The 127,733-nt window shown below is 40.6% G+C and overlaps 3 protein-coding genes across 8 annotated transcripts in view; 1 reads left to right on the top strand and 2 right to left on the bottom strand.

Moving 5' to 3' along the window:
* rb1cc1 (RB1-inducible coiled-coil 1) overlaps positions 1–4,058 on the bottom strand; it is a 12,396-nt gene extending 8,338 nt beyond the window's left edge. For 3 of the 4 annotated variants that reach the window (XM_063886038.1, XM_063886039.1, XM_063886036.1), the window contains exons 1-9: positions 3,739–4,058; positions 2,637–2,769; positions 2,420–2,546; positions 2,141–2,311; positions 1,818–2,020; positions 1,180–1,609; positions 901–1,071; positions 633–817; positions 287–473 (exon numbers count right to left, since the gene is read on the bottom strand). In XM_063886038.1, the coding sequence (XP_063742108.1) occupies positions 287–473; positions 633–817; positions 901–1,071; positions 1,180–1,609; positions 1,818–2,020; positions 2,141–2,311; positions 2,420–2,546; positions 2,637–2,707 (1,545 nt within the window). In that variant the 5' untranslated portion in view covers positions 2,708–2,769; positions 3,739–4,058. The remainder of the gene's footprint in view (positions 1–286; positions 474–632; positions 818–900; positions 1,072–1,179; positions 1,610–1,817; positions 2,021–2,140; positions 2,312–2,419; positions 2,547–2,636; positions 2,770–3,738) is intronic. The other variant, XM_063886037.1, reaches the window with a different exon arrangement.
* Positions 4,059–10,760: 6,702 nt separating this feature from the next.
* agap3 (ArfGAP with GTPase domain, ankyrin repeat and PH domain 3) lies at positions 10,761–120,109 on the top strand. Of its 3 annotated transcripts, none has more exons than XM_063885819.1 (18): positions 10,761–11,582; positions 59,920–59,978; positions 62,336–62,423; positions 66,257–66,342; positions 68,556–68,697; positions 69,206–69,340; positions 71,492–71,619; positions 71,814–71,969; positions 76,937–77,020; positions 81,377–81,481; positions 83,240–83,411; positions 89,730–89,879; positions 95,588–95,743; positions 104,363–104,517; positions 104,998–105,088; positions 106,185–106,407; positions 116,187–116,442; positions 117,071–120,109. In XM_063885819.1, exons 1-18 carry the CDS (start codon positions 11,213–11,215, stop codon positions 117,299–117,301), a joined length of 2,787 nt encoding a protein of 928 aa, XP_063741889.1. In that variant the 5' UTR covers positions 10,761–11,212; the 3' UTR covers positions 117,302–120,109. The 3 variants fall into 3 exon arrangements, with proteins under 3 accessions (XP_063741889.1, XP_063741890.1, XP_063741888.1); XM_063885820.1 differs by lacking the exon at positions 10,761–11,582 and adding an exon at positions 50,060–50,546; XM_063885818.1 differs by lacking the exon at positions 10,761–11,582 and adding an exon at positions 52,304–54,282.
* Positions 120,110–125,198: 5,089 nt separating this feature from the next.
* Positions 125,199–127,579, bottom strand: gbx1 (gastrulation brain homeobox 1). Its single transcript, XM_063886516.1, has 2 exons — positions 126,768–127,579; positions 125,199–126,180 (listed from the first exon to the last, which is right to left on the bottom strand). Exons 1-2 carry the CDS (start codon positions 127,219–127,221, stop codon positions 125,666–125,668), a joined length of 969 nt encoding a protein of 322 aa, XP_063742586.1. The 5' UTR covers positions 127,222–127,579; the 3' UTR covers positions 125,199–125,665.
* Positions 127,580–127,733: the final 154 nt, after the last annotated feature.

Below are 127,733 nucleotides of genomic sequence, written 5' to 3' on the forward strand. Positions count from 1 at the left end.
ACATAGCTGATTAAGATTTAGCCTTATGCTGATGCAATGGCAGTAGCCATCAATATTGCAACTCCTTAACAACCACTCTATCACTAAATAGGAAGTCCCATGTGAAAGGTCTAGACCAGTTCCATTTCTGGAAAAGGTACAAGACCACAATCCCATTTTATTTTGTGAGCACAGTCGCATATTATCACCAATTAAAGCATAAAACACACCCGAAAACTCTACATTCAGTTAGGCAAAAGAGCTCCCCTCTTTGAATCACTTTGTCTGAACTGCATTTAGCACTGACCTCTCTGTAGTGACGCATAAACATTTTTCGCCTGACAACCTCCACCACCGCCAAGCAGTACATCTGGGGCACAGTGCTGAGGGCCTCCACCACCCTCACTCTTTCCATCAACTCTGTCAGAAGTCTGAGTAGAGCCTGAAGCTTCTCCCCATCCTGGTCCGCATGAAGCATCACGTAACAGCACCATCTAATGCAAAATCATAAGCACCGTAAAAATTGTAAACATGGTTCTCTTGACTTTTTTAAAGCAGTTAGTCTAAATTAAATGGAACAATCCAAAAGGCCTATGTAAAGAACTCTATGAATTGTTGAACAAACACATTGAGGAAGTGTTTTTTTGTTTTACTTGAGTCGGACTTGAAGGTTGTTTGCAAGTTCTTGTTTGGCAGTGGTGCACTTTTTCTTAATGTCGAGCAGCTTCCTGTGGTTGTTCAGCATGATCATCAGCTGGTTGGTGTGACTCAGACACAAGTCAGGCAGAACAGATGTATCCTTCAGGTTTTCAGCCCTCTTCTGGTTGGCCAAAAATCCCTGCAAGAGATAACATGGAAGTATAGTTGGGATGAAGAATTCAGAAAGTCATTAACATCAACAGTGTTCATCTGTTTACGTACCTGAGCGAGTTCTTTCTGTTCATTCACCAGCTTCTTACAGCTTGCAATCATTTGGTCAAGAGCATACAACCTGTCCTCGAGCCCCTTGATGGCTTTCATGTTTTGATTATCTAGCTTGGCAATTGTGTCACGACAATCTGTCAGGAATGGTTGAATTATCCGAGGATCAAGCTGAAAGAAACAACACTTGAGTAAAGACTTGGGACTTTTTAAGACAAAATGAACATGACACATTTAAAACACTGTTATGACATGTTTATTCATACATCTGTGACTCACCCTATTGATGGAGTCAAAGCATTTCCTCACAACAGATTCCACATCATTGGGTCTGTCTTGCACGTTGATCCAGTCTAATAATGTGACATTGAAGCATGACGGGTTGGTAAGCTCTGCAACATCATCATCGTCATCGTCATCATCTAATAGCGCAGATCTAAGCCCACCACTGTCAGTCATTTCATTTGTTTCCTGGTCTCCAGTTGGCTGACTTGTGGCATTCCCTGAAGCAGAGAAGGACGCTGATGACTTGGAGGGCCGCTGTGCATCCGTTGGGCAGAGCACAGAGTCTGTGGATTTCTCTTCTTCTGTCTCATCTGAATCCTTTCCTGGGGTGGGGCTGGACTTCTCCATGCTCTCTTTGTAACTGTGTCTTGTTAAACATTCCAGCAGAGGTATTCTCGCCATTACCGAAACTGATGTCCCTAACCTGCAATCGAAAAATAATGTGCATCAAGACGTATTTCATCATGCCCAATTCCTAATAACTGGAATTTATTAATTGTTATTTCCTTTTTTTTAATTGAGCTAACATTTTGATATAATACAAGTCTTTATTCTAAGCAAATGCAATATGCAGTTACTTTTATATAACATTCAAAAATTACGAAATATAATTTCTCCTTGCCAACACTTACTTTGAAAGTTTAACCTTAATTTGTTCCAAGTCATGTTGATAATTTGCATATGAAGAGTCAAATTTCATGAGCAACTTCTGGTAAGACAGAGTGCAATCGTCCAGATTAGCCATGATGGCAGCCCAGCCTTGGTGTTGAAGGTGTTCATCATGAACCAACCGCTCACAGAAAGAGCAAAGCTTCTTGGCAACTTCAAACATTTCCTGCAAAACAAATACCAAAGTCAGGTCAAGTAGGGACATTTCCATAGTCAAAGGGGTTGTATACAAGGATCGCATATGACAGGCAAAAATTGCAGAGTAGCTTCATAAAATAACAATTACCAGAGCAAGTTGTGTTCGTGAGGCAACAGTGTGAAAGACAGCTGGCATCAATAGAGACTCTTCCACTTTAACCTGAATCTCACTCTCAATCGAGAAGGTGGTTTTAGGGATCGTTGGATCCCTGTCACACAAGATCATCTCTTTGTTGAACAGAAATATGGGGTTTGTTTCCTAAAGATCAGCAGAAAAACATTAGTAGTCAGGCATGTTTTCACATATGCAACCTGTATACCTTTAAAGGCAAACAAAAACACTCAAAAATAAATTGTATACACTTACAGTGCCAGCACTGTAACTGCAGACCCTTCTCTCTGCAGCCATACATTCCCCTCCATTGACAACAAGGACTTGATGTTGGATTGCAATCTTGTATTTGGCTTGGATGGCATGTTTAAGCTCCAGGACACTTCAGACAAAAGAAAAATGTATTTAGGTCACAACAGTCATGACATATTGACCACTATTTCTGAGTAGTATTGGTAAAATGCTCTCTTACGTTTGGACAGCAAGATCAGTGTCAAATGTCAATGTGCTGCCATTGTTGACCTGGAACACATACAACTTCATGTTGAATCTCCCAGAGTTCTTTGCATTTGCCTATCTCGCTCATTTAGTCATACGAGGCCAACCTGTGAAAAAAAAAGAACACAACATGATATCTGATAAAATCCTGATTTACTTTTTACAGTTCTAGTAAGTTTTACTTGCTACCATTTAATGAGTTCTGCTGAGCCGTAATGCTGCCACTCAACTCAAACCACAATGAGATAAAGCTACTTTGATTGATACCTTTGCTGTATATATGTATAATTAAGTTTAAGGATATAATTATCCTAGTCTGTTTCCTTACATATTTTTAAAAAATCACATTACAAAAGAACATCTCATAGTATTCCCCCAAACGTGTAAGGTACATGCAATCTAGTGTCTTCTGAACAACTAGCTCAGTTAGCTGAGTCACCCTGTCGTTGATTTCTGAAAACACTCAAGTTTTAACATCCAATAAGTCACGTAATATGTTGTTCTAATGCAAAACAAAGGCTTACTTTCAAGACAGAAGCACATAGTTTACATGTTTTATGTCTATCTGGTGAGACTTCTTCGGTGATAAAATACCGAGTTATACATGTAACAGTACAGAGTTATCGCTTATCAACCAGCAAACGTTAACTGTTTATGTTTACCAGCTAAATTTGGTTGGTTAGCTGGTTGCCGTTAATAACAGTGTGCACGTCCGCGGACCTCGTATCAATAAAGGTTACTAGAGATCAAATGTTTCCTGTTAATAGGACTGAAAATACTGACACTTATCCATTTCTGTGACCCTCGAGGCCTCCAGTTAGTCATGGTTACAGTGTCAAAGAAGGGACCACCAGCAGCTGCTAGCAAGCTACATGGCCAATAACAACCCGCAGACTAAGCTAACTGGCTATTAGCTAACACAGCTGTCAGGCTAGCGCAGGATTCCTAACGTCGATTAATTTGACAAATGTAATAAGATTAGCCACAATAGCAAACATCACCAGCGTATACTTATATTGATACAAGGATGAAATTCAGTATTGAATTAATTAAATGAAAGAATTCCTTGTCGTTACCTTACTTTGCTCGCATCTCACTGTTCTTGGTCTCCACCTCTCCTAGGCGATACGGCTAGCTAAAAAGCTAGCAATAGAGCTAGCTAGCTAACCTGTTCAAGCTTGGTATACATAGAGCTAGCTTGGCTAACGTTAGCCAGACTACACCAGACTACAATAATGTGTCAACCATGGCTGATTGCACAGATCAAACGTATGGATGTAAAATATATATCTAATTTGACAAACTACAGCCGAGATGATGTAACAGACGGGCAAAACCACCAGTTGTTTATCTCAGGTAGCTAACTACGCTAACACCCTCTCAGTCTGTTTTGTTGTTGTCATCTGCTGATGGGCGTTACGTAGACGATCGCTCAGAAGGTACCCATCCGAAAGCCAGCGTAACACATATTTTTGCAAACTAATGATCTAACTACTCATATATATATATTAATGTATTTTTACCCTACAGTACCGTACCTTAAATGCTGAATGTTGATGTTTTTGCAATTGTTTACACATCTAAAACTCTCGTTTAAAACATGTTTACATTTGAATATAACTATGTAAATGACGTTTCTGCCTCATCCACTACCTTCAATAAGCATAAATAATGACATCATTGCATATTTCACTATACTTCAATTATAATTATGTAATTACTATTCTAAGTTGAATTAAAACGTGTTTAATGTTAATATATATTTAAACTAATGTTTTAAAAAAATAATAGATAAATAGAGAATGTTTTTATTTGTCTTTTAAAATAAATAAGAATTCAGAGACAGAATCTATACTTTACATCTTTTTTTTAACAGTATACAATATATGTTAAGTGTTTTAATATATGTATTCTTAGTCATAGTGTTTGTGTTGCATTCAAGACCTAAAAACATACAGTGATTCATAAAGTAAATAAAAAAGGTGCACGCCAGAGAATAAGTTCAAAAGATCCGGCTCTTCAAACTGTGTTGGGTTTCTCATCTGAATGTGCGTTCGTCACTGGACTCAAAGTGTATTCTGGGAAATTAAAGGAAAAAACGCTGTGGAGTATTTTGCTGCAACATGAGAAGGGGTGTGGTTAAGGCAAGGCTGCAGTGTGTGGAAGATCCTATTATGCTGCAGAGAGGAGGTAGTTTAGGGGTTGTCACTTGCATTACACATTTGCTTTTTCATTGTCATATATTCTTTGTCAGACATCTTTTAGGACCCAAAGCTGAACAGTCAGAAGCATCTATATAAAATCACCCTTGCAAATGATTTTAATCCTCTGTGAAACCACAAAGGAAGGTATATTAAATATAAGCAAACTTTTCGAGCGTCCTCACAAAAAATATAAACAGTTAATATCGTTTTTTTAGTGATACTTTATTATTCTAAGTAGGCTTTTGTCCTTTATCTGGCCCCTGAGTTGATTAAAGTTCGATTTGGCTTGATTTGATTATTGCTGACCACATTAATGGGCTGCTGTCATTCATCAAGCTTTTATTTCCCAAATGTGTCTTAAAGGAAAGCACACACGTATCTTATATATAATTTTTGATTGTCGGAATTGATTATATCCCATACTTATCCAAAATGTATAGGACATCATCTATTGAAATGAACAACTCTATCCCACATAGGCCTAAGTTCAATGATTAAAATGATGCTTTTACCTCCAATACACCTGCAAATATACAGGGCTAATAACCTTCCATGTATCTTTTGTGTTTGATACTCTTCTTCATTTGTTTTTATTAGTTTTCATTTAGATGGACTGACCCTTAAATCTTTTATTATACAAGCATCCAGTAGAAGTCACTGTTGCGCAATCAATTATTTTTACCCAAACACATCAAATGGAAACAAATGGGTGCAACCCTTTTCTTTCTCTTCTTATTATTAACACTCACGCCACCATATATAACTTCAGTCAAAACCTCTTGGAACAAAAAAAATCAAATGTGTTAACTACGGTTAACTCTTGTAAAGTACATGAAGTCATTGTACAAGAGGTCACTGTAACCCTTAGACAGGCTCCACTCCTGTGTTGTAACCTTGAGCTGCAGTGCACCAGTGTAAATAGAAAGCACTTCTCTAGCCAGAATCATGGTTTCAAATCCCAAAAAGTGCTTGTTTATTAGATGTCGGTGACAAAAATCTATAATAACCATGATATTATTACACAATATAAGTGCACGTTGGCTAAACTACATGGTAGATGTGCAAGTGTTAGTGTGTCTTTTGGTTGCCAAAAAGTCATTCCCAGACATAGAAATGAAACTATGTATTTGTGTTTAGTGACTTGAGTTGGTTAATAATAGACCCCAGTGAGCTCTGACACTCTTAAGGACCTATTTGAACTGTTTTAACACTGTAACACAATTACAGAAATCCAACAGTAATGCCTCATTTTCTGAAACAAGCATATTCAAATTAGATGAAATATGTATCTGAGAATTTTTCAAAAAACAAAGTTTTAGCCGTTAAAGGTACAGGGTCTCCAGGACCCCAAACAACCACATTGGGGTTACATGTTTGTATACCTGTGTATGTCCCGAAAAGCCATTCTAGCTCAGTGTTAATTTATAGTATTAAAAAAGAGACATTATCAGTAGACAAACGTGCAATGCAAAGTTAAACTGAGCAAAAGAAAAAGATTGAGAAGTTGAAACAGCCAGCGGCGTCACTGGCCTGATCCAGGCGCAGCTATCTGAAATCTCTGAGAGGCCTGGGCTTATGAAGGCCAGTGCCTCTCTGTGCCGCTCTGGTTACATCTTACATTCTGTCTCTGGTTGCATCCTTTGATGTCAGTTAAAACTAATGTGTCTGGATTGCATGCTAGAGTGCTCAAACGCTAAAGGGAATCAATCGGGACTCATTCCCTCCTACTGCAGTTAGTGTACCGTAGTTTGACCATAACATCATAACATGATGCTGTCTATAATGTGACTCAATCGGTATGCCCTGAGACATAGTTTAAAAAAAAAGGTTTATTAAGAAACCCTTTTTACTTTCATACATTTTTTTGTTTGGCATGATGTTTCTAATTTATGAAATGTTAGTATTTATGTGTTGTGTAAAACTGATGCTCAAAAAATAACCACCGCCACAGTTTTATATAAGGAGTATACAAGAAAAGTAATTGGGTGTCAATGATCAGCTTAAGATTATTTTTCTATTTAACCATTACCATGACTTTGCTCTTTGTTGTGTTAAAAACAACAGGGGTCATATGTATTTCGCTATTGAGATGCCAAATCAATAACATGACTTGCTCCATAACAATAATTGCCTATGAGTAAAAGTGAATGGCCACTGTTTTACCTTTTGGCCTGTTTATCCTTTATTTAAACTGATGTTCTTGTGGAGGTAAATGTTTCTTTTTAAGGTTAACTTTTGTGCCATAAAGAAACAAACTAAATACATTAAACATAATAATATGTAGTAGTAAGTGAAACTGGATGTACGTTTTTTAAATCTTCAAGTTGAATGAGAGCTATTAACTTGAAACACAGACAGAAAGTCATGAGACATGATAAGAACAAAAGTTTGAAACAGTGTGTCATTGTTTGAATTGTGTGTGACTACTGTGGGTGTCAATGACGAACAAGAGTTCAAATCAGGGGTAAGGGGCACAATTTATATTATAAATGTAATATTTATATAGTGCTTTTTCAGCCCACACAATTAGACTGCCTTCTTTATCCTAACTGAGCACAGATACCTGAGTAATAAGTAAATAAGAGGATCAAATTCAGGTTGAAATACAAGTCCTTCCTGCAGTCTTCATCATGAGAGTCCATTGCTCAGCTGCTTCTGTGCCAGTTGTGGATTTTCATCGGATCAATAACAATGGAATTTGAATTTATTCAGTATGTATGCTACATATTGCCAGAATGTTCCCCTCGAGTCATCCACGGTTGATAGATACATTTAAAATGATGAAACCTGCTCCATATTATCTTCAGTAAAGCCTTGCAATCTGGGTTTGTTTAATAGAGACACATTTTTAAAGACTAACCTAATGCTGCAATGACTTATCAAGATAAAGAGAAAAATCAGCCAGAAGATTCCAACTTAATGCTTTGCAAGTTGAGAATCAATAATTCAGACAGGTTTCATAAATGTTGGCTCGCCTTCATTTTTTTTCTCTCTGGGCCTCAATGAACCTCGACTGCTCTGGTATTCATGGAGACTCCCAGTGTCCGGGGGCAGCTCTCAGAGGCTCCGCAGATCATTTGGATCAAGACACCGAATGAGTCAATTGGGAGATTTATTGCTCAAAGATCTTAGGTCATTATGCAGTGCTGTGAAACCAACTTAAACTAACATTTGACTTATTTCATATAATGGCATTTATTAAAAAAAAAAATCTAAGATGAAGTGTTAATCACAGTTAATCACAACATCTTTACTCTCGTTTTCTTTCTGTTAGTGATGTAGATTTGTGCTTTCATTTGTAAATGAAACATAATTTAATGTATTTAAATAATGTCTGAAAGAAAGAATTAAAATGACTTTATCTGCCTTCAATAACATGTTGGTCATCCTACTCTTTTTGATTTACACACTGCTGTGAGAAATAACTCATAACATAAAACTGAGTTTAGTTTAGTGTATATGATATGGACGTCACAGTAGCGTTAGAACTGTACCTTACATTTATAGAAAACAACCAGATGTGCTAGTGATGTAAGATCATCAAATACAAACCGAGATACATTCATAAAACCCTGACATGCAATATTAGGTGTGAAAACAATGTTGGTTCGATTAGTGTTTGTGAGGATTGTTTATGCTTGTTTTACTGATATAACAACATGTTGGTCAGCCATTTGGCAACCAAGTGGAGCCCTGCAGGCGACTCTTGTGTCACTTTGCTAATTATGTCATACATAATGGCGGTGCCAACGTCATCATGTGCCAATACATCCTAAATGAGCCAGATAGTTAACTACATTATTCATGATAAGTGCAGAGAGTATGAAACTGAGTAAAGCTGCACATAATAATCAGTTACCTGAAGTTTTTTGAGATTCTTCTCCTTCCTGCTACTATATATTTATCAGAAGAGCTCATCAACAGGCAGGTAATTGTTATGCAAATTGGTAATAAACAAAACATTGCTGTGAAATGAACTGTAGAGTGACAAAATCTTTACAGCCAGGTTAAACAATCATCGCTGGTTATGAATATTGTTTACACCAAAATGGAGTGCAACAGGATGAGCATGATAATGTGTTTGGAAGGGGGAAGTTCCTAATTTGGTCAACAGATGGTGGCAGAAGGCTGAAGATAACACTCACAAAATGAGGTGTGTTGCAGAACTGGCTTTTTGTTACATAAAGATAGGTAAATATGTCTCTTCAGATTTTGACATTGTTTGAAAAAGTCACTTTCGGAGCCTTAAAAAGCTGGCAAACAGCTACTTAATAGTGGGTTCTCAGGATTTGAGTTTATTTCCCTTGCACCTGGGGAAGCACAAAATAAAGACACAGAAATAAAGGCACAACGTCTGCCATTACTTCATGAACATAATGATGATAATCCGCAAAACAGCCTGTTGTTCTTGCTACTGAATGTATAATTTCTCAGACATGACCCTGCTGTTTTGAAGAATAAAAAGTGATGTGTCATATTGCACCTGTTCGGAGATGTGCATCATCATCTGTGCTGTCTGATAGTTAGATAAATATCCCAAAGAAAAACAGAGTTTCACAAGCATTTAATTAAGTTAATACATAGTAGCCATTTAAATGTATAGGAAACTATTGCCTATTGTAATGCCTTTTAAAAACGCAGAACAAAATGCTAAATTAGGTGTGTTTGGAATCATCTATAAGTAAGTCCCTTGGACAACACATTGATGAAAACTAGTTTTAACCTTCAGATTGAAGCTGTTTTTCCAACTGTAATACTGGGAAGAAAAAGGAATAGAAAATGATTATTGCCCTTTGTGTTATAGGAGTGTGAGAGAGTGCCTCGGGCTGCCTGTGATTTCAGGAACCGTAATACTCTTTTCCCCCCAGGATTATATTTAAATTACTTTTTATATATAACTTTTCATCTTTGCGCAGTTTTCTTGTCTGCAACAAAAAAAAGCAGAGACACTTTACCTGCAAGTATGCCATATTACAGACACATAAACTACATGTATGTCTTTTGCCCCTTTGTTTGATCAGACATTATCTGCAACACCACACTGCTGCACCAACAGGACAGCATTGACTGTCACAGTCATCTGGCCTTGAACAGCTGTTGTTGTAATGTGCATTCAAACCAGCAGGTGGCTCTGTATGTTCTTCTTTTTAAGAAAAGGAAGATTCATTATGAACCATATCACACCACTTTAATGAGAGTCATTAATGCATGTCATTTCAAACATGCAGGCATATTTGATGCAGGATGCTGTGGTGAAGATGGTTGGCCAAACATGACACCGGGTGCATTACAGAAAAAGACTCTCCTATATGAATGCATTGTTGTGGTTTGCCCAATGTAATTTTACTTGTGATGACCATGATGTCTTAATTGAATACAATTCTACATATGTTTATGTCAAAAAGATAAACAGTATTATTTGGTCATTGTTGTGTCATCTCTTGAATCTGACATCCACCCAGAATTTGTTTTTATATATCAAGTAAAACATAAACATACATTATTTGGAGTTGTAAGGGGATACACATGTGTCACAATTGATATTGTTGCAAAGCAATCCCTTAACAAATACCATATTGTGAGCGTCTGCGCGTCCACGTGCGCGTCCACGTACGAGTGAAAGTATGGGCCTACAGAGGAAATACAAGCTTTTTGTTATAATCGAGAAAATAACAGCCACTTACAACGAATGATATTGCCAATATGATTGCATCTACATGTATATCTCGCAGTAGTCCTTTTTTTGTGGTTGCATAACCGTCAGGTAGGTTATTATAATGATGTGCACGTTGCGATTTTCTCCCCCTCCACCAAATCCAATCACACCCTCCCCCATCCCAAGTACAATTACGTGTTGGGTGACGTTTCAGCATGCGGAGGAGGGCGCTGGGCAGGGACCACTTGGACCAAAGAGGACTAAACGCTATTTCATTTCAGCGCAGAAACAACGCATTGAAGGCAGTGGACCAGGGCGCCGTGCTGAAGCCTAGCCCATTGTCTCCTTCAAACAGAGCAACTAAGGAAAACGGCTTTGACCAACACAGCGGTGCAGCCCGCAGAGGAGTGTCCGAGTGGTAATCATTGCAGGTTTGTAAGCCACAGAACAAAAAGGGCCGTGGACAGATCTGGCCAAAAAACGGAAAATGAATCACAGTCAAGTTTTAATAATATGAGCAAGAGCCGCGTTTTGTTGCAATCGGTGACCAACTATTGATGCTTCTGCGCCGATCGTTTTCAACACCATCATTTCGCGCGGACTTCTTTTGTTCGCATCGCTTGAATCCCAAATTCTAGTCTTCATATTTGTGTTGTAAGAAAGAGAATAGTTAGTCGCTCCAAAAACAAGATGAATTTCCAGTCGAGCGTCCCAGGGTCCGGTATCTCGCAGCAGTCCCAGCCAGCCATGCCCACTCCAGGCACGGTCCCGGCGCCAGTTCCCGTCCCGGTTCCCCAGTCCATTCCGTCCCAGTTCGGATCCGGATCGTCTGCAAGCTCAGGGGCTGGACAGTTCGGTTCAGGGACTGTTTCGGGCCAGGCTTCCCAACCTGGCTCAGCGGGCTCGCAATTTGTTTTGTCCAACTCAGCGGCCATCAGGGCAGAGATCCATCGGTTCGAGTCTGTCCACCCGAACATTTACGCAATCTACGACCTGATCGAGCGCATCGATGACCTGGCCCTGCAGAATCAGATCCGAGAGCATGTAATCTCCATTGAAGGTGAGTGTGTGTGTGTGTGTGTGTGGGGGGGGTCATGCTGGGTTTTTCCTCTGTCGTTTGGTGTTTCTCATTCAGTGAGTGCTGGGGGGGGGGGGGGGGGGGTTGTGTTTTAGTGTCTGTTTTGTGGGGGGTCTCGTTTCCCTTCCTTTTTATGTACACATTGTCATGGGCGCAAAGCACAGTGTCAACAATCACACTTTGAGTCTGTTGAGGTTGGGGGCGTAGCCGATTTCATAGTCCTGCTCGATAAGGGAATTGCCTCCACACACTGCAGTGTTAATGTTCAATTGCATTTACAATAGGCAGCCTGTTTGATTGTGTGACTGCTGCTGTTGTTTAATGGCATGTGCCAAAGGAAACGCTTCAAATGCACTACAGTCTGACCCTATCTTAATTTTGAACTCATGTCAGTGGAGAAGAGGCAAAAAAAAAAAAAATGCTAAGTCACATGTTGCATCAAACTAATTATTGCTCTGAACAAGGCAGAGGCACACACAGTGTTGTTACACAGTGTTGAGGAGAGAAGGAATGATGTGCCAGCAGAGATGATGGACATGATGGAGTGTGTTAAAAAGCCATCACGAGTATATTTTTCACACACTGGAGATCAAGTCCAAATATTATTATCTGACCCGAAAAGGATGACAGTGAGTGTAAACCAGCTACTGCAGCTTGTCAAATACAAGTGATGGTGATGCACTGTCAAGATGTGAACAGCTTAAATTATGGTGGCGGTTTGTCATGTGTTTCTCCCTGCTATTTACCCACCCATGTATCCAATCGATGACTGTGTGACACAGCAGTCAGTGGACTGTCCATCAAAGTGAGCTGACAGAGGTCTTGGGGAGTATTACAGCAACTGTCTGAATGTATGCTTGCAACACTTGCTCTTATACTGTCTTTGGTAGCAGTATCTTGATCCGAACACATGCATTTGGTCAAAAAAGGACAACAATGGCAGTTTATCTTGAAAGCAGTAACCATTAAAATTCAGCTACATGTTTAGTTTTTACTTTTGCTTCGTTTCAGTAAAATTGTCTTTTTTGGCAGAGATTATGAGTTTTCAGTGAGATAGATATTGTAATGGAATCTCTTCAACTGTTAAGTATTTTAGTTGTAACGAGTACAATTTGAGAACATTATAGAAATTCTATAAGGGGGATGCAGGAGCATGCCAATTGCAAAGATTGATGAGCAATGTCATTAGAATTTCATTCAAAAATGACATGCTCAATGCAACTTTATGAAAGATATTGACATGTTGCCTTTATTGAAGATTGGACTACTAAACAATTCAAAAATAATTATCAACAGACCTCAGGATTGTCACAGAAGATCTCATCATCATTATAAGAAATCTGATGCGTAGTCAACACTGAAAATGCTCTAGGATGTTCCATGTTTCTTGTCAATGACACAGCCCACAGGGATATACTATATCTGTTGTTATTGATTAGCCTTTGTTAATTCCTTAATAATATTTTTGAGTTTTGAAAATGTCTTTGAATAAGTTCACTCAGCATAATAATGACCACACCATGAAACCTGAAGCACAGGGTTGGTAAGTTTAAACAGATCCAATTAGGATAAAAGTCACCCTTGTGTGAAAATAAGCAACAACTGGTGGGCCCTGTGGTGTCTCAGCTGGACCTTTTGAGGAAAGGATGATTCCCCTTTTTTTTCTGATGCCTGTGGGATTGTTGCATAATTGTCTCAATGAAGGCATGTCTTTATTCTGTATCTTGATAATACCACACTGGAGCCTGTTGTGAGTTATCTCTTAGATGTACCTTTTTAAAAACAGAAAGATCGTTGTTCGCTTTTTTCATAAAATCAGTTTTGAAATATGTAAAATATGAGCAAACACTTGAACTCAAGGATGACTCCTCCTTCAGCAACTAATGTTGATGTCATAGATTTAAGGAGTGTTTTTATTGTGTTAACAATTAAACACTGTATATTTGTTTTATTGTTCTCAAAACACAACATATACTCCATTAATGTGGCTTCTGATGGTCAGAAAATGGCTCTTATGTGACACTTTACTTTAAGATCCTCCCTGAGTAAGCATTAGCCCAAAAATATATATAAAACAAGCCTCTGCTTTCTAAAGTGCCGCATGCAAAACCTGATTCTTATTGTTGATGTTTGAGATACAAAACCTCTCAGTAGAATATCACATCATCTGTATTTGTTAAGGAAGCCTGGGGAATAGATACAAGACTTGGATAGTTGTGGCACTGTGTCCACACCTGCAGGCTTATACACAATGTTTAAACTGGGAAATGTTTAACCAAAAGCAAGCATCCACTGCTAAACAACAAAACAGCAGAAATGCAAATAATCACACTGTAATCGTTTATTCATGGATCTGTGCAAGACATTGTTAGCCTGCGTGGTGTAAACTTTGACGTTATGTGTCTGAAGAAAGGCATTGAATTGATATTTCTAAGCATACACTGCAATGTCAGAAGGCATAACAGATTTGGATGTTCCCGCTGGGAAAAATAACCCATTGCCTTAGCTTTGATGTACATTCTGGTACTTTTTCATGCTGTTAAATTAGATGCAGTTGCCTTAATTACGATAACTTCAAGAGGCTTTGAAGAACTGCAACAGGAGACATTGGCCGTCTTGTCTTCACCTGCTCTGAGGAACTGCAGAGCTGTTCCTCTTCAATCTTGCATCATTGCAGAGTCTGTTGCTAAGGAACCAGTGGCTCATGCATTTAGCTGGAAATGTTGAAGAAAGAATGAATATAAATTACAGTCCTTACAAAATGTATTCCTATTATTACTAAGGTTTCCCTGCTTGTTTTGTGGATTAATAATACCTGAACATAATGATGACAAGCTATTTGTTTTTTTGTATATTGTTGTTTTTGCAGTGATGTATTGTGCTGCTTGGTTTCTGTACCAATTCATATTATGTTTCCAAATATAATTGTTTCTATTCCTTTCATATTTTTCGAGCAATTTTTGTTTGTTAATACAGGACTGAAGATGAAACTTATCTAAATGATACATGTGTGTAATTGATGATAAGCTGCAAGAGTGACCAGGACAAGAAATGTGCAAGCAAAATGGCAATGCGCAGAATATAGAGTACAGCTAAGTGGTTGGCAAGTGGATTCACTTAAAAGTCTTGAAGATGTTTCACTACTAATCCAAGAGGCTTGGGTAAGCATGGCTGGGTAATCTGTTTCGGGGCTCCCGGGGCAAAAACTTACTTTTGGGCGCATTTTCTCCAATTTCCCGAAAGGTACAATACACACGCACGCACACACATACCATAGATGGCAGCTGCGTACATTGACGAACAATTTCCCGAAAGGTACAATACCCACACACACACACACACACACACACACACACGCACATACCATAGATGGCAGCCTACGTACATTTGTTGCACAGAGCCCCGGAATCAGTCCTCCCATCCAGGAATACCACTTGGCGGGGTGTTTTTCAGTTTGTGTTAATTTTGTTGAAAACATCCCAAACACATTTGCAGGTGTTAAAATTGCCAAAATTCACATGCCACAGTGCTGCTCTGACTTTTGAATTTTTTGCTCGGTTGGAAATAAAAATGGGAACCTTTATTGACATACGCTATGAAATCCCCAGGATTAGACACTGGGGTTGCTCGAGTGGAAATCCTTTATCAATCAGGCTAAACTAAGAAATGCAATTTCCTGGACAGCGATTTGGCCTAATCCATAAAATGTTTTCAAAGGTTGTTTAGTCTGGGATTAAGTCTAGGACTGGGTTTCATCCATTTGAGCAACCGGTTGATTGGAACTCTTTGTAAATGTGCCCTTTAATGGAATATAAAGAGCCTCTTTAATTAAAAAAGCTTAATCTGTCATTTTTCTTGATAACGCTCTGTTAGTCATCATCACAGCAATTACCTTGGCCAGTTTTCTTGCCAGTGGCCATCATCAAGCCTCACTGTGGAGTGATATTGATGCTGCGGCAAAAGTCTGCTGTAGGCCTAAGAATGATGTAAATAGCAATAAGAAAAGTTGTTAATGTACTGTTGCACAACATGTATTGTGTACAACTGGACAAAACTGTTTTCCTTTTGAAACCTTGACGCTTACCTTTAACAGTATTGTTAATACACCAGTCATCAGACTGTTGTTGGAGCCTGGATGAGAGACTTGATTAAGGAGTTGAAATACATGAAGGATTGTCAATAGAATAAACTTCAGATCACTGAGATATGAAGACAACTGCAGAGACGCTATCTGTCTGTACTCTGATTTCAGTTATATTTTTAGCTATTTGTGTCAATGTGGAGGAGTGTCCCATTAACAAGATGTCCTGGGAATAGTTTTCTTTAGGTTCATTTGCAATGGTTTTCCATTTTCTAAAATCCTATCAAACATGCCTAATGTTCATTAGATGTTTTAAGATATTCTGCAACTAATTTAATAGATATGTGGATGTATGCATGCACACATATAAAGTAAAAAAGATCCCACAGTAAATGTATTACACTTTTTAGCCTCAAAGTGGCATCACACTTCTCAAAAGCAGGTTATGATTTCCGTTTGCCAAGTGTTGCATTGATGTACTGATATATTGCATTTTGAGAAATAACTGTGTTTTGAACTGAAACTGAAAAAGCTCCTGCTGACATCCATATTTCCAACTGAGAGTCCAATGTCAGAGCAAGGGCAGTCACCCAAATCCACTGCTACTCAAGAGGGGTGCTTGGGATTTCAAGAAAGGACTAATACGCCTGCACAATGGGACGTTGTGTGATCAGATAGCAATAGGGACGACACAGGGAGATACAAAAAGCACACAGACTGAAGCCTCACAGCACTCTGTCGGAATTGTGTGGTACCTCAGCAGCTCCTGGTACACACTGCATCTCTCTTGTAGTCGATTATCAAGGAGAGTGAGTAGAGTGCTCATCTAAGAGAAAGCACAGAATGATGATAATGCATCTTCCCAATGCTGCTAAAGCCAGATTTATTTCCTCATGGCCAGTGAGAAATAAAACACTGAATTATATTAATTAACACAGTTGTCATTGATTACATGCTGTCATGATGCAGCAGAAGTTAGGTAATACAGCTTTGGCGTTTTAATCCAAGAATCATGATGGGAAACAAAGTCATGATAAATAAACATTCATTAAATATGTAATGCATGCTGCTTTATGGAGGTTTACAGAGGTTTTTCAATGAGTTCTGAGTGTTTAAAGGCTGAACTGTGTGTGCATGGTTCTGGGGTCTGAATATGATTTGAGGAACTTGGCTTACAGTTGTCACTGTGGGCCACCTGTGCCAGGAAGAATGCCGCTGCTACTTCTGGCAAGTAAAGTCCCAACAATGTGCTCATTATTTTTCTAAACCATATCTGTGAATATGGATTAGAAACTGTTATAGACTTAGAAATGTTAGTCAATACCAACAGCTGTGTTGCTTACAGGGTATGTCGATATAAATTGCTGTTAATGTGGAATGCTGGTGTTTATAGAGTAGCTCAGTAAGTATTTACTAGTAGTAGATCTTGTGCCTAAATAAATCCTCATCTAAATACATCTGTGAAGCATGGAATAGGCCCAACTATGGCCTGTTCTTTTTTGTTTCTCTGCTTACAGAGTCACAGTGAAAGCATATAGGTTAAACACTGAGATCTGTATCTTTAGAAATGTTTAGACACTTATTATTTTCCCCTTATTCTGAGGCCTCTATCCTTAACACCTACAATTTCTACCATATAAAGTTCAAATACCAACCATTTCAAACCACCTCCACCAGACAGACATATTTGCAAATATATTTTATCCACTATATCAAGTTTAATAACACAAGTAAAATCTGAATTAAATCATCAACCGGATTTGACATTGTGCACCTTCGAATGTACACTTAAATTCTTTAAAAAATGTCAACCTGCAAAACTACACGGGGGAATTAACAAAGTGCAATACTTTCTGCTGTATGGTTGCCAATTAATGGATTCAGCAAGTGCCCCCTTGTCATAGCAGTTTAATGTGGATGCGCTGAAAAAGTAACCGGTAACTAAAGGGAGTCAAGGTGAATGGAGCAGAGCTGTATCATGCCGTTAAAAACACGGCATTGGTGAGATATAAGATGAGAAGACAGATACTACTCTCACTTGTTTCCTTTTATAGAGAGGGTGATTAGTTTGGCTTGGAAGCCAAGACTGGAAGCAGGATGAAATTGCTAGCTGGGCTCTTTTCAAAGTTCAAAAACGACTTTAAAGCTTACTATTGACTCATTTCTCAAAGGTCCTCCAACACTAAGCTCTTATTGGGCCTCTTTGATGTGATGTAACACAGATTAATCCAAACACCTGAAACGTGCAAACAGCCCCAATGTCAACTCGCCCAAGCTGGCCTTGATAAAAGGCTTACTTCTGATTTCCCATTCACTTTAAGATAATGTCAGATCCTCACACTGCAGCATCTGTAACAACTGAAGCACCTCTGTGTGAATCATGGAGAGTATCAGGTTTCAGCCATGTGTTGAAAAAGCCCTTCACATCACGTCTACGTCACAGGTTTATTCTTGGTAGTGTTGTAGTAACATACTTTTCCCCGAACAGATGCACGTCAGATAACGGGGCCTGCACATGTCACACCCTCAAAAGACTCCCTGTTATGTGATTAGCCCTATACAGTTTCTGTCATCTGCAGCCTCTGAGCATTCCTTCCATCCTCATTGAAATGCATTTTAACACAGCACCCGACTCTTGACCGTGGGTCAGTGGAGATGAGCAGAATTGGTGAGCTGTAAACAGAGCATTTGGAGGTCTGCGGGGTCAGAGTGCCATTTTTGAATCAGCCCTGCTGTCCTCTCCCTGCTGCAGCACTATGGCATGGCTTATTGAATGTGACGCTATCCTCCACAACAGAATGTCCTCCATTGTGCCATTGAACAAAGGCTCTCTCTCTCCCATTGATGGACAGCAACATTTTTTTCTTGTGTTTTGAATGTGGAAGGGTGGGGGTGAGCTGGTCAGGGATTTTTTTATAAAGAGTACCCTAATCTCTTATGGGCAGAGAGTGGAGGGTTGTTTTGTATCTGTTGTCTTCTGACATTGTTAATGGCCTGTGTGGAGTAGTTCTGATCTAATGTTTTATTGAATGGAAGATCCATTGATATTCTGTGCTCAGTGCCTTTTAAATCACTGGGTTTTCAATACTGAATAAAATATGTTCATCCCAGCCATACATGAACCTGTGGTTGTTCAGCATTAAGCAGCCTTATATATATACTTAAATGTAAAATGACCAAACTATAGAGTTTCTGAGAATATATCATGATGTTATATTGACAATTATAGATTATAACTAATATGGCCAATTGAGATGATGTAACTTCAATTAAATAAAAACATTTACTGTAATATGGGCATCACCAAAGATATACGATTATTGTTTTATCTGCAGCTCAACTGTGCTGCTTTACTCTCTCTTGAATGATACGTTTTTATGTTGTGCATTTTTTACAATTTGCTGAATCAATACATCTTCAAATACTTTCCATATTAATCAGTTTGTCTATAAAATCTCAGGAAAAATTGCAAGCCCAAGGTAGTGTATTTAAATGCCTTGTTTTGACTGTCAGTTGCTCCGACACCCTATACCGTATCTAAACACGTCACATCTCAACAAGCCATCATGTGTTTACTTAAACAATAAATAAATAATAGCTTCAAACTATTACAGCTCTACAATCAATTGATTTATGAAACCAGAACTTTGCAAATAAATGGATAATGTATATAACCTAATCATAACTCACAGTTTTAGTAGGGTTTTACGATATCTATATTTCCCTCTGATTTCATTTCCTTGTTTTTTTTATGCCTGAGACAATAAAATATGCCATAGGTTCTTGTTGTTTTTTTTTTTTCAATTTGTGCATCATCCGTATCCTATGGTGGAAGTGCTCATGTTTCCTGCCAGTGGGGTAGGACTGGAAGCAGATGGCTGCTGACAGAGGAAGGGGTTTGGAAAGCCGTGAGTGAGCAACAGATGGAAAGGCGCATATGCCTCCAAGTCCCCTCAGCCTGCCAGCAGTCCCGTGACTAACTGTGGGAAGATTCTGGCCTCATCCAGGTTGGGGATGGTTAGAGGATCATGGTGAAGAATGAAGTGTCTTCAGAATTGAAATGGTAATATGAGACCAGTTTTTTCTCTGGAAATTCCACTGTGGCAGGATTCAGATAACTTTTAATTGGGGATGACTGAAGAATAGTTGCAAAATATCAACGGCGCAAGAAGCATATTGTAATTGATAAAACCCTGTTTGAAAGGGCAAGCACTGATCTTATATTAGTTATTTAGGAAAAGAGGAAATCTCATACAGGGACTTTTCTGGTCCGCAAGGAGCTCATTTTCTTCACTGATGACGAAAATGCCGGATAAAGGAAGTGTTGCCTACAGTATGTGAGGACCATAATGCTGAATATGACTAAGCCAGCACACCGCTAGCTATAGTCTTATTGATAGAAGACAGCTATGCCTGCTCCCGGAGAGAAATATAATTGAGAACACGCGGGCTATTTAAAGGATTCAGGGCTGTGGAAATTCAATGTAATTCCCTAAAGAGCTCAGGGACATGTCACAGCGTTTCTGCTTCAGGCAATCCTTTAAGAGTTTGTTTCCGCATAAAGTTTGTGGCATGATACTTATAAGTTACTTTTTTTTTCTTCAGATTTCTGAATGAATTTTGTTGATCAAAAGGATGAAGGGCTGTGTCTCTATGTTGTACTTTTATCACAGCTTTTTCCTAACTGAGTGTAACCCTCATATCTTTAAAACAAATAGATATAAACCAGTTTTTGTGAGTATAAGTCAGTTCTTTCATGTCTTGCTGAAGCCCCCCTAAGGGTAGCCTCCTGTGGTGTGGTCTATAGTAGTTGAGGCTGTGCATGTAGCAGTTTGACATTTGCTCTCACTTGGCTGTTAATAGAATATCCTTACTCTATAAAACTTATCACTTCTTCTTCACAGTTTATTCTCATTTAACTGAGAATAGTGTAAGCGTTGTCAGCAGTGCTTTTCTGAGGTTGAACTTCTTGTCAGTACAGCTTGTTTAACATGTGCCAGCTGAGCGTTATCACCCAGGTCCTACATTCCTTTTGTAGATGTCATTGTTTTTGATGGTGTTGTGGCATGTCCTCTGGCCTTGTGCTTGCTGCCTTCAAAGGACTCTCTCAGGCAACATGCCAGGCACTTGTTTTCCCAGTTTGTTTGGGAAAAAGTATATGTAGTTGTAATTGTCAAAAGAAATACTGCAGTGGAAAGTTGATTTTTAATAAAGTATCTGCATCTGTTACTCATCTTACATCTGAGATATTTTTGCTCACTTGTTTTGGGAATCATAGCCAAACTCTTAAGTGGGGTTTGTTGTAAAGTGTTATTCTGTGGGAATCGCTTGTAGAGGAAATGTAATGTGACCCCCATTTATTGTTTATACGCCCATTTCCTGCTTTCCCCAGACTTGAATAACCCTAAAGTTGTTCCACTGCTGAATCCCCACTGGCCGTGACCCAGGATTCATGTCATGTGGTGGGGTATGTGAACTGCATACAGGGCCTCTAGGAACACCATCGCAGGCCCGTTTTGGACCCAACCTCTGAGGACAGGATATTGGCTCCAAGCTTTAAAGAACTCACTTCCTGTGACACTCTTTGGCTAAATGTTGTCCACTCTTTTCATGTCTAACTTTGTGTGTGTTTCCTTTGTGGGATTCAGAGTGCTCTTAAATTTCAGTTTGAATGGACCCTTTGGTCAGTGTTGCATAGACCAGATGCTGCCCACAATGTAGCCATAGTCAATGATTAATGTGATAACATTTTAAAACTATGAACATTTTAAAGTCTGAGTCATTTTGTTTCCATTTTGCTAGCAAATAATGACTTGTGGTAAGCAAAAATCGATAATGCATTACTCCCCTGTAGAATTTTGGGTCTAAGTTTATCATTGCACATTAAGCCTTAATTTTCCTACTTTTCTAGAGGCAAAATGGTTAATATCCCTTTTGTAAGGAATTTAATGACGTAAGTGCTGCAGTATTTGTATACATATGAATAAATCATGAATAACAGTGCAAGGAAGGATGCCCTCTGGCAACGAGACAGCACATTTATCTCACAGTTCAGCCAAAATTATAGCAGGCCACAACATGCCAGGACACAAGAGGCCAAGAGCAAACATAAGAAGGCAAAAACAAATCTGAATACGTAATTCATAAGTCATATTTTTATAACCTGCCAGTTAGGAGCTATGTTACTATGGAGATTTGGAAGAAAAAGATTACCAGAATGCTACAGTGTTCGCCAAGCACCATTTGGTCCTTTGTTTGAAATGCAGTGTGTCAAATAAGTGACAGTGCTGTAAACTGATCTTCTCCATCATTTTCTGTGTGAACGGACACTCTGCCGTGCCCGTTTGATATAAGCCCTTCAGTGTCTTGCTCAGGCCTGTCTCACAGCAGCTTCTCAATGGCTCCGGTTTGGAAGAGGAGATTTTCCTCATCCAGGAGTCTGGCGTGAAAAGTGCACTGTTCAGCAGCCTGACGCTGTTCTCAGGAGATGAGCTCTGCCTAAATTTGTCTTTGCAGACCGGCCTCGAATGAAATACTCCACAGCTGAAAGGGAGAAATTATGACACTTGTGTTGCCACACACTACATCTCAGGCCCTGTTGTGCTCTTGGGCCCATTCTGTTGTGAAATTGGACCAACTGGTGTCTAGAGATGCACCCTGCTGCTGTGTTAAAGCATAGTGAGCTGTTTGTAACCATTTTGCAAGATTTACTGGACATTTACTACATCAGCAAATTGTTTTTCTCAGTAGCACCGTGCTGATGTCTTGCAGCGCTCTGTGTTATTTTCCAAATACGAGTAGTTGCACAAAAAATATGTTTAAAGCCAGGGATAACTCACTTTGCGATTGTTTGTGTAGGGCCTCTCTGAAAATATTTACACTACTAAATTGTGGCTTTTCACACAATTGGCATCAAGAGACCCTCCACTATAAAAAAGGTATCTTCTGTTGTGTCAGAATCTGGCTTGGAATCGGGCTTTGGCCTTGAAAATAATTGGCAGCTAATGTAGCTCCAAGCTAATTCAAAGGTACATTTTGTCTGTTAACACAATAAAACAAATCTTCCCGTGGTCTCCTCATGCCAATAGGGCTTTTAGTAAATGGGACCCTTCGTTTAGCTGGCTGGCAAGTGAGAGCTTTTCCACGATTAATGGTCCACTTTCAAAACAAATCCTGTAGCCACACTCACTCACCCTCATGGATTGTCAGATGTCACGTTTGGGGAAAAGTCCATCTGACAAAAACCTTGGTTTAATCCATCAGGGCAAACACGGGTAATTTAGCATCAGCAGCAAGTGGAGCTGTCCTTGTGTCTGAAATGAGTCTTTTAGACAGAGAAGTGGGGAATTCAGTGAATCGTGTACTTTTGCAGTGTAAGAGCTCTTCTGATGCATCTTCTCCGGTGGTTGAGTGTAGTGTAGATCTGTTGGTGGATGGGTAGGCAGTGGCATGTTATGTAACACATGTAGGTGGCTGGAGTAGCTCTGCGTGAGCGTGTTTGTGTGTGTGGTGTGCATGTGGTACTATCTTGATGTGTGAATATCCCCACACACAGGCCTTTGACCTGACCTGGATGGGTGTCTGCTGAGTGCAATACCCCGAGGATATGGATGTAATGGGAGTTTCGGTTTGTGGGGGTGGTAGGGACAAGGTATTAGAGCAGTGTCATGTTGTGACTGAAGGTCAGGAATTGGGGTTGAGTTTGCAGTGTAGAAAAACCTCTTAACACTGCTTGTCTGGCAGAATCAAAATATACTATTTTAGGGGATTATAACCTTTTGTTTATACTCCAGCCTCTCAATATCTCTATAGCCTCTGTGCAGGTAATTGCCCCTGGATCACACTGACTGCTGGCCCAGACACCTTTGTTTGCAGCTGGGCCAGGACTAGACATCCTTATTTCTGACAAAGAAAGGTTTGGATATCATCAGATCAGTCCTCGGGGGATAGGTCCTTCTGTCATTATCTGATCCTGAGCTACTGATGTGGTATATTTTGAGAGATGGGATAATTCAGCAGTATATTATTGCTCCAAAACATCTACAAAAGTCTGTTTGCAGCATTGACTTCGCAGATGAGGGGCATTTAACCTTTCAGTTGCCTTATACGTTAACTCAATAACTTCCAATATCTATCGAGTTAGTGAAACACGTCCCAGCATGCACAGGATGAAATAATGCTTTGAGAAGTAACCTGTCTGTCATTAGACAACAACATACTGCAGACAAACACACTCACAATGAACAGAGGTCATTTCCACTCAACATGATCAGCATGTTCTCTCACCTGGGAACAATACGTTTTATGCTAACACAATTGGTCAATTAATTGGTTAACACAACTTTATGGACTTTATGGAATTTATGGACAAAGTTTAATTGAGAAAGAATTGAGAAAGTAGATGGCAGTAATTGTTCCGAGGTGCAATAGTTGGTTGCACCTTCCTCCACCATGCTATTAGTTTTGGTTTTCACGCCTTGATTCTTTGATTTTCTCGTACACATGTCTGGTTGGTCACAATGACTCAAAACACATCTTGACTGCAGGAGGAACTTAGCAGGCTATTAGATGATGCTCTGTGTGAATTAATTGGTATACTGATGAGTCATTAAAAATTCTTCTGGTTGCACATGACCAATGCTGAGCAATGCAACACCTTAGCCTGCACTGACTCAAGGACAGGGATAACTGCTGAAAGGCCAAACATGGTGTGGTTTTGATGACCATGAGTTATTGGAGATGGACTCCGACTAAGAAGAAGAAGAAGCACTATACACCTAATTTCTTCCAAAACATGGAAGCAGTTAGGCTTGTTTTGTTATTTCTACAGAGCCGTGTTTGAATATCCTGGATAATTTGTCCTCTTGTTTCCATCTGGAGAAAAAAAACACCCACTCTCACTAACATTTTTTTGTTGGATCCCTTTTTATAAAAACCTCTATGGCAAGGACTTCAAATGTTCTCTGTTAAGAATTTTATTTAAAAAAAAAAAACATCAAACATGTTCACGCAGTAGAGAAGCAAAGTTTATTCTTTTATGGTGTGATGGTTTGAATAGAAATGTCATTGTACTTGTCCTGGGTTATTCTGTCTGACTTAGGTGGGCAGAAACTTGCTGTTAATGCAAGACAGTGACAAAAACAAGTGTGACATGTCTGGTTCGGTGGCATTCATTTGAGATTCCTTATATGTCAGTTCTGTTTTTATCAGGTTTGATCGAAGCAAAGGGAGGAGGGGCTGGGATAGAAAAGATATATGAAGAATCCACTTACTCAATTAAGAATCTGATCGTCTGCTGATTTTGCCCACTGGAGATTGAACAGCACTACTAACGATGACCTAAATTCAATAAGGAGCAACTCTGATATATTTTGATGTGATGTTGCTGAACAAGAATGTCAATCTCATCTACAGTTTTATTCAAAAAGAACATATCGGTGTTGCATTTCGTTCAATGTTTCGGTTCAATTTTGAAACATAACAATAAAACGGATCCTCAGTCTGAAAGGAAAAGGTTGAATTTACCACTAAATGTTAACGTCTGACATCTTCGGTTTTTAGTTGTCTTACAGAAATGTGAAAATGTCAACCATCATACCTTGACAAGTTGTGTTTCTATGTGATGATTTTATGAATTATTCATTTCATATTTGAGATAGATTATTCAATTCCTTTATTGAGTTACCTTAGAAAGCTTGGATGTCACAGGCAAGTGTCAACAAACTGTCAACACACTAAACTTTCAACTGACACACTCATTATTATACTAATGAGACAAAACTTGGCTTGTTGATAATTCATTTTCAAAGTTGTCAAACTTTTGATCACATTGGCTCAAATAAAGAGAACAAAACAGAATAAATAATGATAAAAAACAGACATTTGTTGGCAGTATTCCCTTAAGTTATTGCTTAAATTGAAAAGAATGATTGTATGTATGCAACACTTTTGTCATCAGCTTTTTGTCCCCTTATATTTTGAGTAATTAAGATACCATGCAGTTATACGTCTGCTGAATTATGATAATGTGACATCAAAGAATCAAAGCTTGATTCAAATGAGCGAACACAATCCTTTGTGTTTTATCTGTTAGTTTACAGAATTGTAATCATTAGTGTTTCTAGTTAACATGTCCACCCTCAATTCTTGGTTTACCAAATGCAAATAGTTTGGCTGCTATCAATGTTCTTCACACATCTCTGGAATATGAATCTAGCAAGCAAGTCATAACTGCTTATTCATCCGTTCTCTGCTTTTCAAATATGAGTTTTCTTTGTCTCTGACAGAGAACAGATGCCTGTGAAACCCCAAGTTAAGGCGTCTGGTTTTGAATCCGACTATAACAGCAATATTTGTTTTATATTTCTGACTCAACAAATATTTAAATGTTTTTATTTTGGGGTGCATGTTCGTTGTCCATATTTTTTAATATTTCAAAAGGGGGTTGCCACTGACAAATTAGCAATATCTCACAATTGTTGCCAATGACAACCTGGCAACCGTTACTGTCGAGCCCGAATGTAATGCTTGACGTTGGTCACATACTCTTGAATGTGATGGATATGTTATTAATATGCTCAGGGGTCATGTACTACTAGATGTGGGTATACATATAGGCAGAGCAATATCATCGACTCATAATTGAAGACCTTTCTGTCTTTCTGAGTAACCAACTGATGTCTGATCTGATTTATATTCAGCTTCACATCTATCAAACTTCTCATTGATTTTCTTTTTCCTCTCCTTCATGCTCTCGCTGCCTTTGCCCAACCTTGATGGACACCAAACATCATGCAATTCTGCAGGTAAGCGTAAAAAATACAGACCAACATCAACTCGCAGTCAAATATATATTGTTTCATATCAGGACATACAGTTAAAATGTTTGTTTGAAGCTAGCCTTCCATACTGGACTGATTTATGTGTTTCACCATCTGCTCTTGGGATCCACAAGCAGAACAAGTCCTACCTCTTTGCCCTCTCACCCTCAGTAGTTTTAAAAGCCAGCTGTTATACAGTACTTGAGTATCAGTAAGGTTGTGCTTTGTTGCAATGGACATCTGGATATTGTGTTTGACAGCTAAACACAGTAAAAAGTTAATAAGAAGTACAAACATATTTGCTTTTAATAAGCTAAAATACAATACAGCCAATACAACGATAACCCTCCTAGTATGTTAACTTTCTTGATTTGGCATTCTAATCTGTTCAGAATAGATAAGAATCAAGCACTTTTTGGTTTGTGTACTGAATAGAAATATCCAGTGATCTAATTTCTGTCGTATGCTGTGTGAAAGGAGAGGCACATATGGCCCAGGGCAGGTTATAAGCAGGGCAGTACTGCTGATGAATTAAGAGGTCTTTTCTGGATCTTCTTCTAGAGCATGGGGATTGCTCATTATGATAACCTCCCAAAGAGGATCCCAGATGGGGATGCCATCCTTTCAGCTGGCCTACTTCTTTGCCACTCCTCACACGTAGCAATTGGTCCAATCCGCCTGCACCTCTTCTCTTGCTAAGCCAGCCATGTAATTATTGTGTACATTCTGGCGTTGCTGCAGTAGAGGATACTCTTCTGATGCAGAATTTCCATACAGTGAGCTTGTGTGGTCAAAGCCTGCCTCGAGTAATGGGAATGGCACTGTAAATTGTGTTCCTAATGTTAACTCAGTCATCTGTAAGATACGAGTAAAACAAGAACATTGTAGTAGTGGTAAAGCAACTGAAAATTAAAAAGTCTACTATACACAGGAACAACAAAATGTAACCAAAAATAAAGATTTCTCTCTTGGTTCCTATGACAACATGTTAAGCCAATTGATTTACCAGTAAAAATAATAGTCAGTGTTATTCACTTCTTATTTGAAAGGATGTATCAGAAACTGACTGAAAGCCCGTGATTTTAATCTTACTTGCGAGTAATAGTTTCATTGGTATCAACACAAAGTCCATTCATACCTCTATTTCATCATAATAATATCAATAATCGTATAATCTCAAGCTGGAATCCAAAATCAATAAACCTGGTATGTAATTCTTATCATATTGTTTTTATTTATTCTAACATGGTTGTAATGTGCAGCTATGTTGCAGCTCTGAACTTTGCTATTATCATTCATTATCTGCACTAAGTATTTGTCATCTGACATGTAGACTGACTCATGTGGTGTGTCACTCAAAACAACACCCACACCATTTTAGCTTTGAGTTTTAAGGACTGGTAGAGATCTCTACAGTCGTGCTGCAGTCAGGTATGAGATTCTGTGGTTTGAAGCTGTTTCAAGCTCTGCATAGCGCCTTCAGATTTGTTTGGAAGTTGTTTACGTCTTTTAATTACTCCCTGTCATCATGTTGACATGGACAGTTTGGACTTGGCAATAGCTGGCCACACAAACATCATCTTAAAAGGCATGTGTGATAAAAATCCACGATATGATGAATGGCAAATTGTGCACATGTTAGTCATATCAAATGTCATGGAAACAGTTTTGTGAAGAATGACCGAAACAACCCCCTACAGACATGTGATACTGCTTCTATTGAATCATGTGTACACGTGTCTAAATCAGATGATCCATGACTTTATCAAAATAAATCACAACAAAAGGGGACATTTTACTAACACAATTATACCTAACATCTGATTTCAAATCAAATTCATTCAGCCAGTTTTCTTTTCAGAATGTTCTTATTCAGCATTTGTAATTGCAAAGGACAGAACAAAAAGCCTAAAAATCTATCAACTGGAAACCATGATTAGTTAGTGCAGTATATTTTTCTTAATGTATTATCAATTCTGTATTTAGTAATCAACAAAGCCGTTTTCTTATTCTTGAATTTTTCGATTTGGCCACCAGGGGTTTGGAGGGCAGTGATTGAAAAACGTACACAGCCACCAAGTTAATAATGGAAGTGTAGACTATAGAGCTCCTGCGGTCACGTGACTTTTGGTTGGGAGCCACCATTTTGGCAGTCAACATGACCACCGGTGCCAGTGTTTTCTTACCGAGCGAGTATACTTCTCATTTTAATTCAAGTGAAATTCGGCTTTATAGTACAAAATTAGAGAGATTAAATATAAGCGACCCATATAATTCACCCGGTGTGCTTTTCAAGAGCATAACCTCCTGCTCTGAAGACGATGTACCCGACTTGCGCTACGCAGACATCCACAGCTATCTTGTAAGCTTTCCATCAGTGTACTCAGGAGACTCCCTCAGAGCGTACAAAAGCTTGGAGGCTTACAAATGGTGTCAGTCCGGCTTCGTAAACAACATTCAACTGTGGAGTCTTACATCCAAAAACTTCGGCATCATCACTGCAAGGGTAAGTATTAAATTATTCCAGTTTGATAGGCAGTGTCACGTTAGCAGATATCTTTGCCTGCTCTACTTTGTGCAGTTTAGCCTTCTGCCTTCTGTTAAAAACCTCCAGTCTCGTTTTATGTCTCCTCTTCTCTGGAGATGGAAGGTAATCGAAAATTGAGGGGATAAAATCCGGACTCAACGGATTATCACTCTTTCTCCCTACAAAATAAGAAGGAATATTTCAACACGGGTTTGTTTACCACTAGCTTGCTACAAGCTAACTTGCTAACTGGCTAGGCTGCGCCAGAGCCACACTTGTTGAGTTAAAAAGGGACATCACAGTGTCCGTTAGCTATAATAACTGGGTGCTACTTCTTAAATTAAACTAATTAAATTTAATTAAACTGACCAGAAACTTTTTGTAGCATTGTACTGTATTCCTTCACCCACCTGATATGAAGTGATCACTGCATAAGCGAAAGCCAACGGCCGGGGGGTCCCATCTTTCAGTCTTTTTCTGAAGGCTCCTGGCTCTTTTAATCGCTCCAATCCACTTCTCCCTCCTCTCCGCGTCTTTAGGAATGCGATAATACGATACACCTTTCTTTTTCCCACGCCTATTTGTGCAACCTGGTGCACAGCAGTTATCCACCATCCTTGACAGTCTGCCAGTGCCTGTCAATTTACTGCCGCGATGACTGCCAAAATGGCTGCCCCTGTCGTATCTCGTCACGTGACCAGCATATATGACATCATCTGCAGGAGCTCTATACCTAGCAAAACGGGGAACAACATTAGCATTTATTCGGGATCCTGTTTCTGGCAACTGGATGAATGTAAGTGCAATGTATTTTAAGCTCTGATTTTGGTCTTATCATAACCTTAAAAAAGTAACGTTATGTGTGTGTTTAGCTTGATAGGTAGCGCTACCTTAGCCAACGTTAGTCACAAACGCTAACGTTAGCTTTGTCTCCTGTAACGTTGAACGTAAATGACTCAATGAATGTGCATCGGTATACAGCGGGTTGAATAATGACCTAAACTATATTGTGTTGCGTGTCGATATTTGCGTACATTCAAAAACAAAACCACTTTGCATTTAATTGTTTTTGCAAAATGTTTGGAATCGATTATGCTAGTTGCTCTTTGAGGCTTTTGTTGATTTGTGCTGCATGCAAACGTCATCATTCTAACAACAAATGGAAAGCAGGTGTTACGTTTACTGGGGTCTTCATTTTAGATTAGCATGCTAACATTTGTTAATTTGTTAGCACTAAACATAAAATCAGCTGTGGTCGATTGAGCTGGGTGAGATAAGAGGTTCAGCCATATCTCTACAAAATGTCAGTCAAATCCAATATTTCTGTCCGGCCTAAAGACGTTGAACAACGGACCAATATTATTAGAAGGGTCTTTTTAGCCAGTACCATGCATTTACATGCCTTCATATTTGTGCATTTATCAATCAATTCATCAATTAGTTTGTAGTGACTGTAATACACATAATTCACCTCCTTCTAAAGTGTGGTTCTACACACTGTTGTTTCATGCCTGTAAGTATGACCGTTGGTTTATGCTTGAAAGTACAACTGTAAAAAGGGATCGTGGTCCCTTTAATTAATCTGTGTTTACGATGACGTGGAGCCCCATGCTTGTTGGTCAGGACAGCGCCATCTTGTTTTGTTAACTTTGACTGTGATTAAACGAGACACGCATTGGTGTGCTGAACTGTAATGAACGTCTCCTGCGTTTCATTACGATCTCCACAAGTTCATCAATAATCCTGCTTTTCTTTGTTTACATAAAGTTGTGGGTTAATGTCAAAGGCTACAAAATGACTTGACTTCTTATAATTATAATAATAATTTATCTATTAGTTGGTCTCAATTATAGATCCCCATTATAGGTGATTATAGAAGTCAAAAACCTAAATCTTTTCCATGTAACAAGCTGGAGCATAGTTTTGCTCTTTTGATTCCGGCTTTTAAAGAAACATGTCGATGGTCACACCTCCATACCCCTCTGGTTAAAATCACATGCTATTTTTTGAGATTTTCAAGCAGTATTTTTGAAAATTGCCTAATTTATTTAAGCACACATTGTAATACAATGCTTTGACTGATCAAAGGAGAACATTACTTTAAGTATGCTTTTATCAGTGATGTCTTTTTGTAACATCAGAGAGAGCTGTATCGGATGTAATCGTCTTGAAGACCAGAGGGTCAACAAAAGCATCTGGTGATGGAAGGCTCCTGTCTCTGTTTGCTTTTCCAGTCCTGTTTCGGCAATAAACTCTAACATTGAGGGATGTGACAAAGGTACATGGGCACTCTTTGTGTATGAATCTTTACTGGGGAACCTGTCGAGTGGCTCATGGCTTCTCCAATTTAATAGAGTTACACAAGATCTGAAGCCTCATAGTTAAAACAGGAGAGTCATAAATCAATCTGCACAGTAACAAAAGCGCAGCAATTTTGTGAGTTGTTCTCTGTGCTCTTATTTTTTCTTCTTCTTCTTTATCCTCAAATTCCCTTTCCCTCACTTTTTCCTTTATGTTTTCTGGGGAAGATAGAAATTACTGCACCGGAACATGATGGCCACATCCGTTCTTAAGTTTTGGCTCGCAGAGTATGTATGCTAATGATAGCAATTTGACTGAAAATGACAAAATAATATGCATTTCTTTGACCTTCTCATATCACCACTTTTCTTCTCACTTAATTTCTAAAGTGCAGTTCTCTCTAAGGCCATCATTTGTAGGCTCCAAACCTTTTTTGCAATAGTTGCCACTTTCCCTTTTCTCATCAGTTTTTTCCAAACAGTGGTGGGGGGGGGGGGGGAGAGGGGGGAGAGTCTCGGATTCTTTGTTTCCTACTATTTTCTTTGCATTCTTTCAGCATCACATTGCAGGATTTGGCAGGATCATCTCTTGAATGTCTTCCAAACGTTAGGGAATAAAATAGCTAATGCAACTCTTTCCATGCTAGTTGAATGTAGAGTTTTGGGCCAGACGATTCGCTTTGCCAGTCTTGGGAGTGTGAAATCTGCTGTGACATGCTCGCTCTCTTATGGTCTTTCTCTCTCTGTCTGCTGTCTCACATTAACTCCGCTACTCACTCATACTTTACTTATTCTGGTCTTTTCACTCTTTCTCTTGTTCTCATACAAAGATTTACTCAGGCCCTAAATTATTTCAAACTTTGGTTTCGACAATAATTATCTACACTAATGCTTGAGTCAAATTTGTTTTCAGCTTTAATGTTGTTTATGTTCTGATTTGCATGTTTTTAGCCAGCGCTGTTAATTTGTTGTTGTATAATTTAATGTGAATCACACTTGTACACGCTTTCTCTCTGATTTTATGCCTTAATATCTATTGAATAAAACAAAACAATGGCACTGTAAAGTAAAAGTAATCAAATCATTATTTTTCTGTAATACACTTTTTCAATTGGTACTCTGACAATGTTTTAATCGCTTTGAATTTACTGCATGTCATTTTACAAATAAACACCTTGCTCAAGCACAAAGACAGGGGGACCGTTAGCCTCCGTGGCCATGCCTGGCATAGTACAGGAGGAGGAGAATGGGACTCAGTCACCGGATGTGTAGTCAGGAACCAGTCATCACTCTCTTCCTAATCTCTCTGTTCACGCCCCTGTTCACCACCATCTGGAGAGGATGCCAGAGACTGGCCTGGTTGTAGAATTAGATTCACGGGCTCGGAGCTCCGCCAGGCTGGAGAGGAAAATCCTGTAGGGAAAGGGCCTTTTTGCAGTTCCCGCTTGTCTGCCCTGCGTCCTTGCTCTGTGGTATTGGACAGCAGCCTGCACTGCTGACGTAGGCTGCCCTGCCTCCCAATAAGACAGCATCCAGCTCATCTGGCATCCAAAACATGGCCATAAGAACCATTCATCTGACAGTGGATTAGTTAAAGGCCGCAGACAAGCATCACTTTGGGGACATATTGAAATTAAGCTCCACCCGGGATCAATGCCGTTATCGTGTAGTCGTGTTTTTTCATTCTTTGCTTTGCAGCTTCTTTTAGTAGCTTTAAAATACTTTTCTTTCCCATACTTCTTTTGAGGTAACCACCTGAATAAAGCAGTTAAGGTCAAAATCGAGGCAGAGGTGCCTAGACTCTTTCTCTGCTCTATTCCCCTGGAGAGCACTGAACTGCAGAAAGCTATATTTCTCCAAGTAATGAGAGTGCTAGCTTCCTAATACCTGGCTGCGAAAATAACGAGCTCAACGACGCACTGTGTTCATACTGTGTTCTGTACCTCAATATTGGCTGCCTTGTGCTGCACTCTTTATTAATAATGCTACTCTCTCTCTGCGGATAATGGAGAGTGCATCAGATAGTGTCAGTTTTGACCCTTTTGTCATATGATTCAGAAACGATTGGCTAATTGGTGATGTGAGCAGAGATGGAGAGTAAAGTAATCTCCTCTCCATGACTACCCATGTTTTTAATGCTTATAGTGAGTTAAAGTAAGTCACATCTTGTCTCTTACGCTGCGGTTGGTAAGCTAGATGGAATACAGGCTGCATGGAGAAATGATTTCACTCTGTGGACTGCTGGTGCCAAAACATCTGATTATCTGCTTTCCCTGCCGCAGTTTTCCATCATAACTACCGGTCAAACTAGTTGTAATAAGCTGGTTGCCACTACTTGTCCATAATAAACTGCAGTTTTGGGGGGGTGCCAGTGTTTGCTCACAATTTAGCAGCCTTGAATATGAGCCATGAGTCTCATCCCAGGAGAGGAGTGATCCTGACTGATGAACTGCCTCTGCCCCCCCCCCCAAAAAGTAATATGGGTCATAGCCATGATGGATCTTCAGACAGTAACACACATCAGTCAAGGCTAACCTGATTCTCATTTCAGTCAGATGGGTAGAAAATCATCATAAAGGTCCCTAATATTTTCCAAATTAGTTTTTTTTTTGAGCTTATTTCTTTAGTTTATGTTGATTTTCTTTCCATGTTCTGTTTCATCATTGAATGTCTAAATATGACTTTAAGCTCCTTCCGCACTCAGTTGGCTTAGTTATTTATTATTTTGCTGACTAATAAGTCACTTTATTCAAACCTATGTCTTCACAAAAATAGTTATCAGATTATAAAATACTCTGTGTGTGTTTTTGATTGCAGACACTCAGAAGTTGCTAATGCCCCCAAGTTAAAAAATAAATAAATACAGATGACATGACCTTAGTATTCACAGCAGTAGCTACAGTCCTGGGCAGCGCTTGTATCCAACTCCATCGTCATATTTTAACATTGTACAGCTTTAGGGATGGAAATGTGTCTTGCATAACTGTATTTTTTACTGCTCCCTAATTATGAAAGCTGTTTTCAGAAACAGTTTTCATTATTATGCCGCAGTATTTGATGTTTGAATTTGAATCTTGTCTAGACAGAAGAGTGAAAGGAAGGATTCATACGTGTTAGAAAAACATTAAAGCAAGTGTTTTTCTTTTCCCACATAACAATCAATGTTTTTTCTGACCTGAGGGATAAACAGTACCTGAATCTTCGGAATTGAATTTTTTTTTTCATCAAAATTAATTTACCAGGAAATTGCTGAAGTTAAGAAAGCGTAAACACATTCCTATTATATTAAGAACCTAAATACTACATATTATTTTATGGATTTAGACTGTACTTCCTCTCTGATCTATTCATCCGTGCAACCAGGCCTATACTAATCAGGGCCTGGCATGCCGCCTTGGCTTTGTACAATATGCGCGGCCATTGTTTGGTCATGTAGTGGTTTGTAAGAAAAACAGCATGGAGCAATATGGTTTGTCCTCCCATAATGTATCGTTGGTCTTTCACTGTGAAAGCAAGGTTGTTTTTTTTTCATCTACCTCCCTCCCACTCTGTCTTTCTCTCCGTCTCTCTCCCCCTCTCTTTCCTTTCTCTCACACTCTGCAAGGGTGAACGTGGGCGGCTGTACAGAGCATGACAGCAGTGCTCTGTTGAATGTAGACTAGAAATGAGGAATTAAGAAATACAACAGCCATGGAAACACTGAGAAAGTCTTTATAATGGTGCTTGTTTGTTTTTTTAAGACTGTTTATGTGCGATTGTTGAGCTTTTACTTCTGCTGCACCACCATTTTGTCTTGTTTGCTTTTAAGCCTCCCACTTTTTACAAGAGGTTGATTGCGAGCCTTTTTTTAATTGCAAGTGAAAGTCTTCAATTGATGTTGATTGTGTATACTCGTCTCCTCTTTGAACGTTATTTGAAAATATATATATATATCTTTTTTAGGATTTCTTCTCTATGATGTATTTTTTTGTCTCTTCATGCCAGGGGATGTTTGCATCCCACAAACCATTTGTCTCTGTGTTCGTCTTTTATATAAGCATCCTCTTTCTTCCACGACTGCACCCCTGCTGTGATTTGTGCAGTGAGGGGCTCGGCAACAGTGACACTGATGAGCACAGCATCAGCCTCCAGCCATGTGTGTGTGTGTGTGTGTGTGTGTGTGTGTGTGTGTGTGCCTGTGTGTGCCTGTGCTACATAGTGAGTTTGCCAGTGTGTGTCACGCCCCCCTTGACAGAGCATTGACATTGATGAATGCAACAGCAGCTGGGTTGAACTGAATGTTACTTGTTATTCTGTCTATCTTCCTCTGTTTTTTTAATTTGTATTATTTATTTTTCTCGCTGACCCAAGACAGCAGAAAGACCTTTTTCCAATTTTCATACCCATGTTATTTTGTGTTAGAGAGAGGAAGTGGTGTTGGTATTTTGAGAGTTTGCAGCATGGTCAAACTGGGCATGGAGTCGAGGCTGCCATGGCTTGCTGGGTGATAAGTGACTGTGCAAAAATCACCGTGGGCTGGATTAATATGTGGAGGGTTTTATGAAATTCCTCTAAAAATCAAATTAAGATAATGCAGCAGGCAGCTCATTCCAGGATTGATGTGTCTGCGGATTAATTCTATTGGAATACTAGCAGCGCTGTTACTTTGGAAAATGCTAGTCTCTGTAAAATGTGTCGGTAGTTTATGCCAAAGTGTAACAATTGAGTTTGTTTTTATAAATATTACCTACTAAGTAAGATGCACAACAGGAGAGACTCCTTTAAACCGCTCCTGTTAACTGAGGCAGATGTCATTTGCGTACTAAGTTGTTTTTGTTTTATAATTGATTTTTATCATGATCCGGGCTGTTTTCATTTCAGCTTCATTTCTGCACTTATGAATTGCAGCACAGTAATTGGATTTCAAATTATCCTCATATTTCTGAGCTATTTGAAGATGATGTCTATCCATTTTTTACAGCTCATGGCCTACTTTATGAACATAGAAGACTGGTAGTTTTATTAGCTCTGTAAGACATTGATAGAAAACAGCGCCTGGGTGTCATGTCAGATTAAGTTTTTTTTTTTGTTGAGCATGAGGTTTGCTCACAGAAGGAGACAGGCAGATGTGGAAATAGATTCATGAATTAATGGATGAATGAAAAATGAACTGTTGTGCAAGTGAAATGTAAAAGTGGTCTTGACACTTAAACAGGCGCTAGGGCTTTGAGGTTGCCTAGGCAACTGGTTGCCTGTGCAATGGATGGGCAAGTGGGCGTGGAGTCAACATTGGTTTGTGGGCCGGTGAGAGCGGAGGCTGACGATTGGCATACAGCATGTGCAGCACGAGGGCTTCATTGAGCTCATCCGACAGTGGTAGTGTTGACCCTCGTCCATCTGTTGGGAAATGAGGGTAACAACAACGTGACATGTTGGGAGTGCACACAGCCCTACCTTTGTGGCGCGCCGCAGCTGGAAGCCGACAGCAGTTTGTGAAAACATCACAATCAGGGACCACCTGGTGGAAGAGGCTTCTCTTTGTTTGGCCGCTGTTTATTTTAGATTACTGCGTTTCTGGAAGTAATTGTGTAGATGGTCAGCCTCGTTTGTCAAGAGCTGAAAGTTGTTACTGTCTAACAATGAGTGCTGAGAGGATGCGTTTATACATCGATTAGTGGACCAGCAACAATTTAGACAATTTGTTTATTAAGTCATAATATAAGAATACATTTGGAAAAAATGTATTGTTCCAGCTAATGAAAAGTAAAGAATATCAGCTGTTCTTTGTCTAGTCTGAGTTTATTTATATTGATTTTATTTGTAAAATGACTGATTGTTTAGCCATTTAAAGGGAAAGAATGTAACTCCACAAAATAAACTTTGTTGCTGCTCTGCCAGCAGTGTTCAACATGTTCTCATTTAATTGTTTTTTCTGTAAAATGACAGTAAATGGTGTCAAAAAATTCACAATTGGGTATATTAATCAGCTTTTTTAGCCCTACTGTAAAGAGTGAATCTTATATTTGCTTGAAAGCTTAATAAATTACTGTTAACTGCCACTATATGAAGAAATGTACAAGCAAAAAGAGATCCCCACAACAGTCCAGTTCCCCCCTTATCTCTCTGACACTTGCCAATAAGCTCTAAATCCCACAAATACTAGTGTATAGAAAAAACGCCGCCTTGTGTTAAAGGTCATGGATTGTGTGGTTTTGGCATTAGTACCATCTCTAACCACAGTGTAAACCCTACTGACCACACTCTGCCGTCTGTTTACACTTCCTGCGGCAAAATCAAAATGACAACCTGAACAATAAATGCCTATAAAAGGTAATGGATTAACAACAGCCATTTACATGTTCATGGTACGTTTATTAATGCAATGTATGAATAATGTTTGTTATGCAGTAAAAGCCTAATTAGCATTTGGTCCCTGTAGCATTTGATCTTTTGTGTTATTATACAGAGTGTGTGAGGACGTTGGCTGCCTTTCCTCCTGAATCATATAGACACCTCTTTTATTTGCAATTGAGCAGCATATCTTTGATGGCTAATTATTCACAAAATGTGCAGCCTCTCTGCTCCATTTCTCCCCAGTCACCTCAGCCATTTTGTTCTTACTTTGAGTGAGAGGCAGATCAACAGAGAGAGATTCCACTGTGGATGCGGAGTGCGTGGGCCACTACCCCACTGATGAGCTTCTTATGTAATATCCTTCTTCCAACCTCTCCGTGCACGCTGGTGGTGGATTGTCCACAGTGATCACAAGCTGGCTGATTTCACTCTTGTTTTGCTATGGCTTGCATTCAAAATCCATATTTTTTTGGAAGACTAAATATCTGCATATAAAACTTTAGACAAATATGATATTTAAGATTGTATCTATTTGTGATTAACAGGATTTCTATAAAGTTTGAGCAATGGTTACCATCGAAATATCGTGCATACAGTACAAGTTGGTGAAGGTATTCAAATTGAATTGCATCCGTAAAGGAGACCTACAGTCCCGGAACAAAATTAAGAGACCACTTCAGCATTATGAGTTTCTAGTCTTTGAGTTAAATGTTTTTTTTTGTTGTGTATTCTATAAACTGCTGACAATTTGTCAGTATTTAAACACTGGAGTGGCTGCCATATATAGAGATAAAGATTTCAGAACAATTTGGAGTGGTCTCTTACATTTTTCCGGAGCTGTATAGCTGCACACGTTTATGACTTGCTCCCTAAATATACTATTTAGCATTTTCCTGCAGCAACAGTGACCCCCCGTGGCGGCGCCCTGCCACTGCATACACACCGGCAGAGCTCTCTTTTTGACCTCTGATGTGAATCTCTGTTCAAACATTTCAGCTGACAGAGGAACAAAGTAGGAATGCCACATCAAATTGACGGGAGACTACAAAAGAGTCACCTCAACAAATGGAATTACCCATGAGCGCCAGATATAAGAGGGTGTCTGTTGTGTTGTGCCCGTCTCTGCGCAGTACGTGGGCAGAGCTTATGTTGGGATTTAGATGAATCTCCTCCGTTTATTGTGTCGAGGCAGTGCTTGGTTCTTGGCTAAAGTCAGATTAGCTATTTGTTTACTGTGCAGCTGTCCCTTCTCCAGGGGCTGTGCACAGATGCTATTATGTTTTCCTTATTATTTGTGGATCTGGAAGTCTATTCGGAGTATCTGGAAAAAGGCCAGTGTGCAATTATTGTACTCGCTCCTTATCACTTGACTGTGTATATTTCTTATTTATTTTGTGGCTTTGGTTGAGTGGATTGGGACAGTTTGAGGCACATTTCCCACATGACCTATATATTTAGTAGAAGATGACCTTTTTCTCACATTGAAGCTTTTTTTTGTCTTCTCTGCAGTAGTGTTATTTTTGTCACATATTCTGGAAAGATATGTTGGTAAGTAATAGAGAAGTCAATGCTTTAAAGGGCTGAAGTGTGACTTAGCCTGAAGTCACTTTATGTTGATGACACAGATGCTCATTAGGAAGTAGGAAAGCACAATAACAGATGATACGAATCAGTTAAAAAAACACTAGATGGAACACAATCTAAGCAATCAAGTTGAACCCCTGATGGCCTTCACATTAGCCACACCAGCTTGAAAAATATGATGTATGAGTAATGGTTTCCTCTGTTCTCTGGCCATAACATAAGCAGGAATTTCGTTTTTTATAATGCAAGCTTCAAGATGCTTGTTGACATTACTCGTGAGTGAGTAAGCCTTGAATACCTTGATAGATGTAAATGTTTCTCCAGGCCTTAGATCTCTTGCAGCGTGACTCATTAGTGGACCATTAGAAGATATGGTGACAAGGAACAGGATTACAGCAGAACACGCAGCTATTTACATGTGAAGAGAATAATTAGCAATCTCTCTCCCACATGTATGTATTATTAGAACGAGCGTCAGGAGAGGTAATTCACGGCCAGTGCCCTGCAAGATGCTAGCGAGTATAGCCGCTGGGTTAGATATGCGTTCTCTGCGGTGTTTGTTTCTTTCCGAATGTGCATGTGTCATGACTTTTCCAGTGTGTGCTTTCAAAGCAAAGTCTGCGAAAGTGAAAGCCAGCGCAAATGAGACTGAATCCCTGGCAGCAGCTGCTTATGTCAAGTATTTCGCAAGCAAACATGCATTTACCTCCTTACACAGTTTACACGGGGAGTTAATTTGCCTTTTGAGTAGCAGGAAATTAACATCTAGATTGACACCATATATGCTCAATCACTTGTTTATCCACACATTTTCCTATGTTTTTGCTTCTTTTGCACACTTATCCTGCTCGCTATTCATTTAAAGTAAATCAACATAATGTAGTTGTATAGCTCTCTAAGTTTGATGCCCATACAATCCTTGAATGTAATACATTTACAACCGTGGTGGACTGTGAAAGAGCATTTCCATTACTGACAGACTCACCGTCTCCAGCATCTTTAATAAGGAGAGAATTCATATCCGCTCATTAGAGAGCTTTGAGCTTACAACATCATAACTCCTTTTGATTTATACATTAGAATAAATCAATTCAGAAGCTTCTGATCACTTAGCTCAGGTTAACATGATGTGGATCCTTAGAATGGTCAGTCATTTTGACAGGAACTTTGGCAGGCTTTGTCTTCCAGCACACATTAGGGGCCAGCTTATCACTCGATGTCAGTAGAAGATTAAAGCAGAGTAGTGATGTCACCTGAATACAAGTAGATGTTCAGGTGGTACTTTGCTGATGATGAAACCATGTTATGGAAAGATAGTATCATGCTTCTTCATCTAGTAAGTGTTTTGAGAACGACCTGTTTCGGCTTGTTTTTTAATTTAAACTCCAGCAGTTTTTAATTGGCTTTCTGAGATGTTTATCATCCATCTGAACCTGTATGATGGTACCCAGTGCGTAATCATAGCATATTGTGATCGAAACAAACACAAAGTAATATAATCTTAAAGCACATTAGGGGTGAGAGAAATAAGTGTTACAGCATAGTATCGCAATACTTTGCAAGGCTATATTGTATCGATACACGGATGCCAAGTATCGATATTTTATTATTTAAACTTTTCATATTGCAAATCCAAAGTTTTGGTTAAAAATTGCTTTTTCAATCCATTAGATGGTACTGAGCTTTTTCTTGTGTGGTCATGGCCATGGGTTAAAAGTCAGTGGGATTGGCAAGAAGTTATTCAAAACAAAGCTGGAGCAAGAAATCAGAAATGTGCTGTATCGCAATATATCGTATCGCAACACTTAGCATATCGTAGAATCGCAATGCTATCGCATCGTGGCTTAAGTATCGCCATAGTATCGCATCATGGGGACACCTTAACCACAACATACCATCAGTGTACTGTGTCAAATGTAGTTTTCTTCTTGTGTGCAGATCTTGGTTATCATTCAGACAACGAACAGCTGAGGTATTGGATATCTTTCCTGGTCAGCAAAATACACTTAAAGATGCCATATTCAATATCTATTATCAATTCTACAGAGCGCCGGCTCTGCTCTGTAGCCTTTTGTTTTGTCATTCCTAAAGTTGCCCTCTGAATGCATCAGGCCTTCTGTTTACCTAGATGGACAAGGCTTGAGTTCTGAGGAAACAGACGCTTGTCGACATAATGCCGGCCAATCCTGCAGCTGTCATTATGATGAGGTGCAGAACTGACAGTGCTGCTGAGCTGATCTCCTTGGCATGCGGCAGCGGCGGCAATGCAATCACTTCAGACTGAACCCAAACAAAGAGCATGTGGGTCAAAAATACCAGCAAGCTACACAAGCTTTTTACCTTTTGATCCCCAAACACCGACCTTGACTGTTAAAACTGCCTCCCTCACACTAGAGGTGGAACAGGGGGAGGTTTGGGATCCCAGTTTATTTTTTGCACCATGCGGTATCTTTCCACCGCCAGCCTTGAAGCAGTAGAGCGCTGTAACACCTTTCAGCAGGTTTCTCCCCCCACATGCGCTCACACCTGTCTCTTCCTGGAGCCCAGAAATAGTGCACTGCAGCAGCATGCTACTCCGAGGGGCGGGCAGCCAAGTGACCTCAGAAAGTGTACTACCTATGGAGATGCCCGGGTAAAAATAGAATCTTCTCCGAGTGCTGTAAATCAGGCTGTGTGGGGGGGCTTCCCCTGAATTTGATTAATCGTGGAGTGTCTGCAGTTATTTATCATGCGGGGTTATGTAACCGAGAATCGCATTATAGAACGGCATCTTCCAGGGAGCAGATTTGTTTTCTAGTGGCAGTTATCTGTAAGGGTCTAGTTAAAGAACAGGTCTCCCTTCTCTTGGGGGATGCTGCTGATGCAGTGTTCAGCAGGCAAAGGGAGGATGAGAAGTTGTGGGCGGATAGATTGAGTTAAAGACGAAGAGACGCAGAAGAAGGAGGGAGGAGAAGGAGGAGGAGGAGGAGAACCTGGGGGAGATCACGGCTGTGTGTCATTTCTGCTGCTAAGGATTGTTTTCCAGTAGCCAAAACCGAAATCCTCAACTCATTAGGCTGCTTATTTCACTGTGGATTACAACGGGGAAGATATGGGGTTTATATAGAGTATGTTTGTGTGCTTTTGTGTATCATATTCAAACACTATCAACCTTGGTGGCAGTGGGAAAAATCAATTGCTGAAAAGTTAACATGGATTGAAAGTGTTGGAGGTTATGACACTTCAAATCTCAATGAGGTAGCAGCTGAATCATAATGTACCCTGCACATGCTCTGCATAGACAATATGTGCTATTAAGTGCATTCAAGAGGCCTCTGTTAAATTAAATATATAAACCCGAGGCACATCAGCATCTCAAGTGCCGACTATTTCACTCATGCTCATTAAATGGCCATTTATTGCAATTTAAATGTAATTTTCTTTGCTGCCAATGATTTGTTTCAGGTGGAAATGTGCTCCATAACTGAAATTAGTGCAGCTTAAGGCTTACTTCTGCAATTTTCTGCCTCCGTGATGCCACTAAAATACGAGATTTCATCATGTGAAGTGCCGAAGTGATGACTGCATCTTTCCTATGGATGTGTGCTTGAAGGTCTTAACTGTACTGCTGTGGCAGCTGCCTGCTTGGACATTTACCAAAGAGCTGACGAAGTTATTAAAGAAATGTATTTCGGTACAGCAGATATGTGTGCCTCCGTTAAATTGACTAGATTCTGACACTTCCAGAAGGGGAAAACTCCCCCCATTCTAATAAAGAAATGGCTTGTCAGCATTTGGTAGAATCCGATCTCCAGGCTGGATGTAAGTCTGAACAAGTAGAGCTGATCTCTTGTGGTGTTTAGATGGATATCAGTTAATATGAATTCCAAGTACATTTGATTCTTTCCCTTTACCACTTCCAAGTTGAATACACAGCACTTACCTCTTGATAATACATCTCAGAGTTTTATTTTGCGGCCTCTTGTTTCTTCAAAGAAACACAATTGGTTTGATAGCCAATAGTTTTGTGTGATGTTTATGCATCTATCAGTTGTCAGTGTCAAAACCTAACAAAGATTCTTCCGTGAATTTGAAATGGAGTCAGAGAAACTGTGCATTCAGCACACTGCGAGGCCCTGCGGAGAATCGTATCAGCAGTTTTGATATCCTCACATTTAACACAAAAAAAGGACAAGAAGGAACAATAATGCTAATATGACTGTTGTGTTTGTAAGTATGATAAGCTGTTGTTCCCAGCTAGTCCATTTCAGTGCTGTAATTTCCCGACTTGGTTGACATTATAACAAAAGCCCTCAGGCAGTCCTCATTTCTCGGAAGCCAAATTGCAGGAAAAATGGTCCAGCACCATCACTCAGTGGCTCCTCGTCCAGTTTAATCACATTCAGGTTTTTTCTGGTTCACCTCAACATGCTGCTCGTGCTTACCTCTTACTGGACTGAAACCATAATGAATTGTTTCCTCCTCCGATGTTCCTGCAAGGGACAGGATGATGTGTCATTATGTTAAGGGCACCTAAAAATGTCAAGAAGAGCGTGTAATGTAACTGTGCCATACTGACTTTGACAAATAGACCTGTCATAAACTTCACCAATTGGGGTACAGATGTTTTGCAGTGGCCTCTCCAGCCTCAACGTCTGTGTCATTCAGACAGTGTAGACGGCGACTGAGCCGGAACTAAGCCTCTGCGTCTGGCTGTCTGATGGAGGACATGTTCTCATGCAGAATACTTATGGCGTGTCATTTCAGATGGAGGTTCACAACATTTAGTATAAATGATTTACGTTATTCAATTTCATGCCTCAACCCCACTTCTGAAGCCATGGGGATGTTTCTGTGCAGGCCATAGGGAGGGGATTTATATCTGTCAATTTTCTTTTTAATTTATATTAAAAGGAATTGGAATTTTTGGAAACATTTTTAAATATACCTCTCTGTCCCCATCACTTTCCGTGCACCATGCCAGTGATTAGTTGCCGAGGTGCCCGTCACACTGTGTGCCATTTGACTTGAACCGGTGGAGCGTGGCTTAATTGTGAGTCACCTGTGGAACCCAATCTCCCACAGCTATTTCACAGGCTTTAAGACGTTCATTAGTCTCAAATATGCCAGCTAAATGAATATCACAACAATTAATCCCACGTTGAAAACAAAATCAATGATGCGTCACCATCCTGGTGCTGTTATCGGTTGGAAACTGATCACTAAACTGTACATGGCGTTGCATCAAGGGAGGAACTCTGGCTCTTTACTTTGTAAACTTGAGGTTCACAAGTGTTTTTTTATCTTGATGGAAACTAATAGTCCTGTGGTTTCATCAGCAGCTGCTCCTTAGGTTTGCATGCTATTAGCACTGGTGGGGGGAGTGTGAAGGTCTTCCTCCTGACTTCTTTGTAAAATGGTGTTGTCAGCTTCCTAGTGAAGCTCCCAGCTTATTGTCTCAGCATGTATGGGCGGCACAGGAACGGAGACAAAAGGCGTGGGAAATTACATAGGAGCCTGTGCCCAAATGTGTCTCTATTCCTGGCCATCTTTTTGGAACAGCACGATGAATAAAAACCTTTTAAAAGGAGTGAAAAAGAGAACAGAATAATATACTGTAGAGGTATGCCTTCTTCTAAAATCCAGTGGAAGGAAATCTTATTTTTGTTGTTGCATGTTTACCACAAAAAGAACCCTTTCAAATGTCTCATGTAAAGATGAGCATCTCCTGAGTACAAATCAGAACTAAAGTCCTATTGGCTCTAGTTTGTGAATTTACAGTGTCATAGCCAGATGACGTCAGTTTGTGGCTGACTAATGTTGTGATTGGCAGATCCATTTATTTTAACAACTGCAGTATTGTTACAACAGGATGGCGATCAAGGCCAGATGGTGTACTGTATGACAGATTCCATGTTGCTGTTACAGGGAGGAAACTGGAGGAAGAAGAGGATCCATAGAGCATGATCGCTTGAATCTTCAGCAAGTTATTTCGATTGTCAAAGCTCTAATTGTGAACTCTGACCTACCTCTGACTAGATCTGTGCTCTCTTGAGAAAATCAGTTTTACCAAAAATATTTGAACAAATACGTCATTATAGATGGGTAGACAATGGGTGGAAAATAGGTGCTTTCACATAATATTTACACAGTGATAATTTAGATAAATAATCAGCAACATGACTAAGTGGGAAAAGGCGAATAACAGAACATATCAAAATTGGTGGACTTGAATAGTCTTGTATCATAATATCGATTAATGTTGATATATTGCCCATTCCTCTGACTTCCCTTACCAAGCTGGTGCTTTACAGATATGTTAACTTGTTGCAGATTTAAAGTTAGCATTGGTCATTTTTTTTAAAGGATTTTTTCATTAAAATGAAGCATATTTCATCCCTGCCCCCTTATGATGAACTTTCAGATATCCTCTCTGTGCTACCGTGTAATAATACCAAAAATAATACTGATATTAGAACTCCTACATTAGAATAAAGATTGCAGAATGCAATACCACATCAAAGCTCTTACATAAATGCCAGTTTGAAGGCAGGTTTTCAAAAGATGACACCAGAAGTAAGCGGGGGTTTGCAAACTAATGTGTAGAGGAGGAGGAGGACTGGGAGCCACCAGCCCACACAAACCTGCCAGAGAAAAACTGTGCTTCTCTCCGCAGCCTCCTCCTACGTTCTCTCTCTGGTTATTTTGTCATCCTCTACAAACCAGTACATGCCTCCGTGTTTCCCCTGCCCATTCCCAGTTATTGAAATGTTTTACTGACCTTTTTCTGCGCTCAGTTGTTCCATTCTCTCCAGCCAAGTCTGCAAACCTCACTCACAGTTTTCTGCACCTTGGAGCTGTCCATCTGCCACATCAAACCAATAGTAACATATTGGCTGCAGGGTGGTAGTGATGACTGCACGACGCAATACTCATGAAGTCAAGTGTTCCGCCCATTCATCCACCCTTGCATGTTTGTAACATTTTCAGGTGCAAACACACACAGCTAAACACCGATCTGTGGGACCTTATGTTTATATAGTTTTCAGTCAGATGAAACAGGAGAATTAACACGGAGCATCTTGGATGTCAAACATTTTAATAAGAGGGCTTTGTGCAGCCTGGTTACGCAAAGAATACACTCCCTGTCACTGTCTCTCCTATTCAGTCTCATGCGTGCTCCCTCTTTCTCTCACACACGCAAGATATATCTCTCAAAACCTGAATTTTAGAGAGAGAAGCGTCTGGAATATTTTCACAACCTCCCACAGACGTCCTCGAACCTATCATTTTCTCTGCAGTGGAGCAATGGTGACGTATGCTCGTCGCTAGTGCAGCTGAATTTTAAAAAGCTCTACACCCACGCTCAATACCACTACTGCAAGCATAATTATCATAAACTTTCCCCGCTGTCTGTACTGCTTCTGTCTCTGTGTATGATTCTCCTGATTTATTCATTTGCAGATATTAATTCAGTGTCTATGCAGGAAGGGGGAAAGTGGTCTGGTAAATTGGTGTCGGTAGACCAGGGTGTAGTCAGTGTGGGGGGATTAAAAGCACATATTGGCTTATTTTCATAGTGTGTGTTTTTCTCTTAAGGGTACATGTGTTCTTGGCCTGCATGCACAGATGCACAGATTCACTGGCGTTGCACCCAAACTGCAGTTTACATTACATCTGTAAGTGATTCTGAATGTGGCATTTGGAAATAAACATTGTTTTGGTTCATTTGGGGATACACACCTCGTTTTAGTTTTCAGTTTAACAACCATCTCCCATGTGTTACTTTATCAAATTACAATTCGGATCTTTCAAGGGAATTAACTGTGTGATAGACCTGTTTTGTAATATTTTGGGAGAGTCGCATCAAGTGTTAATTTTGCCACAGAGCTGAATAGTCACACCCAGGAAAATATCAGTGTGCTCCAGAGGAACTCCCTTGTGACTGCCCACACTTATAATTAACTGTGATAATTTATTCCCCTTCTTGTATGTAGTAACAGATTTTTCCCCCTAGCTTAGTTGCCACAATAGCCTGATCAGTCAGAGAAAACCACGGTGTTATGTAATTTCATCATGATGTGGTAAAATAAAGAATCGTGGCCTCGTAAAGGGTTGCAATAACTTCTAAAGGGGTATTGCCCAGATTGACACTTGCATTTTTGAATCCATCATAACCAGCTTTCAAACCCTAACAATAACACCTGCATTAGTGATGTATTGTTCAGCTTTAATAATCCCCTCATAGTGAGCTAGCTCTTGACTTGTCGGCCAATTTTTGTACAGATATTCATTTGGTTTTTAGTCAGAAAACAGTAAGAAATACCTGTCAAAGATGGCCCAAATCTTCATCATTGCTTTTTTTATTTGACCAACAGCCCTGAAAGAAAAATATATTTTATATCATATAATTAAGAAATGGAACCCTAGGATATTTGGTCTTTTAGGTTTAAAAATGACCCTAACAACTAACAGTTTTTCCGACCATTGACGATCAGTCGTACAATAATCTACTATTGTAACATAATGCCTTTTTTTGAGTAAAGTATCCTAAGTAGGAGTGATTTTGGGCAGCGTTTACATGCTGTCTATGTACAGTATCTATGTATAAAATAGCCAAAGGTATAACTATAGTCTGCTATATTGGTAATAGCTTAACATTTTCTGGATCACTGTAATTTAATATTGGGAAGCAGATTTAAAATAGGAAGGCAAGAACATTAAATATCATTGTAACAGATACCAGATTTCATTAGAACATCAACAAATGTAATAATGCAGCCATAGAGTGACCTAATTTTGACTTTTGTTATTTGCAACTAAGACTATTTCTGAATAAAAGAAACACAGAATTGCAGTTTTCAGTGAACTGTAGTAGTTACGTCTTATTTTATGGCGCTTGAAATATCAAACTAAAATATGATATTGATTTTTGATCATACAGCCTAGATCTCTGTCTGCAGCCATCTGGAAATGCTCTGTGAGAATTGTATTGATATCATTGAAGTCTTTCTCAGCATTATTGTGTATTTTTTACAAAAGAAGCATGGATAATATGCATTGTGTGCTTGCAACCAGCTGAAATTGAAAATCCAAAAGATGGTTTCAGGAGTCATTCGGTGTGATTGAAGCCTCAGGCAGAATCTAGTACAGGGTTGGTAGCAATCCAGAGCTCATGTGTGGGGCTGTGGTGACGCCAATTGCTTTCTGACCCCAGTCCAGTGAGGTCAGAAGTCTCTTCAGCCAAGGACTTTTTCTGAGAACTTTTAAATAATTTCCTCCCTCTGTTATATGTTGATTTACACTCTCGTGTTCACACTTGGCTTGATCTAAAAGCGTGACATCAATACGTGGAACATTGACATTTTATTCCAATTAGAGCTGGTGAATCACTGCTGACTTTGGCACTGTTTTGTCATGCAAAGTGCTCTGAATTATGAAGATGACACGTGTATGTTACTATTTTCAAATAGTAGAACATGAGATGTTGTCTGTGCGACACTGAAGCATGCTGGATCCCTGTCAGGTGTGAACCATGCTGTTGTTTTGTGAATGAGGTCAGCAACACCTTGACAAAAAAAAATTAGGCAGTGTTTGAATACAACCACATACCAACCTTATGCTTATCATCCTAAGTCAGGTCGCTGCCCCTCAATGACTGTTCCTGCTACCCGTATTCTAGAAAGAGTGTACATATGTGCATGGCTGTCTTCCTCACGCTGACTCATGTTCAGATACTGACGAGGGGTTAGCAAGCTTTACTCGTGGCTTGGATGATTCATGCAATTTGCCAGACAACACCAGCGTTTGTCACACGTGGTGTCTGTGTCCTTATATAAACACACCAGTGCTGCCCTTCTGTGATGTCTGCCGTTTAAACCCATTTGTCCTGTGCCTCCTGCTTATAGGCGTTCAGAAGGTATCAGAACCGCTTAAATTGCTTAAGCCCTGAAGGTAATGGATGATACTGTGAAAACCTTTACCAATTCAGCCACTCGCTATCTCTGACTGCAGCATGGAGACATCCGGATTTCCAAAGTTTGCTTAAACTTTGACAAGACATTTCTCTCGAGCTTTTGAAGATGCTTCAAATTGGTATGTGGTTCCTTCATTTAGTTTAGTTTATGCTGTTGATTAACATAAGCTCTGATTGAATTCAATTAAGAGGAGCAAACATTCCGACAATATGATTAGGGACTGACATGTGTTTTTTAATAAAACAATATAGCTTTTCAGAATTACATTTGAGTGTTATTTCCCATTAGGTAACAAAAACTAAAATATTCCCTCTTGTATTCTAATTTACTTTATATAAGTGTGGTTCTTTTTCAATGTCATTTTGTATTTCAGGGCTCGTGATAGTCGATACAATTCATTTCAAAATATTTTTAAGGTGACAATGATAACACATATTTTAAGAAGTCTTTCAAACTTTTAAAAACGCCAAGACTTGGGAATTAAAGGACAAAGACATATCCGAGCCATGTTGTCAAAACAACTATGGTACGCTTATGTTTGTAACAGTGACACACACACTCAGATAAAGAGATAAATGGCTGAGACACACAGTATGATATCTGCACACAATCAGACTGATGTCTACCCACAGATACGAAGGAGGAGGGTAATTCAGGAACCTCAAAACATGCTAATCCAGTTTTTTTTTGAAAAACCCTCCCAGCTGCCATCAAGATACGGTTACAAGAGGCAGAAACATTTAGCTGCGGGACAGAGGAGGAGAGACGGGCATACAAGAGCCGCTCTGTTACCAAGTCAGCACTTCAGAATCACAGGATTTACCACAGCGCAGGTTTCCTCTGGACCAGCCGCAACGACGGAGACAACGGGATAGTGGATTAACTTTAATCCTATCAGTGTTTCTTATGTAGCACCCTGTTAGCCAACACCTGCATTCCGAATTAGCAAGAGGAAACGACTTCAAGTGCACCGTGACACTCAACCACTCCAGGCCACTTCCTCAGACTCTCCTGCAACTGCTCGGGCTTCTGCTGCTTACTACAGTATCAGGTCTGCATGAAGGAAATTCTCACAGCAAATCCTGAAAGTAGCAACTGAAGTGAGAAGAGGGAAGTGAAGAAATGACTAACTATTCAAACTGACAACTGATATTTCAGGCACCTGGATGTTTTTTCATTTTTGGTTAAATTGTGACTCATGGAGAAGTCGCTTTGAGGTTGACTATGTTGCTGTGCTTCGGGGGTCGTAGGCGAACTCGACACCACCGGATGCAATGGAACGAAAAGGACTGCTTGCTTGACGATGAGCCTCATATCATTACGAACCCTTGCTTCCTAGACACAGGTAAAGTCAAACACAGTGAGCTTTGACAGCTTAAATAACTGCACTTCACTGTCAAAGCATCTTTACGTTTTAATTAACTCCACTCAATACTTTCCTTGAAAACCGAAACATAGAAAACAAGATTTCCCTGATAGTGTAGGTATGATTGAAGTACACAGTAAAAAGTAAAGCCCTGGGTTTACTCGAACAAAATATTTGTAATATTTTCTATTCATCCAAAGTAACACCTCTGCTGATAAGAACACAAAAGGGTAAAAGCCACCAAGAAAACCTTGAATATCAATGCTCACACCTACTGTAAATCTTTAAAAATTGCAATGGCTATGATTTAGATGAGTTCAAATAATGTCATTTGGAGCACGTTTCCTTTTCAAACTAAATAAATGATAAGCGTTTCACGTAGTTGAAGTCTTTAGGGTGTTTTCTTTTGTAATGAAAAAAGTAGTTCAGAGTCCGGATGATGATCAGAATCCGCTTTTTGCAAAAACCTGCTGTGACACTTTGACTGCTAATTTCAGCTTCAGGGTTTTACTGGATTTCCCATAGCACTCTAAGAGTAGGCACTCAGTGTTGCAATTTTTGTTTCAGGTTTTCTCTGCCAAAATCCCTCATTAGCAGTAATGCTAGATCATAATGCACCTGGGTCTGGTTGTATAGGTTATAAAGAAAATGTTGTAATCTGAATACCTGGAGACGTTTTAATATAATATCCAAGTATTACAAGGTTCATATAGTCTTGTGTCAAAAAATAAATATATATACCGTATATAATATCAGTGGTAATGTTAACTAAAGTGATGTCAAAGCTACCTCAGGGAAAAATTCCCCATTTTCCAGTTTTCCTACCAGCATTATTCTCTTTTTGACCACATAGGGGCAGTGTTCCAGCCCAAACTGTACTAACTAGGGTGCTGCAGGGTTGAGCAGGTAAAATCTGGCTTGATTCAGATTATTCTTTTTTATATTTTACATGGCCATATATTTGATGGCCTCATTTCAGTTCTCTAAAGAATCATAAAGCACGACACCTGTAAAAAAGATAAAAATGAACAGGAAAATGTAAAGCCTGTTTGTCCCATTAAGCCTAAGCTCTCCCACTCTGTGTGGGCTGTGTAGTGGGAGCCACTGGAAGCGTGGTGTGTGGTTGTGTGGATAGTGCTACATGTTACTAACACAGGTTACATTCGCATATTTGGCTTTTTTTAGGTCCTGTAGTAAGAGGCAGGCATTTTTTTATGTGCAAGTTTCTCCCTTTTAAAAAGTTATTATGACTGTGCAACTAAAGGAGTGTAGTTATGCTAGTCCCTTTAATGTAATACAACTTGGTGGGCACTAAAATGTGGATAAATGAGCAAATTACTTTGTGTACACGATTCTCTCTTCTTCCATTAAAAATGGAAGAGTGTCTGGTCTTTGTGTTATGCCATTGGTCCGAAGACAAAGTGTCCTTTCATTGCTGGTAGTCTTTGTAGATTACAACAGTGTGTAATCTGCTCAGTCTTCTCTAAATCTCATGTTCACTGGTGTCTGTTTATGTCTCTGGGGGCTACTTGCAGCTCCAGAGGAATCAGGAGGGCGTGTTTAATGCCTGTGGGATCCATTCCTTGTTTTCCATGTGTCCCGGGGGTTGGAAGGCAGCTGAAAGTTCAAACAGAGACACACTCCCTCATGCGCTGCATGGCAAGAGCGCAGAGATTAAGGGGTTTGCCTGCAGCTCTAACAACAACGACTGCTCACACTGCAAAACTTGCCAAAGAGGAAGGGTGATTCAAGTTTTCTCAATGTGCAACTTTTGCAACTATTAGAGATAAAACTTTTTTGCCAAACGAGCAATGGATTTTTTTCTTTTGTTCATCTGCACATGCAAGACATGCTTAACTGAGTGTGGGGGAAAGGCAGCTACCATCTAAATGCCTGTTTGAGTCAGTGTGAATTAAGGAGCCAGAAGATGCAGGTGGCAGCGTGGTTTGTTTGAAGTTTTTTTTCCCATGTCAAAGGTGAAGGATTATGCCTGGCATAGGAATTTAGTCTTCAATTGAAGGATTTTAGGAGCTGAGTCTCAACAACTCCCAGGCAGAATGTGAACATTGGCTTTTGCTACAGGCTTGTGAATGAGGATGCATGTGTAAATCATTTCTGGGTGCCATGCTATTCCTTAGCAGTGGGACCGTAGATGTGACTCCAAGGAGTACAGCTATTGGCCAACAGCAGCAGGGGAAAACTGTTTACCACATCTCTGTAATCCTGAACGAAACACAGGAAGATGCACTGGTGTCAGGACTTGGAATGGGCCGGGTCACCCACACCTTGGTTGAGGATTGCCATCCAGGAGGAGAGATGATGAATGTAGTGCCAATGGAAAATAGCCCCAGGCTGGGCAGGGCACGGCAAGAGCTTGACAGGTGGCCCTCCCTGAGCCGCACAGGTAGAGCTGGGAGGCAAAGAGAGGAGGTAGTTGAGGAGGAGAATGAGGAGGAGTTGGAGGAAGTGGAGGAAAAAATGAAGACAGACAGGTTTTTGAAACAGCCCTGCAAAAACACAGGTAACTCCTCACAGCAAGGCAGAGACGCTGAAGAGTCAGTCGCTCAGACAGACACCCAGGCACAACACATCCAGAGCTCAACATTACGATCTGTCACCGTCCATGCTAAAGGGCTTGTCCTTGGGGGACATGGCACTGTTGCAGGACATAGTTCTCTGCCCCGGACTGTATTGCGAAGGACGCGCCAGGATGAAGCCCCACTGGGTAGGAGAACGGTGAGCATGTATGGCGACCCAGTCAAACAGCAAAGAGATTCTCAAACTGATCAAGAAAGGCGGCTGCGGAGGCCCAGGAGTGTGTGCATGCTGGCAGGCCCAGGTCCAGTCCTGTCGGAGCCCGGGAGCCAGCACCTCCTCAAGAGGGCAGGCATTTTGGACAGCAACCAGCAGAACAGGAGCAGGAAGGCTGAGCTGAGGGCTGTGGATGGCCTCAATCCTGCTCAGCGGCCTTTGTTTCCCGCAGAGGTGACCCCCAGGGTCAGCCAAAGGAACTGGAAGGCCAGGCCTGTCAGTATGACAGTGCTGGAGCTAAGAAAGAGGGGCTCTGATGATGAGATGGACAGCCAGAGGGGCGATGGAGTAGGCTTTCTCAAAGGGGGATTCCGTTGGAGGCTTTTTGGCAAAGCACCTCCTGATAAGAGCAAAGAGAAGGAAAGTGACAAAGATGCAAAATCTCCTCCCAAATCTTCTACATCTGATGCTCCAAAAAGTACACTGAGCTCCTTAAGACGGAGCCTCAGCTTGCGAATCAGGAGGACTCGGCCGCGGGAAAAAGTTACTTTAGGCTCTGAAAGGGAATTAAAGGAGTGCTCTCGGAATACATGTATGGCCGAGGAGACAACAATGCATCCACGGCCCTTCTCGTATCTCACAGGAAGAGCACTTCCAACTTCCAGTGAGCAGATTGAGGATGGGGGAATGCAGTACATTCAGTACCACAGCAGGGGGAAGGTCAAAGTAATGGAGGTACCCCTATGTCCAACAAAACTGTCTTCCAAACCAGTTCAGGAAGAACCAAGCATATGGCAGCTCATAGCCAACCGTTTCAGGCGGAAAGAGCAGCCATTCAGTGGCAAATGTGAAAACCAGCAGTCCCAGAGCAACAACACCGGCCAAGATCCCCTGGCAGAGAATAATAAGTCACTGCCAGTCGCCATAGAGACTCTGGCAGGCATTGACTCCCACAAAGGTCAAGGTAAGACCTGTAAGATTACTGAATTTATTTCTCAGCTCACTTCTCCATTTGCAGCCCTTTCTTCACTGTACAGAAAGTTTCAGCTCTTAAGAAAGACGGAAGTGCACTGTTTTTTTTTAGAATGACATGCAAATGAAAAACACATGGGGAATTGTGAGTTTGGATGGCGTTCAAAAACGTCTGGTTCCAGAGGTCCTTTTGGAATTTCTATTTTGGGCACTTCATTTCTCCAGTGTTTTTCAAGTGTGTAAGCACTACAGCAAATAATTTGCCTTGCATACAATTTTTGAATTTCAGTAAATGAGTAGGTAAGTACAGTTAAGTCAAATCAGCAGTGACTGATAAGGACACATTATAATGGCTTGTTTTACAGTGGTTTAACTGTGGTGTAATACAGCCCTAGTACTGTCTCTGATTTACCCACACACGGCCATGAGAGTACTGATAATGGTGTCTGCTGGCCTCACAGAGACACAGCTTAAAGCAGTAGCATTAAAGCAGTTAGGGACTGTAATGGGGATTTGTTTGGCAGCCTAGCAGGGCTAAATTAAGAGGGCTTACTTGCTATAATGATGGGGAGAAAGGAAGATGACTTAAGCACTGTGTTTAAAGGTTAACTCTGAAAGTGGAGTGTGTTTGTCCAGTTGCCTAGAAGACCAGGCAGAGAGACGCAAATATTTGTAACTATCTGAATTAATAGCTGTTTTTTTTACTACCTTTTTTGCATCCATTATCACCTCTTCACGTGAAGACCTGATTAGTTGTCCGTGACAACTTAATGACTTCGACTAATGTCATGTCGCACACATCCTGTATTTATTCGCAAAGCAGGTATTTCATTCTTATGCTAGCATAACACTCTAAATGGGTCCTGAGGTCAACTTTGTTCCTCTCCCAGTGTATTTGTATTCTCACATGACATGTTACCACGGATACCTATTCTTGTGGTTAAGTTCAAGTGGTATTTGTCCATTTATTCCCCAGCAGAGTCAGTCAGTCAGGCATTAGGAATGTAGGTGTGCCGATCAGTCTGAGTAAAGATAGGTGTTCAATGCCCTGGGCGGGTCTCTCTGCCTGTTGCTACCTGCCTAAGTGTTTGCTCCCAAATTAAATCCAGAAAGCTGAAGCCCAGCCCTCACAAATCTAAACACACACACACATGATCATACACACAGTCAGTTAAAGTGTTTCCTGATGATAACTTCTAAATGTGGTGAGGTTTGGGGGAAGGGAGATACAGGATGATGGGTATGAGGTGTGCAGACCGCGTCCCTACCCCCACCTGTGGATGAACAAAGCCTCTCTGTCGTACCCGTAGAGGCATGAGTGATCAGTGAACCGTGTGCTGAGATGGGGCTCTCTGGGGGTCTTTAGTTTGGAGGAGGGTGGCTATCCATGCGGTGTAGGTGGTCGGCAATACTCTTATCTTGTGAAGGTTGAAATACCGGGAATTAGTCTGTAGATATAACTCTGTAATAAGTATGTTTATAAGGTGACAGCAGGATCCAGTAGACAGAAAAGTGCTCACTGATGCGTATGTATTCTGACTTTACTTTGACTTCCCGTTAGCTGTTGATAATTTTAAGAAAATCCCCCATGTGCGTCATCCATTCTCCTTTAATTTCGAATCTGACTTGATAGTTATTCATAAGAATGGAATTCCCTTTGCTTTGTTCCCTTGCTATATTTCATTCACTTCTTCTGAAATCTTGGCAGCAATATTTATTTGATTAACTTCACCATGCAGTTGGAAATGTAATGCTTGCTTCACAATCTGCAGATAAATTAATTTAAAATATGCATTTGTCTATTTCCTTCAAACAAGCAGGGGTACGTTAGCAAGACTCCCAACATGTCATTATTTTCAACACAAATGGATGATTTCAATTATATTGGGACAAACCCTAACACTGTGATATTGACTTCTCACTTCTGGGGAAAAAAGGGGGACACCAAGATATTGAAAAGTCATTGTGAGCAAGAGTAGAGAAACACCTGATAACTCATATTTGATGTACCTCTGCACATCTCAGCTAGGGTATATTTTGTTCAATGGTATTGTGGTCAAGTATAAACACTCAAGCTTTTGTTTTTTGAAGTTGAATAGGGCATGCAATTTGTAATCCATCCTCTACTTTTTATGCTGTTTTGAGTATCAGAAAAGATAAATGGAACCCATTCTTCTCTTAACTCTAAATCACCCTGCATTCTTCTGCAAGATACCTTTTAAACCTAATTTGCGAATCTCCTGTTAAATGAGAATCTTGTTTGAACCCAGATGCCCAATTTATTTTCAGGGGAAATGATGAATGCCTGGCTGTTGGTAAACAACACAAGGCATTAAGAGTGTTAAGTAGGGCAGGCCAAACAGATCTCATTAGAGTGACATGGCATAAAGGTTTTTACCTAGTTGTCTGCCGATTGTATTCGTATCTTACTTTCTTCTGATCAAATCAAGAAGTTGGTGTTTGGGAGCGTAAAGGAACAGATATAAGAACTCGGAGTGGGTTGTGGTCTGTGGAAAAGGTTTTGGAGAGCGGCACACAATTGGAAGATGATACAGGATCGTTTTGTCAAGGCAGGCATGGTAAATGTAGTGACACAGAATGTTGGTTGGTCCTGAGGTTGGCATATAAGGGAACGACTAATTGCTAGCTGAAGTCTCACTCTATAATTTATGACAGTGGGAAAGCATTTTTGGAAATTTGGTGGAGAGTGGAAGTTTTGACCTCAAGGTTGTCCTCTCGTATTCCAAAAACCACTTCAAAATCACTCCACGTAAAAAAATGCCTGCATGTATGCACATGCACACACACTCAGAAAACCACTGTACGCACATAGTTTTTGCTAGCTTTGCATTTTCTTTTCTCATGAAATGGAATAAGTGGTGGTGGTGGTGGTGGTGGTGGGGGGGTGGTTGTTGGGTGATTGGGTGATTGTGCGTCGCTACCCTCAAACTGAATGGTCATTTTTATCTGAGTAGACATGAGCAGTGAAGTGAAAAATCTAACAAACAAGCTGGCAACGCAGTTTCCCCCTCACAGAGACAAAGACACCGGTGTCCTTTCAAAGCATCGCAAACGCAGGGGCTCTCTGTTTCCATAGGCATTTCTGGGACACGGTAATGTGGGGATGCTCATTTTTAAAGAATGACGTAACACAGAGCACATGGATTCAATTAGGGTTTTTTTTTTTTTTCCTGCATGGGACCGTACTGGTTGTTCTGTTTTTCATTTCATTTCATTTAACCTTTTACAGATGGTAATGGGTGTGTTTGTGAGAGGAAATGTATCAGAAGATTGGGTTAAAACACTTCTAATGCACATTAGGCACTGCCCAATTTTGTGTGTAAGCTCATCATTTCATCTTCCTTTCTTCTTGAAACATAAGTGGTGTTGTTATCCTTCAATAATTATGTATCTGCAGCAGACAAAGTGGGCAGCTTCCAATTACAGTATACAGTGTTTCCTTTAAATGACACTTAGTTTTCCTGCATTACGTATGGATTTGCCTTTTTGAAAAAATGATTGTGTGGACTCGGAAACAGGAGAAAAACATCTGGGCATCTGGCTGGTTTCTCTTTATTATGTTTCAAACACTAACTCTTTGTTGTTTAAGTCTATTTCTGTCTTTAGTGGTTCGTTGTTAATGTTGCATTGTTGCAGTAATAAGTGCTAAAGACTGGAACCTTTCAATGTGTTTGCCTAATTACTAGTTGTAAATGTTAACTTTTTTTCTACCCTCAAATTACTGGAAAATAACATACTATAAATAAAGATCACGATGTCAAGGTATAGGGATTGCAGCTGGAAATAATAAATCCCAACATAATGACAGGAAATCCAAGCAGCCTAATCTGATGCTGTCTGAGTGAACTGATACTGAATCAGATGGGTGTCTTCACTCTTGTTCAGACATGTCAAACCCACACAGAGAGGGCTTAACATGAGGCGTGCTGTTTAAAGACTACCCTGCTCCACACAATGCTTGCTGAAAGGCCCTTCTGTTAGGGATGAACTTTTCTCTTCACCCACAACAAGTGAGACACTTAGAGGAGCACAAGGCTCTTTGTGCATACAGGTCAGAAATAAGCAAACATTTTAGCAGGGGGTGTTTTTACTTGAATTGAAGTGGGGATAAGGAATGTTTGGCTCAGGTCTACGTTGCTATGAGTCATGCAGGCTTTTAGCATACATTTTGAAGATAAATTAGCAACATGTTTTTCGGTAAAGTGACAGTGGTTCCCTTACTCTTTATGCTGTCATTCTTTTTATATTAGCATCGCCTCAAGCTCAAAAGGAAACCATGATTGCTGCAACAAACAGGCTTACTGTAACGATGACTGCCTGTTTAGGGTGAGCACTTAAATTGTTGTGGTTTAGATTGGGGAGCGAGTATGGGGCTTTTACCTGGTATTACACACCTTGTCGCCTGGAGACATAGTCTACTCTCATGTTGTAGATGATATCTTCTTCTTGGGGGGTTCAGATGGTGAGAAAAAACATGATCCAGAACAGGAAGGTGGTCTTTGTTCTAATAGTTGTTATGACACATAATTGTGTACTCCATCCCTGTGGGAAACTGGCACTGCTAGTCATTTGTGTTTTTAGTTCTGAGAGTTTGTATTGTTCTTCATTGTGGCCTTTTTTTAAAGTGTGATTATCCAGTCAAAGTCTTTAAATGTCACTGCAAAATCCAAACGAGTTGAATCAAGCCTGGTAATGACTGTCTGTTGAAATGGATTAACTCAGTCCTGTTCAGGGATTGTACTGTGTTGAAACCTTAGATTGAAATGGGCTGCATAGGTTGTTCTTACCATAGGTATTTCACAATCCCTTCTAGGAAGTTGTGTCTGTTTATACGTTTTAAATATGTACTAATATGGATATGGGAAAATAAGTATGGGAGAAAATGGGAATATTTTGAATGAGTTTTGTTCAGGAATTTTACTTTTATATTGATCATTAAGCTGATTCTATTTACTGTCAGTTAAAAAAAGTAAACTAGCCATAAAACATTTTCTTTTTTTTGTCCTTTTGCTCCCCCAAAATAACTGTCAGGTGTTGCAGCTCTCATGCGTTATGTTGTTGATCTTTTTTCTGATACTATTGTTTGAATCCGCATTGGGATGGAAGTGGAATGGCAAAGATAAAAAGAAAGATTGCTTCGCCTGGAGGGCATGGTGTAAATAAAGGTTGAAAGTTTGCCAGTTTCAAAATGCTATATCCTTTTAACCATTTGACCTTTTTTACTTCAGTAAGCTTGGTACTGCAAGTCCACGGTAAACTGCTCCGAAGTTAGCTGTGAAGTTTTACTGTGCAGGAGATAAAAGATGACTGAAAAGACCAGATGAAATGACAATCTCGTAAAAGATCATCACAAACTTCTATCCGCCACTACGTCGAAGTGTACTACAAACCTGACCAGACTGTGGATGGGCTTTGTCAAACGATTCCCCGCTGAATCCACCACAAAACATGTTGCACACACTGTTGATGGTCTAGTATAAGCTTTGCCATCGTCCAATGGAAAACTCTGTTAATGCCATCTGTAGCTGGAGTCAAATTGGGTAAAACAGCTGGAAATATATTTCAATTCTGCTTGACTTAATTTTGGTTTTTGCCTTTTCCTTTATAGACTCTTTCGTCAACAGCCAGGAATGGACATTGAGTCGGTCAGTCCCAGAGCTGAAAGTGGTGAGTAACTTTTTTTGATATTTCTAACAGTCCGTTGAGGTTTCATCTTACTGGGCTATTTAAATGTCAATGGGAAAACTTGTTCTGTCCTTGTAATACTGGTTTTGCATATTAAAATGAGGGAGCAGTAGAGAGATTGGCTGGACTTTTCCCTTGGCATGTACTGGGGGATTTTTAATGAGATGCGTTGGCATGGAGATGCAGGGTGGCTTGCAGAAAAACGGGAAATGAGTGACAGTTTTGGGCTAGACTAGTGACACATCCTGGGTCTGATCCCACCCGCCAGTGAAGCACACACACTGCCAAATGCACAACTAACATCTTCACATGATTTAATGCCTTCTACCCATAAAGACTAGCAGGCTTTAGAAAGTGCTCTCTACCAATCTGACGGTTTAAATAATATTTCTGTGTTAGATGAATTAATTGTTGTGACGCCTTGCATAAGAGAAAACTTCAGTGAAATACAAAGGGGGGAAATTCACAAGTGGCTTCAAACACTTTAAATGCGTCTGTTTTCCTTTTTGTGCTTCTGAGGTGTTCATTGGCAGCTTCCACACAGGGGTTTGTTAAATGGACCTGGGAAGAATGAATAAAATGTCTCCAAATAGCAATCGTTCTTTTTTGCAAATGTTCAAAGACTTCTGTGAAGCGACAAGGTCATACTGAAAAGAAGGTCTTACGAAGCTTTTATTTAGAAATTCTTCTTGTTCATATCACAGTAATAATGACAAGAAGTGGGGTCAAAACACTTCCTCATGATTAGTTTAAATGATCAAAGGGTGAGAAAGCCTTTTAAACATTTGCTACAACAGTGAGCTGTACCAGGTTATTGTAGTTTCATAATGACTACCTAACTGTGGTCAAACCTTATTTCATTTCCCTCCTTTGATTATCAAGTCCGCACTTCAAATCCAAACCTCTACAAAGAGGAGTCAAAGTGTTGTACTGGTTAGTGCTGATACAGCGTTTAATTTTCATGAGGGCTATATACCAGCAGGTCACAAAGTCAAACCGTTAAAACAGCAGGAACACCGCTCCAGTGGTACGTTCAAAGTCGATTTTTGTTGACTCATTGCTTTCACTGCTAACTTAAAGCTTATTCATAGTCAATTCTGTTGGGGTACCACATGGTATATATATACACTTCAATTATAGAGAGGGGGTAGGCTGGGAAAGGCCTTAAACTGATATTTTCTCTTGTGCCTCAAACCTCCCTGTAATTAGAACCATACCTGACTTTAACACCCACTAATGATCTAAAGAAGAGGAGGGTGATGGTGGGTAGAGGAGAAGGAGGAGATGAGGCATGTTGCAGACTTTGTTCTTCCCAGACGTGCTGGCATCTTCAGCCCACCCTCCGCCATGCATCCCCCTGAAGGCACTGTAGCCAGGTCTGGTCTAGACACCAAGGAGAGGAAGCTGGGGGGGAGATTGCAACCAAACCGATGTTGGAGGACATTCCTCATAATGTTATAACCAGCCGGCGTAAATAAACAGATCGTGGTTTTCAGGGTTTTGTTCCTTAACTACAAACCAAATGTACTTTCCATTACTCCCCAACATTTTCTAAGTATTCAATGCGTTTCCTTTTTTTATTTTGTACCTTCAAGGCTGCAGTTTGTTTCAGTAAATGCTAGTATTGAAGGGAAATGTACTTGAAGAGAAGCGATCCATTTCAATAAAAATGAGTCACCTTTATATTTTGTATTTGCATGGTATTTACCGGCCAACCAACATGATATTTTCTATTCAGGTGTAACAGTTACTTAGGCATTTACATACAAAGAAACAAAGCAGTATTGTATTTTACAAGCCTTTGATTTACCAGTTTTGCTCTAATGATAAGGCTGTTTATAAGTAGAGGCTGTTTTGAAAACCTTTCCCAGGTGATGAACTTAAGAAAACTCAAACAACTGAGATTTGATACTGTTTGAAAAAGAAACAGCACATTTATTTAATTGTTTCCACATAGTTAACGTGAAATTCTTAAATATCTGATAATATAGATCTTGATGCTATCAAAAGGAAACAGTCGATAGATTATGAAACCGCTGCTATGGTTAAGATTGAATGTTCCGTCTTGACCCTGGAAGCAGCCGCTTGTCAACAACAAATCCTCACACACAAGCTCCAGTAACCTTGGGTTTCCGAAGCTTTAAACTGAATTTCGTGACCTTACTCAGTGGATAGAGTTGAAGTTTAAATCTCCGGAAACACTAACTGAGACGACCTTGTGCTGACACTTTTTCTCACGTCATCATTATTGTCCTTCAAGACCACATATGTTTCTGGTTTGTACCTGTCATGCTTTTCCTGTCAGAAATAATCACTGTATTTTGCTCTTCGCCTTACAGGGCATTGTGGGAAATCTGTCCAGTGGAAAGTCTGCTTTGGTCCACCGGTACTTGACAGGCACATATGTGCAGGAAGAGTCTCCTGAAGGTAAGAGTCTGCTGTTGGAAGTGTGGATTCAGAGGGGATTATACACGTCAGACACTCAAGCAATGTGTAAAGGGTTTAGAATAATGCAAAACCTTGACTGAATTTGAAACCGTTTCTTTCCATAGTGTCAGCCTCTCACAAATTAAGCGAAGCCTTGATGTTAGATTGCTTACAATCTGGTGTTTGAAAAGCATTTGATTAGGGAACTTATACAGAAGCCTGCAGGCTGGAAAATAAGTTTTCTTTTGTTCAAGCATTTTGGCAATGATTGCTATATTGTACCAATATTATGCTGAGAATATAAAGATATTTACATGACGCCTTATGAGAGTTTTTTCTAATAAGTTCATATTCAAATGTTGCATTTGGATAAAATCAAGCTTTGTGATGCCACCATTGATAATTGGCTTGATACATTCTTATAGATTTCTCTTATTTCTCCTCAAATGTGAATTGGCAAGATCATGACAAAGCATAACATTTCCAATGAGTATGCAAGGTTTTCTTGAAAAATATAGTATGAGGGCGCTAACGTCACTTCCAGGCAAAGTGACGTCCCCGCCCACTTTCCGGCAAAAGAATGCACTGGAGCAAAGCGCAAAATAATAGTTCTTCATGTCTCGGAGCTGCTGAGTCATATATTGCACCTCAAACAACAAATAAATCCATAGTTACGGTTTGTTTACTTCCTCTAAGAAAAAAGGTAGGTAAAAGAAGCAATTGAATTCAGAAATCACAGTTTAAGTGTAGGCCTGCTGCCTGCCAAAAATCCACAGATTGACCGGACATACATCCCCTATTTATTCGGAGCTCCATTAAAAAATATTTTAAAAAAAAGAAGCTGTCTTTGCCGTCTGACGTTTGTATTTCACACGGTTTTCATTATTTTGAACAGGAATATTGTTTTGTGGCAGCACGTTAACATTTTACGGCCTTATTACCCGGTTTAGAAAAACCCCTGAGTAAGGGCTGTGAAGATTACCGATTGTTAAAACTAAACGAAACCCTTTCTCATTTCTCAAGGACTGTAAATGTACCTTTTGTACAATAATCAGGGGCCGTTTACCTCCTGGATGTCCTGATGGAGAGCGAGGCAGTTAACCAAGCTTAGAAAGGTTCATTTCCAGAAAGAGACCCCTCGCCATTTCAATTCACTCTCGAGATTTCAAAGTTAGATTTTCTTACATTTATCAGCAAAATCATAATGAGAATGTCCCCCCTTCTGGCCTGACATGTTACTCTTCCTCTCAATCCAGAAGCATGTTAGCCAACCCAGAGTTAACTGATCATTTTTGAGTGGTTTGCAGTGTTTCTTTTTACTGTAATTAGAGGGAGGAGGAGACATGAAGCGCATAATTAGTTCCTGGCATTTTGCTGCACCGGGGGAGAAAAAAATCCTCATAGCTTAATTAGTCCTTGAGAAATCAATGTTGGAAATGCTAAAATAACAGAACAAGCATTTTTTGCTGTCATCTAGGAAACATGTCAGCTCAGATATGTCCATTGCAGCGTGCTGCTGTGATACAACATACCTTTCTCAAAATTAGCGGCTCTCTTTGTTTCATATCTGCTTTAATGGCTTCACTAAAAATTGAGTATTTAGTGCAGAAGCATTGCCCAGCAGAGGACGGTTCAGTGATGGCTGTTTCTTTAGTCATTTGTTCCTGGGCTTTTGCTATGATATCTGGGGAAAAAAGATACTGGGGTGTGTTTCCATAGCAACACCGGATGGAGCTCTGTTGGATTGTGGCTCTGTGTCAAGGTCTAAGCCTCCGTGTAAGCAGAGTATGCTTACTGCGTGTTAACCGTGCCTACCAACTTGCCGTCTCTCTGTAGGCTGTCCGCAACGTTGTTAGTCGCCTCTTTTTTTATGTAAGGCTGAGCAACACATTGAAATTATTCATAATCGCTTTTTCGTCGTGATGTAGAAAAGTGATAAAAGAGGTATGGTAGCCTGCCTCAGTCTTTTATTATTCAGAGCCCAGGATTTTTTTCTTTGGATGCATTGTATTGGCTCAGCTCTATATAAAGACAACAGCATCCTGGATGATTACACAACTGAAATGTTTACTTCAAATTCCACCCATGTTCACACCGGAGCTGCTCGCTTTCAGTACAGAAACTGATTTCAGAGAGACTTTCCATAATCTGTCGTGGCGTGTGAACGTGCTGCCAAGCGCAGTATTCTGATAAATCTTTGGTTTTCTGTATCATTCTGATCCAGTTTTTCTAACTGTGTAATGAGATCCTCCTCATCTTTTTCCCCTTTTTAGACAAGATTCAGAGACATGCAGACACATAGTTTCTCAGTCCTTTGTCTGAATCCCCAAAGCTCTGTGACTTGAGTTACAAAAAAAGAAGAAAGCTGGCTGGTGGTACGTGTGTGTCTCTCTGTTACACAACCAGTATGCAGAAGGACTTCAGAGGCTGTGCAAAAGGGAGAATCCCTTATTTGCCAAGCGGGCTAAAGTGGACTTAACGGGGTGGAAGTGTGGCTCAAGTGGATATGTATTGCTTGCTGAGACGGGAATACTGTCCGCCTATTAAAAATGACAGGGCTCGGCTACTGTATGGCCCTTACAGCTCCTCTGTGATGTAAGGTCTGTAGTTCTTGAAATGCAGGTTTGCAGAGAGAATCAAGAAGCTTGAAAGGCTGATCTCTGTGATCTCCAATCTCGGACTATTATCTAACCATATGAATAACTTGAATAACGTGTCTGCTTATGAAACTCCTAGGAAATCTGTAACAGGTGTACTTTTAGGCTGCGTTCACATCCACTGCACCATTAGTTTGATACATTTCCAAATCCTTCCCAGACTTTGTCAAATTGGTGCATTATTCAGTTTTGTCAATTGGCTTTCAGCATATTCTTACGTATTCATAAGGCACCATTTCACTCCTAGGGACATCTATATTCTTCCAACTTTCTCATTTGAATGTTTTTAATCTCTGCAGGAATCGCAAACTATTCAAATGATATGCTAAATCTAATTTACTGCATAGTTCTTCCACTGATCTCTTCTTTATCTGCAGCCAGCATTGCTAGCGGCAAGGAATATGCATTTCTATCAGAGAAGAAATTAAAAAGGGAGAAACTCAAGGCTGAACGGTGTTCGCTCCCCAGTAGTCTCTAGTGGACATGCTGTGACCCGAGGCGCGTCAGCAAAGACGTATTTTGCCTCTGATTTGATCTCCCATCGCCTCTTTTTTCCTTTAGTCTCCTTTCTGAAATTATCATCCTTGAATTATAATTTTATTGCAAGGTGTAGTGAGTTATGTTAATGCTGTGAAAACCAATGTTCTAACCCTCTGAAGCTCATGCAGAGAAGTGATGCACTGAACGTGCTGTCTGATTATGTTTTGGAAGAGAAAGTTAGGCCTCTCCAGGACTTGTGGCAGTGGCTCTGAACCTGTTCCTTCAGCAGCTGTGCATTAGACACGCTAAATGGCAATTTCTCGCCCACGTAATTGGCTCCAGCGAGACCTGGTTTCCTGTTGGCATATGATCGTAATGGCAACACATTCAGGGAACTAAATTGAGAATCGCACTTAGTCTCATACATGTCTTTACAAACTTTAAGAGCCATGTCGAACTGTGTTTTGGTATTACATTTGGTATTCAGAATGTCCTCATTGTTTTTGTGATTAATGAGTGTGAAATGTGTCTGCAGTCTTTTTCTGCTTGGGAACCCCCTGGTGGTCAGTTAATAACATCTTTCAAATTAAACAATTTCATCCTGCAGCAGCTATGGCCAGACTTTACAAGTTTATAAGAATGACCTTGAAACACAACTTTTTAATAAAAAATAATTATCAAATGTCTCTTCTTCAGGTGGACGGTTCAAGAAGGAAATTGTGGTGGATGGACAGAGCTACCTACTTCTGATCAGAGACGAGGGAGGGCCTCCAGAATTGCAGGTAAGGTGTATAACCATGATGCAGAATTTAATAATCAACAACACAATATTATCGTTCCTAAGTGAAAACGCAATAAATTCACATTGTGCTTTTCACCATTTCAATCCAAGCCCATAAAAGTGTGGCACTTTATAGGGAAAAATAATTAGAAGTATAGATTATTTTTCATTCAAATAAAGTCGGCCCGGTCATAAAATTGTCAGATCATATTTGTTACTTTTTGCCAGTCGATATAAACGTAATTGAATTATTTAAATGGGGGTATGATATTGTTTCTTATCGATCGCAGCTCGCTAAATCAAATCAAAATCATATCCTGGTAGATTTTGTGAGTTTAAAAGTTGTATAGGTGTCCAAAGAATCAATATAATGTTGTGTTTTGAATCCCAGTAAGAGTGTTAATCCTGAAAAAACGTCTCTTAACGCCAAAGCTGCAAGATGTGTCAGACAGAAACTGTCATGCAGGCGAGAACTGTTAGAGACAGACCATTGCTTCTCTGCAGGACAGTTTGGAGCAGCGTGACAGCACTCTGTGCCTGTTCTTTCAAAAGCACTTAAGGGGCAACAACAGATCAATGAGTAAGCCCAGCCAAAACATTTTTGGTAGTCAAATTCTGCACCTGATCTCCCTGTGCGTACTTGAAGAATTAAGATTAATAGAGCTACCTTTTTGAAAAAAGTTGGCTTCACTAAGTTTGATGCAATTTCTATAGTCATTCTGACACTAAACAATACCTTCTGAGCGGCGTCTACCCGGTGAACACACTGAGGCACTTATCTTTCACGAGCCAGATATTTCCTTCAGGAGTTAGTTGAGACTAAAAATAGCTGATGGTGAAATAAACAACTCTAAAGGTTTTTTGTGTCTGCCTAATGTATAAACACATTCACAGTATCAACCTAAAAGATTGGTGTGTTGTTGTAACTCTTGTGAATGCATGTTTTAGTACAGTACTTAAGTAATATTGTTACCAGTCACATGTCATCTCAGTGTGATTTGACCTTGCACTTCCATTAGCAGCTACTGATACCTACCCTGGCAAATCTCCAGATGTACACTTGCATTACGCTCTGTGAGATTAGGGAATATAAATGTGTTTGGTTCAGTTTTAAGCTGCCTGTGTAATTAGTGGCGTAATTAAAGGTCTCCATTATGTTCACACTGACAGGAGGTTGAGCAGAGTTGTTGCTTGGAGGCTTGATTTGCCATTCATACCTTATGGGGGTTTGGGTGAGGTGAAAGCTCGATGGACATGGAGGCAGTGCGGGGGGGGGGGGGGGAATAGTTATCCCTTGATTGTCACTGCAAGCACTACTCTGTAGCCTCTTTCCTACAATGCATGGTGATTAGGATTGATTTCCTGCGCTAAAGGGAACCATCTCTCCCCAGTTTGATCATAAACTTTGCATGGATTGTGAATATATGAGATGAGCAAATACAAACATTCCCAGATTATGATAGCAGTGGGAGTACAGAAAATAGATGAAATGCAGTGGTTGTGTTTAATCAGTCACTTTTATGTCGCCGAAAATCATTTCTTTGCCTATGATCAAGAACTCACCATGGCTGTCGCTACACTGCCCCCTTCTGACTGTATGTATAAACTTCACTGAAATGAAGGCCGGCAACACATAACAGTTAAACTGTCCGCATGCAAATACATAGCCAATTTCAGGGAGCTATTAAAAGAACAAATTACATTCATTAAAAATGTGTTTTAAGACATCATTTAAAAAAATAATTTCCAACAAAAAAGTCTTAATTGCATTGCTAAAAGCTATTACACTGACGTCTTTCCTTCTAGGATCTATGAATACGCTAATGTTATACATCTTAAAGTTGTCTACTGCACAGAAAATGGACTTAGTTGCACGGAGACACTTAACTTTGAAAAGTCCCACTGATTACTGGAGCTAAAGTTTCTGCGTGCTACATCCTGATTGGCTTCCAAACTAGTTTTGATGTGGGATGTTGTTGGTGCTCACACTTCTTAAACTCCTAATGAAAGTGAGCAAAGACAAACATAACCTTTCCAGCAGATGGATGATGAACAGTCTACTCATTCTGCAGAGTGAAGCTGAACATTCAAATAGCAAAAAAGCAATGTTTCCCAGACAATAAATATCTGTAGTGTGAATGCTCTTGTGCAATCATGAGCCAGCTTATATTTCACACTGCTGCCTTCAACATATCCCTTTTGTTCCGTCCTCAGTTTGCTGCCTGGGTGGATGCGGTGGTTTTCGTCTTCAGCCTGGAGGATGAGATCAGCTTCCAGACAGTCTACAATTACTTCTTGCGCCTATCCAGCTACAGGAACACAGCTGAGGTCCCCATGGTCCTCGTTGGAACACAGGGTGATTGCCCCCTACATCTGATTCACGTTTATTCTGGATATTGCCATGATGTAGCTCTACATTCTCTAACATTATCTTTACACAACAAGACCGAAACGGACACTGATTTGTCGCATTAACAAGTTTTATATACCCTAGCTTAATTCTGTGTGCGTCTTTGTTGCTTAAAAACTCAGAGAAGACATCAGTGAGCCGCGCTGTCGCAGTGGGTGACATGTGTTCTCGTTACAGTGAACATGGGCTCTGTAGTTTATTTTTAGTTAATCTACACACACCCTCCTGCTGCCGGAGTAACACACTAGCAAATCCAATGTGCATTAATCTGCAGCTGAAAATGTTCCCAACAACTTACTCCTCTTCTAGTAAAGTTTCTTTTAAACGACAGCGCCCATATGTGAAAAGGAATTACTGTTCAAATGAAAAGTCTGAAATTTGTATTTCTTTTGTATATTTCCAGCCTCATCATTTAAGTGAAATCGTTGTGTGATATGTGTTCCTCCTCTCCCAGATGCCATCAGTGCTGCCAACCCCAGAGTGATCGATGACTCGCGAGCCAGAAAGCTTTCAAACGACCTGAAGCGCTGCACATATTATGAGACCTGCTCTACCTATGGCCTGAATGTGGAGCGCGTCTTCCAGGACGGTGAGAGGGGCGCCAAAAACGTTTTTACAAATTGGATAAACAGGAAGTACATGGTGACGATTTTGTCACTTCTGTCAAACATGGGTAGAAGTTGTTAAAGTTGTTCTTCTCTTCACTCATTGTGAAGTACTTCCTGCTGTTCCTGAGTTATTGTTAGCATCACGCGTTAATGCCTGTGCATGCATGACTCATGTGGAGTGGTTTACAGGCACATTAATATGCAGTTTGCTCAGCTGCAATGATTGGCAGTATACTTTGTGAACAGTAACATTAACAGGCTCACTTAGAATAATAACACACCAGGCATTTTCAATGAAACACAATATTCAAACACTATAATTATTAATCATGGAGGCTAAAATCATGATTTCAATGTGAGCCTCTAAGCTAGCAGTTAATCTTCATTTGTTTATGAATGGGGAAATGCTTTCTTAATGTCTCTTAAAAAGTATATGGAAACTAGAGTTTTTCCCGCATCCATAATTGAAGTCATGAAACTGTCATTTGGAAACTTGGCTGCTTTAACTCTGGCACATTATCCCCTAAGGCTGCAGCTCTTTTCAAAGCCTGTCATCCCTACACAAAACATCTGAATATGTAACAAAACGTTCACTTTGCATGTCATTGACTTGATGCACAGGCACGTTGTCTTCTCTCCTTGCCGTAATTGCTTCCTGAAGTCCAATTTGAAATAATTAAACAAGATGAAGGAGCTCCGGCTGCTTGGCGACGTCGCTCTGTATCTGTTGCCTTCTCTGGATTTGCCATGCTAGCAGAAGGCAGCCGGGCGTTATGGTCCCAGCTGTCGGCGTAACATCAAATCATCTCTCTTTCCCCCTGGTGCTAATTCACGTCACGAACATCTCCACCCCTCCCTCGCGCTCCACCCAGTCCCTCACCGGTGTGTGCCGCGTATTAAATGCAGGTCGCACCAGTTGCATGGCAAATCAGGTTGTTCAGATGGGGACAATAGTCTCATTTGGCTAACAGCTCTCTGTAGAGCTCACTGAATGACACCAAAAAAATTGCAGGCATAATTTGGTATGATTACTTTTCTTGGAAATAGAGGTACTTTTCCCCCCAGGAGATCTGTGTGAGCCACCTTGCAGTATGTTGCTTATTACCTGACTGGAAAACAAATGGCGCGAGGTGCTTGTGATAATGTGCTCATATGCTTCCTCGTCTGGCTGGAATTAGCTTTGCTTATTTTGTTGAACTCCATTTGCTTAATATTCTGTTGGTGTTCTGTCTATAAAGCAACAACAGAAAAATACTGTTCTGTTTTTAAGCACTCAAGGAAGACTATGTTGAAATGTTCCGTGCATATGTGCTGAACTTTATAACGCCATAGCTGCCCTTAGTTTTCTTAGCTTACTCTCTTCCCTAATTAAGTTAACAATTGTTTATTTACAACTTACTACTTTTAGACAATTTGATTATTACATTTCTTTGTAGTGAGAATGACACCTTTTAAAGAAAATGCTTAAAAAAACATCACGCTCGAATGGACTGAGAGTCTATATTTGTACATTTGTGGTATAGTGACTTCCTTCTCCACATCTTCTGATTATCGTCAGTAACCATTTATCACAATATCCCTATATATTCCTAAACAAAAGTCATGATCCAAGTCATAATAATAACAACTCTGATTTATATAGCGCCTTTCGAGAAACCCACGGACGCTTAACGATAGGACGAAGGGCCGTAGGGGGGACGGAAAGGAGAACGGTCAAACAAGAGGCACGAGAAAATAAGAAGATACAAAACAGAAATAAACAAAGTCCTGGTCACATAAATGTAGAGGAGAGAGATTAACTGACAAACAGATGTGTTTTGAGCACTTTTTTGAAAATGTCCACAGTCATTTCGAACTCTGGATCAACAGAAGATAGGTTATGTTTATGATTGGTTAATGTTTTCCGCAGATGCATATTTAAAAAAAATGTAATTTGAGCTTTAAGAAGTGTGATAGTGTTCATCTCAGAAAGAAGAAATGTAGTAACTATCCAGAGGAACGTGTTTTAATCGGGTTTCTTGTTGTTGTTGCTCCGTAACCGATCTCCAAATTCCTTTTTAATAAAAAGATTTCTATCAGGAGTCATTTGACAGGATTAATGAACAGTGTGTTACTGTGTCTCTCTTCTCCAGTTGCCCAGAAGGTTGTGGCCATGAGGAAAAAGCAGCAGCTCTCTATTGGTCCATGCAAATCTCTCCCCAACTCTCCTAGCCACTCTTCAGTCCCCGCTGCAGCTATCCCCTCTGTTCACATCAACCAGGTAAACTCAAATCATCTCAGACGGCACACTGTTTTTAGACCCTTCTCATAATGACAACGTCTTTTATCCGTGCGGGAAAATAAAAAGAATGTCCCTCAGTATCAATACTCTCTGACATTCAATCTCTCCATCTTCTCGTCCTACCTCCCTTCTTCTGTTTCTGTCATTTCCTCTTAATTTCTCTTGTTCCCCAGGCGGCCAATGGTGGGGGTGCGTTCAGCGACTACTCCTCCTCCGTTCCCTCCACCCCCAGCATAAGTCAGCGGGAGATGCGCATTGAGACCATCGCTTCCTCCAACACGCCCACGCCCATCCGCAAGCAGTCAAAGCGCCGCTCCAACATTTTCACAGTAAGTATGCGACAGCTGATGCAAAGCAACACCCACTCACACTACTAGAAGGCATGTTGCCAAGCACACTTTGTCCACCAGAGGGAGACGGGTAGCTCCAAATGCATCAAAGCCACTTCTCCTGCCTCCCATGCAGGCAAAGAAAGCGTCTTGTTCACACAGCACAAAGGGCAAAGGAGAATAGAAATTAAATTAGATCCCCAAATATGCTCGAGAAGTATAAACCCTTCTTTCAAAGCAAATACTAAAGATAAACACTGTGGAAAACAACTCTTTTCATGTCCTTTTTCTTTTCCAATTGGATGTAGTAAGTGCCCATGGATTTAGTTCTCATCTCACCCATAACTAGGCCCTCTGCACTTTCTTAATGTTTGACCTCCCTCCCCCTCCCCCTCTTATTTTTACTAGATCCTTTCTTTGCAGTGATTTCCCTTTTTGGGAGGAGACAGCAGCAACAAACCGCCTATGCCACTTCTCCAAGCTAAACTAAAAAGGCAGAGCCAGCCAATGCCCTGTTTACACGCTGCTAATAACGCACCCCCTTCCCTCTTCAGCGCCCCAGCTCCAGACAGAAACGCTCGCCCAGCCATCTCCCTGATTCTTAAAAACAAAATCTCCCCTATCTTTACTTCGAACCTGGCCCAAATCCGATCTCGACCCCCAAGTTCTCACTACCAGTATCCCGCCCCCTGTCTGCCTGCTCTTTAACCCCGTGTCCTGTCGTATTTGCCCTTCGCTCTAACCAATAGCGTATGTGTGCACTAACCACTCTAATTTCCTTAGCTGTCGTAAGCTTGTCTTTTACTTGTAGCCTCTGCCCTCTTCTTCTACCCAGCCTGCTCCCCCCTTTCCTCCTCCCTCTGCCCTCTCTACACCAGCCTCTTCTTTGTTGCTAAGCCTCTCCTAATCTCACATGGCCAGCCCTCTGCCTCTGAGAGTTCGGAGAGCTCATCAGAAACTATTTTTCCTTTTTAAAAAAGACGTTTTTAACCCAATTAAATAGTCCTGCAGAGGCTGTTTTACCTCCATAAAAAAGCCAATGTGGGTTTTCAGAATGCCTGAGTCAGCTTTTCCAAAGTATAACTTATTCCAGTTTTTATCCCACAATTTAGTTTGCTTTCTAAGACAAGGATCCGGCTATATGAGATTATTTCTTTCCAAACTCCTCCCCTATACATCTACCCTTCCCCACCTCTAAAATGTCCCTTCTCCACCTGTCTTCTTCCTCCTCACCTGTTTGCCCTCTGACCCCTGTCTCCTCCCTCCTGCCTTCTTCTGTCCCTCCTTCTCTTTCTATCCTATCCTATCTACCCCCCCCCCCCCCACCCCCCTTCTATATCTCCTACTGCCTTTTTCCCTGTTACCCCGGCTGCTTTGGGAGCCGCAGGCTTTGTGGCCTCCAAGCAGTACAGGCTGTTTGCTAGCTCCCCCTTGTTGTCTCCCTTCCCCTCCTGCTAGGTAGTGACTAACCATGTCCACCAGAGAAATGAGCCTCTCCCCATCCGCGTCATGGAGATACCGAAGCACGCCACCTACCCAGTGTGGGTGCCGGAGTGGCAAGCCGAGCGGGAGTTTCAGCTCATGACCTTCTGAGGAGCAGCGAGCCGAGGGTGGGAGGAGTGAGGGTGGGGGAGTTGAGGAGGAGGAGGAGGAAGCGGAGGAGGAGGGAACGGGAAGTTAACAGGGCGATGTCGACATTTCTTCAGTGACACTTGAAGAGTGCGATGGGCTAAGGAGACGAAGACTTGCCGTGCCAACCTTTTTTGCCATTTTACAAAACAGAAAGAGAAAATATTTCATCAACAATATCGAGGACCACCCTTTCCTAGCTTTGTCTGTTTTAAAAAATATATATATTGACATCTGTGTAACAAAGTTCTATAAAAGTTCTGCTCTCGCTGATAGACAGCAGACTGCCATTCAGAAAGCTTTCATGTTTTCTTGTAAGTAGTTCATTTTATGTTAATTTTGAGGGAGTTTAAAGAGAAGTATTCAGAAAGAAAATATGCCTTAATGTCATCAGTAGACAAGCTTTGACGGATCAATATCAGACTCACTTTATCAAACTCACTTTACTCAAGCCATTACATACAAGGTATTTTGTTCTTAAATTAGAGAGAAAGTTGCTGCAGTTAATTAATTTTGTCCACTTATAATTAGGTAAAATATTGTCCTGCTAAGCAATGGGACTTTTGAAATGAAAGAATTCCACTTTCAATGTGCAGTTTATCAAGTTAACTGTTGGAGAGGAAAGATAATCACTTTTGGGTTCCGTCTTAAGCCCAACATAATTCGAAAAAAACACATCTGAGACTTAGTTAATTAGAAAAGACCCTTAAAAAATATCAATCTAGTTTTTAAAATATATTGTTTTTGCCGTAAGTAAACAACTCAAAGCTTTATGACAGATGATTTTATCACTTCGTCTTTTCACCAACGTCACAAATCAATTTCACCAACCACAATCATTTCAACCCAGTTTTTGCCATAACTGTCCTCGGCCACTAGGTGTCAGCACAGTACACATATTTTTTCCTAGTGCTTCCATGGTCAATAACTCCAAACGATCCGTTTTGTAATCTGTTGTTCCTGACGTCTCAGGCTGTATGTCCCTTTTTGTGTTGAAAAGCACACTGTTTGGGAATTTAGATGAATACTACGGCATTTTTTATACTTAATCCCATAACACTCATCCATTCCTATTCATTTAATCCATGTATTAATGTCTGCCATTTGGTGTTTCCCATTCCATGTTTTTAGTCACTTGACATGTTACTGGATCTCCACATTTAAAAACAAACCATAACCAAAACAAAAGACAAAAAGGAAAAAAAAAACATTTGACCCTGTTTTTCAATATTTGCAGATTCGTGCTTCTGTTTCCAACCTTTCTTCAACATAAAGGGCTTTCCAACTCCTTCCGAATTAGAAGAGCATGATCGTTTAAAAAGAGTCCCCCTGCTTTGCCAATCACGGTAGAGAGAAGATTATTTATTGAGGACTTACAGCTCGACGCTGCTTTACCCTCGGTGCTTTACTGCATTCAGGGTAATGCACAGAACTTGCACTAAATGGAAACCATAGGACTTTGCGTCTATCACAGCCTAAAGTCGAGTTCTTTCGAGCGCGCTCAAAGTAGACTGTCAAAAGCGAGACAGACTCCCTAGGGACTCTTCTGGAAATGCCCTGCCCGCCCCTTCCCCCCCACCCTCCCCCACTCCCATTCAGACATGCCATACAAACACACGCTGTACAGTCAAGTCACTCTTGGAACTGTTATCCAGCCGCCCCAATGGACACACCCTTTCCTTACACCACATCACACTGCCTTTCGCCATAAATGAGGACTCAAGGACTAGACATGCCAAGTTGTTTTTTTGTTCTTACTTTTCGAATTTCCTACATTCATTTGGTTTGGTTTTATTTGATTCCTTCTTGTTTTCCAGGGAGTATTGAATGAAATTGAAACATGTGGTATAAATGTATTATCATAGAGGTATTTTAGATTAGAGTAGTTCTGGGTTATTTTATGAAGGCCTTCATAAAAATCAGCGTAGAGTGTCAGGGTGTTGAGGTTTCACAGAGAGATATTATACTGAACGTTGCCAACAAATGACACTGGGTTGCACCGACTTGTATGAATGTAGTTAAACTTAACATTTGTTTTATTTATTTTAAGTTATTTTTGCACATTCGATTGTCTTTTATTCATTTATTTATTTTAATTTTCCTCAGTTTAGGTTTGGTACAGAGATTATGAACTCTTGCATAATCGCTTTTCTATCATGAGCGGATTGACGAAAATATAGACTGCTGTATATCTTGTATTGTATTTTATTTACAATGGTACTCTATAAAAAGTACATACATATAAGGAGTATATGAAATAATGCCTTTATTGTTCATCCTATATTTTGTGGGAACTGCAATGTTTGGCTCAATCTGTTGAATATTTTGAAGTGAATTTGTGACTTGCTTTGTATGGTGTCTGTATAGAAGCTAAACAAGTCATCATTAAAAAAATAAAATGTTGGAAAAAATATAAACACCAGAGTTGGTTTACTTGAACTCAGACTCTACCTCTTCACCATTGATGACTGGACATTTCTCATGTTCTGAGTGAGACCATACACACTCATGTCTGTCCCTACCTGTGTCACATCCTTACTTGTTTTGGGGTGGGATTTTTTTTTTTTCAAATAACTTATTTCCATGTAAAGTTGTATTTACTGTCTAACCACATCTTCCTTTCACAGGCATGACCAGAAATTGAAATGTACTAACGTTTTTTGACAGTAATGTTGTTTAAAATGTTCAAAATGATTTTGTCCGACCAGGTTTTGCAGGTCAAAAGTCGGAGGAAGCAACTCTAATTTTCGTCTCCTGTATAATAACCTTTTTCCCTTCTCTCCCTTTAACCTGTTGTGAAATGTAACGTATTTGTCATGCTACAAAAGCCATTATTAGCGACTATGCTAAAGGCCCAGCTGGCAGTACACTGGTATAGCAGCAGTGGTTCTGCTGGTCCGCTAAGGGCCCGCTCTGGGTCTCACACAGAGGGAAGGATCCCCAAAGGGTTTCAGGGCTGAGTCATGACTCAATGTGTGGTCGTCCTTGGTCTCCTCTGTGTTGAGATGTGTCTATTGTGGTCTTGGTTTGGTCTCTTTTTATCATTTTATTTTGAACTTGCACGTCGGTGTTACTGCTGTTTGTTCCGCTGGTCTGCTTGTCTGTTAATTTTCGAGCTTCTTTTTGAGACTTTTATTTTGCAACGTCGAGTTTCTTCACAATGCTCAAAACACAAACCCTCACTTCTCTTTCTGACCCCCATTCTCTCTTTCCCCCACCCACACACCCCATCACACACCACTTTGCCCCAAAAACTCCCCTCACACCCCACAACTCCCACCCTGCTTTGCTGTCTAGTGTTGCTTCAGTTGCTGACTGATTTTCTTGTTTTCTTGCAGTCACGGAAAGCCAGTGAACAATCAAAGACCGTTGACAGTAAAACAGACAGCATAGGCAGTGGAAGGGCCATACCTATCAAACAGGTAAGACACTTTCCTCATTTCAACCCTACATTTGTCATAGTCACCTGGGTAAGTATGATCCTAGTTACGCCATAAGGTGTTGTTTTCTGTTAAATGTTGATGTCCTGTGTTAAAGATTTAAATCACAGTGGATAGAGTATACCAGTGTGATCTTGTCATGTCTTGCTTTTACCACAAGATGGCGACATAATATAACATAACAGAAATGATTCGATGTAAGTACAAGTGAAGCTAAATCAAAGAGAAAAGAATGCTGGAGGTTTAGATATAACACCAGAAAGGTTATTGGTACCTGTATTGATCCTGCTCATATCAAATCAAAATAAATAGCTTTTGACATCATAAAGGCACAATGAATGTATTTCGGAAGCCATAAATTGCGGGAAAATTATGAAATTGAAAATTAACATCTCCTGTGTTTCTCAAATGACCATAACTGAAAATTAAGATCTTTTTTTTCCCATTATTCTATGTCTACAAAAATGTTTTGTAACGGAATATCAGAGCCTCAGCGAACCTTTAAAAATGTTTAAAAAATGTAAAAACTGATAGGCATCCATGTTTAAAAAAAAACTTGTCACTCAGTTAGGGAGATATTATTCCAATCCTGTGATCAGTTTTGGTAATAATCTTAGATTCAAATCGTGGATGCACCGTTTCATAGAAAAACATTTGTTCCCACTGGAAATGTAATTGTTTTTATTGCTCATAATTGTGCGTGGGTAGTATTTTTGCTTAACAGTTCATTCATGCATATCCATATAATCGACTTTGACAGCTCGGATTAGCTGAACATTTGATTAGATACCCCAGGAGACACAATTTCCTTTAGTGTTCCTTTCTGACTATTCGCTTTTTGAGGTACTTTCATAACAAGTAACGCTGTGATACATTAAAAACTAAAGATCACCTACTGCCATTCCTCTTTCTTTCCTATCATAAAAAGATTATTACAGGTATTTTTAAGCACATTTTTTTTATGATTTTTCCTTTTTTATGTAATCATGCGTGTTTTAAAAGGACCCGCTGTGTAGTACTGAACAGTAAATTATACATCTGAGTGAGGATCATTTTCTAAAGGTCCGTCTAAAACCGAAGGAGAAGTAATTGACACATTGATTAGTAATCACTTATGATTATATGAGGGCTTTTGAAAATGGGTCAGCATCATTATATTATCCTCTTTACCTGCAAATGATACAAGATAATGTCCTTTTTTTTGAAAATGTTGAGCCAGACCTTCTCATTCCCTTTGGATGAAAATTGCCAAGGCTTTGGTCCATCGGTAAAAATAATGGCAGGGTGACACTTCCAAGCCCCCTCACTCAATCAGAAAATAATGCTGTGGAGAAACCAGTTTAACAGATAGGATATCTATCGTCCACCTGTCTGCCACAGATCGTAGATGTCCTTGTAATACAAATGTTACACAATGTTATAAAATGTTTTACAAAATGTAGGATTACATCACAGTCATATTTATTAACACAGGAGATGATACAATTGTGGTTTTATTTGTGAACAAATAACAATGGCTAAACATTCAGAAGAAGAAATAAACTAGAGAGATTCTCATTCGACTAACTATCACATGTTTTAGTCAATTTTAAGGTTTGTTGATTAGTTCGATTTATCGACTGAGAACGAGCAGCAGTGAAAATTGACCCCCAAAAAACTACATAGACATTTAAAACCTTATAGTGGCCATTCTGAAGACATTTAATTTACATGTTATCTCAGTAAAGCTCTTGGGTTTAATGTAGATAAGTGTAATTCCATGCAGAAGCTGGGAAATCTGATGAGGGCTGGTGAGCAGAGTTTGGTTTTCACACCCAAGAAAGAATCCCCTCTGAGCGATCTTTACTGTAAACTCTCCCATTCTTCTCCAGTATATTACGAGAAGGGGGGGCTTCTCTTTAAAGTCTGGGGCCAGTTTCTCAGAGTATCATGGCAACTTTTGACAAGAGCCATCCCCCTATTTATCTACAAAGGATTTTTGGCTATACAGATGTGGAGGGAGAGGGAGGGGGTTAGCTGTGTGACTTGCTGATCTCCAGGCCAGTCAAATGCACAATCAAGGAGATCAAAGTGTCAATGCGGGCTTAATTACCACTGCACCCCCCCTCCCCCTCACCACATCGGGCCAAATTACACCCCCCCCCATCTCTTCCCTCTGCTCCTATCCCCCCCCCTCTCCTATCTATAAAAATAGTGAGTGAGGATAACAATGCACTCACTGCTGAGGAGCCGCCAACAGCAGTGAGTGCATTCTTGCCCCATCACCGACCCCCCCCAAACCCACCTCACACACACACACACACACACACCCACACTTTTCCCTGTCACAAAAGGCCGTCCTATCAGTCAGCCACAGTGGCAGGATGCAGCTTTTCTCCTGGTCGTCTGACAAAAGACGGGAAAGACACTATCTCCTCTGTGGAGATATGACAATTGTGTGGCCACAGAGACACGTCTGATGATCGGCCTGTTTCCTTATGTCGCACAGGCTGAACACACACATCTCTTTGTGTGTGTGTCGTACGAATGCACAGGGCTCCAAAACATGTTGCAATTTGATGCCAAACCACCGCATAAAGAGCACACGGCTCAATCCAAATGTGGCAGACAATTAAACAATTATGACAAATTATATCAAATCATTTGTCTTCCGGCAACTGAGAGTGGCTTTCTGAGAGATGTGTCACAGCAGCTGTTCACATTAAAACAACAGTGAAATTAGTCTGCACATGTGAAGATTTTCACATTATTTTCTTAGCGTCTTTATTGATCTGCTGCACAACTCTGATAAATATATGTAGCGCTGCACTGATTGCATGTATAGATTTATGAATGCTTCAGTAAGGCCACCAGATGAGCAACATATTTGCTTGTAAAACATGTATTATAGAGTCGCCAGAGGCCCTGTGACTGGATCATTTACTTTGTATGATTAGAGCGTCGTTTAAAAAGTGTTTACAGTTATTTTATTGATTACATTTAGAAGTCTGGGCAGTCAGCAGGTTATCGATTGGGGGACACAAAATCTCATTCTGAATAATCTTCAGATTCGAGGCTTTCTGGAACATAAAATAGCACCTCTGTTTGCTTTTTAAACCATAAGTGAACAGAATAATGTTATGACTTTTAGTTTTATTCCCATGCAAAACAAGATGTATTACTAATTATTCTGTTGGATTGGAAGTGTCAGCAACACACAGACAACTGTTGTGCAATGCTGATGGTTTTTTTTTCGGTGGTCTTAGTCTAAAACATTATTAATTTTTACCTATGGTAAGATTTTAAGAGAACAAAACATCAGAAAATGTTGTAATATTGTCTTACACCCAAGAGCCGATTTGGTGGAGCAAGATTTTATCTCCAGTAAGAATCTCTAAGCAGGTCAATTTATTCATAAGATATTAAGAAGAACAAACTCTCCCAACATGTAGCCATCAGTCATCACTCGCCCCCCCCTCAGATGAATCAGGTTTGGGATTAGGATGATTGTCAGCAAACAGCCTGGTGCCCAGGTCACCGAGGGTCAGCTCTTCCTGATGTGTTAATAAGGATTAAAGCCTGCAGGATGGGCCTGGCTAGCAAAATACAACCCCCTCTAACCCCCCCTCTTTAGCTCACATACACACACACAGGCCCTGGCTGTAAAAGCACAAACATTGCCCCGGCTTAATCCCCTAATTAAGCGTGCCCCTCCTCACTATTTAACCCCAGAGAGCCTCCTGGCCCCTGCACTCAGCAGCGTTTGGCCACCTCCAGCAGAGGAACTGCATTGTTTACCATTGGATTTACTCAGCAGATAAGGAAACCATCTGATGCCCTAAAAGGCGCCAGAAGATAAAGTAGAATAGAATAAGAGCTGAGTGGGCTTTGAAGAGGGGAGATCACACTCCCTAATCCCCGGATTGAGAGGTCTTCCAGAGTTCAGCATGTTATGTGTATGAATGCAGGGAGGAGGTCTGGCAAATTGGATTGTCTCTCTCTGAAAGGCCTCAGTGCCAGAGGAACTTGGCCAACTTTGCAGGTCGAATAATCACAATAGAAAAACTAACATATCATTAAACCTGTCAGCCAGCAAATTATAATGAAGAATGAAAGTTTAAGGGATTTAATTACATAGAACTATGATGTTTTCATGTTGTTTTAAATGTATAATCACTGCCACACTGTTACATAATGTTTGTTTGCTTTATGACTTGCCACAAAGAGATCTGCCATAACGAATCTGAAATAACAATAATAATGCTGTTTTATTGTATTTAACATCCGTAATGGCTCATATTATCCACCATGCTGCTCTGTGAAGAGCATATGCTCACCGTGATGCCTTCTCTCTTACAGGGAATCCTTCTGAAGCGAAGTGGCAAATCCCTCAACAAGGAGTGGAAAAAGAAATATGTCACACTGTGTGATAATGGCGTCCTTACTTACCACCCCAGTTTACATGTGAGTCTGAACCCCCCCTTCTCTTCTTCCCCTTCCCATTTCTTTTTCCAATCGGCTTTATGTGTTTGTAACACTACTGTTTGTACTCGAGGATGCCGCTGGAGGTTTTAATGTGGGACTTTTTCAACCGCTGCTGAGCACGATTCTCTTGATGGGATTACATTTACAACCGCTGCCGTAGTGAGCGGGATTACAAGCATATAGGCTCATGAGAATAATGTAAGAGCTAACCCATTGACTCTAAGCGTAGTATTAAGAAAGAGTGTGTCCTAGTGGTCATCTCTGACCCCCACTGGGATGCCCTTCCCCGGTGCCGTCTAATGGAGACATGGGTGTGTGTGCCCGCCGCGCCTAGACTCCACGCTGGCTTGTATTTATAATGGTTCTCGCCACATGGCAGCAGAGCCTGACCAGCCTCCCACATCCATCTTTGTCAGAATCCTGCTGGGCCGCTAATACCTCTTAAACACTCGGCTGGCTGGCAGCAGACAGATCAGATCCCGGGTGCCACACTCCAGAAATGCTCGTCTTTTTTATTCCCCCGAAACACCTTCATTTCCTGCCATCACTCTCTGATTCTTCCAGCCTTGTGTTTTAAGATGTTAGGAGATAATTTGGCGAGGTAAGATGAGAGATGCCTGCATCCTCTTGTGTCTAATGAGACTGCTCAAACTTTGAACACAAGCCCAACAGTTAGACACGAACCTTGTGTGTGGCCTTGTTGCACTGACAGTGTGTTAGCGGTTTAATTTACAAGCAGTTATTAGTAGAGAGGAGCAGTGCTACAGTGATGTATGTAATTGACTGAGCAGGCTATCTCTTGATCATTACCGCTATTACAGGTCATCAGGGCAATCTATGAATCTATGAATCTGTTGGCTTACAGAGGGAGGTGAGATAAGGGAGACAGTTACATTAGTGCCGTAACAGCTCGAGTTCATTTTGAGCAGTGGAGCAGAGACGGAGTAAGAAAGGGGAAGAGAGATTGAGGAAAGGAGAGAGGGAGAAGGAAAGCGGGAGGGAGGCAGACTGAGAGTGGAAGAGGGGAACCTTTAATTTTGCAGTCAGCCAAGCCATCCACACAATCACCTTCTGTTAATTCTATCTGCTACATCAATTAAATTGTTTGTAGAAACTAATTGAATGTGGCTTAATCACACATCTTAATAGCTTTGCACGCTTCGATCTGGCTGTTAATTCCAGCAATAAAATGAAATGAGAGCGCTCACTGGGTAATTAGCGAGGAGGCTTGGGAAAGAAATGAGTGCTTTATGACACGGTAATAAAGCAGAGGAGCCGGTGGGGGGACGGCAAAGGCCGAGCCCGCCTTTTATTTGGGTCTTTTTCTGCTGAGCCCAATGATTTTCACCTTGGCTTCCCACATTTGGGCAGTAGTCGCTTTAAACCAAATCAGATGCCCAAATTGAAAGTGAATGAGACTGTTTGCATTCATTAAGCCTATCATCTCGCTATCTGGAGAGATAGCGTGGGCACAGGTGATGTATAATGGCTTTACAATCATTTCTCCACACTCTCACACGTTTAGTGGAAGGTCTAAGATGGGTTGTGACTAATGGGGATGGAAATTGAATAGTCTTTTAATCTGTTTTTCTTCCATAATTCCCGATTCTTGTTGGTCTGCTGTGTATAATCAGTTACCTGAATTAAGGGAATTGTATGAAAATATTTGAACTCCTACTTGACGAGATCACAGTCCATTCATAATAACTGTCATGTTCTTTTTTTCATTTTCTATAGGACTACATGCAGAACGTGCATGGGAAGGAGATAGACTTGCTGAGGACAACGGTTAAGGTTCCCGGGAAGCGACCGCCCAGAGCCGTGGCAACCGTCGCTCCAACTGCTAGTCCCAAAACCAACGGGCTGACCAAGGACCGCAGCACCCTGCAGCTGGGCATCGGAAACACAGGTACCATGTCCTGTCCTGATTATAAGGCTACAGGCCGGAGTGATACAAGTTACTGTGGGCATTTTTCATATTTAAGATACATATTAAAGTAGAATCATTGAGTGATTCCTCTGGAAAATGAACCGTATATATCTATACGGCTCTAAAGCAGGAGTCTGTATTGGCCACAATACATTTGTGAAATTGAGATAAGTTGAGTATGTCTTGAAGATCATTATGTGCTACCTTTTTAATTTTCGGTATTGGAAGTTGAAACATAATCATCTGAAGTTTAGCACCATAAACAAACTATCCTCTCAAAGACCTATCAAACACACTATTTGTCACATTCAGCGAAAACCTGCTTTTTGTTTGCTAGCTGTCCGTATGACGTCAATTATCAAAGATCTTCTTACCACCTTTTCCTACAGTTAGTGCTTCATCAGGCTCATGAAAACATACAACGGAACAAAGGTTTACATTTTAAAAGTATAGGAACAAGAGATAGGAGCACACATGTGTAAAACCGGTTAAATGTGTTACCATTCTAATCAAAAACATTGAATAAAATGTGTGAGCCTAATTTAGAATATCATGGATTGTATTTTTTTTTTATGGCCGTGTGTTTTCACTATTATGAACACAACTTCTTTTAAAGAAATGTTAAAACCCACATAATTCACTTGTAGTTATGGTATGGACAGACATTCAAATTCACATTTTATTCAAATATGTATATACCACGCAATACACAAAGCAAATCATAAGTAAATCATGCAATGGTTACTCAATGAGTCTTTAATTTCTCTAGTAATTTTGAATGTCCTCAGTTTGTGATTCATCATAAAAATTAGTCCCCACAGGTTAATTATCTACTTTATGTATGTTTCACTCAAATGCAAATTAGCTGCTTCGTAATATACACAATGATTTACTTAATGAGCATCTATGAGAAATCTTTTAATTCTCTAAATGACTTAACAGGGAATTGAAGATTGAGTCTAGACATAATGTCCTCATGTTAAAGGAAATGTCTCAAAAAAATAAGCTATGTTTGTTTTGGACTTTCATGCCACCCTGACACTGACCTAGTTACTTTTCACCCTCTATGATAGTGGGTGGTCAACGCAATTAAAACAGTTTAGTCCTGAGAATTTTGTGCCAGTGTCTCCACTTTTTAAGTTTAAAAATAGTTATCTTCTCCCAGCGAGCGATGCCACTGGAGGCTGCATAGAGTCTGGCACACTTATAGAGGGGAAGGCAGTGATTTGGATTTAGGGGTTTGGATCAAGAGTAATTAATACTAATTAGCAAAGTGATCCCTCGAGGGAGGCGGGGTCGTTCATCGGCTGTGAAACGGGGCACTGTGTTTCCATCACTCGGGCTAAAGCTAATAGGCTGTGAGTGGGTCCAGTGCCAAAGCAGGTCAGCGGGGACCATTAGCACTGTCCAGGCAGGTTACAGTTAAACCTGGCCAACGAGCTGCCACTGCTGTACATATTAATCAATCAAATGCAGGAAGATGTAGGAGTTTACAGAGCAGAGGACGGCGGATCTGTTCACCTTGAGGGGAGTCATTGTGGCAGACAAAGGGCCTTAAAAAACAGGCCATACCAGGATTTCGGGAAACAGTTTGTTCTGTTTTCTTTGTTGTTCGTTTCCTGTAAAAGACTCCTCAATGACAAATCCCCTGGATCGTCACTTGCCATCTATTTGTGCATCAGGGAACAATGTGTGGGAGATTTGCCTTAATCTCCACTTAGGAAAAGAAAGGTTACAAATCACATCAGGTCTCTCTCTGGGTGGAGGACCCTCTTCTGATTATGCGATCGGGATTTTGATTTCATTAGACGTGCAATTGATGAAGGGAACAAAGGGGTAATTTTTCATTCGCGGCGTCCAAATCACAAGCCTTGTCTGTGCCTTTGGTAATTCATTCATTCCTTAGATCTAAAGACCTTTATAATCACTGGGAGAAGAGGGATAGCGACGGAGCGAAGGAGGGGCGGAGTGGATGGGGGAGATAGGAAGATGAAGAGGAGAGGCTGAGAAGACAGAGAGTAAATGAGAGGACGCATGCGCCCGCTAGTTTGCCAAGCGGCCAGGTTTAATTCCTTTGCTGGGTGCTGAGCGGAACCATTTTAAATATGATCCTCCCTGTTAACACGCATCCTGTCGTGTCACCGGCGACAGATACATTGCATCAAAGTATTAATGGACCCAGTCACTTTGAATCAGTCCTGTGGGAGAGAGAGATGCGTGTGGAAGAGGTGGAGGTTTCTGGAAAGTGTTTAGATCATTCCCGCTTCACCTTGTTCCACAATTTATCTCGAGCTCTAATAGCCCAGTAGAATCAGTAACCACATATTCACTGCCCAGCAATGCTAACATAATACTTATTTTTCCAACTCCAGTATAATCTGGCCTCTTTTAGGTAAGGAAGTAGTGACTCTCAAACTTTTGTGTCTTATATATCCCCTGTAGTGTATATAACATCAGCTAAAGTATTTCACCACCCATAATGTCCAAATGTGTCCCTTTTTTAAAGCTGATTTAAAAACTGGCGGGGTGTTGACAGTATTAATGACTACTTGTGCAAGCTAAGTCATGTTTGAATGTGTACTGCAACTCACCGAAGCTGGATGTTTCCTACACATTTAACTGACCATTTTATAATTTCAGTTTAGGGGGTTTCTCCTCACATTGGAATTGACTAATACTTTGTATCAAAATCAGTTTTGTCTGCAGAAATGTTGACGTTGTCCTAAATGTTGTTGTTTTTTTGACTTACCTAGTTAGGAGGAAAGGACATCACCTCTCAGCAGTTGCACGCTGGATTTGTAACAAGTAAAGAAAATTGGTTTTGAAAGTACAAAAGGTTTAAAGTAAAGATCTTAAAGCTGGTTTAATGCATTCAGTAAAATAACTGTGAAATAGAACAAAGAACATCCTTATTCTCTTTCAATATTGCATACATTGCACATAGTAATATAATATTGTGTATATATTTCAGCACAGTTTCCATTTATTTCCTTTCTCACTTTGTCTACCATCCCTGTCCCGCACACAGCCAGAAGAGAGACAAACCACTCAATGAACAAAGTTAAAGATGAATGTGAGGGGAAATTATCAAACAGTTTACATATATGGCAATGATGTTGTTATGGCAATCACTTTGGCATTGTGTAGTGAAAATCTGATATCTTGATAGCCCTAGTATACAGAGCACTAACATGCAGAGTATAATGTCTGAGCGTTTTGCGTGGGGACAGGCAGCAGCAGCAGCGGTATCTGGGGATGGGAGGGGGGGATCTAGGCGGTGGTCAGGATGATGGTGGTGGATTACATACAGCCAGCAGATGATGTGCTGCCTGGCCCACATTAGCATGAATGCTTCATTATCCCACTACTTGTACGTAATGGCAACAACTCCACGGAGGGGTCAGGCCTCGTCACGGCTCATCAACCCACTGACGGCCCGGCCTAAAGAGAAATGAGGAGCCAGGCAGCGCTGCTCCCCGCTAATCCATCGCCTCCACTTAACACCCCAGCCCTGCATAGCCTGCAGAACACACTGTATGGCTTTTGTTATATCTTTATACACTTTACAAAACAGTCAGGAAGATATTTCCGTAATGGGGCTTCCTTTTATTTTAAGTTTTCATTTATTCATAAGCGTTTTCTCTCCCTGTAAAGCAACATCCTTAATATGAATATTGCTATTTAAATTCAGTTGTAAAAGGGGCTTTAGTCTTTGCTTATGAGGTTTTCAACCACAATCGATCCGGTGGTGGACGAAGAGTTAAGATTTTTTTAGGAAGAAGAGGAGAACTCTATTAAAAATCAAGTCATTAAAAATGTAAACTAGGTAGAATAATCCCGAGTACTTCATATGCAACAACATGGCTTAGTATAGTCAGTGTTATAGTTTTAAAGATTCCATTTTTTTTGTTATTATTACTGATGCGTAATCGTGAAAAAAGGTGGAGATCATTTTCATTGCTTTCTTCTGCTTGTTGTTTGATGGAAAAAACGTATTTATAAAAGCAACATTTTACATACAAAAACTTTATTCTTTTATACAAAATATTAATTTCCTGAATCACTTATAATTAAAGCTGTCAAGTAAATGTATGGGCAAGAAGTCTCAAAGTGTAGTTAATTATGGGGAGCAGTTAATGGAAACAACCTAACTTTAATTATGTTATACTTAAGCACAGACGGTGTGTAAATGTTACTAAGTTGTGCCACCGTCATGCAGTTTCAGTATTGATTGTGGTTGAATTCTAACTGAAAAAATAACGATGATGCATTTATCAACGAGACAATAATAACCTTTTGTATGTTCTGCACATTTCAGAAAATGATCAAATAATGTTTCTGTTTTGTAGGCCTTTATGAAGCATCACTATAATGTCAACAATGACTTCTTCACTTTATTCTTAACAATTTTTGGAATTCATCACTTACATGATCGCTAAAGTTGGGAACATTCAGCGTTAAATCTTAAATCTAATTGTCCGTGGTCAGGTTCCTCCTGTCAGTCCACACAGTGCTGGAGCTGTGAGCGTGGAGGCCTGGCTGGAGCGGGAGCAGTACACTGCTCTTTTAATGCCACAAGCTGATTATTTCTCCACTGTAATTACATTATCCTCCCCTTTATGCAGGAGTGGTCTCTGGGGACTAATGGATACAGCCATGTTTAATTCATTAATCATTAGCATCCAATTTGACAATTAGACGTGATTGTTGAATTTTTAAATATCAATGTAACTTGCCTTGTAGTTATCTAACTCTTTTTTTGTTCTCTTCTTAAACGCGTCAAGGAGTCAAACTTCAATCTTTGCAAAGAAAGAAATGTGTATCTTTTTATAGTGGAAGACTAGAAATGATCTCTAAACAATGAGGTGATTAAACATTTATCTTTGCAATATGGAGTCAAAACTGCATTTTTAAAGGATCATAATATGAGATGTGAATTTCTTTAAGACAGTAGTGATAAAAGAAACCTTTTTCTAGAAGTCACAAGCTCATTTATATATCATTCATTCGTCACTTTAAAAAGACAAAGTTTCACATTTTCTTTCCAATGCCCTTAATCCTAGGCTCTGACTCCCCCTCCCTTCCTCCTTCTCTCCCCCTCTTGCTCCCCTCCTCCTCTGCTCTGATTTCAGCATGCTAATTTAGTCGGTGCTCCTCAGCATGATTCCCTCGCTCTCTCTCTCATTCTCGCTGCGATTGTGCTCCCTCCCCTCTGGGACCCGAAGATTAATATTCCTGGGCCCAACAAGATAATTACTGATACTAATTAGACATGATTATGTGAATTTGATACACTTATTACTCTAGATAATGAGTAGGACATATTATCCTAACAAGCACCCGTGCCGCTTAGTTTACTTTACACGCGACCCACACTATATTTTCTGTTATTGTCACCTCAATCAGAAACTGCTATTCTCTTGTAATTATTGAATGAAAGGCCTTGATGTGTGATACCTGTACGATAATATGGCTTGTTTTCCAAACAAAGACTCTGAAAGTCTCTTTAAATTACATTGGTTTATAATGTAGTTACGCAGCCTGTAGTTAATATGCCAAATTGAATGGTTAAAGTGTAGTGAATATTAACTTTTCGATGACTACATTTTAACAATACAGAACCTTTCCACATACTGTATACAGAACATTTCCTTACTAGTGTCACATTATTATAATTCCGTTGTGTTAAAATGTAATTTGGAAATTAAAATCACACAATTTTGGAAAAAGACGGCACGACAGTTCTATTCAATTTGATGCACTGTTAATCTAAAGCCGTTAATCTGACTCCCCGCACATGACTGGAAGTGTATCGATGAGTTTTTCAGAGTAGTTAGGAAGTGTCGTAGCGACTGCTCGTGAACAGGAGGGAAGGACCCCACATGGCGCAGCCTAGCCTATGAATTAGTAAAGAGATCCAGGCGTCCATGGCTCGCCTGATTGGAAGTTGGGGAGAGAACGCCTGCTGACGCCAGTGGAGATCGATGTGGCAGTCAGAGGGATGAGGCGAGATAATTAGCGTTCAGAGTGTATCTTGTTAATTAAGGGCTAATTAGAGGCAGAGGCGGAGGGAGAGGGGGTTTGTGTCTGTGTGAGGGGGGGGTCGTTCAACGGAGGGATGTGCACAAATATGATGGCAGCGGCATTACAGTACTGTAGAAAGTTTTAGAAAACTGTAAACTCAATTGCATCAGTACAACTTCTTTACAGACTTTTGGTTTTTAAAGATACTGCCAGTTTAGAATTCAAACGGATTCATAAGTAAAAATGTTCTTGTGCTTGTCACTTTTATTCCAGGTGCTCCTCACTCCAACAGTAGTTCGTCCCTGCAGACCGGCGCCTCGTTGTTCGGCAGCAGTAAAGACGGCATGCACCAACGCTCCTTCTCTGTGTCCAGCGCCGACCAGTGGAATGAAGCCATCAACACCAGTACAAGCAGCGGAGCCCGTAAGTTCCTCCTATACCCTAAATGACTTCTAAAATCTCCCCATGAATGTCATTTACACATTCACATAGATGAGAGAAGTAAACGCTGATTTAGATGGAGACGCCGTTTCCCGGGCTTCACACACAGGTGTATCAAGCCTCATTTTCATAATGAGGTGATCAGGGCTGTGATCGCTGTGACCTTTTTGGCTGCCGCTCTTTGATAGAAGCGCCGTGTTCAGATGAGAGGAACAGTGAAGGTTAACTCTCCTCTCGCTGCCTCTGTGTCACATTGCACTTCGTCACTGTACTTGAGTGAAGTAAGATAATATATTCACCATGCATGTCTACACACACTCCCCCCTTTCCTGTCTTTACCTTCCATCTTACTCTTATCCCCCCCCCCCTTCTTCTGTTTTCCTCTCTTTTCTTCTGAAGAGGAAAATGAATGCTTTTTGGGGGTACCATTCATCACCAGTTATTTCCCTCTCTTTGTGGTTGGCAGTAAAAAAGCACTTAAATGCACATCAACAGAATAACAGTCATTTCCATGCATGTTTGCACTCTGGTAGTTCTCATTAGCACGGCGGCGGCTCCCCCCCTCCCCATGGGCTCCCAGGGGCCCCGGCAGTTTAAAGAGCGCACTTTACGAGCGCTGCTGGAGTCCAACTGCACTGCCCTCGTGGTTCGGCAGACAAGCCTGTCTCTCATTTGGAGCTGCGAAACGATCAATTCTGCCCGGACGCAGGCACTTCCATCACCCCCTACCCCCGTCTCCCATCAGCAGCATGCCCAAAGCAGAATTACTTAGATTCGTGGGGTCCTCAAATAAATGAGCGCAAGTGTGTGTTGCCTATGTGTGTGTACTCGCTGATTTCTTTGTGTGTGTAGCAGTTGGTATGTGATTTTGTTCTTCCACAGAGCGTGTTTGCGTCTATTTCAATTTGTCTATAGGACAAAGAGCTTCATACTTGTTTGTGCGCGTTTGTGGCAGGTCTGCCGAGGATGAATAGGAGTTCCTAAACGTTGTGTTGTGAAAATAGAGGCCTAGGATTTCCCATTTATGTTTGGAAAACTGAAAAAAACTCCTCAATATTAACATAGCTCATTAACCAGCATCCAGTGTGCAGCTAAATCAGATCCACACTTCGCTCCTTTATTCTCTTTTCTCTAATTATTTTCATGCTACTCTTAAGGTAACCACAAATGAGCTTGAATGAGGCAAATGAGCTGAAAATAATAGTAGAAACATTGCGTCAAATGATAGATATGTTGCTCGTCCCTGGGAAGGAGTGTCTCAGTAATCAGTGCGTAACTGTGCAGACGGTTTAATGTACACTAAAGGCAACATCAAAACTTTCCCTGAATTTCTTGTTTTTATGTCTTCTTACAGTTTAAGAGTCTGACTCGCAGCAGCAGATTAAGTCTGTGGTGTGACTGGACTATCAGAAAACATGAACTTGATTGAAACACAACCCTCTTATCTCTCATCCTAATGTGCCTTCAATAATCAATAGAGGGTGTTCCACGGTGCAGGGTGCTCATGTTTTGCCATCTGAATTGACTTGAACCTAGCCCAATCACTCCATTATCCTTGGTGAAGGTTGCAGGTTAACATAAAATGTGATTCTGAGATGCAAAAACAGCAGATTGATGATTCACTGGAGGATGAATGCGTCTTAGCCAGGTAACCATTTCCATATTATTTAAAGAATGTCCTCATTTGTAAACCTATTGAGCAAAGGCAGAAGCCAAGGTAGTAACGTCTCTTGAATATTGAGCGCAGAATTTTGATTAAATCCCGGCCCAATTTTTCTATTGCTTGCATTCATAAAGACACCCATTCTTAACGCACCGGATGCTTGTTTAGATCCTGCTCCCCTTCATACACCTCAATCTCCGAGCCTGAATTAAATGCAAGAGGCTCAAAGAGTCGTGATGGGCTCGCTGATGACAATGACTTAAGTCATGGTCAAAGTGTGAGTAATGTCACTTTCCCAAAGGCAAAGATTACTGTGGATCATAGCTCTCAATGAGTAATGGTTCAATAATTAATTCAATATTAACCATCACATATATTGGTTCACAGTTCTTAAGGTCAATAATAGAAAACAAGTGAAAGGCTCTGAGGATTAAGTCATTTCTTAAATTATAATACGTTAAAATAATAGCAGAAAAATGTACTTAGTGGGTTGACCTGATGCCATTAGTCAATTAATAGTAAGATTGATCAACATAAAAGGAATCTGCAACAATTTGGATGATTGATATTCATAATTTACTGGAAATGTATTTGGAACTCATTTAAAAATATATATATTTTCTCACATTTTGTTAGAAAATATTCAGTAGAATTCATAATGAAAATATGTGTTTGTTGCATTATTGAGAAAGCTCTTTTAAAAAGTTTTAACCAATGCATTTTGTTAAATACCAATACATTTAGATAATTATTTTAGTTATTACAATATTATCTTTATCCATATTGCCCACCCTCCCCCTCCATTAAAAGCCTTTGCTTCTGTCCTCCAGGACCTCAATGCTACCAGTCTGCTATGTGTTAATTTATATGTAAGTTTGCATATCTGGACCCAGGAAGTTAATGCACAGATAGCCTTCTCCTGTGGCACTGTGTTTTACACCTTGGCCTCCCGATGCGAGGGTGATAGCATGCGGGGCGTTTGATTTCTACGCTAGGCCGTAATGAAGTTTGACATTTAGTTTGGAGAGAGCAGCAGAGCGCGATCAGGCCTTGATTAGTACGCTCTAATTGAGGATAATAAGGGGGAGGCGGTGATTGTTTCTAATTTTTGCCATTAATTGCAGCCGTTGGCTTTGATTGAGGACAGGCAGGGCTGCCATGTCAAGGGGCCTGGTGGAATCATACAGCTCCTCACACGGAGCCTCTTGAATAACAATGAAACAACCCCCCCCCCCCCTTCCTCTTTAACCCCCCTGCCTTCCTCTCCCTCTCTCACCCTTTTTTCATTCTCCTTCATTCTCAGTGGTAATAGTAAAGGCAGGAGCTGTTAGCGGCCCTCTTTGTCTCACCTATAGCCGTCATGGTGGAGCATGTATAACCCGTCTCTTCGGCGGTGGGAGTGGAGTGCACTGTAATCACAGGTTAGGCTCAAACCTTTCCTGCTGCCCAGGTGATCTTGGCTGAGTGGGAAAGAGACTCCTGATCCCCGGAGTGCTTCATTACCCAGCTCCGTCCTGATGGCCCTCATACACACTAACAGCCGGCTAATAACGCCAAAGTGAATTTTATGTTTGTAGAATCAGTCCACTTGTAGCTTCATAATTCTCCATTAAAAAGATATAATCAGCTGTGCATAGTTTAGAGCTGAACGCCATTAAAAGGCAAGGGACATTAGCTTATAGAAAAGGTTTCCAGGGCTTTGATATTGTTGCTCAGTGATGTGTTTTCCATTCCCTGCTCCTATACCTTCATGGTAAAGACTCCCTAAAGCCTGATTGGTGCAGACAAAAGGGAGGGGAATCGCCCCGTATGTGTTTCAGGTGCAGGATGAGCAGGGCCAGGGTCATTTTCCACAACATTAGGGGCAGAAATTGATAATTAGAGGTGTTTATGACACGGTTGGGGCCCCTGAGGGGCAGCCCTCCCCTTTAACCTCAAGCGACATTAAACAAATGCTGGCTGTCACGACGGAGGCAGGTTGCAGCTCAAGTCTTCCACCCGCCATACGGAGCTGTGATGGCGGGACAGACGCTGCAATGGAGAGGGAGGAGGAAGCAGAGGGTGGGGGGGGTGCACATGGAGGACCCCTGTGCCCCCAGCTGTCTGAGCCAGCTAATGACTCGTCTCAGGGGGGCTGTTGTAAGAGAGCAGGGAAATTGAAACAGACGCCTCGACTAGAAGCTGCTACATGTGTGGCTGCGTGCTGCCATTCAAAACACCAGAGAGCCTAATGCCTGCCGTCCAGCACAAGCACCAATGTTATGTTTATTAATGTGATGGAGTCAGATCAATAAGGCTATTTTCAAACTAGCACCTAACTTTGTATGCCCAAATATTAATACTACTTTTAAATATGGTCACAAAAAAGCTACCTGCAGTTATATCTGAATTATGATTTCCCGTACTTATTGTTGTTTGTTTACGTACATTTTAAGATTAATCTCTGGGTTGTTTACAGACACAACAATGTGTGTCTCAGGTGTTCCCTCTTATTTTTCTGCCCACGCAACAATGCGTCCCCAGGCCGAGAGCTCCCCTCTCCCCCAACGTTAGCATCTTCAATCCCCCGCTGAGCCCATCTTACTCCTCTAAGACAGCCCCATCTCCCTAAAGGTAATGACCGAATTAGGCCTAATGTTGTACACTGGCTAATGGCACAGTGCTGCACATTATAGCATGTGCAACTGGCAACGACAACAGCAATAATCCCTGAGCCCCTTGTCCTCCTGCACTCCACCCCTGGGGCTGGGACGGTGCACCGGGAAATGAATGGAGTTTGCTACACTACAATGAGCTTTTGATGGGAGACAATGGAGGAGGCTGCCAGCACCACACAGGGTGGTAAGGGGAGAGCAATATGGGGCCCATCTACCGGCCCTCCCTCCCTGCTTCCCCCAGGCCCCTGGCCCCCTCACTCCTAGATTCATAATGGCATCCGGAGGGGGAAAGAAGGGAAAGTGATGTCAAATGTCAGGAAATCAGAAAGATGGCAAGCTGACAACCCCCTCCGACCGTCCTATCCGTCCTCTCCCTTTGCCCAACGGTAGCACAGGTTAATATCACATTTATAAAATCACTTACAAGAAACAAAGCCGGGCTCTTTGCCCCCTGTCACTCTCAGACAGTCATATAGAGAGTTTTGCCGCCGGCTAACTTAGGTAACCATTTGTTCACTGATAGCCCCTCACCTGTCCTTCACTCTATCTAAAGCCGGAGCCATGCCGTTAACTTTTGGAGCCGTTTGCAACTCACACTGCTGAGGACACATATTTAGGGTGTGAAGACTCTACTTTGCATAAAGCTCTTGGTAAAGCTCATCATCATGTCATTCAGTATTCATTGCTGTCATTTCTAAATGAATCATGCATTCACACAAGATAATCTTTTTTTTTTTGTTGAACGATTTAAATTGAACAGCCAATCTAGTGTTCAAAGAATAGTTTGTATTTATTTTAATCCGTGTTTACTTTTTAGCCCATGTCACACAAAGAGTTTTTTTTTGTTTTTTTTTCACTGGCATATATTGCTTTCGACATATTGGACTTGCAACTTCAGCAAGAGCAATGAACGCAATTAATAGTGGACTAATCACCACTCCTCATTAGGCACAAAAAATATTCACCCCAACCAACATGAAGCTACAGCACGCTGCCGGAGCCATTTGTAGTTGATATTTCATCAACGACTTTTTGATTAAATTGGACACTAATGGATGCTCTTCATCCATCTTCTGCAGTTCATTATCTATATATTATGGTTCCTCATAGCAATAAATATTGATATTATTTTCTTCTTTTTATTGTTTTCCTTAGTTCTGAAGTTAGATATAACCTTCTGTCGTGTTGTGACGGTGCTTTAAATCCATTTTAATAGCAGTTTAAAGTGTTTGAGCGTAATCTTTTGCATTTCTCCCTCCTAAATCAGGCTTATAATGTTTAGTTTATTTGTGAACTTTAAACAAAATCCAGCTACCCTGTTTATTGAACACAAATAATGATAGCTGTTCCCCCTGTCTGTGTTTCTACAGCCAATGGAACGAGTGATCCTGCGAGCTCCAGTGTGGGCAGCGCCACAAGTCCAAAACTTGAGCCCCCTCCTTCTCCACATGCCAACCGCAAGAAACACAGACGGAAAAAGAGCACGGGCATCACAAAGCCCGACGGCTTATCTGCAGGCAACGAAGGTACGAAAATAGAGTTTTTAAAAGACTTCTAAAACGAAAGCGAAAAATCATCTATGGGATACAAAGGAGCCTTACCCCAAACACTTTTAACTACCATTAGTTTTATGTCCATTTAAATGTTCAAATGCACATTAATATCTCCCGAAGAGACTACAAATATAACAATGCTATAATTATATCATATTTTCTAAATTTGTTCGCCTATTTTAAGGTTTTACCAGTGCTGTTTAAATCACATCATTTGTTGGACCTCTGCACAGTTTAAAGGCTATGGATATATATATATATATATATGACACTTCTTATTATCTCAAAGAACAAACTCATAGGGGTTGCATAATGGTAATGGGTGGAAACGTGCATTGTATGCCTCTGCTGATTTTTGAAGTTAAAATTTGAACAAAACTTCAAATGCAGCACAACTTGATTTTTTAATTTTTCTTTGCAAAATAGTTTGTGCCTATCAACAAACACACTAGGCTTTATTTTGATGTTTGGAAGCCAGTGAGTGGTCGCATCCTCAAAGGTACACAAGTGACACTTACTTATTAGGGGATTTGGGGGAAAGTGCAAAGCTGGACATTACGCCCCCATAGTCGAGGTCTTTGAGGAAGTGAAGGTAATATAAACCGTTGCAGTTCAAGTGTAGCCTACACGCAATTAGGCTGTAACTTAACTGCAATTTGTTTTTTACTTTCTGTGCAGTATCTTATTTGTTATTGAGCCAAATATCCACTTTGAATTCAACTTCTCACACTAATCAGATTTCTCATTCTGCATTTTGAAACAAAAAATCATTTTGTCTTTTATATCCAGACTGAATTTTCTTATGAAGTCCATGAAGGTGTGTAGTTTAGTATCTCTTTGTGGCCCTCCTTCACAGTTCACCCTCACAGCCCCCATTTCTTTTACCATCGTCTGAAAGGCCCGATCTCCAGAAGCCGTGGCCCCTCTCAGCAGGGGAGTGGCAGTCGGCTCTCCACCCAATTAATAATGATTCTCCAGCCCAATGATAAATGGAGTACCCTAATTGGATGGCATTGTGAAAACACTGGGATGCATTTCAGAGGCCATAAAACTGATGTCACAGGAGCGGGATGATCAATCAACAAGATTGATACGCTGGATAACAACAACAATGGCATTGACGCCTCCTAAATGGGGCTTAGCATTTATAATCATTACACTTTTTTATCATGGTCTGTGACAGCTTCTCTTTAAAGTCTGAATGAGTCTGTTGACCACATTGTTGTTTGGAGTGAACATCATCAGAATCTCAGAGATAAGTGGTGTGAGATAAGTGGTGCTTTTTCTGTTGTATGTGGTCGCATCAGAAACCTGGAAGATGTAATCCCAGATTTCATTGTTTTGTACATTTGGCATAGTCCATTACAGTTTCTATCAACATACAGTAGCAGTTAGCAGCTACTAGCATAGTTAGCAAGTGTAGAGTATGTTACTTCTGCTCTGTTTTATTACTGAGCTCTTAATGTGGCTCTCCTGGTAGAGTTGCACGTTTGTGTTAAAGCCTTGAATGAGTGATGTCTGGCATTATTATTAACATCATCACGTCCCATCGATAAGTGCGCTACAGAGGAATAATTAAAGTCAGATAACTTGCTGAGTGGAAAATCTAAGAGTAATCAGACTGGAGGAGGCATATTCTGAAGTTTCTCACGTCATCAAACACGCACATTGTTTTCTGTCCCTCTCATGGTATCTCTGCGAGGTTTTCTATTAGCATCACCTTGTCTGTTCTGCTGAATGCTCTGGAATACAGACGTATCGCTTAAATATTGGATTCACCCAAGTCTGGGAAATGTGAGTTGTGCTCCTGTTGAAAGAGAGAAGAAGGAGAGAAGAGGTGGGATCCTTGAATAAATTGCTATCAGTTTATCTCATTTACGGGGCAATCAGAAGCGTGCAATACAGGCTGAAATTGAATTTTAGTAGTTGTGAAGCATCATAAATCAAAACGGCGTGCGCATCTTTAGGTGAGAAATCATTTTAGTCAACATGGGACGTGTAGGATGTAGGAGGAAGCTTGCAGAAACTGTTGCTGCAACCTCATTTCTTAAATGTGGCACTACAGTACTTAGCGAGACTCTTCTATATGGCTGCTGGAGAGGGAGAAAATTATGTTTTATAACCAGATCATTACTATGATTATGAAAGGAAAAATGACACATCTTACACTATGAAATTGATTTTCTGCAAACATTTGTATATAGCTTTAGGCAAGCACAGAGATTTAACCCTTGTTTTGGCTTTAAAATGCATTCAAATGAATGTCACTCAATTTTTATTTCTAATAATTTGGAAGCCATATTTGGATAATGTATACATTCCCTGTTATGTCTACGGCGCTACACTTCCACCACAAGATATGCACAATGCACACAGTCCCTAATATCCTATGCACTGTCAGAGCTGTGTGGTGTAATGAACTTCTCATGTGCTTAAAGAATGATGCAGGATGCATGGCGAGACAACTGACAGCCCCGTAATGTGTTTCCCAGCAGCCGCCCAGCGACGAGCTTTCTCGGTGTGTCGCTCGCCATAAACCCACTGGAAAATCGATGGCCGATAAAGAGTTGTGTTCAGGGGGAGCCCCCTCTGATTAATGCAGACTGTCAGGGAGCATCATTAATGTATTTCTCTTTTAAAGAAAGTGTATCAAATGCTCATTGTTTTGGAGGTTTTAGCGTACAGTGTGAGCAGAAAAGGAGGTGCAGGAATTGAGGAAAATTGTGACGAGAGGCTCCTTCCTGATTCTTTCAGTGTGGAGGGAGATATTTACTTGTGTTAAGGTCACAGAAATCAGAGATAACTGTTTACCTGAAATATAAAGACAGCATTAAAGTCTTATTTATATTAACAACATACGATTTGATTTAGATTAAGTTTTAACAGACACATTTCCCTTTTTGTTTTTGCACATTTGATCGTACAGTCCAGCTAAAGGAAGCTTATCTTGTAATGAACGTCAGATACTCTCGTGTGTTTTAACAAACTAACATGTGCTGCACAGAATTGTGTTTGCAACAAAGGAACTGGGGTCAATTTCTTTTTTGACAAATTAGATTTTTGAATCAAATCTTAATTTGGTTCAAAGAACCTCTTATTTAATGGAAGACTCAACAATGGATCTGAATCAAATACCTTTATATTGTCATTTAAATTGATTGAATTTCAAGTGATTGGAAGGACTCTTGAGTTAGCAATTGGAGCAGGATAGGGAATTTATTTGTATGTGTTGAGAAAGTGGACTCCTAAAAGGTGCGTGATAATGTTTTCCATGCTTTGTGTCACATTACCTGAGTTTATCCTTAACATCATTGAAAAAGTTAAAATGTTCACTTATTTGCTCAATAGGAACAAATTGTTGACATGAATGCATGTAATGCTGGAATGTGACCATTTAACTTCAATGGTATTTAGTTCAATATAAAAAAATAGGTATACTTGATGTAATTACATACTTTAACACTTGCATACAAACAGCCTCATAGACTAAATAAATAAACTACTGCAATTTCCTGATATACCAATTTCATGGACATATGAATATAACAGAAATGTGTTTAATAAAGAAAAGTAGAGCTTTAGGTTTAATAGAAAACCAGCGTGTTCCAGCACTCCGTTTTTGTCCGGGTAACAGAAATGGACCTTTATGAAAAATATAATATACGATTAGTTAATGCTGCAGAGAATCATACACAAAATAAAGTGGCTTCACTGTGATAAGTGGCACAGTTTGCAGTAACTGCATAATGGAGAATCAGAACGAATTAGCTGCAACAATCAGAACTGACCGGGTTATATTCCTATATGTAATTCAGAACATTTCTCAAACAAATCCAAACTATGTTACAGTAATGTTGAATTTTGAGGTCCGGAGCGTGCAACATCTTAACTATCAACACGGTATTCCTAAAGTAGGAGAGATCATTTGATGCTTGTGTTACCTAATCATATCTCTCTTCTTTAGTTTTACATTGTTAACTTTGTATTAATCTCCTTTACTCTTGGGTTTCTCTTATGACCTTTGGCTTAGGTTTAGATTAGAAGAAATGTCCCACTGCTCCTGACTCATCTTCAGATCGACTGGATCAACGTTTCAATGGCTTTCTGTCCCCAAACTACAAGTGAACCTGCACTGACAGTCAATCAGAAGCGCTGTTAAGTAATATATCGTCAGACAAACCCAATCCAGTATCCTATTGTCCTGTACCTTTTGCAAAGTAAGGGTTAATATCCTCTGGAGTCCAGCTGAGGATTAGGAAATGGAGGTTTAACTGCCTGTGCTAATGGTGGGTGTTTATCTCAATACTTTGTTTTGTCACTCCCCGACTCGCTCTCATTTCCGAAAGCTGTCCCTGGAGCCTCCACTCTTGTAATGGCTTAGCTTTCTGAGCGCCACAGTATGGAGGGAAAGGAATAACAAGATTCTCATTTGGGCTCCGTACACACTGCCCACAGACACATGTATAATTGGCCCTGTTTCCATTCGGCTCTGTTGTTAAATGCACTAGCTATTAGCGTAGTGGTATTGGTGCTGATTTCATGTGTTTGTTTATTGTTGGAAGGTGTGCTCCTTGTTTGTTTGAGACTCTGTGTGTGTGTGTGTGTGTGTGTGTGTGTGTCAGATAGATAAAGAGTGTGCTCGATCTCTCTCTCTCCCTCCCTGCTCTCTTCTTTTCTGAGTTTGGTCGTGGTTCCCCTGGGGCCCCTGTCGCAGTAATGGCCTGCTCCTGATTGCTCTGATACAGGTTAGGAATATTGGCTTTAATGATGTGTAAAATGAGCAAGCAGTGCCTGTGACATTTACAGATGGCACCGCCTTGGCCTGTTCTTCCCAACTGCTCGTTAATTCACGGGAACGGCAAGCACTTCTTTAAGTGACTGCCTGATGCATGCACACGGCACAACACAACACATCCTGCACACCCAAGCAATAGCTCAGCCCGCGTACCTCTGCACCCTGTCATCGTTTCAGCCAAGTGTTCACACAAACGGATAAAGAAAGGAATCCTCAAGGCTAAGGAGTGTTTGCTAAGTCCTCTCTTAGGGTCAATAACACGGGTCTCCAGAGGTCTTTGAGAGGCTTAGACAGAATAGATGCTACGTTAGTGCATGGAGTATAGTTGGCACAGCTGGTCTCGCCACCAAACCCCCCGAGGTGCTAATCTGGTGCACAGGTCCTCGGCGGTGCATCTGCTGCAGCACTAGAGGAATCACCGTCCGCCGGTCACCCACTTTTCTTTCAGGTTCCACTTCCACTAGATTTTTAGGTCAAACCGACGCCTTCTAGAGGTATTAAAGTTTGATTTACAACAGTGGTGTTGTAAGTGGTTGAAAACGTTTCCACATCCTTTACCAGAGTAACTAAACAGTAGCATTAAAATACTCAAAGTAAAAGTACTGCATCCAAAATCCTAAAATGCACTTTTGAAAGATGAAAAAACGAATGTGATAACTTGTGCGCTATTTGAGAATTCGACCTACTTGTTTTAAATACAATGTTAAATAACTCTATGGATAAACTGTAAATAACATGTACACATCTGTTAGGTGATGAACTCAGATCATCATCTTTTATTAAGGGTTCAGTTTTGAAAAGTAAAGGCTCATTAGTATTTAAAATAGAAGTATTTAAAAAAGTAACTAGTAGTAATAGCTGTCAGATAAATATATTGGAATAGAAAAAGTAATAAAGTATTTCAGAACTGTATTAATCTACAGTATTTGAGTTAACATGCTCAGTAACGTTCCACCGCTACAGCCAGTATATATGAGCAATGCATTAACCTCCTGTTTTGGTATCTCGAAGCAATCCTTTATTATTGACGAAACATTCTGCTTGTCGAAGTGCTGTTGTGTTTCTGCTGAAATCCATTAAGTAATCTGATGAATAACATCTGTAACTGGGAGGATCCCAAACTGTTTTATGATCCATGTAAAGCGCGGACGAGGAAGTGTATCTGTTCCTTCCTGTTCGCAGCTCGGTGGCCATTAAGCTCTAATTTCCTTTTTATTACGCCATGTTAATTAAAGAAAGTCATATTTCGCTCATTCTTCACAGTTGGCTCCTCCGATGGCTTTAAATTGTGTTCCTACTTGTCCGCCCACTGGCAGAGCTGTGTTAATTTATTTCTAATTGGTAAGAACTTGTTGATCATAGGCCGGCGGATAGATTTGGTCAGGAGGTTAATGCTCACGTTAATGTGACAAGGTGATCGTTCCTCTGCTAGCCATGTGCTAACTGCACCCGTTGAGTAATAACCGAAGCACTAATGGTCCTTTTTAAAAGCTCATCACGTCAGGTGCCTGTAAGATAGCACTGATGCCTTTGACACATTGTTCATGCTCAGATGTAGCGGCTCTGTGAAGACCACTTTGACCTCAGCACCGTGTTTACATGGAGCAGAATTACTTTGCCTCTTAGAGCTGAATTGCCACACTGTGGACGGCATTAAAAAGTAATATCCGTGTGCTGGATCTGCATGTAATGACAACACCGGAGTCACACATAAAGCCTCCTGCTGCACATGTTCCTCTGTCTCTTTAGTGGCTACACTATGTCTCGCGTGTGCATTACTATGCATGGAGAATTAGATTTGTTTTCCCTTGTACACTCATCAGTTTAAGAAACCAGCCATCCATTGCTTTTTTAATCTCCATAATGAAAGTGTTTTAATGCCTCCAATTTATTGCCTGGGCAGCCAACAGAATAATTAGCTTTGTTCGGGTTTCTTAAAAAGATGAAAACACAAGTCCAACAACATTTGAGTCTGGGAGCCACAGATTTTAATCAAATGCATTAGATATTGTACGTGAAGTTATATTGGACAAGGAAGGCGTTGATTTTTACTGTATGTTTTTTCAATTGATCACTTTTTTTTCTCTTCATATTTTTAGATTTTATTCTGTCACTTTTTTAAGTTAACACTTTAGATTTTTCTTCTGTTTGACTCCCCACCAGTGCTTTAAAGTGTAACACCCACATAGTTTTCTCGCTGTTAGTCTAATAAAGAGGCTTCTAAGGCTTTATTGATTCTTCCTGACCTGTAGTCGATTCCACAAACTGAATCAGATAATTGAAGTCGGTGTCGAGCTAATTGGATTATTGCTTTCCCCCTGAAGAGATGGCCCTCCACCGAAGCTCAGAGATCGCTACATCACTGCCGTCCGTCAGAAATCTGTCATTTACGGCACAGGGCTGCGACACGCACCAAGAAGGCTCAATTGATTCTAAATGTGCTGTAATTTCTTTGATTAGATGATTTGTCTGACAAATGATTTCCATAATTTGATAACGACACAAATGCAGTTAATTTCATATACAAGAATAGATACATTAATACACAATACATTAGAAGTATAAATATTGTGTACATTAAATAAATGTCCTTTTAATGTAACTTCTATTAATGATAAAACTACTCAGGAAAAAAAACCTTTCCCTTGTGTCTACTCGCCTCCAGTCCTCCAAACATGGTTTATGCAAATGAGATGACTATTTGCATAGACATAATTAGGTAATTACAAATCATTTGGCTATGAGCTCAAGCATGTGCACAGACCAGAGATGTTACATGAGTCACTTTGTACAGTACCCAGTTAATGAATTGCTTCTGAACAGCAGAGCCATTACAGCATGTGTTGGAACATATGTTGTGTCAGACCTCTCGTTTGAAAACGACAGGTGACATTTTCATAAATCTTAGTTAAACACAAAAGAGCAGTGGAGAAAACCAGCTGAATCTCAAACCAAATTAAAGGGCCAAATGAGTTTTCATTAAATATAAAAATCAGAAAAAGGACTGTTGTTATTACTTGACAAAACATTACTGGATTTAATGTGTTCTTTCTTTAACACTACTATTACTGCTTAGCAATGCAAACCATAGCTAGACATATTTAATATATCATGCTCTGAAAAGTGCTTGAATGTTAGAAGTCAGTGTGAATATTGGGAACTGGGATGTATAACTGGTTTTAAAAAATTATGATATTTGATTTTTAAACACTGTTATAATCTGTATTTGAATAAACCACAGAAATAGAGGGAATGTTAACCTACTACTTTAATCAAAAAGTAGAAAAGGAGCGGCCTGTGAACATAAATAACTTCAAAGTAGAAGTTAAATGCATTCCCAAGGTGTATTTCTACAAGAAAGATCCAATCACAATGACACATTCTGGCTTATGCATTAATAGCAGCAGGCAAAACCTAAAGCATATTGATAAAAAAATATACGATCTTTACCTTCAATTCATTTGCTTTCAGAATCTGGATAAATGGAACTGCTGTGCACAAATGTAGTTATGAAGATTTTTGTATTTTCTACAACTCTGAAAAATGTTATGAAAGATTCAAATGTATCCTAGCCTTAATGAGACTGAGATCTTTTAGTCATTGTTGAAAACAGCAGTGAACAAGAGGTGCCGGGAACCCTGGATGATTCTGAGGTGAACAGAAACCTTTCTCAGCGTGAATTGATGCATGAGTAGCCGTCGATCACTGAGCTGTGTCGCTAACTTGCAGGGTCAGGTTTCACCACTGATATGCTTGTTTCTGAGGTCCTAATGTATTGTTTGTTTGTGTTTTGACAGAACAAGAGGATTCCTTTGAGTTCGTCATCGTGTCGTTGACGGGTCAGACGTGGAACTTCGAAGCCTCTACATATGAGGAGAGGGAGCTGTGGGTCCAAGCCATCGAGAGCCAGATCTTCGCCAGCCTGCAGTCCTGTGAGAGCATAAAGAACAAGGTACAATACGGCAGGCAGGATAATAAGTATGAGCAGGATGGGAGAAAATCATCTAATCACAGCGTCGTCATCACCCTACAATTCTGCTGCTTCATTTACATTCCTCTTTTCCCCCTTCTTTCCAACCTTTATTGCGCCCTCATCCTCCCCCCCCGCCCCTCCTCACCCACTTCAAGCTGTCACATGTGGGAGGTTGTCAGACAGGTGCACCGCAGTGTGGGGGATCTCTTATTAGAACTGACAGACATCAGAGAGAGAACACGGCTTGTGTCAGCAGACTGAGCAGACACGGCCTTGTTTTACATATTCATATTTCCTCTGCCTCAGTCTTTTCTTTTGGAAAAACCAAATCTCCACCCCCCCCCCACCCCCCCTCCTCGCTGGTTGTCTATTATTTGAATCCAGTTATAATTGTTTGCGTTCTTTTACTCTATCAATGATTAGTTCCTGCTGACTTATTCTCTCCCTCATTTCCTACAGTCTCGGTTAGGCAGCCAAAGTGATGCAATGGCCATTCAGTCCATACGAAACGTGAGGGGGAACAGCTTCTGTGTGGACTGTGATGCACCCAGTGAGTATATTTCTGCACTACAACAGCCCATTTCTCTTTTGCAAAAAGGCCTTTTGGAGTAAGAAACATATGGACTCTCTATCTCCATATTTGACCAAAGATGGAAAGATTGTAAAACATCACTTTTTTTCACAAAGTTATTGATGGTAAAACATTTGAATCAATTTTATTTTACTCACTCTTGGACCTTCAAATATACAGCGTATATATTTTAAAAAAGGATTCGATTTTCATTTTGGTTGTAACACTTTCTGACTTAATGCCATTTGTCGCTTGTTACTACCGACATATCTAATCTAAGTCTAAATTTGGGCAATATGCCAGAACTAAACTTAGATGAGCAAACATGTTTCAATAACGGGAAACATGTCCATCAAACATATCCCTATTTTATTCCCTGGTTTATTTGATTTTTTCAAATAAATTAATAACAATCTCCACCAACATAGCTCCCCGAAGAAGCGACATTGTGACCCTTACTCTATTCTGAAAAAGGTTCTGAAACTTTTACGATAATGTTGTCGTAAAACTTATCTATCTTACAGTATTTTATTGAAATGTCGAAAAAGATTTAGTAAGTTACATTTGTATTAAAAACCCTTTGCCTCTTGTTATTTAAAACATCGTCCCTACCTATTTTAAATAGTTGATCATGTTTCAATGCAACCTCCTGTAGCTTATAGAAATGTACTGAACTTTACTGTTATTTATTTACATTCCACCGGAATTTTACCTCAAGCTAAATGTCAGAGCCAAATCTAGCAACCTTTTACAGGTTCAGCTTCTTAATGCATTTCATGTTTCCTTAAGACTTAGCCACGAGGGATACCGTTTTTCTATTCTTGAGCAAAATCATGAATAGATCATAAATTGAATAATGTAAAAGGTTTAAAGCAACTTCAATTCAAGTTTGAAGCTAAAAAGAAGTGAATATGTATGAGGTAAGACTCAAAGTGATTCTTACAAAGCTATTTCTCAAATAAAGTTAATACAGAGTTAAGACGTTTAAAAATCCCCTGTTTAACTTGAGTTTTTCATGGCTTTTCCTGTTTCTTCTCTTATTCTAGTGCTATAATGATTTCTTCTCCTCTGTCAGACCCCGACTGGGCCAGTCTCAACCTGGGCTCCTTGGTGTGCATCGAGTGCTCCGGGATCCACAGGAACCTGGGTACCCACCTGTCCCGCGTCCGCTCCCTGGACCTGGACGACTGGCCGGTGGAGCTCAGCATGGTGATGACGGCCATCGGTAACGCCATGGCCAACAGTGTGTGGGAGGGGGCTTTGGAGGGCTACAGCAAGCCAGGCAACGACAGCACCAGGTAAGCTTTTACAAATACAGGTGCAGCTTAATGAAGCATGTGGAGATTATAGTGTGAGAAGGCAGCACCGTCTTCTCTCCATTACCTGCCGTTTATTAGCCACCCACATTTCAGCTCAGGTAGTTCACGCCACAAAACGCTCCATAAGGAGCACCGGGGGTCCAGAAGAGTCTCTTGAGAATCAGTCCATCCTGCACACATGGATCACAAGCCTCTGTTGTTGTTGTTTTTTGTTTGTACTTTGTTGCCATCTCTATCTTTTATATAGAGTAATATTTTTAACAGAGTATCGGTTGTCTCGATTGTCTGTCCCTCCACTAACTTGCCTTTTACTGAAGAGAGTGATGTGCGTGACATTGTTTTGCTCAGTACCAGTTTGTCCTTTGACATATAAAGTCAACTTTTCAACGATTAGGTCAGAGGACCCTGATTCAAATCACAGTTGAGTAATGTCAGTTTTTGGGAAAATGGGGTTATGGGTGATGGTGACGAAGTCCATAGGGACTTGGCTTGGGAACCCAAAGGCCACCTGTTCAAGTCCTCGAAAGACCAATTGCTAACGAGGTGTCCCTGAGCAAGACACCGTTCCCTACACTTCTCCCCGGGAAGTTGTTCGTAATGGCCATCCTCTGCTCCTAACACTAGGAGGGGTCAAATGCAGAATTTAAATTTCTCCTCTGACGGACGATTAAGAGTATATTCTATTCTATTCTAAATCAAGGATAATTCTATTCTATGCTATTCAATTTTTACCTAAAAATCAGGTTCTGCTCCAGTACTTTAGACAAGGCAGCATCCTCACACGCTCAAACAGGGCAGAATCAACGAGCCCCAAAAAAATAAGAAGGTGCATCTTGACCAATCAGATTGGACTATGAAAAGTTAAGCTGGAGTAGCCCCTACAATTAACTTATCCAGACTTGTTTTCATTTGACAACCCACCTAGTAGCTTCTCATCTTTTTAATGTATCTCTTAGATGATAGTTGTCCACCTGCTCCATACGGACCTGTCCCAGGTTAACCCCAGACAATAAGCTCCCTTTCCTGTGAGGTCCCAGATCTGGTAGGAGGATTGTTTATCTCCCAGTGACAGGTGAGACCCAGCGTCCCAGTCTGACTAATGACCTGCTATGTGGCTGTGCAGGTAATTAAGCACACCATTACGGCTTAACCCATCCCCAAGAGCCGGGCCCTCAGGCCCCCGACTGCCATGTCACATATCCATCACACAGGGCCGGGTCATCAATCTGTCTGTCAGGGCGAAGACTGTCTGTAGGCTCTCCCTGCCGGCATCTCACTGCTTTAACATCACAGCTTTGTAACTTTAATATACCAACAGAGAAACAAATCTGCTTTATTTTTCTACTGATGCTGCTTCTGCTCTTAATGCTGCAGCTGCTATGGCTCAGAAAATACAAAAATATGATCTAATTTTTATTTTAAAGGCTTTATTAAGAACCATGTTGTGTTGCCAGATAGTTGGAGATATATTTATACCACGCACATTAAGGTAATAAACATTGATAGCAGAAAGCAGTTTCTATATATCATTTATACTATATATAAATGAATATTTGTATTCTAGCAGACAGACAATATTACTATTTGTGTTGTGTTACTTGTTAACTGAAAACATGCGACGGTTTATGGCTCTATAGGTAAGGCCACTAACCCTAACCCCCTATTTGATATAACTCAAGTCAACTTATCTTGAGAAGAAATGAAACAATTCACCTTTAAAGACATATTTAACTTATTCATTGAAGAAATTAAGTAGCAGGTCTATATCTCATGTACAGTCAAAATGCATTGGCTTAATATCAGCAGTTGACAACCGGGCTAAATTCTTTAGCTAAAACTGAAGCTATCAGTGACAATAATTCCTATCCTTTCATGTGTGGACTCACATCACTAATAAAAAGAAACAACAAGTGAGGAGTTTAAACCTTTTTCCTAAATGTATGATGTCTCTGACACACCAATTCATGGTTCAGGGTTAGGAAAACAGTCTCTATAAGAAAAAAAGAGGCATTTCTCCTGTAAAATAAGTTGTAAATGAGTACCTTAAAAATCCACTCTCCTGGTTCGTGTTGTAAATGAAGCATTCTCAGCATACACTAAAGGAAAAACATGGCTGTCCTTAGAGACATAATACTATGTGCACATACTAGGACCTTATAAAGTTGCTTATGAACAGGGTTTTTTGGTTCGCTGTTTGTACCTGCAGTCTCAGACTTTTCCTTCTTGAATCCACAGTGCGCTCTCCGGCCAGTTCAGAACTGAATGATGGCCTACAGTTATTTATTGAATGGTGTCTGTGCTAAAGTGCTCCAGTGTGGACTTGATGAAAGATTATTGATGTTGATTCCTCTCCCTACCACTGTCAGTCCCACGTCGCCTGGAGCAGGAAGCTTCTTCATTGTCTAAAAAATCCGATCTTATCCTGCAGCAGCATCTCCATTAGTTTTCACTGTCAAACAATAAATCTCATTTGCAGCATAACTAATCTTCAGACAAAACACAGCAGTTGTAAATATCATATATGGCCACTGGTTATCGAGATGCTTATGATTTTGCTGCTGATAGAACGATGTACCCTCGTGGGTGTAACGCTGGTATCAAATTATGTTTTGCTTTATCACGAATGATGAATTATAACCAACTTAAGGGGATGTACTTGATCTTATTTCTTTCTTCTAACGCCATAAATCTTGACCTGACTCTTTCTGCGTATGTTCCTCTTAACATATGAGAGGATTTTAATTGTGTCACATCGGTGACATGTAGCAGCTTTGTGATGGCACACAGGCAGGCAGTGTATGGCTCCCGAGTCCCACTAAACATTAGTGACAGCTAATCTAAACGATTCAGTAACTACCTGAATATCAACTCAGTGTCTGATTGAATGTCTCCTGCAAGACTAGTTTTACCCTCTTGCATTTTTGAGATTTAACTTAAAAGCATTCATCCACAGGATTGGTTTAGCTTATGATATTCTGGATCCAGAGAACACAATATATAGATTTGTCGTACGCAGATCCGCACAGCAACATCAGACTGATTACAGGCCTCATAATAGGAAACATGCTTAAAGCTAGGTATATGTACATGTATATGTTTGTAGAACTTGTGGAATATTGCATAGTAACACTCTTTAATAATGCACCCTTCATAAAGTTGTAACTGGTGACTTTTTAGATAAATTATAAGCCATTAATATGAGCACATTTTGGATTTCTAGATTGTAAAAAAAACATTAGCCTTTGGCTAATGCTAATAATGTCTATCGTGTGATAATGTAGTTAAACCATGTTTTTATTACTTTCTGATAAGCCCTTTGAAGCTTGCCGTTTAAGTCATCAATATAATAATAATTGTATTAATACACTTTATTATTATTAAGCACCTTTCATATAAAACATAAGACCATTAAAAATATACAAATAAAAAGAAATAACTGAACTAAAGAGCAGCATCCAAACACATAAAACACAAAGTAAAACAAATAGAAAATAGTAAAATAAAATTTAAAAAAAGAGAGTTTTAAGAGTGACTTAGAAGAGCAGAAAGACCAATAAAGTCTTTAGTTATTATTATCTTTTAATAAAAGTAAGCAGCAGCCTGCCAATTGATTTTGACAAGCTGACAACCCAAAAGTTGTTGGCTAAAAATGTAACTGTTACAAATGAATGACGTTAATAAAGCCATTGACAACAATTACCTACTAATTTACTTTATTAAGGATGCCTAATTTAAAAAGCGTTACCTGGCTATGCCACAGTTAAATCTGTGGAAGTAAATGTCCCTGCAGTCAGCATACTGGAGGAGAGTTGTTCTTTTAATTAGCACCTGGGAGTGGTCGTGTTTTGCACGTCACCTCTAATTGCTTGGCGTGTTTGTGATAGAAAACACCACAGACTATTTTGACGGGGGAGCTCCAACAGCCAACTTTAACCTTACGTCTACTGGCAGTCACAGTTATACACACCCTCACACACACACACACACATGGCACCAGTTCTCATTTGGGGGAGATGTCCTGGAGCGTGGACGGATGTGGACGGCTATCCCTCACTGGCCGGGCCTCTCACTGTCACCCTCTGTAGGCTCCGTGCCGCCCCCGGCCACAGGCAGGTAATAGCTCTGATGAGAGCCCTCCACTTTGTTTCAGAAATAATTTGCCACTCCTGCCGCCTGCAGGGGCTGCGTAGTAATAAAAATGAATCACACCGCTAACCTCTCCAAACCTGGCCCCGCTGCCTCTTTTAACCCCTTCTGCTCCGGCGCTGGCACCTTTTTTTTTTTGCTCGATTACAACATCAGTGCTGTGTCCATTACAATCCTGCTGTATGATTTGTCCACAGTGGCCCCTGTCCTCCAAGTTATTCCCCCAAACACAGAGCCAAGCTTTGGGGCTACTCACAGGTTAGGAGTGCTGGAACGCCGACTCTCCAAAGAGCTTTTAGAATAGCCGGCCTTGCCAGGAGCCCCGTAGGAGGAAGAGTAATTAATTAAGACAAATGAATGACTGGGTCTTCCCATGTTCTCTAAATGAAACCCACAGGTCAGTAATTAGCCCTGTGTGGGAGAAGTCACTAATTGCCCACATGCCACCCGGTTCCTGAGCCAGGTAGACATATAGAGATAATCATTATGGCCGAATCTACTTAACCCTTTTAATTTAGTTAGCAGTATGAAATCATAACAAAAAGTTCCTGTCTGTGAAAGATAAGTCCCTTTATGTGACCGAGAATTTTAACCGTGTACGTACGTGCAGCAGGCTGCATACATAAGCAGGGCATGTGTTATCGTCCCCTCTGCTTTGTCTGTGAGGCGAGGGTTCAGCAGGGGTTAACAGCATGAGCATTTAAGGGTGTTAGTCTTGCTGGCACAAAAACACAGCCACTCCATCATGAGGAGTCTGACAACCTCATTAATGTCACAATATATTCAACTCATCCCTCTGCCTGCCTACGGCGCCCAGATGCTCTCCTGTTGGCCCCTTTATAGAGCCCAACACAACAACCTTTTGAATTCTGGTCATCTGTTCACGCCGCACTCTGGAAAAAGTGGCGGCTAGTCCACTTGTGAAAATATTTGTCTTGGTTATATGCAGCTGTTCGGAGCATAGCATGTGTGCACTGTACCGGCTGGACCATAGGGGGCCTTATTTAGCACTTTTTTGCTGCGGCGTTTACTGTGTTGCGCCTTCATTTCTGGCCCTTAGCAACCTTTGATGCTTTGGGGCCCAGCTTTCTGTCCCTGTTGTGTGTGCTCTTTTTTTTTTTTCATCTCTGTCGTTTCCCCTCCGAGCCCCCGCTCTGTCTTTCTGCTGCTGTCCCTCTTCCTCACTCTCTGTCTCTTCCCTCCCCTCGGTTTGTGGAAGTGAAGCCGCTGTCTGCATGGGAATCGGTCCCATACAAGTTGCCCACCCCCACTGTGAAGTCTGTTCATGCTGGTCAAATCCCCCCTCCTCTTTTACCCTCCCAACAGCACCACCATTTCTCCCCTTCACTGCGTCTATTTGATGTGTCCGCAGTGGATTTGGATCCTCGGGGAACAGTAGGAGGAGCTCTGGGAGCTTTGATTGTTTAGGAGGACTCAGTGTGTGTTTGAAAGATGTGCGAGTGGTGGGACGGACATCCTCCTCTTCCTATGGACCAATGCACCTTTATTGCAGGCCGTCAGATTGGTCATTCTGTGGCTGCTCCACCGCTCGCTCCACCCCCGCCGTCTCAGTTTCCCTTCCCTTCTTATAAATTCCCGTTCGCCTTTGTCTTTCAGGCTTGACTAATTGTCCTTGTTTGTCCCTCTTTATTTGAATTCAGTCATGTGTTCTTGACTCCGTGGGCTGGGTTTAGGAGAATCATTCCGCCATTTGCCACTTAATTAAGTCAGGGTCAGGATCCATTGCTCAACGGAGAGCTGAAAGGACAGAGCTCTAATAGAATTATAAAAAGAGGCCTTTCTCTACTGTTAGGGCTGCCTTTATCTAGGTGGGCTCTGCATGGTCAAATGAAAGGAAACACCAGTTCTGGACAGGAGCCCATTTCCACTTTAGACTCATTTTGATGTTTGCCCAGGATTTCTTTCACGCAAAAATCCAATGATTGAAAGTCAAACAATGATCATCAGCTTTGAGATACCTCTGAATGATGGAGGAAGTTTAGGGGCGAAGCAAACACCGCTTGTTTTTGGTTACAAGAGACACACAGGCATTTTTATTGGGAACTTTAAGCTCCCCTCTGTCCCCTGAGCAACAGAGAAATTTAGAACAAGTATGTGCTCAAAGCAGGGTGGGGAAATCAGTGGGCATGCCTGGATGTGTGTATGTAAGAGTTACCATCAGTTCAATTTCCTAAATATCCCCCTATGCTGTGAAAATGCACTCTCCTCTCCCTCTCCACCTCCCCTTCTCCTCTGTCCTGGCGCTTTGACATGCTAAATCTGCTGATTTTATTTTTCTTCCTCCTGCGGTGAGGAAGTGTCCTTTTCAAGGGTCTCAATTTTCCCCCTGACTGTCTAAACCCTACCTCTGTTTGGATTGTTTTTCTATTTCAAACAAAAGGCAGAGGCAGGATTACCATTTCACTTCCTTTCACACTTGCTCTTTCAAGTGGCAGGATTTTTTTTATAAACCACTGCCCCGCTGCTTTTGTTATTATTTTATTGTAGAAGTGTAAAAAGAGTTGTGGTTGAATGTAGATCCTGGCATAAGCAGTGAGTGGGGCTTTTTTTTTTCCCGCAGGCCTCCAGGGCTGATTTGGTAGCGGAGGCTAACAAAGTGTCCTCAGGGCTCCTTTCTGAGATGTTGACGTCTTCTTAATGGCTCTCCTCAGCCTTTTTGTTTCACATCTTGGTGCTAACTTTCTGCCTCATTTAGCTCATATCAATTCACTGGGCTCTACAGATTCAGCATCTCATTCATGGTCTAGCTCTTTGAAGCAAACTTTGGACAGCAGCTCTAAGTGATTGTTTTCAGCCTGGATTTCTGTTATATGTTAACAATTTTGCCTTGAGGATTACACAGAGTTTTTTTCAGAGATACTTTATCCTGTTTGGCAGTAAAAAAAACAAAAAACTTTTTTTCAAAGAGTCCACCGGAAATAAGAGGGGAGGACAGGACGGCCCCTTCCTGTTCTGAGAAGTCCGCTGGTTTAAGGCCAATTGATTTGCTAACAGGCTTGTCCACACATAATGACTGAGTAGGGATTGATGGAGGTCTTACACCATAAAACTCTGAGCCGCTGCAATTGCCTGCCATTAGGGCTGTATTGTTGTGCAAATAATACCCTCACCCTTAAGAAAAGATTGTCTTATGGTGAAGCGGCTTAAAGGACTTTCTCCTCCACTTTTTCCTTGAGGTCATAACAGAAAATGCACCCATCTGCTTATAAATGCTGTAAGGGTATTTTAAGATGTGGGGGTTAAGTTGCTTTATGAGCTTCCGGTGGCGTTTTGCAGTTAATCAATCTGCGGCGGGGTGCTGATAAAGACCCGCGCCCTCCTCCATCACATCTTAACTCCTGCAGTTAGGGCCGGTGCCAGCCTGCTCTGTGTAAGACAGACTGCACTGTGGAGTGAGCCTGGCAGCTGACATATGACTCTGAGAACGCTTTCTGTCTGTGCTAAGTTGGCAGCTCTGACACATGGCTGCTAAGGTCGTAATAAAAGGGAGAGTGACTAATGTTGAACTGGATACTATTGTTGAATCTGCTGCTGTAATTGACTAGAGCTATAGTGGGATATACTCGGGGTCAGGTCACACAAATGACAGTGCAACTTATGCCCTTTTACCTCTGGTGGTTTCCTTTTTCTTATCTTCATTAGAAAGTACATCCAGCAAAGTCTGTGGGTTACTTTATGAATGATTTATTTTTATTTTTGAAAAAACAACACACACTAATCAACATTTCTTAGATGTACCAGTGTTAACCAGCTGTCTAATTTTCAATCGCAGTCCCTTGTCGAGGTGTTTCAAAACCAGTGATAGTTAGTAGACAGAGTAACACTGTCCTGCTGATGTAAATGTTGCTAAACCACCAAATATATAATAGTCCCTAACAATTGGGCTATATTTCCTAAAAACTACAGGACCCAGCAATTTGAGAAAAATAAATAAACCTTTTTCTTTAAATATGTGTAGACTAGTTTATAAATGTTTATGTAATCAGTCAATTGACTTGGCAGCTAAACAGAGGTAAAGGAGACAGAACATATATAAAAACTACTAACAGGTTGTTAGTTTTTGACCTTTTATGGGATTTGTTTCACATCAAAAGAGCATAAAATGGCCTCGGCTTCATCCTTTAAATGTGTTTTTACAAACCTGGCTGACAAAATTCAGAAAAATATCCATCGCATCAAGATAGAAACATAAATCTGAAGGAAGAAAAAGCGTTAAAAATCGATCAAACTGTTGAACAGATTAAGATAAATATATATTTGTATTGTACTGATCTGATGTTGCCCGTTTGAAAGCTTGATTTCGGTAATTAAGTTGTTCTGCTGGTGTCGTTGTCACTGTGATTATGATGAAATGGAATCGAATGAGATTGTCGGTTTTTACTTGCTGCGAGGCCTCGGCCGTTGATAGGGAGTCCCACGAGAGCCTTGTCACTCCAGCCGGCGTTGGCGCTTAACTTATCCGTGCAGACCCTCTCCGTTCTGTCACTCACCCTCACACCCAAACAACAGCCTCTTTCTGCTCGCCTTATCACTCCGCCTGACAGGGTCACCGGGTTAGTGCCACACTGGGCATGCTCAGTCATTCACATATTGATATTGATTTTTTTCTTTCTTATTTGGACAGTTTGTATGTGGGCAGAGAATGAAAGGAGGGGGGGTCAAGATGGAGAGCAATAGATATAATTCGGCCTGGCGATAGAGGACGGAGCCTTCCCTTTTTAGCCTCTATTCTCCGCTGCAGAGTGAAGGAGCCCACCGTCCCTCTCTGGCTGCCATTCAGCCCCATCGATCTGACTCGGGGCCCAGCCACCCCGAGGGAGACCGGGGCTCCGAGACACACTGCCTCTTTTGTGGAGGGGATCCACCAGTTCAGACTGACAGCCGACAGTGCTGATAAAAAAAGACGTCCCCCTCCTTCCTGTATTGTCAGCAGCAGACTTGCTGTTGGAGATGTGTAACCTTTAGAAAGCTGGCCAGACTCTAACCGCCTTGCTGTCCACCCTAATCACTGGGAAGTGGAGTATTGCCCAAAGCATCACAGCCTTTGGCATTCTCTCATCACCCCCGCCAATCTCACTGTTTCCCACTGTGATATTGGAGGCTGGTGGTGTACTGTGCTCTGATAATTTGGGAACATCTCTTTAGTGAGTATCTAAAGCCAATTACTGTGACCCTTCCCTTTACCCTTTTCCCATGAATTTAAAATCAATGCCTCTCACTTTAATATCATCCATTCTGGGTAAACTCCCATCTGTCTGACACAGAAATCCGATGTTATCATCTGAGATCACAAGATCTGTAAGGATTGATCCGGGGAAGAAAGTGTTAAGTTTTCTGCTGTCCTCACTAAGAATAGCCTTCAAAAAGACTAAATTGGTCCCCCTGCCTATTTCATTTATAAAGCTCTTATTAGTACAATGATGTACTAATCAGTTGCTATTTGTCACTTTCTGTAAGTTTAATTTGACAGGTTCATGCACCTGGTTAATTTAGGACAAATCAGAAATATATGAGATGCGTGTGGACCATTAAAGTCCTAATTGTTAATAGTTTTCCACCCTGCCTGACCTCTGTGGTTTCCTTTTCTCCAGGGAGGAGAAGGAGCGCTGGATCCGAGCCAAATACGAGCAGAAGCTGTTCCTGGTGGGCCTGCCCCTATCCGACGTGCCCCTGGGGCAGCAGCTGCTGCGGGCTGTGGTGGAGGACGACCTGAGGTTGGTGGTGCTGCTGCTTGCCCACGGCACCAAGGAGGAGGTTAACGAGACCTACGGGGACGGAGACGGACGCACCGCGCTGCACCTCTCCTGCGCGATGGCCAACGTGGTCATCACACAGCTGCTCATCTGGGTGAGTGAGCTCCTCCGGCTTAGAGGCGGAGGAACTCTGTTATTGTAGGGATTGAGTTCCTTGACAAGTGATATAGGAGTTAAAGTGCGAAGAGAAGGACTTTCAAACAACCAGAAAACCTCTTTAATCTCTCCAGATGTTTCTCATTACAACTTCTTCCTCAGACCAACGGTCTAAAAACATCTTTTTTATTGTTTTATAAAGTGACTTGAAAGGAATTCTACTAGAAATCAGCTCAACACAACTTACTAAACTCTAAAAGTCGTACTGAAACTACATACTTATTTTCAAGAAAATTGAGTTTTCCTAACATGATGGTCTTAATGCTATTTAAAATGCTTCATACTTTAAAGAATAATTAAGAAATACTAAATTGTGTATTAATATTGTTTCTAAAAAGTGAATGCGTTTAGGAAGTAAAGTATGCAAAGGCTTATGCTAAAAATGTTGGTTTTAAAGTAGTCAATGAAAAATCCGCCTTCCAAAAGTTGTTGTGCTTCCTGTTCCATGAGATAGTTATCGTTCAACAACTTCAATCTTGTTTGTATATGTCTTTATTTTGTTTCTAATTTACCTTGGACTCTTGTGTAAAATCTTAAATATGCCTTTCATAATTTCCCCCCCTCAGTACGGAGTGGACGTGAAGAGTCGCGACGCTCGTGGCCAGACTCCGCTGTCCTACGCACGGCGAGCCGGCAGCCAGGAGTGCGCAGACATCTTACTTCAGCACGGCTGCCCCAACGACACAAGCAGCCTGACGTCCGTGGCAACGCCCAACATGAGCCGCCGCAACCCCAACCCCAACATCAACAACAACAACGCCCAGTGTGAGCTCAACCGCAGCATCAGCATCATGTAGAGACGAGCTGCAGACGAACCCCGAACCCACTTCCCTCTGCCCAGTACTTCCTCCTCTGCTTCACACTGTGCAATCCAGAATCTGTACCAACGGAGATATCAGGAGTGATGGACTCGTTGTTAATATTCCACTATGCTAACAGAAGTGGTAGTCCGGGATTCGGACATTGTACATTGTTTGTTTTATATAATTGTTTTCTTATTTGTTGAATTTGTTAAATCTTGGTCTGAAACGATCACGATCAGCTTTAAGCTTTGTGTTTTTTAAGCGCCAACCAAACTAATGACTTACTTTGGCATTCATACCTACCCTACGAAAAGCATTTCCTTAATGCTTGAACATTTCCTTTTTATGTCTTCCCCTTCTGCGACGTGAACTGATTTCATAATGAGCTTGAAATGAGAGAAACTTCCTTCAAATTTTCAAGCCTGAGCATTATAACATAAAAACTGTGAGGAATATTTTTAACAAGTGACAAAAACACTGAAGGAAACGAAATCTTCCATGAGATCAGTGGCTGTTACAGCTTTAGTAATGATGCATGTCTTTAACACAGCTATCAAACTCTTGACATACTATTCATATACAAAGGCAAAGCAATTATAGATGAAGAGTCCAAATGATTTAGATACTTAATTCACAGGAAAATGGGTTCGGATCATCATAAAGGAGTTGATTGCAGAATTCCCGTCTGGGTGAAAGTGAGTCATTTCCTTCACAACCCTTATCGTGATCCTCCAGTAAAAGTGTCCGTGACTACAAAGGAATTAAGGGGCATAATGTTTTATGACCATCGAACCACACGGCTTTGTAAGCGTGCCTCTTCAATCAGAATTCATTCAAATTCAAAGGTTTGATTGAACCAGTGAGATCACACTGATAAGGATGTCTTTGTTGGAGTAATTCTCCGATTGACTGCATTGTGTTGGTCATTATTTGACATAGATAGATACTGGAATATCCATCCACCTCCCCGTGGCCACAGCCTGTAGAAGCGGTACTCTCGAGAGCATTTCCTCTTTTGTTGCTGTGAAATACATATATGGTACTGTGTGTGTGCGTCCGTGCATAACTGTACAACACATGTGTGTGCTTACGTCTTCGTCTGTGTGCAGCAGAGAGCCAACGGGCATTTCTGTTCATGAAACATTTACACCGGAGAGAAGACACCTGCAGTGAAGATTTTGGAACATAACTGTGTTTTAATGTACAGACGTCTGTAAAAAGTAGTTCTTGTTGCTTCACCTTATTCCTTATAAGAACATACTTAGACTTTTAGAGTCAAAAAAACAACCTCTTTCCTTTCCCTCAAACTGTCAGCTTAAACGCGGAGAGTTAACAAAAAGCATTCAAATGACCCAAGTGAGACATTTAGGATTAAAATGAGCTGGAGGGAAATTAGCTTGACTCTCTTTGCATTAAGTAATACACATGTACAGTATTCCACTGACATAAGCTGATTAATCTATAGGTAAGAAATTAATTCAGGTGGAGTTGGCACAATGTGTATTTACCCTTTGATTCAACTGCCAATTTTAAGGTTTTTAAACCGTCTTGATTTTATGAGTTTACAAGAGCAGGATATATGTTTACAGAGGCAGTTATTATTAACTTTGTGTACCTTATCTTCAGTTTTCTGTTGTTGCGTTACAGTATTTCTGATATAAGAGCCCACAGGGACTGAATACGTGGTCGAACAAGGATGTTTGTAAATCGAGGAAATGGCGATATTGTAAAGGAAAACTGTGATATTTTTTGGGAATGCTTATTTGCTTTCTTGATCAGAAGATCCATTACACTCTTGTGTGTGTGCGTTCAGTATGGACCTTGAGTCTGGAGGGGGTTAGCATGGCCAAGCGTACATTTAGCCTGGTTTAGCATAAAGTTACACCATGTGGTGACGTCTAAAAAAAACAACTTGTTTTTCCATTTCTGTTTTCGTTCTAATTATCGGACTTTGGTGCAAGAGACTTACGTCTGTAACATGCATACTTTTTACAACTACTGTTGTGATGTGTTTTTCTTTTGTTTTGATTCAATCTACAATGTTAACCACTGTTTAAAGCAGCCTGTTGGCTTCACCGCCGTACTAAACGGACAGGAATGAGTAGTATCGATCTTTTCAGCAAGAAAGCGAATAAAAACATTTCCCAACATCCTTAAAACGACCACAAATTCAACGAAAACCTTCAAATATACTTGTACTGTACAGTGGTACTTGCCTTATTTCTGATTTACTTGACCGACTCATTTCAAAAAGTACATTTAAGTGTCCAAGGGGATTACTGAGAGTTATTGGGTAAAGTGATTCCCTGAACCCTTATTTACATACTGTAAATGGTGAAGAAACACTAGAAACCTGCCTGTTTTTCCCCTAGACATCAATTGGAAGTGTAAATATTAGCTAAAGCTTTTATCTGAGGATGAGCTCCTCCTAGAGAAACAAACTTAACTGGTTTTAGGTCCCATTTGAACCATCTTTTGATACGTTGGGTTTGTTTAGTTTCTCTTTAGGCATATTTTTAAGGTACTTCTGTTTGGTTTCGACATTAACCGACCATCTTTGGTACTTGTGTATAATGATGTACATTTGACATATTTATAATGCAGTTTGTAAATATCTTTTTTTGTTTTGTTTTTGTTCAAGTTATTTTCCTATTGTAATTCCTTTTACGTTAAGAACGTGGAACAAAGCAAAAGCTAAAGAGTAACTTGTTGTATGCTTGGATGCTCGGCTGACTGTTGACCTATTAATAAACACTCAAATAAAACGATGTAGCCTTCCCTGCATTTGGGGAATTCAACACATTTGTCTGGTGTGTGTGTGTGTGTTCATCTGCCATTCATCACACTCCTGTGCATGACCCGCTGACAAGGTGAGACTCCTTCAAACTAAATTATCATCATCACATCTTCTTCCCTTTTGCATGTTCCTTCATGAAACTTCCTGGAGAAACTTCCTGCCCGAGACAACTCATCCGAGCCTGTCTTTAAGGTAAGTGAAGCAACCTCTCTCCTTCCACTTCCTGCTCGTGGGACCCCCAACAGTTTACTAAAAGAGGATTAAGATAAAGAGCCGAGCTTAGTGTCAGGCAGCACAACACCATGGGGAAAAGTGAAAGGTCTCAGTGTTCAGAGGAGTCAAGCCCTCACTAATCCACTTCTTATTTCCTGCTAATCTTGTCTCAGCATATCTTCATCCCCTTCCTCTCTCTGTTGGCTGGCTTTGTTTGAGCTTCATCACCTGGTTTCGCTTTAGGGTTTCCTCTTCCTTCCTCTGGGCTGGATTGACATGGAGCCACTAAGCTCTGAGTCGCGCTTAAAGGCCCTGCAAACTTGTTGTATCCATCTGCTTCCTTACTAGTGAGAAAGGGGTCCTACACTGATAACATAAGTGAAATAGTTTCCCAATTTTGGGGTACTATGTTGCATATTCCGTCAACAATTAGGATTTAGCAATATTTATTTTCAGATCTGATTCAAGCTTTTAAACAGACGTACTGCAGCAGGTTAGCTGAGTGTTTTTGACTTTTCAACTATCAAGGTATTAGTTGCAAATCTTACAATTTCAACGTAAACGAAACCTTTTTTTATTCGCCACGTGATCAGCATCTCTTCCAAATAATATTATATCTGTTGCTTTGGCCCATACTACATCCTTCCACCAAGTTTCATTCAAATCTGGTAAGTGCAGAAGTGTTTGTGTTGTATATCATTGACAAAAACAAACTGGAAACATAACCCCCCTGGCGGATGTAAAAATCTATGAACTATAAAAAATCTTTGTCATTTTGATGTTGCTTATTTGTTCATGACCTTTACAACTTAAACCTTGTTTGCTGTTTTTTTTTTTGGACCATTTTGGAAATAGGAAACAAACTATCAAACATTTTCCAACTTTTTAATCGATATTACACATCCAGCAGATACAGAGCATCATTAAAGTCCTGTTTTTGTCCCACAGACGAAAAGTAAGTCAAATATTCCCCCTCTTTTAGCTCATTGTTGGTCTCTACCAGCACTGTAGCTGTTTAATGCTCAACTATCTGTACCAGCTAGTTGCTAAGTTGCTTATTATTATTTGGTGCTGGCAGGTAGCAGACAGTTGCAAATCTTTTATGCTTGAAACCACAGAGGAGAGCAGAGAGTGAACCACAAAAGTGATGTGACGTCCCTCTCACATAAACAATTGAATATGATCCATTGTTAATATAAAAATATTGATTATGGGTTTGAAATGTCCAGCATCTTAAGGCCTTGCCTAACTGAACCTCAAATGAATCGTGCTCTCTCCACTTCTCTTGAGAAATATCATGTGTCCTGTAATTTATTACCGGGCCTCACGCCTTCACAGACCCCGGCCACTTGTGTTTGTTGTTGTGAGGCTGGAGCGCTCGCTTGCACCGCTGTGTGTTTTGATATTTCATCAGGGCCTGCTAAACAGTGAGGAGGGCTCTCTGCCGCCCACCTCTCCTCAGACAAATTGCCTCCAAGATTGCAGAGGTGGGTCTGAGGCTGATGGATGGGTACACAAAGACCTGACGAGACCATATTTGCAAACATTAAATCCATATTTCCATAACATGTAGAGGCTGCTTGGCCACGGGCCACTTTAACAGCCTGTTTAGCAAGCAGTCAGTGACGAGCCCGGTCGTAACATAAATGTTGCTTTAAGGTGGCGTTTGTGTCCGCCTGTCTTCATATGGACAGGATACTCCCTGTTTACCGCTCCTCCCTTCTCGCTTTTAACCTCTTTAACCAATAATTATATCCACTCTGACTATCGCTCCTCTCCTGAGTCCCCCCCAGACCTGAATATCATTTATCAATTTCAGCTCCATCATGTCTGACCAGTGCATACATGCTGCACCCTGCCCCAAACTCATGTCCTCATTTCCATGTCCTTGAATCTCTGTCTAATCAGTGGATTTTTCCCCTTTGCCGTATGTTTCATCCACCATCTTCCTCTTCATCCTTTGTCTTACATAAACGCTCTGTTCCCATCACTCTCTCCTCTCCTCTTTTTTTTCTCTCCCCTTCCCCGTTGGCTTTTGCCTGCATTTCTCTGTTAATTTGCCTGAGAATGCATTAGCTGTAATGAAGGCTGAGGGCCGAGGGAATCCTCCAGGGTTCCATTAATCATCCCCCCTCAGACAGGCAACCTTGATTACAAGTGGCAAGAAATTCATTAGAGCCGGGCCTCTGACAACTCTTATCTCCGCCACTAGATCTGACTCATTAGGCAGCCAAATTAAAGCTATGATGGCCCTGATGAAACTCATCGCTTGTTTATCTTGTGCGATTTGATGCATCTGCCCATACATCACTGTAGCCACGACCGCCCGGACCCTCCCAAGAAGTCAGGCCTGCAGTCGGCGCAGAGAAGGCTGCACTCACACAAGCAGCAGCAGGTAATGAGCTCCTTCGCTTTCCTCCCTCTCTTCCTCTCTTTCTTCCTCTCAAGGAGGGAATTTTGTAATGGTTTAATGTCTTTGCTGTGAGAAGAGAACTTCTGATATTTCAATTGTCCAGTGCTGAAACTGAGGTGTTCACTTAAACTGTAGCTAAAATTAAGGAAAGATCAATGTGTGAATTTGCTGATGGATGAACATAATCTAGGGTTACCCATTCATTTCTTTAGTTTAATTTTGACCGGGAACACCATAGGTGTAACAAAGTTGATTACACCACTCAAAATTCAGTGAAAGTGGTGATCAGAAATTGATATGTACAAAACTGAGAAGGATATCATACGGCCTTGAGGGGAATCAAGTGTAAAACACAATATTTATCATTGAAGGAAGTAGCAAATTGGTCTGATTTGACCCGAACACAACAGGATTGTTAAACTCTATAAAGGATTAACAAGTTAGTACACCAACACTGTTTTTATCTTGTTTCTCTAACGTTTTGAAAAAGAAACTCCAATAAGATTCCACCTTTTATAATATTTTTTCTAATGTTGAATTGGGATGAAATAGTCCCACTCAGTACTTCTTGATAATCAACACCAGCATGAACTTAGCCTCGGCAGTGTCATGGATCCTCGTCGTCACCTCCACATCTCATGGGGACTGAAATAGCCATTACACTCTGGCACAATGTCGTTGAATTGACCGTCTATATAAGTCAGCTGTTGGACCATAATAAAACTTCCACCGCTCCTTCACACGACCATCATTCCTTGAATCCCCATCCAAGTGTCAGAGTCTTGATGTATGAGGTGGACGGTGAAATAAACTGTACTACTCTTTGGTCTCCAGGTCATGAAATGTCTGTTAATGCACTGATGTTAAACTGAAATCAAAATCATGTTCAGTGTGTGCATCCATGAGAGGCTTGAGGGTAAAGGAAGCTGTAGCCTAGAAGATTTCTATCATATTTTCACCAAAACCCCTCCAAATTTTGTGTAAAAACTGAAGATATGGCTGGTTATTTTAATAAAATATTCATACTAATAAAATATTTAAAGAATCTCACCCTATCATCATATTCAACAGGTGCTGCTGCAGAAGTTAAACATGGCTTGAGGCCTGAGTCTATTTTAGAAACAGGAAAACAAATCACTCTCTCTCATCTGAGTTCAAGTGAAAATATTCCAACATGAGACTTTTCTGGAAACAGTTCAGAGAAACCGTCTAAACCCCCAGGACATGCATATGAAAGTTTGCATAGAACATCAAGCTCTGTTTTCTCTTTCCTGTAATTGGATAGCCATGTGGCCGGACATTATTTTAGTTACAGATTATTTTAATATAGCTGCTCTTTGATTTTACATTGCCATGTCATTTTCCATACTCTGAGCAACCATGCAGTTATGGCCTCTCTGTAGCATCACAGTGAGGTATGTTGGGGTTAAGAGTACATCCATGGCTATTTAATTATTAGCTTCATGCTTTCATATTTATATAAGATTATAAGTATTTCAGAAGTCATATGTTATCTCTTCTGTTTTAAATCTTTTCATTTTAAAATCAAATAGCATAGAATATTGTCCCACTGGGGCATTCAAACATCATCCTTGTTTTTATAATAATAATTTGAAGGTGACAGTGTTTCAGATAGTATCAAATTAAGCCACTCAAAAAGTATTATTATTATAAGAAAAATACACAAATTGTTAAAAAAAAAGGTGTATCAATTATGTGATAGCCACGCAAACATCCATTATCGTCTTGATGCTCTTTAAGATTTGAATTATAAACCTCTATACGTGTTTTATTATTGCTTTGATTTATATTTTTAGACCATATTTAATCATTTTACCAAAAATAAAATATCGAATATCGGTTTAGTAATTGTTGCTGGTGTTGTCTCTGCACAGACTGATAGAGAAGTTCATTACAGTGGTGGATGTTTCAGTCTAATGAGGGTCTATCAGTCAGACAACATGGCCTCCTAAAGAGAAATCAATCACTACCGCTGTTTCAAAGAAATACACATTTCAAGTCTTGATGTTTCTGATAAAAAATGAACATCAAGAGATTAAAACGAACACGTGTGTAAACGAAGCTGCGATTCTGAAAACGTTAAAATGTTGGCAATAAAAATGTAAATCATTAACTTAGAACGCTGAAGTTCTTCAAAGATAACCTGTTTTTCAGTGAAAGCCTCCATAAATTAGAAAACGATATTGAAATATTGCCATTATAATATTTAATACACAGTATTTAGCATTGTATTTAATACAAACTGCATTAAATACTTTCAAAATAACCGCCTCTTCAACGTACTGAATCGCTATGTTAAAACAAGATTGTTATTTTTTTTTCATTTTAGCAGAATAAATAATAACGAGATACTTTCCACAACCCATAAAACATATTTACTCTAACCTCCAAACATTAATAATTCAATCTGGATTCAAACTTTCGTATAAAGCGATTTATTAGGTCAATATACTTTACAGTTGTCCCTTGTTTGGTCATTATTTCCTTCACATCTTTTTTTTCTCACAAATAGCTGTCAAAGCTGGTTCCTACAGTTGGCAAACAGAAAATGTAAAACGTCTTACATGCAAATGTGGTCAACAAATTGTACGAAACACAAAACAAAAACTCAGCTTCACCAAATGAGGACACATGCACATAACCAACAGAATATTTTGGCCCTACATATAAATACTTAAAAAATCTTTACAGTCTCATCTCATAGTGCCCATTTGTACCAATTTTTACCCATTTATATTTACATATTCACAGCGCAATAAATAAAAATGACAGCATATTGCCAAATAGTTGATCAGTCTGCTCAGTCTCACCTCTCAGACAAAATACTCCTCCTTTTTGTGCTTCATGCGAATCAGTGGAACATAGAGTCAATGTAAGTGTTTTTTTTTTATTATTAATACTTTTGATTTTGAGTTCATGGCCTGGTCCCTTGCTCTATTTGTTGGTGCTGACTCCTCACTGCAAACCTGTTGACGTGCACCGGGATGGGAACCACAATTTTGGGGTTTCTCACCGGTTCTCCTGACCGGTTGTTAACGTTGCCGGCCTTGATCCGTTTCCACTTGGCCCTGCGGTTCTGAAACCAGATCTTCACCTGCACCTCGCTCAGTTTAAGTGCATGTGCGATCTGTGAGCGCTCAGTCAGAGAAAGGTACTTTTTACAGTGAAACTCCTTTTCCAGTTCCAGCAGCTGCTCGCTGGTAAAAGCTGTCCGTCTCCTGCGGCTCTTCCCCGCCGAGCTTCCGGGTGGTAGTGCCTCCTGAGAGCCGGGCTTTAGTTTGCTCTTCTGGGAGAGGGAGCCACAGTTGTTCCCGTCCGAGAAACTCTCGTTTTCGCTGTCTACCGAGCTGTCCTCGCGGTCACTGCACGCGGTGTCTGCTGACTTTAGGTCCAGCTTCTCATCGTCTGAGCTGTACAGTTTGGTCTCACCTAAAATGTGGAGAAAGAAAAATAAACACTTAAGTTACTTGTTCATGAGTTTGAAAGCCAATTACGCAAGAGGTAAAACCGTACAGCCAAATTGTTGACAAAACTTCTTTTAATTTAAGTTATTTACAATTGCATTGATACAACATTGAACTGAACAAATGTCAGACCATTACATCTGCCATGTGTGTAACAAGTCAGGGGTTCTGTAAGTTTTTACTGCAACTGTTGAATTTAATCCCCCTAAAAAAACTATTATCTTGAATTCTTCTCAAAATATCATTAATATCATATCATCAATTTTGTTTTACTGTAATATTATGAAGAACAATTAATAAATAATTCTAATAAAAATTAATCTTGAACGACAGATTTTAAAATAGCTGTCAGGTGGCAGCCCATGCATTTGGGCTTTAATATATTTTGTTTCATTAATATTTCAGTTATTCTGCAACGGTAATACAACTGATTGGTTTGCTGTGGCTGCACCTCTGAGGCTATTCAAATTCTCCTTGGGGCAAAAGAATCTGTTTTAACGAGTTTTACGCATAGCAACTTATACCATGAACACGTCAAGAGGCCAAGCTTACCTGATATTGTTTGAAAAGTTTCTGAGAAGTTAAGCATGTCCGAGCCCTTGTCCCGGCTATGCAGCTCATCAGAGTGTGGACTCTCCTCCCTCCTCCTGGACCCGGGATCTGCTGCACTTAAACGGGGACCCGGGAGCTCCTGTGGTGGGTAGAAACTGTCCGGAGGATCCGAGAAACTTGGCATGGTCGTGGTGAGCGCCACCATGGATGGCACCCCCTGTCCCAAACTGGCACAGAAGGTGTTGGTGAGCCGTCCCGCAAAAGAAGCCAAAGGCGCCAGTGGAGGTAAACCAGAAGATAAAGAAGAGTGGGATAAAGCTTGTGGGATAACCAGAGGTCTGTACGGCATGAACATGGGGTAGCCCGTGTAGAGCAGGTGTCCTGGTCGGGGCTGCGGAGTCCCTATCAGGGAGTCGATTGAAAACGCCGTCGCTTGGCCGCCTGGTCTCTGCATGTTGCAGGAAAACACTTTTTTTGTATTTGGTGGAAACTTGAAAGCAATGTGTCCTTTTCCCACGGCGTAAAACTTTCAGTGCACGGACGGAGAGGATTGAAAGTAGATCCAGGTGCCGTGTTGTCATCCCTGATAGTGTGACTGCTTCTCCGGGTCTCTGCACTCTATCAATGGGTCGGGCGCTTTGTTGTGAGCCCCACCGCTACCTTTTTCCCTCTTATTTGTCACACTGAGACATAAACACACGCTCCCTCTCTCTATCTACCTCTCTCCTCTCTGCAACTCCTCCCTCCGCTCCTCTGCGGAGCGCATTGGTTATCATCTGCAATACAAGGGGAATGAAAAGGGGGAGTTTCCCTGGGGGCTCATCCATCTTCCTCAAATTACGCTTCATTTCCTTATTCAGCCTCTGACTTTTTGGCCGTCTTGAGAGGCGGTAGTTTCCCAGTGGAGACCAAATAGACGGGTCGCCTCCCCCCCACCCCAAAAAAAGCCCTCCCTCCCCTTTTGCC

This window comes from Eleginops maclovinus, chromosome 6, assembly GCF_036324505.1.
Source record: "Eleginops maclovinus isolate JMC-PN-2008 ecotype Puerto Natales chromosome 6, JC_Emac_rtc_rv5, whole genome shotgun sequence".
NCBI classification, from domain to species: domain Eukaryota; kingdom Metazoa; phylum Chordata; class Actinopteri; order Perciformes; family Eleginopidae; genus Eleginops; species Eleginops maclovinus.

Coding starts and splice junctions, on each gene's coding strand:
- agap3 (XM_063885818.1), top strand. CDS start 52,668: ATGTGTAAATCATTTCTGGGTGCCATGCTATTCCTTAGCAGTGGGACC. Junction 104,518..104,997: donor GTGAGAGCATAAAGAACAAG/GTACAATACGGC, acceptor CATTTCCTACAG/TCTCGGTTAGGCAGCCAAAG. Junction 116,443..117,070: donor TCACACAGCTGCTCATCTGG/GTGAGTGAGCTC, acceptor TCCCCCCCTCAG/TACGGAGTGGACGTGAAGAG.
- gbx1 (XM_063886516.1), bottom strand. CDS start 127,221: ATGCAGAGACCAGGCGGCCAAGCGACGGCGTTTTCAATCGACTCCCTG. Junction 126,181..126,767: donor AACTTTTCAAACAATATCAG/GTAAGCTTGGCC, acceptor TCCACATTTTAG/GTGAGACCAAACTGTACAGC.